Source organism: Lytechinus variegatus, chromosome 1 (assembly GCF_018143015.1).
Source record: "Lytechinus variegatus isolate NC3 chromosome 1, Lvar_3.0, whole genome shotgun sequence".
Lineage (NCBI taxonomy): Eukaryota > Metazoa > Echinodermata > Echinoidea > Temnopleuroida > Toxopneustidae > Lytechinus > Lytechinus variegatus.
In genome coordinates, this window is record NC_054740.1 from 89509066 (window position 1) to 89627971 (window position 118906).

General features: G+C 35.5%; 7 protein-coding genes across 10 annotated transcripts; 6 read left to right on the forward strand and 1 right to left on the reverse strand.

Moving 5' to 3' along the window:
• The first annotated feature begins 3079 nt into the window (after nucleotides 1-3079).
• On the forward strand, nucleotides 3080-24527 carry LOC121427826 (NACHT domain- and WD repeat-containing protein 1-like). The gene is made up of 14 exons (XM_041624395.1): nucleotides 3080-3166; nucleotides 8171-8341; nucleotides 9061-9263; nucleotides 9816-10176; nucleotides 10891-11038; nucleotides 11565-11882; nucleotides 12784-13018; nucleotides 13761-15954; nucleotides 16293-16555; nucleotides 17418-17814; nucleotides 19944-20117; nucleotides 20636-20846; nucleotides 21758-22027; nucleotides 22790-24527. The coding sequence occupies exons 2-14, from the start codon at nucleotides 8176-8178 to the stop codon at nucleotides 22974-22976; spliced, it is 5127 nt and encodes a 1708-aa protein (XP_041480329.1). The 5' UTR covers nucleotides 3080-3166; nucleotides 8171-8175; the 3' UTR covers nucleotides 22977-24527.
• Nucleotides 24528-26508: 1981 nt separating this feature from the next.
• On the reverse strand, nucleotides 26509-55608 carry LOC121427834 (NACHT domain- and WD repeat-containing protein 1-like). 2 transcript variants are annotated; one of them, XM_041624411.1, is made up of 13 exons: nucleotides 55175-55608; nucleotides 40256-40402; nucleotides 38871-39073; nucleotides 37996-38356; nucleotides 37105-37249; nucleotides 36478-36795; nucleotides 35533-35770; nucleotides 32935-35128; nucleotides 32420-32682; nucleotides 31932-32325; nucleotides 31173-31346; nucleotides 29422-29641; nucleotides 26509-28966 (listed from the first exon to the last, which is right to left on the reverse strand). In XM_041624411.1, exons 2-13 carry the CDS (start codon nucleotides 40380-40382, stop codon nucleotides 28672-28674), a joined length of 4932 nt encoding a protein of 1643 aa, XP_041480345.1. In that variant the 5' UTR covers nucleotides 40383-40402; nucleotides 55175-55608; the 3' UTR covers nucleotides 26509-28671. The 2 variants fall into 2 exon arrangements, with proteins under 2 accessions (XP_041480345.1, XP_041480338.1); XM_041624404.1 differs by lacking the exon at nucleotides 55175-55608 and adding an exon at nucleotides 41121-41640.
• On the forward strand, nucleotides 45804-47435 carry LOC121427847 (5-hydroxytryptamine receptor 1D-like). Its single transcript, XM_041624423.1, has one exon. The coding sequence runs from the start codon at nucleotides 46106-46108 to the stop codon at nucleotides 47339-47341; it is 1236 nt and encodes a 411-aa protein (XP_041480357.1). The 5' UTR covers nucleotides 45804-46105; the 3' UTR covers nucleotides 47342-47435.
• LOC121432259 lies at nucleotides 52555-54894 on the forward strand. Its single transcript, XM_041630122.1, has 4 exons — nucleotides 52555-52777; nucleotides 53442-53519; nucleotides 53751-54014; nucleotides 54647-54894. The coding sequence occupies exons 1-4, from the start codon at nucleotides 52573-52575 to the stop codon at nucleotides 54892-54894; spliced, it is 795 nt and encodes a 264-aa protein (XP_041486056.1). The 5' UTR covers nucleotides 52555-52572.
• Nucleotides 55609-56451: 843 nt separating the features above from the next.
• On the forward strand, nucleotides 56452-59378 carry LOC121406583. Its single transcript, XM_041597595.1, has 2 exons — nucleotides 56452-56522; nucleotides 56890-59378. The coding sequence occupies exon 2, from the start codon at nucleotides 57005-57007 to the stop codon at nucleotides 58028-58030; it is 1026 nt and encodes a 341-aa protein (XP_041453529.1). The 5' UTR covers nucleotides 56452-56522; nucleotides 56890-57004; the 3' UTR covers nucleotides 58031-59378.
• Nucleotides 59379-64745: 5367 nt separating this feature from the next.
• LOC121406584 lies at nucleotides 64746-67124 on the forward strand. Its single transcript, XM_041597596.1, has 4 exons — nucleotides 64746-64971; nucleotides 65235-65264; nucleotides 65552-65694; nucleotides 66536-67124. Exons 1-4 carry the CDS (start codon nucleotides 64902-64904, stop codon nucleotides 66836-66838), a joined length of 546 nt encoding a protein of 181 aa, XP_041453530.1. The 5' UTR covers nucleotides 64746-64901; the 3' UTR covers nucleotides 66839-67124.
• Nucleotides 67125-81963: 14839 nt separating this feature from the next.
• LOC121427858 (androgen-induced gene 1 protein-like) lies at nucleotides 81964-91440 on the forward strand. Of its 3 annotated transcripts, none has more exons than XM_041624434.1 (6): nucleotides 81967-82323; nucleotides 84108-84236; nucleotides 87093-87194; nucleotides 87625-87740; nucleotides 88950-89101; nucleotides 89640-91440. In XM_041624434.1, exons 1-6 carry the CDS (start codon nucleotides 82159-82161, stop codon nucleotides 89669-89671), a joined length of 696 nt encoding a protein of 231 aa, XP_041480368.1. In that variant the 5' UTR covers nucleotides 81967-82158; the 3' UTR covers nucleotides 89672-91440. The 3 variants fall into 3 exon arrangements, with proteins under 3 accessions (XP_041480376.1, XP_041480368.1, XP_041480383.1); XM_041624449.1 differs by having other exon boundaries at nucleotides 82246-82323; nucleotides 84145-84236; XM_041624442.1 differs by lacking the exon at nucleotides 84108-84236 and having other exon boundaries at nucleotides 81964-82323.
• Nucleotides 91441-118906: the final 27466 nt, after the last annotated feature.

The window sequence follows — 118906 nt, forward strand, 5'->3', positions numbered from 1 at the left end:
ATTCATTTTTCCAGTTTCAGCTGAAAGAAATTAAGAAAGGTAGAATTAAAGGCGGCTTATTAATTGTCGCTCACGGTGACCCCCCCCCCCAGCATGATCACCAAAAGGCGTGCAGTTGGTTCTGAAAAGTTGGGGGCGTGGGTATAGGTCCTACGTACGTGTATTGAGGTGAGGGGCCGAGCGGCGAATTTTCAAACCTTAGGATGGCCACTGAAGAAAAATGAATTATTCATTAGTGGTTCTCTTCTTGTGATCAATAAGTATTCGATTCAAGGGTACAGGAGACCCTTGTAAGCTTCTCTTCTTAAAATAATTAAAGCAATTGGTTATTAGTCTAAATCAACCCTTTTGATTATGAAAATTACCTATTTTTTGGTTTTTAAAATAAATTAATGTTGTTTTGACGGAGAAATACTCGGATCTAAAGGCTTCAGGTTAGAAATATGTCTGTATTCATAGACTAAATGTACGTGACGATAATGGTGTTGCTCAAATCTCTCTCCCTCTCCTCCCCATTTACCCATGTGTGGTGAAATGAGGTTGGCATTTTTCTTGTTCGTCGGGATAGATGCTTGATTTTGTTTTTGTTTACACTGTCAGCTTTTATTACAGTTTTCATCATAGGCGGCGGAAGCGGGGGGGGGGGCAGATCGGGGGGACGACCCCCCTCTAAATTTTTGCTTGTCAATTTTTTTTCCTGCGTCCCCCCTAAATTCATATGGACCCCCCTAAAAATGTGTTTGGTCCCCTCCCTAAAATTCAGGTTAATGACCTTTTTTTTTTTGGCTTGTCAATTTTTTTACCTGTGTCCATCACAAAATTTCAGGTGGACCACACCTAATTTTGTTGGCTTCCGCCGCCAATGGCTTTTATTTCAGTATTCATCATAATGACAAATACGCTCAAAAGTTTTTGAGCGTTCTGATGGTGAATAAAAAATGATCCAATGATCCTTATATGTCTAGACCGAGAGACTAGAATGAACAAAATTTAAATTAATGCAACTTTATTAGTGTTTTTTTTATATAAAAGTTATATTTCAAAGATTTATTTAGTGAGCATATGCTGTTTAGACTCGCCACATGACAGGGTGGTTGTGCTGTGCAAGTTTTTTCTCCTCTCTCTCTTTCTCTGAGTCTCTCTCATCTTTTCATGCTTTGTCATATAATTTCGTTTTCTGCATTTTGTACCTATACTGAAAACGTTTATTTTGAGGGGAAAGTTCAGTTGTTCTGTATCCAGATAATTTTCATCTCTAATGTACGTAGAACACTGCCTAAACGGAATGACACTTCAATTGTTTTAATTGTCTGTAATTCTTCTTGGCTAATAAATTAGCACAACACGTGCATTGATGATTAGCTTCAGATCTAACTGCAATTTAATCAAATGAATATTGATATTCTGTCCCGGGGGCCACTTCCATTCACGAGTGGATACCATGCGCGACCATGGGGTCTCGAAAAGCACCCTAAACACGTAATTTCCATATTCTGAAAATGCACCCCTTAACAAGTATTTGCGTGTGAAACCCTATATACCCTTAACAAGTTAATGGAAACAAAACGAAACTCTCAGTGGCAAATATTCCCTGAAATGAACCCCTAAACAACGGTACAGGAATGTTTTCGAATGTTTTATTTTTACGGGTCCTTCGGTCGTCGGCTTTACCTTATTTGGTTTAGTACGACCCCCACCTTCTACACCTCACGCAAATAGGACCCTAAACACGTAGTGTTGGGGCAAAAAGGACATCCTTTATAAGACATTTTAATTTTGTTTTATCATCTCCGCAAATTCGACCCTTAACACGTAATTTTCCTAGCGAAATAGATACCCTTTTGTCATTATTTTTGTGTTTTTGACACCCTTATCACGTTACGTACGTAACGTGCCCTATCGTGAAAAGGACATCCTTTTTACGTGTTTTTTGGGTCGCGCATGGTATCCACTCGTCAATGTAAGTGCCCCCCCCGGGTATTCTGTTTATGTATTTATCATCTGTCATGTATCAATGGCATGTATAACATCACACCCAACCCTTCGCTCCCTCGCCCTTCACCCCCCTCTCTTTCTATTACTCCATCAGATTTTCTTTCACATTGATCAAGATACAGTTAATATGCAGCGGTTTATTAAATTATTGTAACTTGAATACATCCCTTTACTGGCCGATCATGAAAGCATATGTCTTTATTTCTGTTCTCTCTCCTCTACAAAAATGATTTATAGACATCACCCACTCAGTGTTTTTTGCATTTTATTGTAGGCCTATCGCTTTGTGAACACATTGATATTAGGTTACTAGTATAGGGTTGGTCGAAAACATGATTGTACTGTATATGCCTACCAACTGCTATCAAATATTGCTGTGGTTGTGAAAAGAAATCGATTAACTTAATATTCTTGCGAAAATTGTCAACATTCTAAACTGCCGTTGATGCTTGCTCTGATTTGAAATTGCACTAAAGACTTAATTGGTATAAAATACATAAGTAACGGTATACCAAGTTAAAACAATTTATTTATCAACCAGATTAATGTGATGCAATTAAATGAAACATACATAATGACATAAACTTTCCCTGTTATAAAATGTCATGATATCATAATAAGTTAGTAGTTAACTGGTCACCTTGAACAATATTTAACTTCAATGGCATCAAAACTTTCCACAAATCAGGCGCGAGTTCAACTCACATGTGTAACCTCGATTTATTATAGTCTTTGCTTTCTATTCCTTAAAATATTAATTCATATTTTGTGCGACGAGATATTTCGTAGTAGATCTAGATTTAATCCTGGATTAATAACTATAATATTCTCTTTTTTTTATTAAGATGAGGAAAGAATATAATTCAAGACGAAAGAACTGTCATAACTTAAGCAGCATTTAAACGCTCACAATAAAAAGCAGCATTTTTATTGAGCTAGGGGATTGCGAAGCGAACCGCTCATGAATAATTTATGATTCTTCAGTGGCCGTCCTACGGTTTAAAAATTCGCCGCCCGGCCGCGCCAGCAGAGCGTACCGGTACCGGTAGCCGAAACGTATGTAATTTTGCGGGCCGGCTAGATTGCTATGGATACATTTGGAAGAAGTGACGCTTGTCACGAATTAATAACGCATAGGGCCTATTTGATTTCCCATACTCTAACATGAGATGTAAGTATTATAATCTGGATGATGTACCGGTAGGATGGGGGGTCGGGTGTCCGGACACTTTATCTTTTTGAAGGCAGCCTTCTTTTTTGTCTGTGGATTACACTAAAAATATGAATTCATTACTTGTAATCATTATCTATTTTGTTACTTATAATATTTCCTAACATTTTGTACTAAAAATTGATGAAACTTCGCTTGTAAATTTTTCCAAATGACATTCTAAAATTGATCGTCCGGACACACAACCCGTCCGGATACACAACAACTGGGTATACGGTATGATGGTGGGCCCCAAGTCTGCGCACCTAACAATTTTAGTTAAGATTGAACATGAATTTCTTCTTATTTCAGAAAATCTTTCAGTTGATAATGTTCCTTACATCATAATGAGTTAGTGTACCAAATATCTCATAAAAATGTGAAAGAAATATATGATTTTCTTGGAAAAAACCTCGGGCAGTCATTTTCAAATTGAAAAAAAAAATGGTACCCCATGTCTGCGCACTCATTCACTTTGCACACGATTCAGGGATTTTGATGAGAAAGGCTGTATTTTGAGGCTGTCACATGAAATGCCCTGAATTCATTATTTTCCCACCATTTTGAGTCGGGTTTTTTAATGAATACCTGTCTATGTATTGCATGTGTAAAGTTCGTGTTCGTTGCGTATCTCTTTTACTAGAATATCGCAGATACGCGGGTGCGCAGACTTGGGAGACCGCGCAGACATGGGGGAACTGACCATACTGATAATTTAGCTATCGATGGAAAGCTCAAATAGTGATTGAATTCATTTTGAAATTAGAATTTAGATTATTACTAACTAACCTCGCATGTTGTGTGAGTGGATCTGCGGTACCCTTTTCATAAACCTATCCTCCAATTAGCCGCCTAAGAGTAATGCGAATAATTCAATAAAAATTGCGTTCGTAAACTCTGATTCTGAAAATAAGCCGCATTATTTTTACGAGCGCCCGTCTTGAAAAAGGCGGATAATCGCCATGAAACTGGACACGCCCCCTCCGATGCGGTTGTGTTGGAAAAGGGTGACCTTGTGACCTCACCATGGCAATTATCCGCATTATTTGGAAATGCGTTCATAAACTCAAAATCTTATCCGATGCCGCTATTATGCGGATAATAGCAGCATCAGAGTAATGCGGATAACTCTTGTCCTCCTCCAATTTTACGACCAAATTATGCTGCTATTAGCCGCCTAATTCATTTTAATTGGGTTTATGAAAGGGGTATTAGACGCTTTGTCTTGTCATGCTTGTCCTTCCATTAGGCCTATTAACGGGATTAATAATCAATATAATGATTGTGGGCATTAACAGAAAGACCAGACAAGAGTTCAAATTATTTGAGCTTTATATATTTTGTTGAAGAATAATGTTCACTCTTTCGAATTCTTGCATGTCTTGAGTTAATTAAAACATTTGTATTTTGTATGATGAGAAAATGCATTTCTCTCCGATTTCATTATCGTCGTTGAGACTTCTCGCGTGAAGTTGAGATGATTTAGCAGCGCAGAGGCTAGACAGGAATAACCGTCGTTTCTGGGGATTTATTCAACAATTTCTGACATTTTACTGTATCCCCATTCACCATGTTCACCGACGGTAAAGTGTCCGTGTGGGCTCCCATTTGTTATAACACCAGCACTTTTGTCCGACCAGTGTCCAAAGTTTGGGGTTATATAACACATCGAGGTTACAATCTTAGGATATGTAAACTACAAATTAGAAATACTTAATTATTCAATTTTAAAATACTTTAAACGATATAGATGAAAATGCATGAAAATTATACTTTACCAATGTTTAGTTGGGAAAAGCACAGCTAATCGATCCAAATTAAGGCAGCCAAACTATGAAATATTAACAAACGAACGGAGAGGGCGTCAACAATATACGAATGTGATATCGATATTGCGTTCCATCAGCACACCTACAAGGCAATAATACAATACGATACACTCACGCAGACAAACGATAATAGTTATAATCGCGATATATCGAGACATTAACGATAATGACGTCATTCAAGATGGCAACTTGCAAGAAAAACCGTCAGGTCAGGAGAAAATAAATGTCTTAGATGACAGATTTCTCAATCATCCAGTGGATTTTTTTTCAATAACTCCGGTCCAAGGTATGCAATTACTTAAGTTATTTATATTTCCCTGATAATGTAACTGTAAATTTCGCTCAAAAAACAGTTTTAAATCGCGATCTATAAAACGCTAGTTCACTATACGTTGTCTGTAGCCACGGACCCCCAACCTCTTCAGTCTATGTATGGTGAGTGGAGCCAACGTAGTTCAGCGGAACAACCAAAATACAGAGACTGAAGCTTTTGGTCTACACAGAGGCGTGACGTCATGTTCTATCGATAAACCGGTATTGTTCCTCTGAACCCAGCTTGGTATTGGAGCTCAGTTCAGGGGACTTTTTATGCTCTCAACACTAACACCACTCACACATTGTATGAATATAGTAACACCGAACACCGTACTTGAAATCACCCAGTGACGAGTGATCACCCGGCCTCACCACCGGCCTGGCTCGGTACCCGACTGTGGACTGTGGCAATCACTATCTGCCAGCCGTGGCGTTGGCGTTGATGATTGACAGTTTTTCTGATCATGCTGATTGCGCGATGGGGTGCGGTACATGTAGATTCTATGAGCCTTGAGTTGAGGACTCCATGATGATGTTTTTTAATATTTTGACATACCGTATACTTCTTCATCATGGAGTCTTGACAGTGACACTCTTCCCATAGACGCATCAGAGTCTGACCAAAACAAAGATGGATTTCCCTAAAGTCTAGACCCTAGGTCTAGGAAATCCATCTGTTACTAGGCCTAGGGGGCCTATAACTATAGAAATCATGTAAATGGTGGTGATTTTTACACCTTCCTACACCTAACTTAATGCGTATGAAGGTTTAAAAAAATTGGTTGATAAAAATGTTAAAAATTAAAGGTTTCTTACCAGACCGATCTCGTGTAGATCCCTCGATCCGTTTGTCATCAAAGCAAATCCGATAGGTCTGACCCTTGAACCGCTTTGTTATGACATAGGTACGATTAGCAATGTTACATTATGGAATTTTGAAGAACAATTTATAGACAAAAATTATTATTAACAAATACTAAAATTTAATACGTGATTATAAATAATAATCATAGTAAAGAAAAAGGGTTTCTGTCATTCTTTGAAATGAACAAAGAAAGAAAGAAAAAGAAAGGAAGGGAAGATGAATGAATATGAAAGAAAAGATAAGGGAGAGAAAAAAAGAAAGTAAGAAAAAAGAGGAAGAAAAAAGGAATGATGGAAAGAAAAATTGTTTCCTTCTTTTTTTGAAAGAAACAATGAAAGAGAAACAGGAAGGGAGGAAGGAAGGGAAAGAAAGAATAAGGGAAAAGGATTTTAAAGGAATATAATAAAATAAAGAATTAAAGAAAGGATGAAAGAAGAGAAGAAAGAATGAAGGGAGGAGAGAATGAAAAAGGAAAGAAAATAATGGAAGCAGAAAAAGAATGAAAAGAAGAGGAAGGGAGAAGGAAGGAAAAACAAATTTAAGGAAAAAAAAGAATGAAAGAAAAAAAGGAAAGAAAGATAAATGAACTGAGGGAGAGAAAGGATCAGGAAAGAAAGCTAGGAAAGATTTTAAATAAAGATAGATGGAAAAAGCAAGCAGGAAGGATGAAGAAAGAAGGATAAAAAAGAAAGAAAATGTAAGAAAGAAAGGAAAAACCTATAATCTTCAAGCAACCAAAAAAATCTAATCATCTAACCAAAATCTTAGTGATATTTTGGGTTTTTAAAATATATTTTAAAAATTGTTTGAAAACTAAAATGTTTTAGAAATGAACAAAATTTCAAAGTTAAACATTGTTGCCCAGTGGATTAGTCTTCGGACTTTGAAACAGAGGGTCGTGGGTTCGAATCCAAGCCATGGCGTTATTTCCTTCATCAAGAAACTGATCCACAATGTGCTGCACTCAACCCAGGTGAGGTAATTGGATACCGGTAGGAAGTAATTCCTTAAAAAGCTGTGTGCGCTATGAACGCCTAGCTTAGCCGTGTAATATAGATGTAGAAGCGCCTTGAGCACCTAACAAGGTGGATATGTGCGCAATATAAATACCCTATATTATTTTTATTTATTGTAAAACTTAAAAATTAGATCAAACATCGTGGCATCTCACACAGGTTTCTCTCATCCCATTACAAGATCACAACAAGACTCAAATTGATTTATGATTTATTTTCTTGCTATATTATTCATCTTCATTTCATTAAAAAGATTACTTAATTGATAGTTACCCCAGGTATTACTTTGAATGGCTGAAAAGGACCAAGTAAAAGCCAAGATAATTTATTCAGTCTCCTTTTCTTGACAAGCTCTTTTCTTGTGTCCGTACGAACGAAGGCATATTGACTCATTGGGTTCCAAGTTTCGCCTCAAACTTGGATCTCAATGTTTCACGGACTTGCATACATGTACTTCTATAGTCATCTTTCACTAGTCTAATTCGTAGACCACTATTACAGCATTGTTGATGTTTTGTTTGACTTTGTTTTTATTTTGACAGAGGAAGGGGAGGAGAGAGCGGGAGGGAGAGATGAACGGTATGTGTGTGTGAGAGAGAGAAAGAGAGATGAAAAAAGAGATGGAGAGGGGGAGCGAGCGAAAGAGATGAACAATTCACTCCTTCAAAATGTCTCCAAGACTACCAGTCCTATGTGGGTTGTTGATGCGGTTTCTGTTTGTAGGAAGATTAGTGCCCTGGGACTTGTTTACTTTCCTTCATAGGGCTGGAATTCTTCTTTGTTCCTATCTCAATTTTTCACTTTTTAAACGTTAGGATTTCCTCATGAAAAGGAACGGGATTGTGTCACTTTATGAATTCAACTTCGCTTGCACCAAAAGTACCTTTCTTGTATACATATTTCAGTTTTTTCTGATTTTTTTTTCTTTCATCCATTATAGAAAAAATGGATTCTAAGCTGAACTGCAATCCACTTAGTTTCAGGGACAAGATGGAATCTAAGCTGGACTGTGATCCAGATGGTTTCAGGGACCTTGTGTTAGGTGAGACTGAGTCCCTTCCAGATCAAGAATCAAACACAGTGAGGATATTCCTTAGTTCAACTTTCACAGGTAAGAAAAATAATCTGAAAAAATGTAGAATGCACAAGGATGTTAATTGCCATTTGATTTTTATTTTAGACATGTAACTCACAAATCAATGATGTGATGGTTTTAGTAATTTTGAGTCACCAAGTCTGAATTTTAATGCCTTTGCTGAAAGGTTATGATGTTTATAATGCCAAGAAAGACATATATTTAGTATGGCACTAAGGACTAGGGTAGGAATGAGATGCAGTTGAAAGTGACACTATAATAAGATTATTTCAAACCTGAATAAGATTATTTCAAACCTGTTTTTGTAACATTAAAGTCTAATGTTAAGCATTTATCTATTTATTGTACCAGGATATACTTTGACCATCGGGATAGGTTTATTCTGTACATGTAGGATGGTTTTCAGGATCAAAGTCAAATCATTAGACCAGGTCTCTGTTGCATAAAAGCATGTAACTTTGCAATCCAAAAACTTCATGAATTCCTTGATTTTCATTGTGGCTGTTCAGCCTTCTTACTCTGTTAGTTACCTTTTAGTATTAATTTAATGCAACAGGGCCCAGCCCCAGAAGCACATAAAATCAAGTAAAATAATGAAGCACATGAATGTAAATAAAACTTAGTAAGTAAAATTACAATATGAAACATGTAGGCCTATATCTAAAACCAGAGTCTGGAACATTTGTTCAAACTGTTGATGGCATCACATTGTGCAATGATCTTTCTCCCTTTAGACATGAAGGAGGAAAGGAATAAGTTGATCAGGGAGGTGTTTCCAGAGCTTGGTAGATACTGCCATGAAAAGATGCTTGAGTTTGAAGTGGTTGATATGAGATGGGGTGTACGAGATAGTGCCACAGCAGATCACCTGACATCGTTCCTGTGCCTTAATGAAATTGACAGGTGTAAACGTATGTCTCAGGGACCTTACTTCGTGGTAAGTAGTTTCATCTGATATAATTCAAATACATGTACCTGTGTTTTCTATATATTTTACTGTGTTTATTGATGAAAAGATGAAAAAGATGAATAGATGAAAATCCATATCTTATTGTACGAAATAGACATGAAATGAAATACTCTGAAAATTTGCTTTGGCCAATTGATTGTGGGCCCGGCAGCCACTCTTCAGTGCCAGTTAGACGAGGCTCTATCCCTTTAATCTTTGAGAGCCCGACAGGGTAGCAGCAACTCCTATCTTTTAATCTCTTTTTGGTCTGACGCAGCCGGGGTTTGAACTGCCGACCTCCTGGTTGTGAGATGAACGGTCTACTAACTGAGCTAACACATCTTTTTAATTATTCCCATTTTTTGCGAAGAATTCTGCATCCTTTCATTATTATAATTACAGTCTTTTTTAGATATTGCATAGTCTATTTCATCCATACCCACAGAAGTACTATGATAATAATGATTTGAATTATTTACTTGAATCTTCAATCCCTGTTGCAAAGTGTAATTGTTCTGAGATATATGTCTTTATTTGTAGGGTATCTTAGGTGATAAGTACGGCTACCGGCCACTCAATGCCACCATTTCCTCAGGCATGTTTGAAAAGCTCATGGATACTGTCTCAAAAGATGAAAGCATCTCGGCAGAAGATGTAGATCTCATACGGAAGTGGTATGTAGAAGACACCAATGCTATTCCACCTGTCTACGTACTGCAGCCTATCACTGTCCATCTTCCTGACTACTATGATTCTAGTGATTTGCAGAAGCAGAGTGAGACAAGGCAGAAGTGGTGGGTGATCTTTGATAAGATGAGGAAGGTGTTTGATTTAGCAGCCACCATGGCTAGACAAGAAGGTGTCTTCACTGATGAGGAAATGCATGAACTTGTTATGTCTGGTGAGTCATGTTTATCATTCTGTCTATCAATTGAATAGTTGTAGAGGTATGCAAAAGAGAAACACTTCTATCATAGAGCATTGTAGCCTAGTGGATAAGTCTCCTGGCTTTGAAATAGAGGGTCATGGTTTCAGATCCCACCCAATTTTCATCAGCAAGAAATTGATCTACATTGTGCTGCACTCTACCCAGGTGAGTACATAGCATGAATGTATTCCTTGAAATGCTTCTGTGTTATTAGAGACTGTGTTCTAGAGCCAGTGTAATAATATATGTCTTTCAGATATGGACGATTGTATGATATGCATTATACATGAACTGTGTTATTATCGTTATAACTATATGAATTTCTTGTAAGCTTTTTTTTTAAATAAAGATCATCATGTTTGAATGACATCTCAAGATTATTGAGAAAGCTAGATAGTTTTTAGCTTTCAAATCACTTGAAAAATGTCTATGTTCTGTAACAATCAAAATGTCAGAGTTTGACATGTACATATACATAGATTTTGATTTCTAATTCAATTGATATATCTGAGATAGGAGAAAAATAACCTGAAATTGAAGAAAACTTTTTTTCATATTTTTAGAAAACATAGTTGTCCCAATCAATTCAGATATATTTTCAGTATAGATGTAAACTGTCAATATTGGAAAGAATGTACATGTAGCTAAAGTACTGATCAAAAGTCTTCTGTTAAATAATTTTTACAGTGACTGAAGAGGAGATTCGTCATGGATTGAAAGACAATACCAATGTTGAAGATACTTGTATCTTCTTCACCAGAGACTTCAAAGATATGGAACCATCTTATAAGCAGAAAGATTCTTTGTCTAAGTTTACTGACATTCAAACTGATGAGTAAGTAAGGCCCTAGCCTGGGGTTTGTAGTGGGTCTAATGTTTGTCCCTCACTCATGTGTTTACTATAAAAAAATTGTCTTACATATTTAGTATCTCCTGCTTAATAGAGTTAATTTTGATTAATTTTCTATCTTTATATTATGTACATAGATATAAATAGACAAAAAATGATTACATAAAATATTATCTACATGCCTTAAAAATGGAAACCTGACAACCTATTATGTTCACTTTTTCGTCTGTAAATGAGACTTTGAACTACAGAAGTATATCAAGTATTTTTCAGTACATATTCATGGTACTGTATTGGGCGATAGTAATGAAGAGATATTACTACCAAAGAGCTGTATTTTGGGATCACTGCTAAGAAATCCCTTTTTTAAACTTATTTCATAAAACTGACAATATTTTCATGTGTTGCAATGGAAATTTTAGTGATGTTTTAGTTTTTAAGTTAGTGAAAGTTAGACAATCACTATTATAACTTTAGCTTATACAGTATTATGTAAACTTCCATTTTGCAGTGACAATCAAACTCTAGAGTTTGTTGAGCAGTCCCAGACGTTACTCACAAGGCTGAAGAAAGAATACATTCCCAGTGTGGTACCAGCCCAAGCACTCCATACCTTCACTGTACCATGGTGTGATAAAGGAATTGACCCCATTGGTTGCCCGGGGCATGCAGAATATCTTGAGCAGATGTGTGACATCTTTGAACACAGAATGAAGGCCATGATAGACAAGAAGTGGGAAGTTCAAAGGTCAAAGGTTGTGAATCCAGTCAAAAGTCAGCTCCAGAGAGAACTGCTACATCACGCATCCTTTTGTAAAACAAAATGCAGGTATGGATATTCATGCATTATAAATTTGAAGAAAAGAAAATAAAATTACATTTCTTATGACAAAGTAAAATAGAAAAAAATGTGTTCATACATACCTGCCCACTTCTGGGAATAGATGAAAGTGGAGTTATTTTGCTGAGGGTAAGGATAAGGTGACATTATCTCCCTATTAAAAAAAAAATCTACTTTTTTTCTCATCCATTTGGTTGAGAGATTTCTCTTAATCCTTTTGTCTTCCCTCTCTTACTTTTAAAGTCCCTTGAGCATTTACCCAAGTGGAAATAATGCTCTAAAAATACCATTGATCAATGAAAATTTGATAAATAGTGGGATGTTTCACAAAAAATAAAATTCAGCTAAAATACTTGAATTCGCTGTTGTGTGTGGTATATAATGCTCTAGCAAGTTGCTCAGACAACGTCCATGGGACACACAGTACCAGATGGGAATTTAGCATGAAATAAATATGGGCAAGTGAAGCAAATGAAGAATGAATTTTTAACATACTGAACTCTTTATGAGCTCCCCCCTAAGTCTGTACTCGTGATTTAATATAGTGACTTCCTTTATCATGTATGCTCTTCGCCCTGTGCTCTTATACATAATTTGATAGATCAGGGGCCCGTTTCATAAAGGACTTGTAACTTTGCCATTATGGCAAAGTTACAAGTCCTTTATGAAACGGGCCCCTGATGTACCATTCATAGGAGTAACAACTATGGCAATTCATAGGAGTAACAACTATGGTTTGACAACTTCCATGGTAACAAGGCTCAGCAGCCATGGTAATGGCAACGTTGACATAGTTGGTATCTCTTTATGAAATGGGCTCTTTTCCTTTACAAGTGATATGATTAGTGTTTTCCTTTTATACCCCATATGCTTTTTGCATATAATACAGTGCCTTTCAAGGAAGGGAAGATATCCTATCATCCATCAGGTCCTACCTCTCTTCAAACGTGTCCAAGCCCCTAGTTGTCCATGGTATATCAGGATCTGGGAAGACATCGGTCATGGCTATGGTTGCAAGGCACTCAAGAGAATGGATTGAAGGATGTGTAACTGTACTCAGGTTTCTAGGGACATCAGCCAACAGCTCTACCATCCATGCCACATTGCAGAGCATGTGTAAACAGGTATAGAAATAGTGATACATTATATTGAAGGCAGGTGCAACAATAATATAATCAGCAAAAAACTAAAATACAATTTCAATGCTTTAGAATTAACTTATGACCATTTGAATATGTATTTTGATAATCGAATCTGCACTTTTGAAACATGTGTCAAGCAATGAATATTTAGGTATTTAGGCCATCTCATGATTAACATTCATAAAAATACACAATATTATACAAAATGATCCTCAAGAAGCACAAAGATTTTTGCACTATCCTCAAGAAGCACAAAGATTTTTGCACTATCGTAAACTGAGAGGGTCTAATAATGTACCCTGCTAATGACAAATTTCATCTTACCAGGGGGCCGTTCCATAAAGCTGTTCGTAAGTTAAGAGCAACTTTAAGAACGACTGGTGAACCTTTCTCATGCGCTAAAGCTTGGCAAATTTAATATACCATTTACCACAAGAGAGGATCACCAGTTGTTCTTAAAGTTGCTCTTAACTTATGAACAGCTTTATAAAATGGTCACCAGGTACCTATAGCAATCATGGGATGATTGCATTACATGATACCAATAGATTGGAAGGAGACAGGCATTATACTTATTATAATAATGGAGATCAAAGTTTGATATTCATCTAATCATTTTTGTAACTTCTCCAGATTTAGGACATGATATGGAAAATAAGTTTCAGAAAGTAAGTAAGCCTGCAAGTGAATGTGACTGACTTTGAGACATTTTTGTTTTCAACAGATTTGCTATGCTTATGGTGCACCACCACTCCTGTCCAAGCACTCAAGTGACTTCTCAGAACTGGTTCAGCTCTTCAATAAGTTGATTGAAATGCTTCCAACCAAAGATAAGCCCCTCCTGCTGCTGTTTGACAGTATTGACCAGCTCAGTTCCAATAACAACGCCCATAAGATGAACTGGCTTCTGAAAACGCTCCCAGAAAATGTCCATGTTGTTGTGTCTATGCTGCCTCACGAACACAACATTCTGGACAACATCAAGAAGACCCTGACAGATCCTAGATGCTATATTTGCATGGAAGTTGTTGGTGAAGAGAATGGAATTGCCATCATGAATGGCTGGTTGAAAGAAAGAAACCGGAGGTTAAATAATGAACAAATAAAAGTGGTAACTGATGCTTTCAGTAAGTGCCCTCAGCCACTCTTTCTTAAGCTACTCTTTGAGGAGTTTGTAACATGGCCATCGTACAAGTCAGTAGAAGATGTTAAACTTCCTACCACTGTAGTGGATGCTATCAATGTGATGTTTCAGGATCTTGAAGATCGTCATGGGCTTATCTTTGTAGCTCATGCTCTGGGTTACCTCACTGCAGGAAAGAGTGGTCTAACTGAAGCAGAGATAGAGGATGTCCTTTCTTGTGATGATAAAGTTCTCAATGATGTCTATCAGTATTGGGATCCTCCAGTGGAAGGGGTTGTTCGTATTCCACCTTCAGTCTGGAAGAGGTTGCATCAAGACATTGGGGAATTCATTACAGAACGACAGGCTGGTGGAAAAACAGTGATTGCTTGGTATCATAGACAGTTCATTGAAACTGCTGAAAGGCGTTACCTTGGTGACCCACAGTCCAAAATGGATAGACATAAAGTTCTTGCAGATATGTTTCTTGGAGAATACAGCAGAGGGAAAATCAGGCCAGTTCGACTTGAGAGGCGCAAAAAGGATTTCCCAAATGCAGACCGTCTTGTCTCACCTCAACCCCTCATGTTTGGGGAGAATGTCTTTAATCTCAGAAAACTGCATGAGCTACCTTTTCATCTGATGCAGTGTGAAATGGTGAATGGAATCCCTGAGGGTATGGTGCAGCATATCATGTACAACTTTGAGTGGATTCTGACCAAGTTAAGAGCATTTAGCTTTCTAGAACTTGTGAATGATTTCTCCACATTCGATGAAGAAAGTGGCATTCTTCTTGAGGCCTTGTACTTGTCTGGTAGTAATCTGAAAGAAGACCCTTTCTGTTTAGCAGGCCAGCTTCTTGGGAGGATGTATGACCTGATGGACAAGTACCCCAATATCAAAAAATTACTTGAAGGAGCTAAGTCTTGGGTAAGGACTACCCAGCATTCTTTAATCATTCCAAGAGGAGCATGTCTGATCCCTCCTGGAGGACAGTTGAAGACATCATTGGCAGGTCATCCATCAAGAGTAGAAGCTATTGCTTGCACTGGCAAAGGAGATGTAATAGTAACAGTGTGCAAAGATGCCAATGACTATCCCATGGCTAATGTTTGGGATGAAGAAAATGCAGAGCTCATACATACTCTGCAAATCAGGGCAGGAAGCAAGGCATCTGGTGCATTATCCCTTACCATCAGCCATGATGATAGATTCGTTATCTTTGGTTGTCAGCTGTTGGGAATGTTTGAACTCACCAGTGGTGAGTGCATGTGGAAACTTGAGACTGGTGAAAACCATGCTGTCAGTTCTCTGCAGATCAATGAAACTGGTTCATTAGCCATTGGTGGATCAGAAAAAGGGTCAAATGTCTTTATCTGGGACCTCAATAATGGACAGCTCTTGACTAAGCTTGAACACCCTAAAACTGCTAACTTTTCCTTCTTTGAAAGTGATGATGAAATACTGACTGGTTGCCAGGATGGTTTCTTCAGACACTGGTCTATCACCTCTAAAGAGTGTCTTCATTCATTCCAAGCTCATAAGAACAATGACATGAAAGTGGTTGCCCATGCAAGGTCTGTGCAGACTCTTGCTTCTGGTGATAGCAATGGATCCATCAAGCTCTCTAGATATGTAGGCAAACCAAGTGGCCCTGATGTGGTCCTCGAAGGTCACAGGAAAGCTGTTACTTGTCTCTTGGTGTTATCAGATGATTTACTTGCTTCTGGGTCAGCTGATTTTACTGTTCGTGTCTGGAATATGACTGAGGGTTTAGCTTTGTTGAAATGTGAAGGTAGGTGTTTAACTGGTTTAATATTCAGATTATATTTTGGTATGTTAATAATATTTTAGCTACATTTACTTCATTGTAAATTTCTCAGAGCAAAATTGAATCTTCTGGGACACATTTGCTATCAAAACCTAAAACATTCATTAATACATGACAGAACTAAATGCATAAAAATGCATAAAACGTGTAGAAAATGGGATGGGAATAAATTGTACTCCAAAGTTGTATGAACATTGCACACTTATATGAACGGTTCGTGCTTTACATGTTCTGTCTTCGACAAAACAATTCTGTTTGCCATTTGATTTTGATCTTGTGTGTATCATTTTGTATGTTGACAGGTCATGATGGTATGGTTACTTGCCTTTGGCACTGGCCAGCAGACCCCAAGGAAACAGGGTCCAAGTCTATCTTGGTATCAGGTTCTAAAGATGACTTTCTGAAGGTTTGGGACCTGGAGCCTAAGGATGATAAGTGTCCTCTCATCACTACACTGGAAGGACATTCTTCATGGATCTCAGATGTTACTGGAACAAAGGGAAGAGTGCTTTACTCTGCTTCAAATGACAAAAGTGCCAAGATGTGGGTCTATACCAAGGAAACGGTAATAGTCTTAAAGAACAAAGTACAGAAACTGAAAATAGCTGAAGTGAAGAGCTTCTGCAACAATGTGTAACATAAAGTTAGCTGATCAAAAGAAGATACATGTATGTTCCAAATTTACAACGAAAATTAGTTCCAATTTTCTAACCCCTTTTGTCTGTTGTTTGGAAAAAAAGTGCATGCAGACTAGGAATGTAATTGCAAGTACTGTTTAAATCCATCATGGGCAATTAATATACAAATTATGAATGTTTATGAGTGCAATAGACAGAATGCTTCATGAGGTGAGAGATCAAATGATCCATTCAATGAGACGTAGCTGAGTTGAATGGATCATTCATATCATCTATCACAGAATAAAGTATTCTGTCTATTGCACGAATAAAGGAACATTCATTATTTGGTTTATATGACAGTTAAAACTAGATTATTTTTCATAGGAAATTTATTAGTTTCGATGCAAAATATGATCATGCATTGCGAGCTCGGTCTGTTGATTGTTTCGTACATTGCGTGCGTGCAATGGACAAAATCGTAAGGATCCAAAATTGCACTATGAATGGATCCTAAATTGCACGGTCAATGACGTCATTGTAAAATGGTCCAAATAATCAACATCAAACAACCAATCAAATGCCAAGGATCTATCTAGGTGTCATATGATCCTTGTTAGTCAATGATTTAGGAAGCTTGCAGAGGCTCACCTTTCACCGATGGTTAACAGTCCCCTTTATGCATCAGGCCAGTAATAATAGAGATTATGTCAAAATCTTCTTGTAGATATATTTGAAAAAGCTGCAAATCACAGTTGGTTGATTGATTAAGTTTTATCATCTCGTAATTGATTGTCTACCTTCTTGCAGATGATTAAGAGGGAAAGACACAGTGGACATGCAGTTGTTGTCAAGTTTACTCCGGATGACTCCACAGTTATAACCAGTGGTCAAGAGGGATCCGTTAAGTTCTCTAGTTTCTATGACTGCCATGTGACCCGCCGTGAAGCAGGATTTACCTCCAAGCTGATCTTCAGCAGAGACGGCAAGAAGTTGATTGGTGGATTTAAAGAGGAGGGCAGGCTTCGTGTTTGGAAATTAGACCAATCAACAGAGGAAGGTGGAGATGTGTTTGATCTTGAAGGTCATGAGAAAGGCATCCTATGGTTGGTAGTTGGACAAGATAATGAAGTTGTCTCTGCATCGCAGGATAAGATGATAAAGGTCTGGGATTTGGATACCAAGTCATGCAGACTTACTTTGAAAGGTATGGCCTTTGGTTGAATGATTCTGTCATAAATGTTATCTGCTTTTAATCATCCTGCATGTATCCCACTTTATTAATCATTAAGACCTATAATACAGAGTAAAGACACATTCGATTTAAAGACCAACAGCTGTGACTACTATAGGTCATGGGCGGAAATCCCAGGGGGGACGTGTCCCCCCTACTCAAAATAGTAGGGGGGACACAATATGAAATGTCCCCCTACTATTTTGGGTCTTTGGTGAAGCTAAGAAATATATCACTCAAAATGTGAATAAAACGTCCGTTTTCGGACAAGATGACCTTTTTTTTTTGCTTGTCAAATATATTTTCGGCGAAATTACCTTAAATTTTAGGTAATAGCTTTTTTTTTTTTTCCTTGTCAAATTTTCCAGACCCTTGTCCCCCTTACCTTTTGGGAGAGATTTCTGCCCCTGCTATAGGTGTCATCATTTTTGTTCCTCTGCTCCTCCAGTGGTTTCCATAGGCAATACTGACATCCTTCATACTTAAAATAAAGAAATATTATATAGTAGTATCCTTAGCCTCAACAATCTGGTTAAAATTATTGGAAAAGTTGACTCTTAAGACCACCGCACACCTTACGACCTGACTGGTCTGCGACTGGCTTACGACTGAGTGAGGGGAAATGAATCGCAAGGTAGTCATAAGCCCGACATCGCACACCTTACGATCCGATCTGCGACTCATGCATGCGCTTTTTGCTCTTTGCCATAGCATCTGAGAAAGGGCGCTTACTACTGCCTATGCGCGTTGTTTATCATGATACGCGTCGTGCAATTCTACTGTCGGATTGGCTGGAAGTTTGATTGAGCTTGTGATCGAGTCATAAGGATTCGACATGTCAAATTCTTCTGATTTTCCTTGCGACTTGTCTCTGAATCGTCTGCGGCTCTCAAACTGACAAGAGCCGTGACTTCACATCTTCCCTCAGGCCTCACTCAGTCGCAAGCCAGTCGCCGACCAGTCGGGTCGTAAAGTGTGCGGTGGCCTTAAGAATAGTTGTATTCACTGATGGGTTCCACCCTAAATGTTACTTGAAATTTGAATTTGGGTTAAGAATATTTATGTTTTTTTTGATCTTCGAATCACTTTAGTCTGCCATATTTGTCTCGCCTGCATAGCAGAGCGAGACTATAGATGCCGCTCTTTCTAAGACGTCGTCGTCAACATTGAAATCTTAACCAAAGTTAAGATTTTGAAATGTCAACATAACTTAGAAAGTATATGGACCTGGTTCATGAAACTTGGATATAATGGTAATCGAGTATTACTTGGGATTCAACAAACTTTGGCTATGTTGGGGGTATTTGTGGAATTGTCATCTTAACTTTAAATGTTTATTGATCTTGTTCATGAAACTTAAATATAAGAGCAACCATGTATCCCTGAATATCCTGTGCGTTGTTTCAGGAACATGACCAAGATCAAAGGTCATTGACGGTCAATGAATTCTGGCCGTGTAGGGGGTATTTGCTGAATTGGCATTATAATTTAGAAAGATTATGGATCTGGTACATGTAACATACACATAAGAGAGTAATTAAATCCGAAAGATTGTTTTGCACAGGTCTTAGGTCACATGATCATTTTTGCACAGGTCTTAGGTCACATGATCATGGTAGAACGTCATTTTTGGTCAATGGACATTATTTTATTATGTGATGATTTGTTACCTGATTGCTAAGAAAGCATGAATGCTTGTAAGCAAGCAACCAGAGGACCGACGGCTTAAAGTCCCCTCCGAAGGACCTGGTACTGAGGATTAATGCCTTACCAAAGGGCACTAGCGCACCTAGTGGGAATCGAACCCGGGTCACCAGAATACGAATCCCCCGCTCTACCGACTGAGCTATCGCGCCTCCCTATGAATGTTTTCTTGTGTGAATAATTATTCAATAGCTGTTCTCATAGTCAGTACTGCTGCTATATCGAATGACATAATGCAGGCGAGACTGCTAGAGGTGCTCCACTTGTTTTATGTTCATATTAGTCTCTTTTTTGGATTCAACTCCTGACCAAAGTTGTCATGTAAATATAATGTAACAAATGCTTGGGTTGACTCATATCAACTTTGTATTCATTTATATTTTGATGTGTGTGCACAGAACATGAAGCTCCAGTAGGACATGTAAAGACAGTGACACAAGAGACAGATAGTTTCATAATATCAACAGATGCCAAAGGAGTCCTCAAGTTCTGGAAATATGACACAGGAGAATGTCTTCTATCTGCCAAAGAGCACAATGCATCCATACGGTGTCTTGCTGTATCCAGTGATGGTATGCTTGTTGTATAAATGCTTCTTTTCTATGCAATCTCAACAGCAGTACTAATTGTTTCCCCTTTCAATAATGATATTGTTACATTGTTCTGAGTTTTTGAAAAAAAAAAAATTAGGAAGTCCAGGGTCCAGTAACAAAAAGGTCAACAATCAGTTGTACACTTGATTTTCACAATTGATTGTACATTGTAGTCAATGCAATCAATCTTAAAAAATGTTCTACAATCATCGCTAACCTTTGTGTTATGGGCCCCTGATTTCTATTGATTAAGTTGTTATTTTGGGCATTTTGCATTCTTCTTTATTGTATTTTACTGTATACCTTGTCATGTTCATTCATGTTAACTTCAATTTTCAAAATTGTTTCATTCTTGATATATTTTTTTTGAGGGAAAGGGGCGGGTCAGGACCAGGTCTTTCTTTATTCATGAATCCCTGAAAATATGAAGAAAAGCATTCTACCTCTTTACCTCCTGTTGAAAACTTGTTTTTGTTTTCTTTCTTGGCTGCTTGTAGGTCTGTATGCAGTGACGGGTGCCAATGACAAGCAGATGATCCTTTGGTCGTTGTCTCCAAACTCCTTTGGTCAAGTGGTCAAGCATATGCCAGTTCATGTGTCAGAGGTGATCTGTTGTGCATTTACTCATGACAGTTCTAAGATTGTCTGGGGAACCCATGCTGGTGTGGAGCAGCTTCATGTATGGCATTTTTTGGCTGATGATGACCAGTAAGTAACCAACTGTTATTCATTCAAATTAAGCTCTGTTGTGTATTCCTTCCAAAATGATGTCTACTCCAAAAGCATCATATCTGTGATAAATAATATTAAGTGCTTCTGTTCTTTAGAAAGGAATAGCAATAATAACAGGTTATAAACATACATGTATGATTGATGTTTCAAATTCAGCATAAAGCTGCTTGTTAGTTAAGAGCGAATTTAAGAACGACCGGTGAACCTTTCTTACATGCTAGATAATCACCAATAATAATTATTTACCGCAAGAAAGGATCACCAGTTGTTCTTAAAGTCATTCTTAACTTATGAACAGCTTTATGAAATGGCCCCCATGTAAGTAAACATAAATTTGATATCATTCACAGCATGAGCTGCCTCCTCAAAATTGTTGCTTTAATTCAAATTATTTATTTGCGTTGATTGCCTGACAGTGGAGCTCTTATATCTTTGATTTGAATATTGTATTTGTATGAGATATGGATGGTTAAGTTCATCTCTGAGATTGACTGCAAAGCACTATGGAGATTATCAGAGGAGATAAAGTTTTCTTAGTGAATTTGATTAGAATTCAGTTGATTGCTTATTTTAGAAGAGTGGTATTGAAAATCTAGTGATTGCTTTGGTGGCCACCCATGACAATACGAAAAGAGCCATGATTTCCACCTTTGGTTTGATGTTTAATGCACATTAAGCAGTTTGCATAGTGCAGGGTAAAATGTTTGTAAAAGTCAATGTAGCTTGCCACCAGGGTAACGACCATGCCCAGTTCCTGTTAGGAAACATTTGCTAGAGTAGAGAATATGAATACATCACAGATCTGGTGATCGGAAAAAATCAATTAAGAACATTGTTGATGTTTGAAATTTTGTATGAAAGTCAATATTCTTTTTGTGCATTTTTAGACTGCTGGTCGGTCACAACCATGCCATCATGGATATGTGTATATCATCAGATGACCAGTATTTGGTGACTGCATCCCGTGATTGTACCTTGAAAGCTTGGCATCTTCCTACCATGGAGATGTTGGCATCCTTTGATTGCAAATCTCAGATCAAGAACATAGACCTGGTCTATGGCAGTGAGGACCGCTATCGATTGGCAGCAGAGAACAAGTCTGGAACGGTTCTTATTCTTGATATGCTACTAGAGAAAGCAGATAGATCTGACATCAGGTTTGTTTTTTTATGCATTAGTTACCGGACAATAAAACTCTAACCAAAAGTTAATTCGAATAACAAGAGAAAAATCCAACAAGCATAACACTTTAATTTCATCAAAATCAGATGTATAATATGAAAGTTAGGACATTTTCAAGTTTCACTTAATTTCACAGAACAGTTATATACACATTCTGGTCTGTATGCAAATGAGGGGACTGATTAAATCATTCACTCAATATTTCTTTTGGATTTTGTTAATTCGAAATATAAAATGTTGTGATTTTCTCTTCATTGTCCTGTGAAACAAAGCCCCCCCCGAACATGTGGATTTATCATTGTTTAGACAATTTATGGTTCAGTCATGTTGGTCCTTGTCAAATCTATAAAAATTGAAATATCATCGACCCTCTCTTTTGCATGTCACTGTATTGTGCATATAACATCTTCATGCCCTTAAAACACAAATCCTGTACCAACCTTGATTCTTATGAAATGAAGTCCACTCTGAATGTAGATAAGATGAATGTCAAGTGATAAAACAAATCTTCAAGACTGTCAAGGAATTACTTTTTACTTAATTTTAAGTAATCATTGGTGTATAAAAAATCCCTATATTAAATGATAGGATGTTACATAGATTTTATTCATCTCCAAAAATTCAAGCTTGAAATAGGATGCGTTCTTGTGTGTTCTAAAAACTCATGCTTATCAACTTAAAATTATTCCGTTTGACTGTTAATGAAGAGAAAGATTTTTTCTTCTCTTTCTGAATAGCTTTGATCACCATACCCAGCTCAATGAGACACACCACATTCCAACCTCAAGTGACCAGAACAATGGAAAGCACCAGTCATCGTATACAAACCAGCAAGACAATGGATCAAATAGTGCATCTTCTGAGAAGTCTAGAAGTAACTCAGAAGGGAAGAAGAGTAAATCAGCCATTTGTATGCTCTACTGAGAATATTTGATACAGTTATTACATCAATACCGATAGCACATCTTAGGGGAAGTCTAGGAGTAACTCAGAAGAGAAGCAGACTAGATCGGCCATCTGTATACTCTGAGATTATTGGATCCAGTTATTATATAAATGCTTTGAGCCTGACAGTACAGCGTGTATGCTCTACTGAGAACATTTGATCCCGTTATTACATCAAAACTAGGAGTAACTCAGAAGAGAAGAAGACTAGATCGGCTATCTGTATACTCTGAGAACATTGGATCCAGTTATTACATCAGTGCTCTGAGTCTAACAGTACAGCTTAAGCAAAGTGTAGCAGTTACTAGGAAGAGAAAAAGACTAGATCGGCTATCTGTATGCTCTACTGAGAACATTGGATCCAGTTATTACATCAGTGCTCTGAGACTGACAGTACAGCTTAAGCGAAGTCTAGCAGTTACTCGGAAGAGAAAAAGACTAGATCGGCTATCTGTATGCTCTACTGAGAACATTTGATCCAATTATTACATCAGTGCTCTGAGTCTGACAGTACAGCTTAAGCGAAGTCTAGCAGTTACTTGGAAGAGCAGAAGACTAGATAGGTATGCTCTACTGAAAACATCCAGTCACTACGTCAATGCTATTGGCCTGACAATATAACTTAGAAGTCTAACAGAATTTCAGAGGGGGAGACGAGTAGATCAGCCATAATCATGCTCTACTAAAAACATTTAATCCAGTCATCATGTTGGAAGCAGCAAGATAAAGTGTCTAACAGCACAGCATCAGAGAATTCCAGCAGGAGCTGAAATGAGAAGAAGAAATGAAGATATGTCCTGTAGCCTTCTCCCTGAAGGTTTTTTTGCAGGAATTCAATGGTGTTTATGAATGTGAATTCATCTTCATCATTTCTTCATTTTGCTGCAGGTCAAACAACTTAGCAAAGAAAGGTAAGTCATTTGTGGTGGGCCTTATGCCATATTCCTTTATCATTGCAAAGAAAGGGATAAAAGAATTGTCCTTTTGTAGGAAACATTTGTGTTGTATTTTGTACCAATATGCATGATTCATTGGGTGTGTGCAATGATCTATGCATTTAAATCATTTCATTTGAACCGTGAGAGGAACCTTCTTGAATGTAAATCATGCTTGTTCAAGATAGGGATATGTGAAAGATATTGCTGCAATCATATTCTAGTATATTTCCATTATATTGCGAGCGAAATATGTTAAATATACTTCAGATCCGTCCAAAAACTTCTTGAATATCTTAATGCATGTGTTTGAAAGAATGCCAAATGATGCTTCATGTTCAGATGTGCACAGTACTGCAATTTTCATATATTTATTATCACTGTCTTTCACAGCTAAAGTTGTATGCATTTGTTATGAGAATGTTTCTTTTCCTATCTCTTCATCACATCCTTTGACTGCATAATGTATTCAAATTATTTTTTGATGAGTTTCCATTTATACAGGGTGAACTTACACACCAGGGCCCCATCTTACAAAGAGTTTCAATTGATTCAATCAATCGTAAATTGTAAATGGATCAGTGTCATCATTTTTTCTACAGGAAATTTGCAAAATGTCCTTTGTAAACAAAGGAGTACACACCAAATTGTCAAGAAATCACTGAATTTATGCATATACATTCATATCTAGAAGATTTTTGAGCAAAACATGCATTTTATGTGTTGACTTTGCTGGCTTTCCATAGTTGCGGTGATCAGATCAATCGCAAATCTTTGTAAGATGGGCCCCAGTTCAATTTTGTACTGCAGGAAGTATGATTACATGTATAGTGGTTATGTGTGTAATATAAATGAACAGTGTATTCTTAGAAAATGAACCAGAGATACAAGTGTAATATGTTGTAATATCATTGATGCATGGTTTATTTATTTTTAATCCATATATGATCATGCATAAATGATGCCAGACACAAATATAAATAATATTATTATTATTGTTATCATTATTATTAAAGATTTCAAAACACAAATAATATCAAGATACATTGAGCTGTTTGTACATTTGTAAATAAACAAATCAAAAACAAAATGTCAATTTCTCTGATTTTGAGAAATGTTTGTAAAGTAACAGACTTCTAACATTGACATATTTAGAAACGTTTGGAATACTACCTTTGGAATACTACCTTAGCAATTAAATAAAACAATGAAGAATTACTTTTGAATATGAACACAAATCATCTTCTAAAAATAGTTTGAAGATTGGTTTGAATATGTAGGTGGAATGCCACTCTTGAGTTTTCCACTTCTCTTGTACAGCGATTATATTTGTTATTCTCCTGTACTTGGTACTTGTATCTGATATCACGTTGAAGGACCTATCTTATCTCTGTGATATTTCCTACTTACATGTAACATGCACCCCAATAACAACAAAAACATAGCAAGTGACAAGTAACATTTTTTTCTAAAAGTTCAGAATGTGTCTTTAGTCAGTACCGATGTCAATTAAATACAACATCTTGACCAGCAATTCTCTTCTCTGGAAGAGTATCAGTGGATTAATTTTTGCCCAGAAGAAAAGAACATTGATTAGAACATCAAAAACATTGATACCTGTACATAGTTTGATTGACTTGTCACTTATTTCCTTTTGTCGTAGTTAAAGGGCATTATGAAACAAGGCAAATACAATTAAAGCAGTTTCAGTTTTCTTTCTGGTATTGATGAGTCATACACACAGACCATATCAGTGTACAAAAATGTATAACTGTATATAATAATTGCAGTGGAAAGTGCTCCGAAAACAAAGTATAAGTGCTATATAATTGTAAATAGGGTTTGATTGACGTGACACTCGTTTCCTTTTATAGTTGAAAAGGGCATTATGAAAAAGGGAAAGCACAATGTAGCTATGTAGGCAGTATCAGTTGTCTTCCTGGTAATGACGAGTCATATGTATAGTGCAAGTCTTTGTACATACTAATGTTTATTCACAGTATGTATGAATGTAATGTAGATTTATAGAAATTGAACAAGTGCACTCATAAATATCTTTCTAATTACAAGTTGGATTTCATCACTTGCATTCTATATTGGATTTTATTGTGATATAATGTGATTTTTAACAACTTTGCAATCATTTACATCTACCTTGCTTTCAAGTACTAAATGTATTGTTTTAATTTTCTACTTAAATATTTCATAGATTTTTTTAATTCTCTTATATATTTTGTACATTTCCTTTCATGAACTTGACGGAAAATATTTCTTGTGCAATAGTAGTGATAATATCAAGCTCTTTCAAAATTAGATAAGTCTTGTAAATATTTGCCTTGTATCTTGGAAAAATAATATAATTTAACAGGGAATATGAATATTTTTTATACAGATGTGAGAATGTACAAACAACTACACATTTGGCTTTACAATGAGTCAAAGGCTAAAATCTTCTTGGAATTGTAAATTCTTGTAAATATCATGTAATTATAATAATACATGTTATTATGAAAATGAAAAGGACAGGGGTGCAGTAACAAAGTGGCCACAAATGTGTATGCTAAAATGCAGTAAAAGACAATTTCTGTAATGCAGTTGTAATTCAAGGTTTGAAAAATTACAATGATGCAAAGGAAAGTTTCACACTCAAACATGGCACTTTGTACATAATCAGTTCTAAAGCTAGTTATTTTACATGTACAAGATATTTCATTTTGTCTTCGTAAACATGATTACAAAGAAGTTTGTTTTCCACTGGTAAAATTATAGTAAGATGAACATGCATGAACAAAACAAAGAAACAAATTACTGAGGTATGAATTTTTAAGCAGATATAACAAATCATCTAAACAAAATTGAGTCCAGAATACTTATAATTATTATTCAAATATTATGATTTTCATTAAATTATTATACCCATTTTCAAATCATTATTGAAGACACATCTTTGTTGGGAAGTAATTAAGTACATATAAGCAAAGTGCAGTAGAAATATATAGTGACTTTGCTATACAAATCCTTCATCATCTTCGTTGCAACACATTTTTTAGATGCTTAGAAATTAATCAATCAGGATTATAATCTGTATATATGTAGACATAGATAACAGACAAATTGATATTTGAAGTTATGTATTTTCTTATTTCATTATACTATGATATTGTGTGACTAAACATTCTTATTTGCATTTAAAATATTCATTTGTGGTTTTGACTGAATAGAGAACAATGATTAGTGTAGGTGTTTGATGTCATATAACATTCCATGCTTTTATTTATAAATCATCAATTCAATCCTAGTGCTATCACATCATCCTATTGAATATCAATAGAGAATAATAAATTGACTAAATGATTAACGACATTTGCTTCTATGACAATACCTTCCTTTGATAATACACACGTTAAGCCAAACATTAACCTACTTTACCTTAACCTTAATCACAATCCTGACATAATTCTAAACTGCAAACCCTATAACAACCCTCCTCCAATATCTTCAGAGATATTGTAGGAGGAGCAAGCATCAGAAGATCAAATGATGTGTTACCCTCGTTGTGATATTGTAAACCAAATCTATTCTAATATTTTGTGAAATGAATTAAATTCAGAAGTAAAATATATATCTGTTATATTTCTTTTATTCTTTAGAGTGCTTGACCCATATATGTATGACATCAAGAGAGGTATACAACAAGTATGTTAATAATTCATGTTTACAGCAAACAAGAATTTCTGTATAACTAAATATTACCTGGCTACACTTATGTTTTATGCACCCACCCCCTTTAAAGGTTTTTTTTTTAATATTTTCTTTTTGTTCCTAACTACCTACGTATATTGACTCATATCCTTATATCATAGATAAAGAAGCTACTACGTACGGTAATTGCTTTTTATAAATATGTAATTAAAGCTACTTTTAAACTTATTTATTTTCAATTTAGAGGATCTGGTTTTATAAGACCTACACTTTGAATCCTATTCATTTATGTAATATGTAGAAAACACTGGATGTAATGGCAATTTTTTTTCTTCAAATTTTGCCACCATTTTGGTATTTATCAGAGAGAGGTGAAAGTTTGAATTAAGCTTTAGAATCATGTTTGACTACATTGATTCTGGATTTTTTTAAATAGTGGTGCATTAGTGCTTCTAACATCGATACTGTGACTTCTGACTGAAGAATGAAATTATCATTCAGCCTTTTATCTTAATAGATTGTCATCAGTTCACTATCCATTTTATCAACCATTTCTCTTTCCAATCCTGGGACCGGTTGCATAAAACTTTTCACCTGAGAAAACTCAGGTTATTTTTACCGGGGGTTTTTGCTCTGTGTTAAAGTCAACGGCAGAAATCATGCTAACCTTTAGTTTCTAGTTTTTACCAGAGTTTTCTCAGGTAAAAGGTTTTATGCAATAGGCACCTGGAGTGTTTACATGCATGATAGGAGTCCTGTTTCACAAACTTTCTGTTAACTTCCTGTACTGATGCCACATAATTTGATTATTTTTGTCACAGACTTCCTGCGATTGTTGTTAATAACATGTTATATGAATTTGGATCCAGAATCCCTTTTTTTTTGCATTTAATTTACAGGAACACCGTATATGAAAAGATGATTAAGATGTTCTTGTTCCATCGATCATTAATGAAATTTGTTGTAATGTATCACAGAAATCTAAAAGCATATGGGTGCATACAAATATTTCAAATAAGGTGACCTATTAACAAATTTCATTTCATTACTGGTGATTGATAGTAGGCTTCAGACCTGTCTGCTTTTGGGAGAAACAGATCCAGTAGGAGAATAGTTCCAGTTTTGTTTTCTCCTCCTATACGGTAGTGATCTTCATTGATGTGAACCACATCTATGTGCTTTATCGCTGATTTGCAGTCAAAGGACGCCATCAACTGTCGGGATGGAAGATGCCAAGCCTTAATAGTGCAGTCACGGGATGCTGTAACCAAGTAACAATCGTCTGCTGATATATGCATATCTAGGATTGCGTGGGAATGTCCATCCATGAAACTAAGATCGAGAGTAAAACAAAGATCTGTCATCGTTAACTGAAAGTTGAGACCACTTGGCATTGTAATTGACTTTAATGTCACTGAAGTTGAGCTTTATAATTATAGCTAATCACTAGAAACCAGTTTATAGTGGCCAACTCCCACTCTCTACACACAACATCATAAATATTTTCTTTAAATTTCCCCTCTAGATTAAGAAACGCCATTGTTTGACATTAACAGTGGCGGACCATGACCCAGACTAGACAAAGCATTGGAGGGGCACAGCATTGTTCACAAACAATATAGTGCCCCTCCAATGCTTTGTCTCCTCTGGGTCACGGTCTGCCACTGGACATATATTTGTTTGGGGAATTTGATTAAATTACAAAAGCGAATATAGGGTTGGACACTTGAAGGAAGAAGAATAAAGGGTGAAGTTAGTAGGTAAAGTAAGAAAGACAGATAACTTACTGTTGGTCTGTTTCATCTGATATATTCCACATATAGAGCTGTTTACTTCCTGAATGTGAAGCTGTGATAATCCTTCTACCATCATGCATAAAGATAGCACACGTTACCTCTGATGTATGTACTGCCAAACGTTGTAGCACCTTACCAAAAGAACCATCAGATGAATCCAATGACCAGAGTAGCGCCTTCTTGTCATTTCCTCCTGTGACCGCATATTTACCTGCGGAGATGATATGCAATTATAATCTTTAAATTACATATACAACTCAAGCTATAAAGCTATGACTTTTCTCCACTCTATTGAAATTGAATATGGGGCTTTGATTAAAATCTCGTACAGCAAAGTCAATATTTTGCATAAGAAGTTTATCCAGGAAGACAATCATACATGCAGATATATTTAAAGTTTTATTAAAGGGAAACATATATTTCAGCTAACATGAAAATTTGCCTATGACTGGTACCAATGACCTTTGTCTCATAAAGATATAAGTGTGACTGAAATCGCACCTAAATGCCGACACATATCCCAAATGCTACGCGCAATCTTCTTGATCAATTAGTTTGCGTCCTCTTCGCATGATCTGACCAATGCGGTAATGCCTTCTAAGCATTAAGTGCGACTCTAAGTCATACTTAAATCTTTGTGAAACACCCCCAGGTCTATTGACTATTCATGGTTTGAGATAAGGATGATTTATCAAATAATAGGGATCCAAACCACTTTATTTTGAAGACATATAATAAACATCATTTTACTCAGGCATTAGAAAAATTACAAATACTTGTTAAATTTCAAGCAGTACAGATTTCCTCAGCTATGTTTGAAAAATGAGTATAAAATTATTATGTTCCATATTTCATAAAATTATTATGAAATATAAAGATATAGTGATTTCATCAGTCTCCTCATTTGCATACTGTCCAGGGCTCTGTTGCCTAAAAGATACCATTTTGGTAACTTCGCCGTCTTGTGGTAACTTTCAAAATTCTTGATTTTGATTGGCTGTTGGGTCATGTGACCATGTTAGTTAACATTGGATGGCAAAGTTACTATAAAAGTATTTTTTATGCAATGGGTCCCAGAATGTACAACTGTTTTGTGAAATTAAACCAAAAAAAATTCAAATGTTATTTTTTATTTTACATTCAGTTTGGATGAAATTTTCAGTGTCATGCCTGTTGGATTTTTTCCTTTTATTCAAATCAACTTGTAGTTCAGAGGATCTATCCTTTAAGGACTAGAAGTAAAAACTTCAAATGTTATTACTTTTTATTTTACATGCAATTTGATGAAATTTTAAGTGTTACGCTTGTTGGATTTTTTCTTTTTATTCAAATCAACCTGTAGTTGGCCGGATGGATTGTCCTTTAAGGACTGGGAGTCTGGACCCCTCTATGTTGGCTTTGTTAGATGAAAGAGAGCTTCCACACATCAAAGTCCAATCTGGACTAAGTTCTAAAATCTGGACTACTTAGAAATATTCTAAAGGTACATTGCACATGTAAATCTTAATAATGCTCTCAATATTATGTATAGGAAAATTGCACAGTATTTGTTGTCATTTTTTCTTTCAAGTGTACTACTAATGATTTTGTTACAATACAAAAAAGTATTAAATTTACCTCAGATGTGAATGTAGTAACACCCCAAACCCATAAACAAACAGAGCAATGTTAGAGACTGCTCTAATGGCATGAAAGGAAAAGTATATAATCCCAGAGTATGAACAAATAGAAACACTTCTTACCATCATCAGATACAGAAAGACATCGTATTGATGTCCTGTGCTCTTTAGCTGATAGCAGACATTCTCCTGTCTTATATTTCCAGATGTTCAGCATACCCTTACTATCTGCTGATAGGATTAGAGTGTCTGCTTCTTGCTTTGTCACTTTCACAAGTTCAACAGAACCTTTGTGCCCTTAATTAGGAAATGAAACAGAAATCATATTTAGGAAATTTTGGAAGTTATTAAAAAATAATAAAAGTCATTAGAAACATAATGAAACTCATTAAAGTAAAACATTAATCTACTGTTTGATTTGTATCCAGGGAAGCAGGTTTATGTCAGTGTAAAATAGATACCTCAAATTGATTTCTGATTAATTTTTCAATCGTCCATTTTAACAAAACTTAAAATTTGTTCCAATAAAAATTTCAAATGGTCATATTTTTCAAAGTTATGTATTAATATTTTTTCTTTATGAGGGAATATAACAAGAATCTGTTTATGTTATACGACCGCCCTAGTGGAAAGGTGCTAAGGAGTAAACCACACATTGCTTATAAATTAGGACACGACAAATGGGGGGGGGGGGTTTCCCAACCACATGTCATGATCTGCTCCCAAGTTTAGAATTACAAAGCCTTTGTGGTCTCAGTTTTCAAATAGGCATACCTTTAAAAAATCCTTTCACTGATATGCTTTCACATATCTTCTTTCATGCAAATTATTTGTAACAAAGGTTGGATTTCCCTTACATTTTTTAGACACACACATAATTACCTTCGAGTGTTTTCAGACATGACTTTGATTCCAGCGACCACAGTTTAACCGTTGTATCTAGTGACCCTGTGATGATCTGGTTATCATTACCTTCGATAATACACAGAACATCCTTGTCATGACCTTCAAGATCGAATGTACTCTTCCTGTCCTCTGATTGAACAACATCCCATACACGAACCACACCTTCATCGACCATTCCACCCATGAGCTTCTTCCCATCACTGCTTATCAAGAGAGTGTAGGCAAAGCCAGATTCTTGGCGGATCACCTGGCAGTCAGAGAATCGTGAGAACTTGACAGTACCTTCTTGTCCACTCGTAATGACTGTTGATTTGTCAGGTCCAAAGACAAGTCCAAATGCATGCTCTTTGTGCCTCTCCCTTTTTATCACCTGTGATGTGAAAGAGAAATGATCGACAATGCCTGAGATTAGGTGTGATACTTTTTTTTAATGTAAAGCTAATCAACTTCCAGGCCTTGCTTACCATATTTCGTTTGTAGTCCCATACTTTAGCACTTTTATCATTAGATGCAGAGTATATTTTCTGACTGCTTGATCCTGTTACATCTGTAATCCATGATGAATGTCCTTCTAAGGAGGTGATGAGAGAATTCTCAGTGTGGTCAGTATTCAGACTCCACACATTCAGGCAATCATCCTTTGATCCAGTTACCAGAATCTCTTGTGAGTCAGCAGCACTCTGGTCAGCTTTACCAAACCATAGAGATGTGATCATCCCAACATGACCTACATGTATAAAATAAAGAGGATATATCTGAGATATATCTCCATTCTTGGGGAAAACTTATAAACGAACTCCTTAATAATAATTTAGTTTCCATGTCAGATTATTCATGTTATAAGTAGATGCACCTACTTTAACAAAAAAATAATTTCAATGCACCTACATGTACTATAACAGAAGATTTATCTCAAAACGCAGAAATCTAAAGGTTTACAGCTTTCAGAGAGACCATTAACTACAAAATTACGACTAACCTTTGAAGGACAATATCGCCATTCCTGTCACCATATCCCAGATGTAAACAACAGAGTCTCCAGAACCAGAAGCAAGTCGGTTTTCTGACAAAATCAAGAGGCATGATATGGCTTTCTTGTGTGCTTTGAGAGTAATGCTTGAATTGTGTTCTTCATGGAGATAGCTTGATATCTTGATAGTTCCATCGTAACTTCCTGTGATCATGGTCTTATTCATTGCTGAGCGAGTTGCTTCCCTGATATCACCAGCCCTATGAACCTCAAAACTGTGAATGCAGTCCTTGGTATTGATTGACCATCGTCTGATACGGCCATCTTGACAGACGGACAGAATCTCAGAATTGCCTTCGAAAAAGGTAAAATGAACAGCTGCAGGATGATTCAAGCTCATCAAGAGTTGCCCATTTCTCAAATCCCACAAGTACACATTTGTGCCCTTTTCTGCACCAGCTACAGCATGACACCCATCTTCTTGTATCCTGCATGAGCTGATAGCATGGTTCTTTCCAGTTTCCAACTTGCAAACCAGTGACCCACTACAAAGTGCGAACACACCAAGCACTTGACAACCAAAGACAACATGTTTCTCATCAGGGCTCAGAACGAGTGTCAATTTACCTGAAGCTTTTTGCTTAGCTTTTATCTCGAGGGTGTGAATGAGTTCTATCTTTGGTTCATCCCATACATTTGCCATTGGTTGTCCATCATTATCTTTACAGATTGTTACAAGCATGCCTTCAGAACATGCATATCGAATGGCCTCGACTCTATTTGGATGACCTGCAAGAGATGCTTTTAACTGCCCTCCAGGAGGGATAAGACATGCACCTCTGGGAATTATGAGAGGCAGAGTAGTTGTTTGCATCCAGGACTTGGCTTCTTGAAGAAGTCTTCCAATATTTGGATATACATCCACAAAGTCAGTCAATCGACCAATTAACTGGCCTGCCAATGCAAACGGGTCCTCCTTGATATTGCTCCCCGAGAGGTAAAGTGCATCTATCAGAAGAGCGCTCTCGTCATCATACTGCATGAAGTCGTCTATAAGTTCCATGAAACTTAAAGCTCTCAACTTGGCTAAAATCCATTCATAGTTGTACATCACATACTTAATCAAACCATTTGGAAAGCAATCTACAGGTGTACATTGCATGAGGTGACATGGGAGTTCTTGCAACTTGCGCAAATTGAAAACATCGTCTCCGAACATTAGTGGTTGAGATGCTGCTTGGCGATCAGCCTTTATGAATTCCTTCTTACGACCATGTAGTGTAATTGGTTTGATAGCACCATCACTATACTCTCCCCTAAACATGTCAGCAAGTAGCTGGTGCCTAGCTACTTTGGTAGAAGTGTCGCCAAGATACATTTTCTGAGCAGTTTCAATGAACTGTCGGTGATACCAAGCAAGCACAGTCTTTCCACCTGCTTGACGTTCAGTAATGAATTCGTCGATGTCCAGACGTAACCTCTTCCAGAGAGATGGAGGAATTCGAACAATGTCTTCATCAGGAGGATCCCAGTACTGATAGACATCATTGAGGACTTTGTCATCACACGAAAGGACATCTTCTATCTCTGTTTCTGTCAGACCACTCTTTCCTGCTGTCAGATAACCAAGAGCATGGGCTACAAAGAGTCTTCCATGCCGATCTTCTAGATCTTTGAACAAGGACAAGATAGCTTCAGAAATATTACCAGGAAGATTTATCTCTTCTATCTTCTTGAAAGATGGCCAGCTCACAAATTCTTCAAACAACAGTTTCAAGAACAAGGGCTGAGGACATTTTATGAAGGCATCTGTCACAATGTCGACTTGCTCATGCGTCAGTGTTCTGTCTCTGCTCTTTAGCAAACTCTTCATGATTGCAAGACCATTATCTTTTCCCAAAGGGTCCATTTTAATGTAGCATCTGTTATCCTTCAAAGCCACTTTAATATTTTTAAGGCATTGGTGCTCTTCTTCAAGCATGGAGACAACAATATGGGTGTTTTCATGGAGGTGTTTGGGTAACCAGTTCATCATATGAGCATTATTATTGGAAGCCAGTTGGTCAATGCTATCTAGGAGTAATAGAAGAGGCCTTTCTTTGGATGGAACTGTTCTGATCAAGTTGTTGAATGTCTGAACTGTTTCTGAGAAATCATCCAGGTGATCATCTGCAGGTTGCTCCACTCCATATGCAATGCAGATCTAGATAAAATAAATCATGAAAGAATCCATGAAATATCCACTGGGTATATTAATCAACTATCAGACCAATTACAGTTGCTCTGGATGGATTCGAATATTTATTCTTAGTATAAGATTGTGTGAGTTATACACTGGATCTTTCCCATGCTATTTATGAAAAGACTTTGTTCTGGTGGTTCAGAGAGTTTTCAGTGTGATTGAAGTAAATGAAAAATAATTCTATGGTTATGAAATCCATGCCCTTAAGAATACAAAAAATACTTCGGACTTATCAATATTATAGAAGCAAATGTGAATACTTCGTGGGTTGAATGACTCCAATTCTTTAAGTAACTTTCAATGAGTAAACGGAAATGGAAAATAAAGAAGCTTGTTAAACGTTTAATTTCAGATGAGTCAGCTACCTGTCTACATATGCTTTGAAGGGTCATGTGTATTGAAGATGTCTGTACTGACGTTCCAAGGAATCGTAGAACTGTCACGCAATTCCTTCCAAAGAATTCTTTGCTGCGTTTGGCTACCATTGCCATGATAGAGGTCTTTCCTGATCCGGACACACCATGAATAATCAATGGCCTTTCAAGATTAGCTGTAAGGCAAGCCTGGATTGAACCGATCAAATCCTCTCGTCCTTGAAATGTGCTGCAGTATATAAAAGGGAATAAAAATCAGTAAATCATTTGCATGTCATCATTCTGCAGTCACGAGCTAGCTATAAGAAGTTGCAAACTTGTTGAAAGGTCTGAAGTTCGAGCTCCGATTCATGTTTCACTTTTTTTTCGGACCCTTTCTGGTCGGTCAAGCTAGGTCTGTCCCAGATATTAATATATAAATTTTGAATTTGTGTAAATACCCAATTACTTCTACTCATACCAACACGTATACCCTATGTTGCAATATTTCTGAATATGTTGCACCATATTTCTGAATATGTTGCAACATTTCTAACACTGTTTTAATTCAATACCAAATACTTTCTGATTGAATTATTATATGCACTCAGAACTTCTATGTCTAATTAGTTACATATTTCTGTTTGTTTCTGTTTGTGGTAACTCCCGTAGGAACTCGGCAGGACAGCATTTTGCTGGTAAACGCCAAGCTGGTATAAAACCAATTACCTATGAAACATTTTACGTCTCGGTTAATCAGTCAGAGGCTGACGTTATAGACGACAGATATCACTCTCGGGCCTTTTTATCAAAGTGGAGACAATAGCAGAGTTGGGATTCGAACTCACAACCTTACGATTATGAGTCCAATGCTCTGACCACTGGACCACACGACCCGTGTGGTCCATTAGTTACATATGCTTTCAGCTAAAGAGCAAGGGCTTGGGCTATACCAACCTGTATTTGATTTTACAGAAGGACGAATGGTGTAGAAGCTCTTTGTACATGTTTATCTGGAGCAAGTCTCTAGTAAACATCTTTCGATCCTGCAGGCTCTTGTCTATCATATCCTTCATCCGCTTTTCAAAGACTTTGCACATGTCGTTCAGATACTCTATGTGCTCCTTACAATCTGTTGGGTCGAAACCCTTCTCGGTCCAGGGTATATTGTACTTCATGACTGAATCAGATGGGACTAAACATGGAATGTATTCTGCCTTCAGTATGGAGAGTTTGTCTTGAGGAAACCTGTTGAATTGGACATCACCTCCATTCCTTGAAGACGAAAAAAAATTGAATGAATTTTTATCCAGGACAGACTTTCCCTACGTTCTCGAGAAAGGATTGAAGTTTTAGAGCAGAAAGCCATCCCAAATGAAGAAGAAACTTATATTCAAACTCTAGCAGATTTAACCAAGTATTCAATATACATGAAAAAAGTAATCACTTATTCATGTTTTTTAGAATTATTTCGTTGATTTATATTTGTCCTTGGACTCCCCCTCCAAACCAGAATATGTTGTACACATTGGTACTTCGGAAGAATGAATCACTTAGTACAAAATGTAGATGAGCGATACTTACTTTATTTCCACGTCAGCATAGTCTGCAACTAAACCTCTATTTTCTCTAGACGGAACAAGATTCTGAATATCTCGTATAAAGAACAAACATGTATCTTGAATGTTTGTGTTGTCTTTCAGGGCATGTCTTATTTCCTCTTCCGTAACTGAACATAATCACAAATGGAAAAATGAAGTAGACATTTTCAAAGAGGGATTACGGGCATTAACACGAAAGGAGTAGACGAGAATAGAATACTTTAATGCTTCAGAAGAAGGTAATTTGTACTCATTTTGAATGGTGGTTTCATAATCAATGAGATAAACATCAAATTGAATTTTGGGTTATTCTTTTAATTTGTGTATTATTGGATCCACTGGAAAGCAATGCATTAGATAGTGACTGCTAGTTAACAGATGGGCAAGTAAATTGTTGTAGTAACATGCTAGTGCACATGTGTTGGCTTAGTTGGCAGATTGTCTGTCTCACTTCTGGGAGGTCAGGGGTTCAAGCCCGGGCCGCGTCAGACGAAAAAGCGTTAAAGATGATACTTGCTGCTTCCCTGTTTGGCGTTCAATGAATTAAAGCGGTACTACATGTCGAACATAATCAAATCTTAAATAAAAGAGTAAAATTCACCGACCAAAATGTTAAACATCTCCCCTGATAAGAAATAAAGAAGTTATTAGATTATGTACTACATCCTGCTTTGTCATACTTGTTTACTTAATATCTGGAGAAAACTTGTCCATGACATTCTAAACTGGTCTAGGTATGCTTAGGAGGTGGATCATGAGGTCTTCATATAATTAGGGCATGTTAGCTAAATGTATGTGAATTGTTTCAAAGCTCATATACTACATTTCAAAACCCCAATATCACTACTTGTATTTTTTTAGAACTTGAAATTACCTGACATGACGAAGGAATGGATTTCCTGTTCGCTGTAAACTTCCCTCGCTGCTGAAGATCTGGCAAATTCGTCAAAGACATTCCTCATCTTGGTATACATTTCCCACCAGGTTCTCCTTGCCTGCCCTTCTTTGTCTGGTTCACTCTTGTTGTGGAAATGTGGAAGAAGTGCTGTGATAGGTCGAAGTGCGTATACAGGAGGAATGGCATTTGCATCCTCTGCATACCACATCTTCAGAAGATTGATGTCGTCTTGGGTTATGCGATCGTTTTGTGATATGATTGTCATGAGCTTCTTAAACATCCGTGATTGAATGGTTGATTTCAGTGGTCGGTAGCCATACTTGTTTCCAAGAAAACCCTGTGCAAATGCGACAAGTTTTTGAGAATTAACGATATTTCTCCAGAACTTTCATGAATATGCTAAATTTTAAGGAAATGATTATGGTTATATCAAGGTAAACCTTTGAGAAGAGAGAAATGGAGAAAGGGGATTTGAAGCGCTATCGCTTTGCCTCCTAGTTTTGTCAATGTAATCGGTTATCATAGGTCCTATACCACCTTCGTTGCATAGATTATAATGAGTTAAGTTGATCAAAGTGTATAATTGATTACCAAAGACAAAGTAATTCCGCGCCTTTTAAAGCTGAATTGATTAACTTAGACCAAGCATATAATATTTGACTTATTTTGCGTGATTTGATATATAGTATTGAGTATTTCATTGATTTCTATGAATTATGTTTGAAAATCAGTTATGTTAAAAACTTGAAATTTTCTCAAGTGATTGTTCCATTGTGTGAAATTAAAAAAATGCAATATTTCTGTCCATAGTGCTGGGTTAGCCTAGCACATTAGCCAATAACCAATCTTACCACAAAGTAAGGTCCCTGAGACATACGTTTACACCTGTCAATTTCATTAAGGCACAGGAACGATGTCAGGTGATCTGCTGTGGCACTATCTCGTACACCCCATCTCATATCAACCACTTCAAACTCAAGCTGCCTCTGTTGACAATACCGTCGAAGCTCTGGAAATACTTCTTGCATCAATTTGTTTCTTTCTTCTTTCATATCTGCAAGATAAACGGTAATAACATCTTATGTAGTCTCGGCAGTACTTAAAATGGAAAGCGTTAATTGCCGGAATATAACGCATTTTGAGAAAGATTTTATGTCGATAAAAATTATTAGGTTTTCCTCTTTTATCTACCTTATTGTGTTAAAATTGATCCATCCATCTATCTATCTATCTATCTATGAACATGGCCCTGGGAAGCACCCCCAAAATTTTCTTGGGGGTGCTGCTGAATTTTTCCCCTTGATTATAGAGATACCATTTGCTCCATTCTTGATATCATAAAGGGAATGGGGTTAGAGTTAGGAGTGTAATAGACTTTTTAGTTCAGAATAATGTTAAGATTTAGGATTAGGGTTTATTTTTCGGAGGTTAGATTTTTTATAGCTTTATATCTATTTCCGCAATCGATGAGTTGTGTGAGTCTATATAGAGCCCCTAAGTACTTTTTACCTGTTGTCACAAAAGCTTTTAATTATAGGCCTATCAATAAAGACATGCATGGGATAGTGTACCTGTTGGGTCTATCACGAGTAATCTTTCACGCTTTAGAGTTCTTTCAGCGACATGTGTAAGACGATATACCAGCAAAATAATGATCACTTTTACTTTACCTTTACTCGAATTTTGACCCAGATTTTATCCATGTTTAACATAATATTTTAAATGAATAATTATTCGGAAATGATGATCGGAATTATAGTAAGAGCCTGAAAAGAAATGAGACCGAAAACTGAGCTACAAGTAGGACTATTGAATTGGAGATATTAAAAAAAAGAGAGTAATCATAGCACCAAGAGTGGAACACTTACGCACACACCCACACACATATATATATATATGTGGGTGTGTGTATATATATGGAGAGAGAGGGGGAAGTGGGTTAATGTATTATCAAAGGAATTTCAAAGGAATGTGTCATTGTACATGGGAACACAATGAAGGTAGAGGGGTTATTGCACAACTTGGACTTTGAATACCCGGAAATTGGTTTTACTGTAAATTTTACCTACTATTAGGTCCATGCTGATTTACAAACACACACACAAAAAAAACATCTGACCTTAATTACTCTGACTCAACATAACATTTGGTGAGGGTTTAAAAGTGTTATTTGTTTATAGAAATATTATATAAGACATTATAGATATGTCAAGTCTTTTGATTTATATTGTAGTACCTGTAAAAGTAGAACTCAGGAAGATCCTCACGGTGTTCGATTCTTGATCGGGTAGGTTTTCAGTCTCACCGTTCACCAGAGACTGGAAGAACGCTGATCTAGCTGATATTGTAGGCTCGTCCGCCATTTCTGTACCTGATGGTACACCTGTTACAAATATACATGATCATATCCGTCATAATAATAATCTAGGCAGATGATTGGTCTAAACTCCGTCATGTGACAAAAGATAATTCTAACCAATGTCACGAAATTGCCAATAATGCCATAAATCCCGACATCTGACGTCACAACAGGGAATAGTAACTCGAGCCGTGACGTCAGACGTAAATATTTCAAAAACTATTTACGGGTTGGCGGGGCTTAACCCAAACTCATGCGCACGTACAAAGCGCGTATGTGATAGTCATGCAGGAACCACATCAAAGCTAATAAAAGTATTAATTAATTGTCTCTCCAAGATTGCTATTCATTCTACATTACTATGTGATGTGTTTAATTCCGATGACGGATATAAATCAAATATACACGGCCTTCATATATATAAATATATATATATATGCACACGTTGGTTGAAATCAACTATTAAACTTTTTGGTTTGCAGCATCATCACCATGAGGTTTCGATCTTTGGTGAGTTGCTGAATTTTAGGAAGTGATTTCCGCTGGTGACAGTATTCGACGGGACATACCTACAAATAATCCCGTTCATCGGGCCTACCTGCTACTGCATTTTGTGAATGAGTTGCGGATAATCAAAAACAACATTCGATTGTTTTAGGTCCGAATTCACCAGGTATTGAATGAAATCTGTGAAATCAAACATTCTTTCAAACGTTAGAGTCTTTTGTCGCAAAGGACTTACCCTTTCTCGTATTCCTATGGCTTAGAGAAATTCCAACAGGGAATAAAAGGAGTCACTTCGTCACTAAAACATTATCAATGAACTGTAACGGCCGACCTTAAAGCCTTCGAAATGATGTAAGTTAGTGAAAATAACTGGCAAGTCACCCTATAAGCATTTTGACTCCCGGATGTCACAGCATAGGGCTAAGGCTGAGTGGTGCATGAGGAAACAGGAGTTAATTCGTCTTCCGTTACCTAAATCAATCTAGAACTATTGACCTATGATTAGTATGCAGTGCTCTTCAGATAAATGGATGGAAGGGGGTGCACAATTTTCTTACCTATAACGGGTAATCAACCTGCATCAAAAGGTAGGGAGTTCAGTAGGCTTTATGTCAAACTTGTACAACCCCCCTTATTACTGTTATACTGTACACGTTTCACCAAAATTGTCATTTTTGTCCAGCCTATCTATAGATCAGATATATATTTTAATGGGATCAAATATAACATAAGACACATCATGGAAAAGAGTTTGTAACATCATTAGAATGGGCAATAATAGATGTTTTGGGGTATGTTTTTAATATACAAAAGGGAGAGTTTACCTTTGTTAAATCACAAATCTCGGTCGAATTGGAGGATCTCTAGAGCGTTATACCATTTTCGACATTCAAATGCGCACAACTTTCTTATCGTTTGTCCTATTGTTCTCACAGTCTCATTGATCTTATCCTCCGATTTTCTGGTTAATATAACCTAACTCGTTCCGATGCTTTCATTCTCCTTTGATTTCTAATTGCGAGTGTGACAAAAATGAAAAAGAGAGAAATGGGAGAAAGCAGGCCGGGAGAGAGAGAGGGAGACTCGTGCCACTGCTAATATTTGTATTTTGGGTGAATGTTGAATGTTAAATGAGTGTGTGTAAGTGTGTGTGGGGGTGCGTAGCCAAGATAATGAAATCGAGTTTTGCGGTTTACCATTCCATTGCGAGTAATGAATTTATAAGTTTGATATCAAATTGCATCAAACCTGATACGTAATTGCTCAGTTCAGATCTACTGAATAATAAACTCACCGACTATGATCAATTTTACTCCACTTACATGTAAAGTTTTGATTTGTAACCACTCCATCAAATTTGGTCTTCTTTTATTATCAACTCCTTTTTAGACCACTTACCATTAAGTTATTTTAACTTGTCATTTCAGTCAATGATAGCTATTTCTATGTTTCTTTAGACAAACCATTTTGGCAAAATTGCATACCCACCCTACTCCATATAAACTGATAATTTTTTTAGTCACTTCGTGCTTTTGATCACGTCGTCAGCAATCGTATCACGGTTGTCTTATTTTTGTTCTCCACAAATGCAATTGAACACAATTTGAGGTGGAAAAGAAATTTAAGAAACCATCAGAGATTGGTATGTCTTCATTGGTTTTAGATTATTTTAGAATGGAGCTCTACTTCCTCAAGTTTTTTTTCAAAGATCATATTAAAAAAACGACTTGGTTGCTCATATTGTCGCGTATCTTGCGAAGATACGCGACAATCAACGGTTATTTTTCGAATCAGTTCTATAAATCGTACTGACAACTATTTATCAGTTGTCGTTATGCATATACGATGGGCCTATTCGCCTCATATTTTGATCCAACTATTATATAAGGCCATATTGCACATATCTAGATCAAGGTCTTGTAATCGGATGTCTACAATGGAACAACAAAATCTATATATTGACAGCTCTTTTACAAGAGAGTATTCAGTTTTGTATCTTTGTTTGATAAAGCGAACATAGATGTTTGATGCTGTCAATTACAAAGCCCTTGAACGCTCTAAAAATGAAATGTTAAATCAACATTTGAAAGGTTGGAGAGGAAACCTTTTCTTAATGTTAAATCAAACCTTAAATAAAGCTGAATCCAATATTTTAAGTGTTGGGTCGAACTATTTGTGGTAAATGCAACGTTTAGAAAATGTCACTCCTCCAACCTTTAAAATTTTTAATAAACATATCATTTTTAAGAGTCGGAGGGAGACATCTCTCGAGATTTGCCTCAATTGGAAATTCAGGTAAGCTATGTTTGCCCTGATTTTTTTTAAATTTCGAATATTGAGAAACCTTCATCCCCATGTTCTTCACATTTTATCCATGTTAGCTGCTCTGATAACATATTAACACAATAAAATTGTTTTTTAGTATTTTTTTGCAATATTCGCATTTCCACCCCAACCTTCGATATGTATTCATCTTTAATTATGTATGTATGGAGAACGAAAAGTAAAAAAAAGCAATGAAAATGAGGTTTCGAATAATATACTTAAACATTTACTAGTAACGAAACTCATACTTGATCAGAAGATGTTCTCACAAATACCAATCCACCGAGGCACACAATCCCTCTTTCCCTCCCTCTCTCAAACATAAAAACACACACACACGCACATTTTTTCAATATCAAATATAGCTGAAAACGCCATCCCGAATAAAGTAAACCTAATCACTAAAATAAAAGTAATATAATGTATAACATTCCTGACGTATACGCTCCTTCCTCCCGCCCTGCCGAAGCCCCACAATCAGAAAAATACCTTGACTTTGCTTTTCTTCCCCCTTTCTTTTTTCAACTCCCACAATAAACTTCATCTAAATGAAACGAGAGGGTAAATAAAAAATGCATCCTAAAATTACAATTTAATCAAAATTTAATGTATTTTTCGCGTTATTTCCATCTCAACACTGAAGTGAAGGTATCTTGCTTGAGCTCTAGAATAAACAATGCATGTTTGACAGAAATCATATACCGGTAGAATTCACTTTTTTTTATTTGAATTTGCACATACAGACACTCCCACACGCTGCCTTTCTCACACAAATATACACACCCACCCACGTTCCACAAACATCCCTCATCCACACATAACCGACATCCACATCCTCAAATATTCTTATTGGAATAAGTAAATAATATATGCATAAAAAATTCCAATTAAAATGAGACTACTTTAATCAAATTTCTCGGGAGTCGGGATCATAGAAATATATTCTACTAGGCGGAATTCGAATAAATGTCTTAAAATTTGATCTAAACGATTATACAAATTTCGAAAGGTCGCCTTATGCATCTCATCTGGGTATAATTAATTCCCGTTCAATTCGACCTTGCACATTTTGATTCCATATGAAATTATCAAAATCAAATATAAATAAAATATTCAAATATCAAATGATTTAGATAAGTAATTTTGCTGCCTTATAAAACTCTTTGAGGATTTGTCTGGACAGCCACCGCAAAATCTAACAAAGTAATATGAAGAAGTAAATGAAGGGGGATAAAGGGACTAGTTGAGAAGGGATCATTAATCATGATCATGATGATTGTTCGATTTTACGATAACAGATAGCAAAATAGACAAAGCATATGAATAATCACACAATCCTAGACAAATGAACGAAAACGCTGTGATATATTAATTGCAACGTTTATAATCTTTAATCAATGAAATTAAGATTTAAGTTATCTTTTAACTTGATTGATTTGAATGGAAGGTACATCTCATGGGATGGAACTAGGAATTTAAATTTAGAAAGTATTAGTCAACAATGAAGAAATAATGAATCCAACAGTTTCGCATATCAAATTTATTCCTTCGTTTAATGGTTCCTGGCATGGGTGGTGGAGCACATGATTATCTTTTGTGTGTGTGTGTTGTGGTTTTTTTTTTTGGGGGGGGGCACAGCATGTCCCCACTGCTCCGAAGCCTATGGTTTCTAGGGAAAAAAAACGCATTCATACCAATTGGTCCAGCAGCTTACACATCCAGATATGAAAGATAAAGTCAACATTTTGAATGTCGGATTGGAAAATCGATTCACGGCTCCTAGGAATATCATCTATTAATCCCATATCACAAGTAATACGAATGAGAAGGTGCTCATTCCTCAATGGAAATTAAGGATTCATTACATACTGATAACATGGCACCGGGAAAGATCACATTGTTGAAATGACACCATCTATTTTTCCCTATGAACATCATGCAAATTATTATCAACAATTCAAATATAGCTGTCCTGTCAGGAGATATATCCATTTCTTCTGACTTCCGATCAATAATACCACTCTCCTTTATCTAAATCTGGGTTGCAACTGGCTTTACCTGTCATCAAAGTAAATATGACTGCTTACACGGAGTATTATGATGAGTTAACGATCTGTCACTGAACACATTTTCATCCTTTGAAATACATTTACATTTACCTAACCTGCCTAATGGACTTATTGTCATATGTCATATCATTTACATGTCATCAAAGTATTTGTTTTCAGCGACTTTCAATAATGTTATCGAGGTTCATCCCCGGGCTTATCCGCATCCCTACTCCCCCACAAGCTCCCTCACACGCGTACACACGATGACATGTTGTGAACGGACAGTAATTGACACATACTTCTCCCCTCCCCCTAAAATTCAAGTTATGAGTATTCCGTTACCATGGTGCAACCTAACTATGTGTCCACACTATTGATTTTTTTTGTTATGTTTGTCGGGTATCAAGATATAAGCAAATCATATCTCGGTACCAGTCAAGGCTATTTAAGTTTATGTAACCCGGCGCGTACCAATTAGCAATATTGGAATTAGACGGCTACACCCTTGTGATAGGGAATGGAATATATATGGGTGCGCCATTTACGATTACACTTGCGTAGCTTATTCTGTCATAGCTGGGATGGCAATAGGTGGTAAAGGTGGGCATCATTCAATATTTCATTCCCTCTCACCTAGCAATGGCGTTCGTTCATACTTCATGTCTCTGTGACCGTCAACGACTCTGTCTGAATATTTCGTGTGGACTTTCTTCTGCCAACGTCAACGAAACTTTGTACAATTAAGCATCATTTAAAAGATATATATCAATAACAACTTTAATAAGACATATATTTTCTTCAATTTCAATTTATTCTGCATCTCCATCTTCTGCATCTGGGTTTGATGATAACTACCATCATGGCACGAAATACGAATGATTATTCATCCGAGAGCATTTCTTATTCTTATGAATACAGCTATGAAAGACCTAGCTCAAATGTTTGGTTGGCAACAGTTCCTTTGATTGTTTCTATCATAGCATGCGTGACAGTATTGGGGAATACCATGGTGATTGCTGCTTATATCAGAAGTAATCGTATCCGTGCTAATGTGGCTAATATCTTCATTTTAAACCTATCCGTAACTGATTTTATCGTAGGAGCTTTCATGTGGCCAATTAATCTTACATGGCTCATCAAAGGTTACTGGTCATTTGGTGAAGTCCTTTGCAAGGTTTGGTTGATTACCGACTACACGGTGAGTGTGGTGTCTGTTCTGACCATGGTTCTCATTAGTTGGGACCGGTACTGTCTATTGACAATGGGGGTCAAGTATCAGACATATCAGACCAAGAGAAGGGTGACACTCGTTGTAATTGGCGTCTGGATAGTTGTTTTTACGTGGTATGCTGTACTTGCATTTGCGTGGAGTCCAATCACTGGGATGTCTTCTGTAAATTATGCTTATAACTGTGAAATGGAATTTACATACAGTCTTGGTGGAACAGTTCTCGTGAATGTTCTAGAGTTCTTCATCCCGCTTACAGCCTTGCTAATAATGAATGTATCTGTATATGTCAATATCAAACGGCGATCGAAGGGTATTGTGGGACCGAGGCCCCTTACAAACCAACTGACTCTATCCATTTCTAGAAATCAGGAACAATCCACCCATTCTTCAGAGAATAGAAATGTCGTTCAATCTGTAAAAGTTTTGAATAATCAAAACGAGGAAGATCGGATTGCCACCTCATCTAATCTAGTCGCTGACACTATCGAAGGAAGGGCAAATGAACGGACACCAGGCAACAATGCAATAGGCAACATTTCGGAAACAAATGAAAGAACATTGGCAAGACATCGTAAAGCCGCTGTTGTCCTTGCCATTCTTGTAGGAGCTTTCCTGATCTGTTGGTTGCCTATCCAAGTAACCACCATCATGTATGCCGTTTGTGGTGACAGTTGTGTGTCTACGCTCAGTTGGGAGATCACAAATTCTCTCGTGTGGTGCATTTCATTGATTAATCCGTTCATATATGCCGCCACTAATGTGCACTTTCGGCGAAAATTTCGACATTTTCTGCTTCTTGATCGTTGGACTTGTAATATGAAGTGTTGTAAAATAGGAAGGGTACCTTGATTATGTTTAGAGTATATCGTTGGCTATATGAAGAAATCAGATCCTGAAATTCACATTGTATTAAATGAACTTTTCGTCATTGTATGCATTACAAGATTACATTACATAAATAGACTAACTTCTGCCAAACTAAAAAAAAAAACTCCCGAAGCGATGACATTTTGCTCATTCTGAATATACCGTATATATCGCTAAGCCTGCACCTGAAAAAGACGAGAGACCATTGGCTAACTGAAGGATTCCAGAACAACAGGATGAGACGTCCCATTTGGACACAAAGATTTTGATTTCCTCGTTTCAATGATAATCAATACTTTCATAATCCTAGTTTATTTTAAAGTGAGAATGCTATGTTTTGTTTGTTTTGTTTTCATAAACCTAATTTTTATCAATCGTTTAGACCATTCGATATGTATGTTATTGCTGCAGTTCTTGATTGCGTGTATTGCGAAAATTGTTAATCATACGAATTAACATAAAAATCGAATCGAAATAAAAATAATTCCTGTCTTTGTAAGTTTTGAATTTACTCTTTGACGTGCACCTTGCTTCTTTTTGTCTTTTCTCAAACCGTAAAGCCTATTTTAGGTTTTCGTTAATTTCTGAAATGTTTATGTCACCGTCCGAATTTAATACCTGATTTTGACACAAAAATGTTTTACTGGATATTTTTTCGATTTTACATGAAAATTAATTTTGGTCCCAATGAAAATTATACATTTTCAGTGTTTATCCTTTAATTCATCTTAACTATGGAATGCTCTTTTTTTAAGGTGTTCTATTGTTTTTCTCTTGAACAAATTTTTTTCAATACAGTTCACAAAGTAACAATTGTAAAATTAATTCGAACCAATAACTTAAACTCATTTTACAATATACAATTACAAAATACATTTTATATTATATAGGAAATTGTATCGTACTAGATGTTCAAGTATCCCAATTCAATGACTCACAAATATCAGAGAAAATAAAAATGATAAAATTACAGGTGTGATTCTACCTGTCCCCTTCTTACCCACCCTCCTCCATTCACCGCCCCTTCCCTCCGACACACAAATTAACAAACACAATTCCATGAGGTTTGTCGCCTCTACACACTATTCCCATTTCCTTAATGGTTTGATAATTTACCTCGCGTTACTGCTTAAAATTTCTCTTTCGATAGATTCTGAATATTTCATAATCGTAAAACATTTCCCATAAACTCGTGTGTTAAAGTGGCTCTTTAATTTTTTATTATAAAAAATAAAATCAGAGAGTCATATGTTTACTACCAATGGTTAGGATATATAGCTGAGATTAGTATCTGACCGGAAAAGGGTACCTCAACAAGCTATTTTTTTTATTAAATCGGCATTCATGAAGATATCTTCAGGAGGAATCATATTCTTCCCCAGAAACAGTAACAGAGCCCTAATTCTTCCGCCAGTCAAAATAGTTCCAAAGCCATTAAATATAATTTTGGCAAAGGAAGTTCAGGAGTTATCATCCCTAGAATCAGTGTTATATGGCCAATCATATTCATACTCTTCTGTCAATCAGCTATATCAAATTAATATTTTAGAGTGGGTTGACTCGAATGAATTTCTTCTGACTTCTTGTGGTAAATAGGCCCCTGCGACTCTTAATTTGTAAGAAACATGGACATTACATCTTTAAAATCCATATCGCCGAGAAAGGGTGGTAGATTTCGTCTCATATTCATTTATCCATTTAACCATTACTACATGTTGACTGTCCCATGATGAGGATGCCCGGTTCCCCCGGTTACGCCACCGATCATCGATAGTGTCTAGTTTTGCACATTCGTATATGGTTATTAAGTGCAGTATCGAAATTGGATCTCAACAACCAGCAATTATCATTACATTGAAATAAAGAAGTCGTCTGATAGTCGATGCCTCTGCATGGGAAGCATGGCGTCGAGAAAATACTTGGGTATAATAATCTTTGGAATCTTGCAATTACCATTGGAAAATACAAATGGTAAGTAACAATTGTATATAACAATTGTAAGAGAAATTTCATTTCTTCATCCATTCCTTTTTTTCTCTCTCTCTAAGGATATTCATTGCATGTGATTGAAGAATATTCCAGGAAGTCTCAGTTAAGCTTTGGTATATGTAGGCATCTAGACAGAATGATAAGTATTTTTGTAACTCACTTGGCAGACAGTAGAGACTGTTGGCTAGGAAAAAAATCCATAAGATTAGCTTTTTTTAAAATTTTTGTTCATTTCACTGAGGTCATTCAAGAGTCTTCTAGAACTAGACTATTCAAGAAAGAAGGAGAGTGTTCTTTTTCAAAGACAATACTAGAATACTATAGAAGAGGAATTCTCAGTTCTCATCTAGATCATAAACCTGTTCTGAAGAACATTTTGTCAACCCATGGATCGCTGAAATCGACTGTTTGTCATCATCATCATCAATTTCATAATCGCCAGCATTCTGGACTTTGGGAACACTTTGTCAGCCAATTCGGATTATTTGGACTTTCATAATTTTGGATTAATCCGGACAGACTCTTCAAAATATGTTATTTTTGCCTTGCTTAATGTATGATATATTTACCTCTAAATAGAAAAGGCAAACAATTTCTCTATTATTTATCTGTCCAATATCGCAGCACAATGAAAATTCATTTGAATCCGAAAAATGATTGTGACTCATTTTTTTAAAGGAAGTGTTTCCAATTAATTTCAAATGGAATATGCTATCGTCACGAAAGTGTCGATGTTCTGATTGAATGAATGTTTTATAATTGTGCCATTAAATTACATTGTATGATTTCTGTATCGTTAACAGGGGAAATGATGAGGTTAACTTGTAATGACTCTTCAGCTTCATATCTGACATCTCCTGGATATCCCAATACTTATGACTACAGACTAAACATCATGTGGAATATCACGGCATCGTCAAATAAAGAGATCGCAATTCTCTTTCAGGATTTCAATACTGAAGTACTTGATGACGTGTTGGGCATACATGACCCTGAAAGGGCCTTCAATAGCCGCAACTATTCTGGAGATCACCTGAATATTCCTCCCTTTCTATCAACAGGGTCGTCTCTTCTTGTCACTTTTCAATCAGACCATAATCAAGGCTACTCAGGATTCCGTCTAGCAATTCATTGTTTTGATAAATCAGGTTTGTGCTTTATCAAATTGTTCAGTTTGTTAAAAAACGGGACAACCGAAATGAAAATCCATGATAAATGGGTGAAAAGTCTCATCCGTGAAATGTTTCGCATGCTCATGAAAAACATTGGAGAAACCGATAGGTCTATTAAAACACTATACTTAGAAGTTTTTTTTATCAGAGCTAGATATGATTTATTGGTTATGACTGATCATTGTAGAAGATAAGCATGAACTGATCCTTCCTCCTTGACGTTTTTGGGCTTTCCTTGTGTTATTTTAGAATCAGAATTAATTACACCGTTTCGAATCCGGGGGATTTAACCATCAATAGTAAAACAAATAGACCAACTTTAGAAAATTCTCTGCCACTGTACTGCCCTTTGTGGGTAAAGTCTGTATTTAACAGTTAAACATGATTAAAATGAATTCTGGTCGGAATAAATTGATATCTTAGACCTTTCAGGCTGATAGTAATTATGTTGGCCTACTCCACGGAGATGTTCATTTTACTGCCATCATTTGCATGATATCAAGATACGGTATGTTTGGCAAACAATATCAGAAATATCTATGGAAACAATGTTAGACACGTACATGATTCCATCTAGAGCAGCTTTTCGGAAACGGACACTTTTGCAAGTTTTGGCAAATGGGCTTATTACGTATTTTGAATTGAATTGAATTGAATTTATTTTCATACTTCACAAGATAACAAAATAATAACATAATACAAGAAATACATTTGGTTACATAGCAAATACAAAGATAATGGCAGTAAATAAAGTGAAATATGAAGGAACCTGCATGAAAAGCAGAGCTTGTAATGTCTGCAGGTTCCTTAAAGTAATTATGAAGTTCGTAAGGAGATCGGACACTAAAGAAGAATTAGACTACAAAGGAAAAGCCAAACATTAGCGCAAAATCAAGGGGTAAAGAATTAGAGGAAAAGTGGACAATGTGAAATATAGGAGGGGGATGAGCGAAGAATGAAAAAAAAATACCACATTATACCTTTAAAAAGGTACAAATCAAATACATTATATATATTCAGCCAGTGCGTCTTAACGGTGTCCATAACTGGACAAAAGAAATGATTTCAGTTTACATTTAAACATACTTAGGGATAAACAGCTAGTTATTTCGTTTGGAAGATTATTCCAAAGCCTTGGTCCTTCGAAATTGTTCTTTGAGCAAATAACGTACGAGTACATGGAAGGTGAAATGAGTCCCTTTGGCGGGTAGGGTAAGAATGGATGAGGTTGTTTCTTTGAAACAAGGAAGAAAAAATTTCCGGTAGATCATCTTTTGAGAGTTGAAACATGAATGTACCCAAATGAAATTCGTAAAGATCATGAATTTTGAGGATTTTATTTTTTTTTTATAAATAATGGATTTGTGTGTGCATAAAAGTCAGATTGGTTAATTACCCTAATTGCCCGCTTTTGTAATTTGAATAACATTTCTAATACAGTCTTGTTTGTATTACCCCAAGCCAATATACCATAATTTAATCGTGATGAAATGAGAGTCATATATAAGTTTAATAGTATATAATCAGGGAAAAAGAATTTTAGCTTGCTTAAAATACCAATACTTCTAGAAGTCAATTTACTCAAGTAATTAATGTGACACTTCCAAGACAAATCATGATCAATATAGAGCCCAAGAAATTTGGTGGATTCAACCTGTAATAAATTTACATTATCCATGACTACTTGACCAGGTAAACTTTTGAGAGAATTTTGATATAGTGAAAATGATGAATAAGTATGATAATTTTGCTCCCTTCCTATTTAAACAGATGTGTTCGAAAGAAGAACTGAACAATATTGATGATGATGATGATGCAAAAAATAACGTCACAATTAACATTTAACAGGCAAAGCCTTTCTCCTTTACACTGTTCATTCGCTTCTGTTTTTCGTTGAGCACACAGAAGCCCATTTACAGTATGTATCAATGTGTAGTTTGTAAAAGAAAATATATTTCTTCTTAAAATTTGGTTAGGAAGTTAAACATGTTAAAGGTTAAAAATCTATCTCATCATTCAGAAAGAACGAAGAACTTAAGACTCAAGAGCGGTATGAAGACTAATGAGGGAATCTTGGAGGTCTTTGGAGGTCCCAGTCTTCAGGACCAATGGATTCCAGTTTGCACAGAAAGCTTAAAGTCATATCTTGCAGAGCTCACCTGCAGACAGCTAGGATTCCCTGGAGTCTACCAATTTACAAATGAAACAAACATTCAATACAAGGACTCTACTTGCGCCAATATCGTCTGTGATAAATGTAAGTAAAAGTGTAATAACTGGGCCCCTGGTCCTTTATTAATATAAAGAGCTTTGATATGTTATAATCTTGATCAGTCAAGAGTTGCTTGCCAAAAAAAAAATCGTTATTTCTTTACATTATAGTGGTAGACTTACGGTCAGTTTAAGTCATACGCATCATTCTATCTACTATGTTTTATCTAATAAGGCTCGTGAAAATTATTAAAATCAATTATCAGATTACCGACTGTTCTTCTTTCTTTTGCATTATGTTCATTCTTTGTCATGTTTATAGTTTGCTTTCTTACATTCTTACACGTTTGGTATATATGTATAATTTTAGTGATATATACACACACAGAATCCTTACCCCCCCCCCACACACACAATGTGTGTGTTTGTGTCAGGTAAATGGTTGACATTATTAGGAATTTTACTCAAAATGCAAATACTGTAGGATTGTCCTGATGTTCTTATGAATGACAATTCAAATTTTAATTAACAATCGAATTTACTGAACAATTGAAAAGGCTTCATTATGATGGTAAATTCTTGAAAACCATCTTCGGATAATCCGATTATCAGCATGCAGAGAATCTAAGCTAAATATTGATATTTGGTGAGAGCTTGTTTGTCATATCAGATTTTTCTTCACAGTTTTTTCACTCCGTTTTTTTCCCCAGCAAACTTTTTACTTCAACAGTGTGTTTGGAATATGACACAACAAGAGCCAGTTGTAGCTAGCAGGTTAAAATGTTTCAGTAAGTACTTTTTTTTGCTCATTTAGATACTTCGACATTAGCCTTACTTTTCACGGGAATCATTAAAATTAAGATATTTTTACCATGTGAACGGGCGGAAAGATACTTGAATTCTCATCGCAAACACCATTCGTGTTTTGATGGTTATTTTTACATTGTTTTATGAAATTTATCAATTGTTTTTGTGAACCACTAAAATAGTATATCAATATTTCTTTATACGATCCTCAGATTTTGCATACCGTGGGTGCTATCCACTTGCTAAGAACATCGAATTCTATCTGAGATCCAATGACACTGACGTCGATGGTTGCATACACACGTGCTCTATGACGTCCTCAGAACTAGCAGCGATCACGGGAGACGGATGCTACTGTTTCAATGTTTCTCAATCCCGGATCCACACTGAATATCCAGACGATAGAAGGTGTGCTCGAATAGGATACAACATCCATGGAGGAGATGGCAGTAGGATATGGGCCTTTCATTACAATGGTATGAATTATCAAATGCATGAAAGAAATGATTAGTGGATTACAGGTTAAGTGTAAAGACAGAGACGGTCTAGCTGTCTTCTTTCAAATTAGGCCTCGTCTGCGTTTGAATTTAAAAAACTGTGGTCATGATTACCTCAGTTTTATCACTTTTTTTACACAGCGGGATTAAAATTAGTGTTTTGATGACAGACCAGGGTCCGTTTTTGTAAAGCATGATGTAATAATAATTTTGCAATGATACTTTAAAGCTCCCAATCAATTTGAATGCCTGATATGGAACACTTGTTACAGGTCTGAAACGGAACCCTAATTAATGATTGTTTCGGTATAATCCAAACTATGTCTAACTTGCTCTAGAACTTGTATGCGCGATTTTTTTATGATAAAAACAATTACAATTATTTGACATTACAAGTGCAGAAACCTGGTTATAACTCTCACACCAATTTTATTGTGATGTATAGATCACTGGCTGACAAATTAAAGTTTAAAAGTAAATGACATGAATCACATTGATTTCTTTCCTGTTAAAATGTTAAGATCAGCACAAATAAATGTAATTTGATAAATATGTGAAGTGTTGTGAATTCTCGTGTCAATTTTCTGATTTTCTCAATTTTCCATGTTCAGCTACTATCGGGTTCTGTGAACACCCTGGTGATGTCGATCATGGATGGTGGTCATCAAACTACACACATCTAGGATCTACACTCAAATTATCATGTGAAACTGGTTACGTCATCAATGGAAGTGAATTCATCGAATGCAAACCAAATGAAATCTCCACGAACATGACGAAGATGGGTCAAGATTGGGACAAGACGATTCCAGAATGTCAGAGGGCAACAGAACCCCAAAAACCAACACAAAGTGTGTGATATATTCAGTTGAGATCATTTATTATGCCATTTAAAATCGAAATTGATACATGCAGCACATATGCGCTACATTTAACCATTAATGATAAACGGGGCCCCCGATATAGTATAAACATGATCCCAGAAAGAACATACAATATACATAAAACACAGAACTATTTGAATTTATAAAAAAAAAACACAAGTATATTACCTGTAACAAAATAGTTTGGTTTAGATAATTTTCGAAATATAGGTCCCCCTTTTTTTTGATATGCGAATTATTATTGTTATAACTTACCATATATTGTATTCCCACTGTTTTTCAAATTTATCCCGGTGCTGTCGTGGGACGGCAATACAGCTATAAATGCAGTCACAGTAGAAGTTATCCCAGCACAGTCCCGGGATAAATTCTATGTATCCATTCACACTACAATTAACATGTGATTTTTATAACCTCCGTAACAAAACACGTATAGGCTTGTGATCCTATGAGTGACTCGACTCTGATACATCGGAAATACTTGTGGGCGGGGAATTGAACCCACGTCCTTCAGATTGAAAGACGAGAGTTATCCCGGTGTTGTAGCGGCGTGCCTTCACACTGAAGGAACACCGTGACAGTCGCTGGACTCTCCCGATGCTATTACTATGACTTGCCTAGCAATAGTTTGTTGCGTAGGCGGTGTTATCCCAAGGTAGTTTATTGCGGGTCCGAGAATTCACACTGAAGGCAACACCGCTAGAATCTCGGGACAGTTCCGGTACTCATGGTACTGCAGCGGTGTTTGTGGCCAGTAGACGGTATTGTAGTTCACTTTTCCCATTAGGCCAAAATCGCATACAACGGAAAGTGATAAGGAGGCGGTGTTTTAATCCCCTTTTCAAACAAATCAACAGCGCTAGTTACTATACTAGTAACATAAATAATAGAAGGCAAATCAGACGGTCCCATTCGGTAGTATTACAGTATGTCCAAGTAAGATGACATTAATAAATGAAGAGGAGTTATAGTACATTTATGAAATCTATAAAGAATTATAAACCATAAACATGAGTTTATCATGGCGTAATTTACATGATAAAGACACCGATGATATTATGCATCGTTTTACTTGTGAAGAATCATTTAATTAAGTTTTCCCCTGCAAACTACTATCATTACCATGCTGCAACCCTTGCTGCATTTTCATATTAGATGATCGTTTGTTTTGTTAGTCGATTGTGTAATAGGGGACCATATACTTCTCGGCTATACCTTTTCATTCAGTCATGTCAGTAGAAAGCAACTTTTTTATTCTTTCTCCAGCTTTCAAACTAAAATGATATCATATTTCTTTATGAGCATTTGTTTCAAAAGTGCATGAAGCATAAAGCGTTTTTGTTTTCAGGTATAGAATGAACACGTATATATAGCTACATGTAGATCGCAATCGAATTGATTGGTCCTATCATGTCCATCGATATTAATAGTTTTCTTACTCTATGAATTATATTAAGATTAGCCAAAAAATTAATTTGATATGATATTTCCTTTAATCTTTCTTAGAACCCATCGGGAAAGGTCCACTTCCGGAGCCATTGTTATGGATTATTATCGGTGTTTCTCTTTTATTAATCGTTGCTTTGGTTTTGATATGTCTGAGGTAAGAAATTATTCATTGTGTCTGCTACATCTGAACCAGTTCAGCCTATATTATGACATCTGCCTATTTCTTAACTGCAAACTAAGATTTCTCTATTGCACAATAATTATTTCTACATGGGAATACCATTTGGGAGAAAAGACTTTACACAGTTTTGAATCATATCTTGCGTTTTCAATTTTAACCATCATACTTGATCACTATTCTACCTAATGTTTTCTTTAAAATATATTTGCTCAATTCCAATCAATTATCAAAATCTTAAACTTTTATTATAAATATATAATGATGCAAGTTGTAACTTCTGAAGGATAAACAGAACGAAAAGGAAAATATGATAATCATTTATTTTAAAACTATTATGCAGATACGGATACCGCAAGTCAAAGGATTGTCGAAAAACATGTTTGGGACTTACCAAGACATTTCAAAGAAAAGGACAAGCGACTCGTCATGGCGATGATATATCACTCAGCTCCAACATGTCTACTTCTAAAAAACATCTACATGTCAACTCATCACAGGTAAGCCTAAATCCACCTGAACCCGACAGACAGGACGAACAACAAAGTAGGGTTAAAGGAGGAGATACTTCTGTAGCAATGCTCTCACTGGTTGAATGCGCTACGGTCAACAAGGGTAATCACGACACTCGAGATTCGTCTACAGACCTCATCAAATGCGGATCATGGACAGATGATTTTTACACTGACATACCCACCAAGTTGACTCAGATCCCATCGTGTGTTAAATCACAAACCATGAAGAACCGACCACTCCCGGACCGTCCAAAGGATGGATTGATCAAACCTCCTATACCTCCACGCAAGGCTCATACCTTAACTCGAACTGATCAGCTGAGAAATTCTGACACGTACCACAAGCCTTGTACGCCAAATGATATTCACTCTTCGCCTACTTCTATTCGGGGGAAGACACAGACAACCAAGAAGGCACCCGGTGGGTCCACGCCCTACGTGAAGCCCAAAAGCAAGCGTTATCAGAATAATGGCTTCCCGAAAAACAAAGATGAAAATAACCTTGAAGAAGGTACCGGTACTGAATCAAGGCAACACCTGGGCGGCAACCAAGTACCTCGAAGTTCTTCAGATGTGTCACCATCAGAAAATATTTCTGACGTACCCAGAAGTCAAACCAACCAAGACCAAGATAAACCTAGCTTTTGTGGAGAAGGTATGAATGATGAATCTAATTCTTCTCGTCAAAACGCCCCTATTGTTCAAGATGTAGTATATTGTGATATTGAGGAAAGATGTCCACCGAATACAGACCAAGTGTCCAAGGGAATCCTTGAAACTGAAGGATTCAATAAAAATGAGAAATCATCTAACATTCAACAATCTTGTAACATGTATCACACATTGGACTCGACAAACTCTAATGAGAGTCCAGTTGCTTGTCCAGAATATGAAGGTATTGATAACATGGGTAGAACCGATAGCTGCGATTTTTCGTATGATCATTTTAACTTCTTTAATGTCAAGTAATTAGCAATGTAACTTCATGCTTCAAAAGCAGACACAATGAAGGTTAAACTCTCACTCCATAAATATGGTTGTTTAATAATGATAATAATAATTGTACATTTATATTGCGCAAGTTCTGTTCTCAACTGCGCATTGTAATAATCTTTTTATAATGGATACAGTTAAAATTTATCAAACATTAATATTTGTTATATATGATATGGACTTTCGATATAAATACGCATATTTAAATGCGTGACATTGACTTTTTTTATCTTGCAATATGTATAATCATTATTCAATTGTGTGCAAATGTCGTGACTCGTGCCAAAATGTATCAATAAAACAAACCACAATCAAAAATAAAGAATAATAATATATCACAGGACCAGGTTGATATTGCTTGCTCTTTATCGTTATGTACGTGCATAGTTCAGCACCCAGTATATCATGTAGCGATAAAGAAACTCAGCTTTTGCACTTTTAACGTACCATAGCGGATGTAGCGTTTCAGTGGGTCTAAATAGAGATGGTTTTCATACCTATGGCGATTTATGCTCATTTCCAAAGAATCATCTAATTTATGTTGTAGAGTTGATCTTTACTGTAAGCTAATTGTCCCCAGATTATCACCATCATCATCATTATCATCATCATCTACATGGGAGTGTAGGTAGTCCTGTAATAACATGAATAGGCCTAATAACGAGAAATGATATATCATAGAGCTATTATATAAATTATATAGTCACTATATAGAATCGCAAATAGCATACAGTTATATTTATAATACAAAAATGCTAATATTGCCCTAAATCTTGTAGAATAAATTTGTGATTAATAAAACAATTTCTGAACGTAAAATCGTTCATAATCTGCAAATGTTCTGATAAGAAAATGAAAAGGTATATATTCACAAAGAAATGTATACATTCACACAAAGTGCACATTCAAGCTGTAAGAGAGAAATAGCGGCGATATAATTTTTTTTTGGAAGAGAGAAAAAGAGACGTCCTCAAAATGATGTAAATACGCTTGTTGAAGAGAAAACGAGATAATATTCTTTCTACTGTATCGTTTCTGTATTTATGTGAAAGGAAGTACATTTTCTTATCATTAGATATTTTAATGTGTCTGATTATGTCACAAGTGTTTGTCAGGAGATGAAAATATCTCGCAATCTTCTTGATGAAATAAATGTTGAATAATTATATTACAACTTGCGTAGAGACCGTTTAGATTAATACGAATAACGATTGGCGGAAGTTTCTATGACAATGAATGTATTGATAATTCTTGAAATATCTGATAGTTATCGATCGTTAAAGGACAAGTCCACCCTAACAAAAACTTGATTTGAATAAAAAGAAAAAAAATCAACAAGCATAACACTGAAAATTTCATCAAAATCGGATGTAAAATAAGAAAGTTATGACATTTCAAAGTTTCGCTTCATTTCACAAAAACAGTTATATGAACGAGCCAGCTACATCCAAATGAGAGAGTCGATGATGTCATTCACTCACTATTTCTTTTGTTTTTTATTGTTTGAAAGATGAAATATTTTGATTTTCTCGTCATTGTCATGAAATGAAGTTTCAGTCCTCCCTGAACGCGTGGAATTCCATTATTTTAACATTTTGTGCTTCAGGCAAGGAGGTCCTAACCGTCTAATTCGTAAAAATTGAAATATTGTATAATTCAAACAATAAAAAACAAAAGAAATAGTGAGCGAATGAAATCATCGACTCTCATTTGGATGTAACTGGCTCGTTCATATAACTATTTTGTTAAAAATAAAGCGAAACTTTGAAATGTCATAACTTTCTTATTTTACATCCGACTTTGATGAAATCTTCAGCATTGTGCTTGTCTGATTTTTCTCTATTGATTCAAATCAACAATTTTCTGAGGTGGACTTGTTTAAATGGGTTGGTCTACCAAGCACGGTGCTGAGGTAAGGATGGTTCCAGGTGAAGCTATAATAATTCTTAGTACTTTTACTGACTTTTCATCTGGATTACCAGCCGTATAATTAACTTTATTGCCTTACCTTTTATTCTTGTATTTTAACATTGACCTCATCATCTCATGTTATATGTATTTGTACTTTGTATTTGTTATTTTATATACGGAAATAAAACAAACAAAAACAAACAAGGCAATCAGAGTTCAGTAACTTATAACTTGTCAATAAAAATCATCGGGCTTTATCGTTTTCCTATAACAGCAAATACTGAAAAATCACCGCAATCACCTGATGGTAGGGTTGACTTTCATATTTTTGTGTATATAGTTTCCATGTTCTAATTGTTGTATTCTTTTTACCCTCGATCAACAAGCTTTGCCTTGAAATGGTTCCTTAAATTATGTTTCTGTTGATGTATGTAGTTGAATGAATTGAAATTGAACTTGAAATACTGTAATGATGAATATCTAATAGATTGATATATGGAAAAATATATGTTAGTAGCTTTCTTTTGGTCATTTCGACTTTGATCACTGAATACTTCTCACTTTGATGGGATGAAATAGACTCTGATCTTTCTAAAATCAAAGTCTCAGTTTGTGATGGATTTGACATGATATTAAAAAAATGGTATCGTATTTCACATTTTCTCTTTACTTGTTTTACTTGGTTTTGGAACCTTGTATTTTTCCTTTTTTTAAATTTTTTCTCATCTCTATCTCTTATTTATGTTTTGTTGTAATTATTATCATTATTTTTTGTTGGGGCATCCTCCAAATTTCTGTCTAGATAATGTCTGTGTGCTTTATGTGTGTCAAAAATACGTAAAACACCAAGTACATAAATAATTTATATAGAAGTTTGATTATACATTTATACATTTATTTCTATTTTACGTATACTATTTCTGTGTCGTCACCAGCCAATGTGGAGAACCTCTCGACAGAATTTTAATTTTTTTTAAGTTATCCCCAGGCATTGGCTCGTGCTCAACTTTATATTTCTCTTGTTATGTTTCTATTGTATGTGCATGTAGTTCGAAATTGTATTGTTACATTTCGATCACTCTATCTATTTTGTATTGTTAAAGGGGAATCGAACCCAAATGAAAACTTGTTTTTAAAAGGAAAAGAAAAATCAGACAAGTTGATAGGTGAAAGTTTGAACAATATTGGACAAACAACAAGAAAGTTATGAATTTTTAAAAGTTGTAAATATTGGTAATCACTATACCCATGAAGACTTCAAATTGGCCGCATATGGGATGTCATAGTGATGTAAGGCAATGACTACTCTTCCATGTACTCCAATACATATCATAGCTAAAATGTAATTTTTTCCAAAAGTATTATTTCAAATAATATTTTTCTTTTATGAGGACATAAAACAATATACTACCTGGGTTATATTTAGATTACTGCCCCAGGGGAATGGGTACTTAGGAGAAAACCACAAATCCCTGATAATGAAGTACATAGCCTATGGGAAAGTAGTCCTTGCCCCTTGTCATACTTTACTTACCCAGTTGCCAATTTGAAATCTACATGGTATTAGTGATCTCAATTTTAAAGCAGCTATAACTTTCTTATTGCTTGTCCGATTTCTTTCAAACTTTCACCATTCTGTTTAATTTATTTTTCTCCTTTCCAACGCAACATTTTATGGCCAAGGCTGGATTCCCCTTTAATTTGATATGTATGATTTTGAATTTCATTTCTTTTACATAGCATGTAGTTTTTCGTTTTGATTAATTGTGTTTTATTACTTCTATGTTCATCACTGTATCATGATTGTTATATGAATTAATGTGTGCAGAGCTCTCTCGAAAAGCAGTTTGTTATACTGAAGAGACAATAAGTAAATAGATTGTATCTGTCATGTTTGTTGCTATCTTGCCTAGAAGTGAAATATGTGAATAACTGAATAAATTAATAAATGCACATGTATGTGCACATATAGATAATATATTTATTAGTCTTTCTTTCTGCGCATCCTTTTTGTCTTCCAAGTGTGATTTCACATAATGCAAATCAATTAATCATAACAATCAAACCATTGTTAAATTAGAAAAAGAATCACAGTAAATAACGAATTGTGTATTGAACGAAAGACAAGGAGAACCCGTGAATAAGCAGGGCTTGTAAGGCTAGGGTCTCCTTTGTGTCAAGTACATGACTAAATAGTATTCAGTGTATACATGTAATATCTTTAAAACTAAAAAAAATAACTAAACAATGACAAAAATACAATACATAGCTTTAATGTACAATCATTAAGTCAATTAAACTAACAACAATATGATTAAGTGATATATGATGGAAGAAGAAATAAGTTTGGATAAAGTGACATGAAAAATGGAAGAACGTAAGAATCAATAAATTAAAAATATAACATGACAAGGGTAAAAAAAACACAAGAAAAAAATACAAAAGGGGAAATGGGCTGACCCTCTGCAAAAAAAATCCAGTTAGACAAGATAAATTGATATTGATATATCATAACATTATCCGGTCTTCTATATACTTTTTAAAGGCCCCAAAAGTAAAATAGAATAGTATATAAAAGCATATCTTAACCTTGAGCAATTCACAAATAAGAATTAAGAAGATAAGTACACGCTGAAAAGTATAAATGCTTATCGATTTTATTTTAATATTTGAATTGAGAGAGTTCCAGAACCTAGGTCATGTACTTACAACTGTCCTAAAAGCAAAGCTTGTACGTGGAATGCAGATGAAACATTTCATGTATAATGGTTGTGTATGTCACTATTTTTCATGAACATTGTAAACAGAGCTGGTGGCATGATGCCTTCATTGTATGCATGCACTAGAGTACCAAAGTGAAAATCGTAGATATATTGTAGTTCTAGTATTCTATAAATGCTCATAAAAAAGAGGGGTAGTATGCAAGCGATAGTTAACGTAAAAACAATTCTTAAAACTCTTTTCTGAATTAAGGACATCCTTTCAAGGTTAGTTTTAGGAGAATTACCCCATGCAAGAACACTGTAATTGAGATGCGGGAGAATTAATGTTGAATTTAATATCAGTAGAGAAAAAAAATCAGTTTGTATATTACATCACTATTTTTTCATAATGTTTTACAGAGATGATTTATACGGGTTTTCCCAATCAGTTTTTCATCTATGTGCAACCCCTAAACCCTGTCGTCTTTACTCTATCTATGAACACATCATCAAATATAACATCAACTGTAACTTCTCTAATCGTGTTGCTCACAGCCATCTTCCTCCCACAAAAACACCTACGTACGTAAGCCAGGTAAACACACATGTGCTTCCCAAATAACGGGCGTCAACTCCGTCTTAAGACCAAAGAGATACATATATCTCTATGGTTAAGACTCAACTGAAAATTGGCGGATCTTTAAAGCAAATTAAGTCCTTATACCGCAATCACATTTGCTCTAATACGGGCGCACTGCTGTTGTAAATAAATTGAGAGATTTCTGCTGCGGTCGCAGAGTCGACGAATGGTGGAATCCTATTTTTTACAGGCAGTAGGGGTGCCCGCAAATAATTGTAGCGCGGCGCCCCCGCAGGGTTGCCCTATCATCATCATTTCAAGGATATACGTCAGCCGCAGATGTTCTGTCTAATATAAGTGACTTCTACACGGTAAGTGGCCGTGGAAATTCTGTGGCTACCGTAGAATTGCAAATCAAAATTTCTACGGCTGCCGCAGCAAATGTGACTGAGGTATTACACTTAAATAACCTTGGTAATACCTCAGTCACATTTTCTCTACGGCCGCCGTACGGCAAGTCGAAAACAGCCGTTTTTTTTTTAATTTTATTCAAACCACCCGTATGTAGCTGGTACAAAAATGTGACTCTTTTCGACTCACCGTTCGGTGGCCGTAGGGAAATGTAACCGAGGTTTTATCTCCATCATTCAGTTAAAGTGATTGGTTAACATTGGTTTGACTTTTAAAAAATCTGAGCTATAAGGTCACACTTGTCACCTGTGTCTGTGATATGTTCCAAAAATGAAGCCCAGAAAAAATTGCGTTCGAAAATGATTATTTAGTGCTTCAAAAATTGAAATATAAAGTGACCGGAAACACCATCTTAATTTCATCCCATACACTTATGTGTACTATTTAGGTGTCTATAAGACGCATTTTTACAAAATCGGGGTTTGCATTGTAGTTTTAGCTTTTTATTCTCAATAATGGTTGTTTTCAGGGTTTATTAGTTCTAATACATGCATTTGTACACATGTTTCATCTTGGGTTGAGAATTTTTTAAATCGGCTGCTCACAAAGTTAAACAATACCTTTAAACTCGCTTTCCACTGTAAAATGATACTGAATAGGGAAGGGAGCTTTAAAAGAGAAGATATTCTTTGATTTGTGGTCTGTTGCAGAAAGAGTTGCCTTGAATGCAACTGAAATCATATGCAAGTCCAAAATCCATGCTTCGGATTTGTGCAGATTTGATTAACAACTCTTTCGACAATGGGCATACGATGATAAATGTATTGTACACTAAGCTAAGAATGTTTGGCGAAGGGCTGATTTACAACTACCATTTTGATCAAGAAATCTCCAAACAACAAATAGAATATACGAAGTTTGTAGGTTCCATATATCCTAAACAAAAAAATGCATTTGTCGAACTGCGCATAAAAAAGTGAGCTTGGTGTTTATCTAAATTCATATTGCGATTGCAGTAATTCTCCTTTTGCGTTGACTTTTCTGGGTGACGTAATTTGCATATTTATCATGAAATCATACAGCTACTATCGGGTTCTGTGAACACCCTGGTGATATTGATCATGGATGGTGGTCATCAAACAACACACATCTAGGATCTACTCTCAAATTATCATGTGAAACTTGTTACGTCATCAATGGAAGTGAATTCATCGAATGCAAACCAAATGAAATCTCCACGAAGATGGAAGAAGATTGGGACAAGACGATTCCATATTGTCAGAGGGAAACAGAATTCCAAGCACCAACATCAGGTGTGATATATACAGTTCAATTTGTTTTAATACACACCCAAAACAAATCTGTATGCAGATCACGTAATTAAATCATAAACACAACTATCGATACATAAAAAATGAACTATGATAATGCATAAGCCTACATAAAAATCACTATCACTATATATATATATATATATATATATATATATATGAATATTCAATCAATATGATAATTCAGAATAATTATTTCCATATCATCAGTTGTTTCTGTTATCTTTTGAACCCTCTTTCTCTAGATTTCGCTTCCGAGACTAATTCGACGATTGGTGAGTAGTTAATCATTTTTTAAGTCTCACTGCAGAAAAGAGGCTCGAACAAAGTCAATGTCCATTCTTACATTTTATTAGTTTTCTCATCCCCTCTTCTGAATACAAGATCATACTCGATTACAATAATGTAACGTGCTCGTTCAGTGCAGTGAAATCAATTTTGTATGAGACCAATTGTCGTTTAGAAAAAATGACACCAAATCATCCTTTCTGTAATACAATAATATCAAAATAGCATCATTATATTGATATTTATTATATTTTCCTCGAATGTTCAATTGCAGGGTTACATAAAGAAACAAGACCAAGACTGTTGACAGTCGTGATCGGTTGTATAGCGACAGTGATCTCTTTGGCCGTCATCATGGTCATCTCATTGGCCCTTATCATTTATTGCCGCAGAAACCATCTAGACTTGCTAGAAGAGGTAACTCTTTCTACCACAACTATCATCACCTTTGGATATGCTATTTTGAAAACCTAGGGTGCTTGATTGTGACGTTTGTGTGACGTTTCACCTCTTTCCTCTCTCTCTCTCTATTCCTTTCCCTATAGTACTTTTCTATTCCCCTCCTTAGCATGTTCAGTCCTTTCCCGTACATCTTTTTCCTTTAATTTCCTTCTCTCTTTTTCTTTTCCGATCTTCTCTTGGGCTTTCTATCGTTATTTTATAGTATACGTACATGGAGATTTAAAATGATCACAATAATTGCCTCGTTGAAATATCAGAATGATTCTCATGTTAAATATGTTTTATAGAATATATTTTGTATGTGATGTAGGATATCCTATGTTTTTTATCATGATTAGTTTATTTTCTTCTGTGTTCTTCACGTCACTCTCCTCTTTCTCACCACTTTCTCCTTTTCTTTATACCTCACTTCTATTTTTCTTTGTATTTTGGATTACCCCCTCTCTCCCTACACACACACACACACACACACACGCACTCCATCTATCTCTTTTCCCCTGTGCCTATCCCATGCATCGTCTATTTATGATATTTATATTTAGAATACTGTGATTAAGTTTCGTTTATTTGCTTTGTTATATTGTACTTCATGCTTTTTTGTAAATTGACCCTTTCAGCTACTTGTCAATTTTATGTGTATGTATAGCAATAAATTATTAGATGAATAATGAAGTAACCAAACCATGAGATAAGTTTAATTTCACTGCAATTCATTGGGGTTTCGAATATATATTTTTAAAGAAAAAGTAGCTCAATGTTTTACGAATTGTGCACTAATATTTTAAAATATTTACAGGTTCATGACTATATCGATATGGGTAACATTCCAGCAAGGGTAAGCGATTGTCCGAACGCAACGAGGTTACGCGAATCTTTAAACTTTGGAAACGACGCCACTTCTGATCAACGAATGCCAGTCAACATGATACCAACACCTGTTGCGGTCGCTGATACCGACGTTGATGCTTTTGGGTACGTGCTACCCTCCTCCTCAGCATCGATGAGTACGATGGAACGATCTCGAATTGATAATCTTGATGAGTATGGTTATCAAACTCTATCTAAACGCGAAGAAAGTGCCTACACAGACTTGATTTAATTGAGTATCATAACCGGTGAATCATATTGTGAGTATAAAACCGAGATGAGCTTTAGAACTCTTACAAGTTGCTGCCTTCGAAATATAGGCCTACCTTGTAATGTTTGTGGAAGACTGAAGTGGATTGGATATATGTGATCCATATTTTTACGAGGAAAATATGATTGACTGTACCTCCAAGCCTTTTTTTTGTTTTTACTGAAAGAATCAAACACATTTCCATATGAAAAAAAAACTAATCGTATCATCATTTCTAAATGAAAAACATATAATGAAAAAGGACAACCCGGGAGGACAACCCGGGAGGACAACACAAGACGACACAACACACCACAATAAATACAAAACTGGATTATTGTCTCCCTTAATTTTGCGAATAGACTTCCCCACTGCCTGCGATTTCGCACACTGACAACACGCACCGCCTGGAACCAGCTTGACGATGCACGATTAGTGAATCTACGGCCGTATCAGGACAATTTATTATCATTTCCTTGTTGTGTCTTTCAATGGTTTTAAAGAGAAAAAAATCAGTTTCAGAATCTATACAATTTTCAAACAAAGACTCGAAACAAGTTTTATCATCCTCAAAGTATTTGAGAATATGAATAAATTACTCCACAGAATATAATCATGTTAGATTCTACAAGGTGTATATTCTTGAAGCATTGTGGTGATGGCTATTGTGTACAGTCACTTTTATATCTTATTTGAGAGCTTGATATGTTGTCTTTATTCCCACCTTCCTAGATAGAAATACTGACGGACATTCTCCTGTGTGGGATTACTTTTGCAACTTATAAATGAGAAATCCGAAAATGAAAATTAGTGATAAACAAAATCAAACCAAAGCATTGAACTTAACAGTTGCAAATGGGTAATGGATGCGATGCAAATAAAATTTAATAAACTGGTATTTTCTCAAAATAAAGGGTAATTATAATTGTTTTTAAGTGTGATAAACTGAATGTATGCTTTAACTTGGTTAAAATGTATATAATACGTATCACTAATCAGAATTCAAATTTAATCAATTGAAACCAGGTATTTTCATGAAATCTTGACCAACACATTCTTACCATATTGGCTCCTGTTAAAATGGCACTTTGATTATTCACAGATAACGTTCATTTTTATCGTTGTGACTACACTTATTAGCAAATTTTGAGAACATACCGACCATGAATAAAAATAATGTGAAAAATTCTATACAGGTTTGATTTTACAGGAATTCATGTCGAGGGATTTCTTCTTTTATTATGAAATTTGATGTTCTTGAACCTGTAATAATTTTATATATTTCGTCTTTATTTGATGTTGAGTGAAGAATTTACCATGTCAAATGTATAGTTCGATTGGTTTATTTCAATAGATGTAAAAAAAAACAACACACACACACGCACACACTCACTACTATACAAATTAATCATCATTGTTTCAATGTTTCAATAACAAATTAAATGCTTCATATTGAAAAAGAAACATAGGCTTCTGCGTGTAAATTTTCTTCTAATGAAATAAAACGAGGCATGTATTCATTCTTTTTGTTGAGATTCATGTGCATTAACTCGGGTAATTATGAAAATGATCGTCGTGAATAAACCGTGTTTACACAGTGACTCGGGGTTTGACACGCGTGCCGTGCTCAACACGGCAATTTCATGTTGTGTAAACGCGATCAGTGTGATCCGCGAGCCGTGTCGAACACGGCTTTATCAATCGGCCAAAATCGTAGGTTTCAACCCGCGAGCCGAGTCAGACTCGCCGTCGAACCCGCATAGGTCAAAAACGGCATATTTGTGACGTCTTCTACTTCCGTTCGTGATCCGCGGACCGTGTCGAACTCGCATTTTTGTGTCAGTATAAACGCGATCACAGTTGACCTCTTCGCAGCGCTCGACCCTGATTGGGGATTCAACACTCAAGCTGAGTTGTGTTTAAACACGGTATGACCGAACATTTTCTTAGAAGGGTTTTCCCCCTATTATGATCAAGATCAAGTTCAGTCGTTTTCTATGATTGTAATATGAAGTGGCACCAAAACCAAAAGTGAAATATGAACCAACACGAATGCTGCTATACAATCCCGTATGTTAGACGCACTCATTTGAATTTGTACTTCCGTGTTTTTAATGGAATTCGCTCTGGCTAATATCCGCGATGATCAGGTAATCTGTAGCTGCATTGTTATTTGCTTTGTTTACGATCACCTTTCTAACTTTTAACTGTTAAATTTGACCTTATTCTTTAATTGTATAACATTTTGAGTTAGTTCTTAGTATACATAAGTTCGTATTTATAATTTTGTTATATCTGTATATATTATGTGTATCTACTATGTAATTAAAGGGCCCCAACGAAAACCAGTGTTTGTACTGATTGGGCCACCCTTTTTAAATATGTGAAATAAATAAATAAATAAATAAATAAGTATATGAAATATATTTTTAGAAAGAAAAATCACTGAAATAACCCTTTAAGTGCAATACAATTATAAATTTAATATGAAGTATTATAAAAATGAAAGTGTCATTTGTGTGACAAAGAATATGGTTAGCAGATAACATGCCACTCAACAATTACCCTACGATGTTGCCAATAATGATTAGCACTGTCGTAAATCCGGTCCGAGCAGTTGGGGAAGGGGGTCAAAACAATAAAGTGAGCTAAAAAAAATAAACCGTAATATTTGGGGCACCTCCACATTCAGGCTATGTATACGGGATACAACAACTATCAACTAGCAAGTTTAGTGACATTTTTTTTAAGATGACCGTTTTAATGGTTTGAATTGTGCCGGAATTGTGGCAAGCAAACTTTACAGTAAAAAAATCGTATTACATTAAACGAGAAATTGAGATTACAGCGGTTGAAATATATTTAATGAATACTTATCTACTCACTGTAAAATGGTTAAAGGTGACATATTCCTGATAATTAAGATCATATATATGGCCAAATTGAAAGGTACATGTGAGATTGGGCACGGAAGTATGGTTTGTCATAATGATCTCTCACAATTTTTTTGGTTTTTCATTTCCTTTAATTTGCTGTTATTTTACCATTATGTTCGTTATATGTTGCTTATTCTATAATTTTCTTTATTTGTTTTATTTAGCAAATAAGAACTGAAGAAGGCCGGGGCAAAAACTTTGCAACAAAGTTTACAGTGTGTTACTCTGCTTCATTCTTGACCATCATCTACTCTTCACATTATATCATAAAAATATGTCAAGAGCGATTGGTACAAATATTCATGCAACTCTCGATATTTTTATATCCCTTATCCTGGGGTTAAACCAGTGGTAAGATTTTGAGAGTAAGTTTGCTACCTGTTTAATTAAGCAGATGAAAGCCAAATATAGGAATGTGATGGCGTGCTTTACGAGCGTTAAAACAGCCTGAAATGACCTCTTGCCTCAGCCACACACCAACGTGGAGCCGTGGTGTAGTGGTTCTGACTAAACAGAGGGTCGTGTGTTCGAATCCCACCGCGGTCTGGCGTCCTTTGGCAAGGCGTTAATCCACACTTTGCCACTCTTGACCCAGGTGCTAAATGGGTACCCGGTAGGATGTGAAAGTAATTGTAGCTTGTCCAGTACTGTGTGCGCCTCACAGGCGACTGACTGGAATACTCCCCAGGGAGTGGAGGATGTGCACACATTGTGTGCGGGAATGACTGATTGAATCCGATGACCGGGGTAATAATATATCTGTACAGCGCTTAGACACGTCGTTCCGATGTATTAAGCGCTATATAAAAGCGGATTATTATAATTATTATTAACGCAAACTGAATCCAAATTAACCGATGATATACCATTTGAAATAGCTTGATCGGTCTGGAGTCAGTTCCAATGGTGTGACTATAGCATTTTTTTTTATTCTTCAAGCGATAAAAAATTTGATGCGTGCCTTTAAGCATTTATTGCCTATGCATAATCATAGCTATCTTCCCCTTGGTTGAGAATACGATTTCCGAGATCTGTCACATGGATAAAAATACCCCGTCTTCTCACGATGTTTATCGTGTTTATATGGATAAATGCGTATTGGTAAAAATTACCTGAAAGTTTTACAAAATGACTGATACAAAATAATTTTCATTTAGCAACCAGAATATCAACCCCCGAGTGATGGTCTTTGTCTCTGATTAGTTTCAATGGACATCTTATATTCAGCATCAACAATTATTTGGGTACATAAGATATGAAATCATCACGAAATTCCAACAAAAAAAATGATAAAGTAAAAATTTATGTAATGATTTACACCACCCCCGAAATCCCTGCATTTATCTGAAGTTACTTTTTTAAGTTTTAAACGATCTTGTAACTCTTCTGGTAGAATGGGACTCCGATTTCTTTAAAACAAACCATGTATGATATGAAGGTACTAAACTTGCTAAATATGAAGCGCGCCATCTTCCATATTCAGAGCTGGTTGTAAGAGCGCACACAACGTCCGAAGACGCTCATGCATGGCACCATCCCAGGGTGCCATGAGACTAATTACATCAGGAGGGCTCAAGATATTCGTTCGACCCAACCCATTCGAATTTTTTTCAATTTGATGTTGCTGATTGACAAAACTGTATGAATATGATTCAAAATCTAACACTGATTCTCAAAATGGTAACTACTGAACTTCCTTCGCCCAAATTGGGAAGATAAAAAAGTGACTTGGAACTATTTTTTTGACTGGCGGACTAATTAGGGCTATTTTACTGTTTGAGTCGATGAATTTCATACATTCATAGTTATCTTCATAAATGGCAATTTATTTTTAAAATGAGCTGGCTACGCTACCCTTTCCTGGTCAGATATGGAATGCCAGATATATAACCTATCCAATGGTAGTAAACATTCCACCCTCTAATTTCACATTTATTTTTTATGAATTTTTCACAAGTGCCATTTTAACACACAAGTCTATGGGGAATGTTTTACGCGCGTGACACCCCAGCAACAGAAAAACACGTAAATAAAATGCTATAATCATATCTTGAATTCAACCAAAATACACATTGTGGATATAGCATGCTGGGAATGGCAGAGTATTAAAATTTACTATCCCCGTAGAGCAAGATGGGATAGTAATATCAGTCCACTCAGTGGTATAAAGCATGGACCTTCTCTTGATATTTTTCAAAAACAAAATGTGGGTTTCGCTCCCTTGGTAAGATAGAAAAATGCACACAGATGAATAGGCACATGGGAGAAAGAAAAATGCATGTAATAATTTTCTTGCCCCAAAATGCAAAAGGGTAAATTCTCGCTCAAAGGAACCCCTCATAGTCGTTAAAAAGAAAATGTTCCAAACCCGTACTTGGGCCTACACAGTTTGGTTTGCTGTCCTTACTAATACTTATTCTTGGCTCGTTTAGGAAATGTCGAACTTTTAAACAATGTAGATTAGAAACTAAACATTGTTGTATCAATCAAAAATAAAATGCTTAAAATTTCCTTATCACTTTGAAATATATCAAAGATACTAAGGGGAAAATCGGACAGTACAGAGAGCGCACAATGAAACAATGAATTTGTGTGTATTTGATGCATAGGCGGCGGAAGCGGGGGGACGTGTCCCCCCAAAATTCGTTGTTGATGACCTTTTTTTTTTTTTGCTTGTCAATTTATTTTCCTACGTCCCCCCTAAAATTTTTGGGTTGATGAGAACCTTTTTTTTTTTTGCTTGTCAAATTTTTTTTGGTTGTCCCCTCCTAAAAATTTTGGCTTCCGCCGCCAATGATTTGATGACCTTTAACGTCATCCTCCGAAAGACGTGACCAGGGCTCGAACCTCTGCATCAATTTGTAACTTCTCCATAAAGCTTCGATTACAGGCGCACGCCACAACACATACCAACCCTTGAACGATTAGAAAGAGCGCCCTACAGCGTTGAGTAAGTAACGACCCTTTTTTACCTTTGGGTATCGCGATATGGTTGTGTTCAAAACATAATTATATAAAATGGTGAGGGTCACAATAGACGATTTTTCATTCAATTTTTTTATATTCATTCTTTTTCCTTAAATTAAAGATGAATATTTTTCAGAGGTTTCTGGGTAATAAAAGGTGGAGTTATTTCCATGCGCCGCCCTTGAGCCCTCTCCAGAGTCCCCTCTCATTCCCCCATTATGTTTTATGCACAGCCGATGTGCCGAACTTATTTAACGCTAATGGGCGCCCATGTGCATTGAGTGTTTCGAAACATCGCCAAAGTGTTCCGATCTTCCCCTTGTAATATCTTTGAATATTATATCGTGTTTGCTTTGTCAATTGGTATGCCTTTCAGTAAAAATGTGTCATATTTGGAGACAATCAGGGTATCGATAACTAACAGGGTTAGAAGAGTGAGTGGAAAAGTAGTACATTTCCGTATTAGAAAAAAAAATAACAATGGATGATGTATCCATAATTTAGTTGCTTGCATGGGGCTGTTTCACATGAATAAGATCGTAAGGCAAGTATTAAAAAAAAACTGAGAGAGAGAGGGAGGGGGCGGGGAGGGAGGGGAGAGGAGTAAAGATTAGTTTGGGGAGATGGGGGTAATGTACAAGTTATTTCAGGGCCCCGTTGCATAAAACTTACCATTTTGGTAACTTTGCCGTGCAATAGTAACTTTCCCTGAAATCCTTGATTCTGATTGGCTGTTGATCATCGTTACCGTGATAGTTACCAGCACTGGATTGTAAAGTTACCATAGTGGTGACTTTTATGCAACGGGGCGCTGGAGAGACAAGTGTTAATTTTGTTTTCTTCAATTTCAGTTTTCATAATTATGCACATCCAACGTTAGGGTGTGTTGCTAAGTAAATCAAAGTACATAAACGACATAATTTGTTGACAATAAAGATATGAAAAAAATGAAGAGTGGAATATTGCATTCCTCTGAATCAATGGCGGAAATCGGTCTGAAACCCACTCAAAATAGTTGTTTGTCTATTAAGGCAATTGTTAAATTTGACACAGAGTAAACAAATTAAGTTTTAGACAAGATCGACGGGGGGGGGGGTATATCCCCTAAGATTTTGGTAAGGGGTATTTTCAAAATCTATAAGGTAGTACAATTCACTATCTAACTAATTTCGGAAATAAGAAAACACGGTTCTAAAAAGGTAATGGATCTCATTTTAAGAAAAGAATTATATCTGAAAGAAAGGTGTAAAGTTCAAACAGCAAATGCCGTAAATTTCATCAAAATCTGATAACACATAAGAAAGATATAAAATTATAAACTTAAGCAATATTTCATTAAAAAGATGAATAAAAATACATATACACAGGAATTTCTCTTATTGCTCAAAAATCCCTATTCGAACTTAATAATTTTCGGGAAAACCATTTTCTCCTAACCAATTTGATCTTCGTTCTATCATCTCATCTCTTAAATTTCTTATTGTTACGTAACAAGAAATGTTATAGCGCAATATTTACTGTTACTTAACAATTTGATAATTACAAACAAGCGTTACTATATTTGTTTCTGTGAAGGGCGCGCATCCTCAGCCAGTCATCGTAGCAACATCTGTCTGAGGATGCGCTCTCTGATTGATACCACACATTGAATATACTGCTGAAGAAGACGGAGGACCGTCGAAAATTCGAGTAAATAAAAACTATATTGGCAATGAAAGCACTATCTTCAGCATATTTTGTTAATATACATACATACATACATGTATATATATATATATTATATATATATATATATATATATATATATATATATATATATATGCACATTTTCATGATTAGTAATTAGGTGGGCTAATGATGTCACATCCCCACTTTCCTATTTGTAATGTTGTTACATATTAAAATCGTAAATCATTTCATATTTTCATACATGTGCGTATGATATGTCTCCCTAATAGAATGATATAATAAGTTGCTGCAGTAAATATGTAATGCACTAAATCGGTTGTCATTCCAAATATTTAGTTCTAGGGGGACAAAAATTGAATCATCTCTAACAAGGACATTGGATATCGTATTGCCAAGAAAAATAATAAACTTACAAGCCATTTTCGGAAATTGAGATTTAAGTTGTAAGATATTCTATCATTATTAATTTTTGTAACTGAAGAATTTCTGTAATTTTGTAACTGAAGAATATCTTAATATGCCTTAATTCTGAGGATAGAATTTTGTAAATCTCAAGAATAGGTGAATCACCTGATTTTTATCTCTCTGTTATTACATTCTTGCTTTATACTATATATAAGGGATGAGTAATACTTAGATTAGACAAAGTGACTGCTTTTACAACATGTTTATCTCTTATTATTTGTTGATAAAATCTACTTTTTGTATGCTATTCTAAAAAATCTTTTCGTATTTCTTTTTAGATTATTTGTATATTTTATATGTGTTTTGTTACACAAAATCATGAAAACCCAAGAAAAACTAAAAAAAAAAGAATTGAATCAAAATAATGTCATGCAATAAAAAAAAGAACAAGTCGAGATATGACATTATCAGTTTGCTCATTGAATATTCATGAAAATATGCATAGAAGCGTATCATTGAAATAAATTCGTTATTCCTTGTCTGATTTTACTTTATCTGAGCAAATCATAATATTTTTCAGAGATATTGTTCGGCAGATGACATACATAAAGAGAAATTTTAGGAAATATACCTGACAAACTTGTGAAATGATAAATGAAAATAGACGTTAATGACAAAATAATTTCGGAAATATCGTTTTAGATAATGATGATTAAAATAAATATAATTAGTAAACGTATAACTTAAATTCCTATAGGTGAGAGTGTAATTTTTTTTTTTGCTATTTCATTTGCTACCAAAATTGTACAACACTGTATACCAAGGGCGCCGGAAGCGGGGGGGCAGGGGGGCACTTGCCCCCCCCCCAAATAAATTTTTTTTGGGGGGCAAAACGAGATTTTGCCCCCCCCAACGTGCCCCCCTGAAAGATGAAAAATGATAAATTATTTAAGGACAAAAGTAAATGAAGGCACTTTTCTGCCTGAAAATTGTCATTTCCATTGTCAAAAATGAAAAAATTTTGCCCCTGACGGGGCAAATACATTATCATAGTAAGCCTCGCGTCTTTTGACGAACAGTTCCTCTGTGAAACATAGCTTTGATAAGCCCCCTTTTCCATCTTATTACAGTGTGATAACGTTTAACCTTTTAATGAATACATTTCAGACTAAAAGCGAATGGCAAATTGATAGTGGTCCACCAATGATTAGGTTTATAATTCTATGATGCTGGCTGTGTCGTCTAACAAACGCGCGGTCGCCCAGAAATGCTAAGACCGGACCCGATATCACTAACGCGCGTGAACACTAGTTACTCGAGCAAGATATGGAATCTATGTCATAGCTGTCAAGCCCAGAAACCATAACATCTCGAGAAACTTGTTTCAATTATTTAATTTTCAACTAAATATAAATTGAGTTAATACAGTGATAACAAGAGAGCGGTGTTGGCTCAGTCGGTAACGCGTCTGCCCGTCGAAGTCGAACCAAAGATCGTAGGTTCGAGTCCACCCTGGGCGGATGACTGAAGTCAGTGCGTTGTGTGTAAACGTCAGTCTCCCATGTTTCATAGATGCAGGCTATGTTACAATGGAAAACACTCCGTCCCTCGGATAGGACGTTAAATGGAGGCCCCTTGTAGAGGAGAGTCACCACCTTTGCACGTTAAGAACCCACTGCACTACAGTATTCGTATAAGAGTAGGGGAAACCCCGGTGTCGAGGTCCACCTGCCCCCCCCCCCCCCCCAATCAATTATATCGGGAGGAGAGACCTGTGGATCATAGTGATTCAGTTCGCTTTTCGCCTCCCAGGCACAGGTGACGCCAAACAAATAATAATAACAATTCAGTGCCCTAAAGAAAATACCAAGGTCATTTCAACTCAATATAGACATGTTATCAGAAAATTACACTCAGAATAATCATGTGTAGAGGATTATAATTTATAATTTGTAAAAATGGTGAATCCCACTCGAAAGCAACTTAGAGATAATGTTTAGACATGAAAAAAATAAAATCATCTGTGAAAGTGTCTTCCTGACCGGACTCATATTATCCGAGATATGAATAAAAATGTAAAGAATGTAAAAGAAAAAAAATAAGCGTTACAGTACTGCTCTACTATAAAAAAAAATCTTAAGATATTTTCACAGCCCCGTATTTTCCTCTATTCCTTTTCATTGGCATGATTGGAAGGCGTTTTGTCTGATACTATTACAGCTCATATGTATTTTAGATTCCAAAGCTTCTTCCCATTACCTGATACTAATCAGATTGAGATGGCAGCTATGTTCTCTGGTTCATCCCAGCTTTTGTTATTCATGGACGTTTGCAAAAATAAAAAAAACCAACCCAGGAGTGGGTGGGGCTGCAAGACCTAAATTTTCGAAGAAACGTAAGAGCGAGGGGATTTGTGATGGGGGAGCTTTTGCATTTTCTAGAATAAAATTGAAGGATTTCGTGCACACTTTTGGTGAATTTTGTGAATTTTGCCCTCTCGATCGGCGGCCCCCGGCTGCGTACGGTCATCTTTGTCATCTTAAAGTCTTTAAAAGGCCTATATTACATTGGTTTGAAACAATTTCGTTTGCAATAAGGCTCGTAATTTGCTGGAACTGCGACCCTGGTCATGAAGAAACACCAGGCTGGGTCAGAAGGGAGGAAGCAGAAGGAGCAAAAAGAACTCCAAGACTGTTTAATTCTCAAGAAATTTTATTTTTGAATGCACTTAGAAACGCAACTTTTATACTCCGTTTTTACACAAAATCCTTACCGTGGGGGGGGGGGTCCCATAGCCTCTCCCGCTCGATCGCTTCGGTATCTCACGCTGTCAAAAATATTGTGCCCCCTTCGGGATTTTGCCCCCCCAAAACTGAAAGTGTTCCGGCGCGCCTGCTGTATACCATCATGACGCCATATTTTCGTCGTATTTCCGTTGTCATGGTTGTTGGTGCCATGATTTTCTTTAAGTTCCGAGAGCTGCTATACACCGCTTGATGCATTGTATCAGTAAAAATAAGTGTTCGATTTCTCGTTATCAAACAGGGCCCACGGAAGACCACCAATTTGGTGATTACAAATAATCAAATACTTTTATTTTTAAAAGTAATTGTGTTGCACAATAGATAAAGCATGTATATTTACATTCTTCACGACAAACTGATACTTGCATGAATTTATGTTTACAAAAAATAAAAAAATTGTGAAATGGAAAAAAATGTTTATTTGAATTGAATTGTATTTGTATATAACGATTATAAATTAAACTTCAACGGAAACATCGGAGAAAATATCAATTACCATGAACCATCCTCAGGGGCGTAGATAGCGGGGGATGGGGGGATGCATCCCCCAGAATTTTAGGTGGGGGGATGGTGTGTACAATCATCCCCCCAGGTTTCTGTGGGGGAAGAAGCAAAACTGTACAGTAATAAAGCAATGAATGCTAGTTAAAATCAATCAATAATAATAGCAGTAATAATCATAACGTACAGCAATGACAAACATGATCAAAATTGGACTTTTATTCAGAGTCAATCATCTTATATGCATTTACAACTTGCAAGTTTTAAGTAATAACAACTGTCTTGCGTCGTCATATACATTTAAGGATCGTTATTCAGAGTTTCACCAAGTACATTTCCTTATAATAATTATGTATTTGCAAAGGAGATAAGTTCAAAATATTTCATTACAGATTTAAGAAAGTGTCGCTTAATCACTCCCTTTCAGAGCAATTGCTTTCATAACACATTAACACTGTTCAAACGAATTAATAAGAAATTACCTATACACATACTGCGCAGTCTTCTAGGTTTGAAGGTTATAAACTGTTACATTTCCTTACCTATGTTTTTATCATAATCATCATAACAAGGTACATAATAAGAAATGAATCGAAATTATAACAAGTTACTATCTATACAGTTTACTTCCGACAACCCGGTGAGGTTTATTTCATTTCCATACTTAATTCAATCAAGCCTTTGTAATCATGGTAATTTTAAACAGTGTGCTTATCATTTTAGTGTCCGCATATCTGCACGTGGATAAGAAATATAATGTTGAGCTTTTTTTTATTTTACCCCTATTACTATAATTGTAATTGATATTTTTTAGTTATTTGGCTGTTTATTTGTTTATTCCTTTAGTTGTTGATTCATTCGTTTGATCATTAACAATATCGCTACTTTTAAAAGAGTATACTACTATAGTAAAATAAGGAATACTAGTTATTCTAGATCATGTTTAGCAGGACTGTCATGACCAAGATGATAACTAGACATCCGACAAATGACATTTCTCTTATGATCATCTTTACTCATTGTCATTAATCAAACAAAAGATTACTGCCATGAAAAATGTGCAAGGAAGTTTGTTTATTACTGGATGCCCTGTTTATTGCTGAAAGCAAAGTGATTAAAAGACACACGAGATAATCCATGAGGCAGATCGTGTTATTTTGTTATCTTTAACTCGTCTGCTTTGGCCCATGATATTTTGTTGTTATCGAGTACGTTATCTCCTTCATTCTTTATATTTATATATTAATTATATATATATATATATATGTATATATATATATATATATATATATATATATATATATATATATATATATATATATATATATATATATATATATATATATAAAGTATGACCCAGCTAGGGATCATCCCCCCAGGTCTAAGGACCTGTCTACGCCACCTTGTGGGTATATTGGTGCATTTTCTTTCTGCTACTTGAAACACAGGAACTGAAGCCAAATTGTTTTTTTTTATTACGTTCATCTGCAACACCACATTCAGACAATACATCCAAATGAAAAAACAAAACAAATAAAATGAAGCTTATAATAAAATCTGTTTAAAAGAATATAATGTACTGTTTCGGAAGGGTCCCATTTTTAATGGTTTCCGTCGTCTAAACGGAAGTAAAAAAAGCCGCTTTAGCTCAGAAAAAATGTTTTACGACGTACAATAACGGTTGACACTTCAATAATTAACTTTTACCCCGAATTCCTAGTTTTTTTCGTGGTCATGTATAACACTCAAGGTTATTGGGACCCCCCTTCAAAAATATGTATAAATATTCATTTTAATTAACAGAAATTGCAAATCTTACATATTCCTCTCATGGGGCGACCCTTTTCCTGCTTTTCATTTTCCTGCGTTGATTCCTTGGTATGTTTCTGTCATTATTATTATGTGAGCACATTTATATTATTTCTTTTTCGATATTGGTTCTATTTTGGGGGATTTCAGTGATTTCAAAACTTTCAACATTTTATAAATGCCTGCCTATTTTTTGCACAACGCTGTACCAAAATATTTTTAGCAGGATTGTAACCCTCTCAATTGCATTGCCCTTTCAATTTAGGTGTTTCCTTGGTGTGCATGTGTCCCCCTCAAAAGTACTGATAATCAGATTTCAGTGCAAAACTTTAAATATTATTTATTGAACAGCTAGAGCAATTAATAATCATCTGAAAAAAAGGAGGTAAGTTGATGAGAAATGAATATACAAGTGCACATTTTCACTTTTTCATTCTAAATGTATTTAACTCTTAGTGTTCCCATTTAGTTTATGTGTATAGTTCACCTAGGTGCGTCACAAGGTATTTCGAAGAGGGGGGGGGGGGGGCGACAACCTAAGGATGACACAATTTTTTTTCTGTATTTACTGTTATGTGTATTCAGTAACATGATGTTTCTAAACTGGGAACCTACAACACATCAATATACAGTGCGTATCAAAAAAAGTTTACACTTAGAAAATATCCTGTAAAATTATACATAAGTGACTTGTTGAAGATTTTTCCACATTTACACCTTGGTACAGATCCATTTAAGCAAATGACACTTAAAATGTCGAGAAAAAAAATTTCCGCTTGAGTGAGCACCACTTACTTTTGAAAAGTTAGTGAAAAATGATTTGCGCAGAACTTTGAAATAGCTATGCGAATAAAAGTAGACCTTAATCATGAAGAACACGTGGAATTTAGCTATTAAAATTGATTTGAAGATATCCTTTAACTTTTTTAAACTTGTTTTATTGCCCAAACACTTCGAAGAGTGCATTGTGCCCCACCCCACTCCCCCACACACCGAAGCCATCGTGACGATATTTGCTTTACACTGAGTTGTGATTTACATGAAATGGCTTAGGCTTGATTTCCATTTTGCTAATCACTCTTAAGCTTGGGAAAAGTGTGGAGAAACAAGTATTAAATGAAAAAATGAAATGTAAACCCACTTTGAATGATAAAAACTTAGTGACAAAATGCTGGAGATGTCTGATATAAACTTTTGTTCAGATTCAGTAATGTCCTGAGATCCAGCTGGCACAAAAAGGGTAAAGGTTGTGCTTACAAAGTGTTGTAATTTCAATTTGGGTGGCAAAAGTGTTACAAAATGCTTGAATGAATCTGTTTTATTTCAATTGACTAAAAGAGCAAGGGAAATGGAGAAAATTCTTCACTGAGTAAGTTTGATTTCGCCATTTCCCCTTGACACAGCGTGAAAACGAGCATTTCTGCGCAAACAGATTTCTGCGAACTTTACAAAAATGGACAGTGCTCACTCAAGTGAAACATTCTGTCCAAACTTTTACTTTCATTGGATAGATGAGACCCAAACCCAAGATTGTATGTGAAAAAATCATCCACACATTGCATATTTTTTAATTCCCAGGGCTTTTTCAAAGTGTAAACTTTTTTTGATACGCACTGTAGAAAGGCGGTTGCCCAAGATATCCATTTATATAGTCGCCCTGTATAAACACGTAACCAGTCTTTTTAATTCATTTGTCACTATAAGCTCACGATGAGAATGACTCTCCCATATGAAGGCGATAAAGGTCTATACAAGATCAAGTCTATTTACTGATCGAAGTGCATTTCCTTATCCACAGTAGCGGGTGATAATGAGTTATGACTTTGATATTGATTACTGTACTCTATACTCCGCATGATAGGAATGCTCCATGATAAAAAATAATTTAATTTGAACAGATTTGGCAAAATCGGACAAACGAAGCAATGAAAATCTAACAAAGAATAACCAAGTTATAAAGTGTTATCTATGCATGTGTTCATGAATATACAATGAGCAAGCGCATGTGGTGTCAGGTCCAGTTATTCTTTGCATTTCATATTTTCGCAGTCGAACCAGACGATAGAATTGATTTTTCTGCAATGAATTCGAGACTTGAGATCAGACTATGAAGCCTGTTTGCATAATAAGACAAAGTACTTGATTAACATGTTGACAACATTGATAATCTCTCCACTACTTCCCATTCAAAATGGATTCTGCTTGCAAAGTATTCCACGCCTTGGCTTTTGCCTACTATTGCTTCTCATACTACTACTATTGTGAGCATGTTTACTATCGGGTAAATGCGTCAGATTTTCGACCTAAGAGCTATCAATATGGAGGCGACACCAAATTCCTTACTATGTGGTGCTGGGTAAGAATATGAAACATGATTATACCTTAGCCGATACCTATCGTAGTCATTAATTACTCAGCGCGGCTGCGGTGCACGTGCATGAATGAAATGTCTTGTTGCTCACTCGCATGCAATTAGGCATAATCCATGTATACCTACCTACCTACCTACCTACCTTCCTACCTATATTGTTAAATTTGTTTGTTATTATGAACAAAAGCTTAGTCATGTTAGTTCTAAAAATATCATCATAACTTTAAGTGTGTACCTTACATGTTTCCCTATTTGGTTAATTGTGCAATCAAGTGTCACCGATCATTTGACAGATTTGAAATAAATTTCAGGTCTCGAAGTCTATAGGTCAAAAGTCATTGAGCTCAGTCTAGTTTGACCAAGTTGTTGTTTCACTATTACAAACTTAACCAACTGTTGATCCTTAATTTCATAATGCAGGTGGGACTACTTCACCCTAATTAATTCCGAATACACAGCAAAAACTGTGGTGTTAACCGGTGTACATAGAGGACCACACCAGTTATTTTCTACCGGTGTTAAATTGGTGGTGTTAGTTTTACACCTATAGGTGTTATTACAACACCTATTGTTATTACATTTACACTCTTTGGTGCTATGTTCAATCTCTAGGGTGTTATTTAAACACCTCAGGGTGTGGTCCTCTATTAACGCCAATTGGTGTCAGTTTTAACACCACCGTTTTTACAGTGTAACTTTGATATGATAATTCTTTATGCAATATAATGTGAAAATCATAGTATCCGGAATAAATTGTAAAGAAGATGGTCAAACTTGACCTCTCAGCAAAATATTACGATTCTTTTCTCAAGCAGAGATCCGAAATTGAATAATTCACACAATTGTGGGAGGGAACGATTACAAAAAAATCAACGAACCTTTTTTTATTACATATATGATACAAAGTATTATGTCGAAAACATTTTACGGTATACTTTGTGCATACTTGCTTTTTAAAGATTAATGAGAAATAAAAATAGAATATTCAATTGTGGCTACAGTAGGAAATCCCTAAACTTAATGGTCTGATGATGTTTCTTTGAAGTACATAACCACAATTTATGTGGTTCACCTCTCCGAATGGTTGACATCCTGTTCTGTTCAAGGACTGGATTCTGTGAGAAAAAAAACGTAGTTTCTAAAAGTTTCCTGGTAAACAAGCCTGTTTATTTATTTTTTGTAGGGATTCACTTTGTCAATAATGTGGTTTCCATCGAGAAATAACAGTCAGCCATAGACATCTTGTGTGACTATTTGTTACTACACAGCAAAAACTGTGGTGTTAACCGGTGTAAATAGAGGACCACACCCAGTGGCGGACCGTGACCCGGACTAGACAAAGCATTGGGGGGGGGGGCACAGCATTGTTCACAGACAATGCAGTGCCCCCCCCAATGCTTTGCCTCGTCCGGGTCACGGTCCGCTACTAGAGGACCACACCAGTTATTTTACACCGGTGTTTAATTGGTGGTGTTAGTTTTACACATATAGGTGTTATTACAACACTTTTGGTTGTTACACTTACACTCTTTGGTGTTATGTTCAATCTCTAGGGTGTAATTTTAACACCTCAGGGTGTGGTCCTCTATTAACACCAATTGGTGTCAGTTTTAACACCACAGTTTTTACAGTGTATGTATAAATACAAGTTTGTTATATCATGCCCTTTTGCTTGATAAAGATTCTGACATGTACTGGTACATTGGCCCTACATTTTTTTTTAATAATTATTCAACAATTAACACATTTTCATTGTGCGACCTTTGTAGTACTTTCAGATTGTCTACTTCTTCTTATGTTGTGTAGCTGATGTAATGGAGATGATGGGAACGAAACCCCAAAAGATGCATACCATAAGAGACTGGTTTCTATCTTCTATTGCTTTCCCTGTAGGAATGGTAAGACAATCATACTCTCTTTCCCAAGACTCCATTAGTGGGAAGTTGTTATAAGGAGAGGATAACAGAATTGATATATTGAAATATGGTTTATCAATGAATGTCGAATCGCTTAGCAACAAACTGGATGTCATAATTACGATTATAAAGCCCCAAAACTTGGTTAATAATTTGCTATTTACTCTTTTATCCTGAGTACATGGGAGGCTCACGAAAATCTACACTGCGGTGGTGTTAACCGGTGTACATGGAGGACCACACCGGTTATTTTACACCGGTGTTAAATTGGTAGTGTTAGTTTTACACCTCTTTTACACTCTTTGGTGTTATGTTCAATCTCTAGGGTGTTATTTTAACACCTCAGGGTGTGGTCCTCTATTAACACCAATTGGTGTCAGTTTTAACACCACAATTTTTACAGTGTGATGGCTTGGTTTTACTTACAGTATCAATACCACATGAAATACATTACACAAAATATAAGATTAAACATAAATATATAAACACTTAAAAAGATACGAATGGATCACTCTATTCAGAGCCAGGATAAAATGGCTCCGTTCTACTTATATCGAGGCCCAGGAATAAAAAAAACAATCTAAAAAATTATTTTGTAGCTTTTAATCACCCTTATTGTCAAAAAGGAATTATTTAACCTATGTGAGTTCTAGGTTTTGATAATACTCCCCTGAATAGCTACCCCGAAACCACTAGGTCAACTATCCCCTATGAAAGTTACCCCGGAAAGTATACAAAAACCCGGTAATATAACAACCACTCTGTATAAGGGAAAGTTTCTCGCGGAAAATTCAAATTCTAAAGTTTAGCAATATACCAGTTATAAGCACATTGTCATGAATATTCATTAATTGGGCTGATGATGTCATATCCCCACTCTCATTTACCTTATGTTTTATCATGAAGTCATAATTATGTCACAGATTTCGATACAAGTGTGTGTCTCACTTGTAAGAAAATAAGTTGCAGTAATGAATAGCTGATGCTTTAAATCAGTTGTCAATCCATGTTTTTATTCTTGGAGGACAAAATTTGAATAATTTTCATATAATAAGTTTTAAGTTAAGAACAAGTGGGGATGTGGCATTATGAGTTTGCTTATTGAATATTCATGAATAGAACTGTTTTACCGAAATAATGTAAATATGTAAAGGTTAATTCCACCCCCAAAAATGTTGATTTAAATCAATAAATAAAAACTGAACAATCTTAATACTGAATATTACATCAAAATCGGATCTATAATAAGAAAATTATGACATTTTAAAGTTTCGCATATTTTCTCGAAACAGTTATAACATGCGCAACACAGTGATATGCAAATGAGGGAGTCGATGATTTTCCTCACTCACTACTTATTATTTTTTTTAATTGTTTGAACTACTCAATATTTGAATTTTTAGATTTGACAATAATGACCAACCTAAGTGCTCCACAGAATGAAAGAACAATGGTAATACCACATGCCCAGGAGGAATATTTTTTTTCAATAATGAGGAGAAGAAAATTAAGATATTTTATATTGTAATGAAATACAAAAGAAATAGTGAGCGGGTGACGTCATCAGTCACTTCATACCGACCAGAATATGAATATAAATGTTTTGTGAAATCAACAGAAATTTAAAACTGATTTTGATCCAGTTTTTCATATTTTTGTCTGTTTTCTTATTGTTCAAATCAATTGGTTTGAGAAAATTGTTCTACCATTCTGGATTATCAGGTTTCCCAGCTTTTCAAGACAAACGAATTCCCTGATTTTTCCCTGAAGAATTGTAAAAATTCCGTGATAATTATTTAAATCCATTCCCAGTTTCTAATGTTTTCTAATTGTTGCAGTGAATTGCATGTATTTTAGTATAAAAACAATAATGTAAAACTAATTAGTACCACCATAACCAGTCATTCAATGGATTTGTTATGATATGCAACAGGACATAGCAGAGCCTGACTGACTACCGTGCTTTCGACTTTTGGGCTGATCAAAATTCTCCGATTTTCCCTCATTTAAGGCATTTCTCCCTGATTTGAGGTATCTTTTTTAATCCGATTCCCCGATTTTTTGCAGACTGTAAAAAAAGGTGAAATAATTGTCCCTGATTTCCCTGATGGGCTGGGAACCCTGATAACCCCCTCATATTCATTTGTGACCTGGGGGTGTTTCATAAAGCTGTTCGTAAGATACGAATGACTTTATGCACGACTGGTGATCCTTTCTTGTGCTACGTGATATCCCTACGTTATTGAGTTATGACCTAAGAACATGTTCCAGTCGTGCGTAAAGTCTTTCCAGAGAGCTATTAGCTCCATGGTCTTTCGTAACTTGACGAACAGCGTTATGAAACACCCACGCGTTATCTGAGCATGATTCGGATATTTCTGTAGGGCGTTTTCATACGAATGATTGACCTGTAGCTATGGGAACAGGTAATTTCATTACCCAAATGCAAATAATCTTTTTTTTTACTGATATACATTTCAATTATGTTTGTCTTTTTTGTTGGATTATAAATCATCGGTTTCCATTGAACCCGAAGTTTTGATCTAAATTAAGTTATTATCGAGGATGATATTGCGCACTGCAACGTGTTTTTATGACGTAAGTTGTATTCCCCTGTGTATTCAAAACTTTTCATTTCGAAAAAAAATGAAAAATATTCCATTACTTTCACAAAACGGTCATTAAACTCACTACATCATTTACTACATTATACGTATCTCGCCACTGTCTAGTTAAGAACAAATGTATAATCATGTTTTGTTTTACGGTTGTCGCAAAGTGGGAACATGATTTTATTACAATTAATAGATGTATAATTTTATCTCTCCTCTTTTGTAGATGGTAGTTAGCATGTTTTGGATACTCTGGTCTATTGATAGAAAGTTGGTCTTTCCAAAAGAGTTGGACGAGTTCTTTCCAGTTTGGCTCAACCATGTTTTAGTAAGTCTTTTTTCACTTAATATCTTGTGAGATTGTTCGAAGAGTTTCCAAATCACAGATTGAATGCATGACTCCCAGATAAATTCTGAACCCTTATGAAACAATTATTTCATGATTTATTTATTTAATCACATTATATTTGGTCTTCTTTATACAGGGTAGCCCTTTCAATATCGAATATTGTTCTGCCAAGTGGCCCTGTCTATACAGTAAAAAACATTAAAATTCTACACAATAAATCACACAGTAAAACCTTACATAATACATGATACTAATATACAAAACGAAATTGATAGTAAGATTTATAGTAAAGAGATGCTTCGAATGGTACAAGATGACAACCGCTTGCATTTACAAATGTATGATAATTATACATAAGTCGATGCTTTTGAAATTTAAAGTTTTCCTATTATATGTTTTGCATCACCAGCATACAAATGTCTTACCAATCTTATTAGTTGAAATGTGGTTGTTACGTCACAAACCTCCATCAAGGATACGTGGTGTTACAACTCTCTCACTCTTCTCGGCTCTTTACATGGCTTGGTATGTATAACTTTCCCTTTACATGGCCCTTCTTCTTTTCTTTGTATTTCATTTTTGTTATGTATATATTTCTGCAGGCGTATCCCACCACAAACCTTTTCTTTCAGGAACATACGCCTGTACAATAAACATAACTTGTATGTTCATTCTTTGTGACAAACTTATTTTGTATGAATTTATGTTTACAAACATGAATAAATTTGTCAAATTAATGAAAATAAATGTTTTTACGAAATGATATGAATAAACCTTGCATTTACCATATAATCTAGTTTTAACCATTTTTTTTGTTAAATACTTCACGAGATTCTCGGGACATATACTATCTTGAGAAACGATTTAGACATCTGTATTTAGCAATGTCAGGATATTATAGACTTTAAAACTCTCACGCCTTTATCTAATACATGTCTATTATATTCAATGATATAAATGAGGGGATTCACGGTTCACTGCGTATTTGATGTCAAGAGAAATAAAAGAATTGAAAGATGAGAAATAAAAGGAAATAGAGAAAGAAGATAAGAGAGTGTATGAATCATTCGTGGGATAAGGTGAAGTTCATTATTTTGAAAAAGACTGTAATGAGATGAAATACTACGGCTCGGTGGAGCAAGGGAGGAGTAGATCGCGGCTCGTTGGTGAAGCTTTGGAGAAATAACATCTCGATGGTCTTCACTGCCAATCATAAGGATTAATGACAGGGCAGTCAAACTGCTCATAACGTTGATAAATCCCATCTTTTTACAATTCTTATATTTAATTTCTCATCACTTTCTCATTCCACCTTGTTATCAGTAGGCCTATACGTTTCAGGACTAACCACAATGATGAATCATCAAACTTCCCAACAGCTCCTTATAGTTTACTAGTAATTAAAAACATATGGAATAAGAAGATATTGTAGTGTTGATGATTTCAGCTATTTGTATTAAATATTGAAAAAAAATGTCAATCCTTTATTTGTTTGCTCCGCAAATTACAAACATACAATGTTCATTTGGTTTTTATGGAGTGATCGGTATTTTAACCATGCGAGATGCTTTACAAGTTAAGATGTATATTGAGAGTGCTTTTTCTCTTTGGACAAAGCAAACTAGAAATACTTTTTAATCAAATAGTTGAATTGCCTTTTTATAGCATTAATAAATGAAAATGAAGTGAGAGGAAATAATTCAACCAATGTACATTTTTCATATTTTCTTTCAGGATATTTTGGTTAGGATACGGTGTTAATATCTGGGTATATCCTATCCTTCGTGTTCTCTCTGGGATTAAGTTTGTTTTCTTCATTGTTTTATGTGCAACCGCACCTCTTCCAGTCTACTTTCTTGGAGAATGGTGCATCAATGTATTTCATGGTAAATATCAATCAACCGTGGTAGCCACAAGGATTGTAGGAAGGCCTAATACCCCCCCCCCCCCGACAAAAGAAGTAAGATAGAAAATCAACCGAGTTTGCCATGTGGTAACTTTGTAATTCTGCCAGTATAACGAACGATTTAGTATTCTATATCTGAGAATTTGATAATATTTTCGGCAAATATAATGTAGAATGGTCCTGCCACAATCTTCGGATCCAAAATCCAATATGGGGGTCAGAAAAAAAGTGTCGTTGATATGAGGTAGACTTCGCAAAGCTGCAACTATGTGGAATGCCAATTGACTTAGGGTCCAGTAGCGTACCGTGGGTCACGGCATAGGGGGGAGGGGGCACCAGCAAAAAAATGAGTCGCTTAGTGAGCGCTCAGTTGCCAGTCATTAATTACATTTTTTTTAAATATTTTATTTTATTGTATTTTATTGTTCTTGTAGTCTAAGTGAAGTGCTGCTTATTACCCAGTACTGAAATACACAAACTAATACCCCATTCTCCATGTATTATTCTTAATTTGACAGGTTCAGGCGAAAGATCAAAGAAGGTTAAATAAACTATACAAAGATGGCAAACACCTCATACCAGTAAAGAGTGCATGCATTGGTTACTATCAGCAAATCGCTCTGCAATTCTGTGTTTCAAGCTCAATCTGTACATGTGTAACGTTGTAAGTGAAATTTTGATTAATTCATTGTTATACCATCAACTAGTTAATGAAACTGTTCTCATTTTTGTGTCAGAGTTAAACTCACTAAGTTCGTTATACCTGCAGGCCCTAATGAAAAACGACCTTTGGTTACTTGATATTTGACCATAGTCTTATGTTCCATAGTACCACTTACAAGATTTTCGGAGGACGTGGGGGGGGGGGGGTTAAAAGTGACAAAAGACAAAAATCTATTACTTTGAAATAATCATACTTCATCTAACGTAACCCATCGATTAAACGCCTCTGAGATGTATCAGTAATATTATAGGTGAAAATTGAGTAGACCTATTGTTGATAAGATTGAGCGCCCTCACTCAGGAATTCATTTCGCATTAATATATAGGTGTCACACTTCCCCATTTCCAGGCGTATTATGAGAGTTCGCGAAAAGATAATAAGGATTTAATAAGGGTGACTAATGTTTTCTGCCAGTAGACAAGACAGGATAATCACGTTCATTCTTTATTGATTAAATAGTTTTCAAAAAGTTAAGCAACATTTCTTCCGCATTTAGTCAAAGAAGTGTAGTGAATGCCCTTTCTAGAACCAGTGTTAGATGGCGAATCATATTCATACATTTTTGTCAATCAGTTATATCACATCAGAATTAATGGGAATATTGGATGAGTCGAATTGATATCATTTTACCATCTTGATGAAATTAGTCGTTCAAAACCTATAAATACGAAGAACCTAACGTATCAATCCTATTTCATTCTTGATAATACTCTTTACCTCTGGTGTTTTTTTAAGTCGAGTACCCGACGTTTAAAGATTTGACATTTTTATGTCTGCATAATCTTTAGATTCACAAAATCGGTCCTAGATGACTATTGTATTTTTTTACAGGCGTATCCCGCCACAAGCCTCAGCTTTAGGGCATATGCCTTCTTTTTTAAACCTAACATGTATACAATATTTATATTCTTCATAACAAGTTGATTTTTGTATGAATTAATGTTTGCGAAAAATGTAATGAAATAGACGAAAACAAATGTTTATTTTAATTGAATTGACCTGACTTTATAATACGATAGAACAACCAACCTCGTTGATAAACATTATAACATCTTGACATGATTAACTCATACCTATACAGAAAAAAAACACTGCGTAAATAAATATCTATCAAAGTCATAATTGTCATTTTTGGGGGGCCGAAATGCTGGTCATTTCTCTAGTATTATAATATTGTTGTTCGATTTCCTATTTTTCAATCTAATCAAGTGTTTAATTGTATACAGGTTATCATTTCTTCGAGATGATGAGTAATATTTTTCGAAGGGGTCTAAATATCATTTTATACCTTTATCACTTTCCTACTTGAGCTAAAGAAAAATACACTTAATGCAATTCCGAATTTTCTAACCTGCAAGTTTTGATTGTAGGCTCTAATCCGAACTGCTCAAAATCCGTTTTTATTATTGAAAATAGTGTGTATTTTTCAAGGCAACATCGGAAAAACGTATTTTTATAACGGTGAATTAAAACCTTTCACTCTTTACTTTTTGTTTTCTTCGTGATTTTGAATATACTTTGTACGATGTAATATATGATAAAATACTGCTGTATTGGACAATAAATGCCTTTAGATGAATATGATGAAACCAGAATGCTTGTTCCAGTTTGTTAATTTATCTTGATTTGAGTATAATTTGATTCTGTCTTGTGCGTTTAGAGTTGTGATGTTATCCAAGCTATGTGGGGAAGTTACAAAAGTGGTATGAGGCCTGGGGCCTGTTGCATAAAACTTTTTACCTGAGAAAACTCAGTTTTCTCAGGTAAAAAGTGTTATGCAATAGGCTGCTGGTCATGTATTTTGGATGGCGACATTAAAGGTCATTCCCCGACGTAAACAATTATAACTGATAAATACTTGTGTGAAAAAAGGACCCCATACGCCTTACACATCCTTAAACGCGCATGTCCCGCTCAACTCCGCGATGCCGACTTTGTGTTTCTGAAAATTAAATTCTTTTTCCTTAAATGTCGACCATCTTAGAGACGAAAGCTGATCGCGTTATTTTGTTCTTGAACATCAGACACTATTTAATCAAGAACGCCACTATAACAAACACATAAAAAATCAATTGTATTAATGTTTACCGACTAAACATACCACAGCAAATAATTATGAAATCACTCTACTTATGTTATGTCAGTATTAAATCCATTATACCTCCATCACGCCCACCATTTTGTAAAGTTAAATTGATATTGCGATTCCTATATGTGCTACATGAAACGTAATCATGGCTCAATAGAATGAATGGATAAAGATAATCATTTAGACATTTTCACAGTTGCTATTTTTCTTATATTTTTAAAACTAGATATCCATGTTTTTCAATCTTTTTTATTTGTTCATAAATTTGGTACCCATTAACATGATTCCTCCAATTTGATTTTCGCGGCACCCGATTTATTGTCTAGTATCCGTGATTCTCTTATAAATAATTTGCTGAAACAAATGATCTAATTATTTTTCTTTTTCAAATTATTGCATGCACCGATAAAGAATGTCACAGCGAGACTCTAAAATAAAAATTATAGGCGCTAAATGAAAATTATAGCTAAACGAAAATTTGGCTACATGAAAATCATAGCTAAATGAAAAGTATAGCTACATGAAAATGCTTGATGAAGAAAAAAAGCCCTGTCAATGTTTGAATTAAAATGTTATTCAAATTTACTAAAATAGAGACTTATCATCATGATCATTTTCGAAGATTCATCCAACTGAGATGTCATTGCATAAGAAAAGCAAATAGGCCTATTGTTGACAGTATTATTGATAATATGAACTTATGAATTAGTGTGTTTAGTGGTGAGGGCGTGCATGTGTGCGTATGTATAAATATGGATAAAGTGCACAAAATAATACAAGTAAGGCATGTTGGGTAGGAAAGAATTCTGGGTGCGAGATGGGGGTGATGTAACAAGTTTTTAATAACTGATTATTTTCACGTTATTGCAAAATGAAATAATGAATAATAAATTATGATTTTGTCTTAAAACAGTGTAAAATTTCAAATTTCCTTCCTTTCCGCCAGTCTTTGATTGAGGTCCATCTCCTAAATTCCCACACACGTATTATTGTATCGAATGACGTACAAAGTTTTATCGCATTATGCATGCATCCCTTCAGCTCTTTGTGATGTTTTGAATGGAATTTGAACAACCTTTCTACCAAAGAAAAAAAGGGGTGGAACATTGCATCAATCAAATTCGACATATTGGTCGTAGTTAACCTTGAATCTCATTTTTTTTTCTCTTATTTTACTGTTTATTTATTCCACTTCTACAACTCCATCAATACACATTTTATTCAGACTTGTTTTGAGACGTGACTCGTTGATTAACCAATATATGCGGATCCACCCTTTGCTAAACTTCATTGCAAGCCCCACCTCTTGTTAAAAGTCCAATGTGGGAAACAATGCTAAAAGAGTGTTCTCTGAATACTGAGTGTTTGTGTGTGTGTGTGGGGGGGGGGGGGGTGTCCGGGTGTGGTATTTGCCTCTTTTGTTAAGAGTTGAGGGACCTTTCCACCTGTAGATTGATATGACAGTCGCGTATTCGATACCATTCCAGAATTTTTATTTGTATTTTGAAAGTATCTAAGACTCGGTACCCCTATCCACAAATGGTCTAAAGAAATATGAATTATTTTTTATCCCGACAATTCCATATTTTGGGTCCTGCGAGAAAGAAATTTTTGCTAAAAAATACCCTAGATTTTTGGGTAAGTAGTGTTAAAATATGAAAGTAAACCTTATGAACAGATGAAATTATTCTGTAGGACATTAGGTATAGTATTTCTACCTAGCTGATATTAATATACTTGTCAGCGGTACATGATACGTTTCTGAAGAATTCATTTTGGTGTCTTAACTGGGTCACATTCCCGTCAATACTAACATGAGCCACCTCCCTCCCTCTAGCCCCCATATGGGCCACACACACACTCATAAGATAATGATCAACACTGATAAACCTATAACCATGATAACGTCTGGCCTCGCCCAATTATACTTGTCAAGATGTTGCCGCACCTGTACAACAGCTTGCCACATCGGGTGTAATACAAGGACAATCCATTTTTCTTCTGAAATATGAATTTTTGTTATCTCGAAATGAAATTAGTGATAACACAAATTCGTTTTGTGAAGAAAAATAAATCCCAATTTGTTAAAATATAAAATACCAAAGGAATTCCAGCACTTGTATTGTTAAAAAAAAGTCCACCCAACAAAACCTGATTTGAATAAAATGAGAAAAATTCAACACGCATAACACTGAAAATTTCATCAAAATCGGATGTAAAATAAGAAAGTTATGGCATTTTAAAGTTTCGCTTATTTTCAACAAAATAGTTATATGAACGAGCCAGTTACATCCAAATGAGAGAGTTGATGACATCACTCACTCACTATTTCTTTTGTATTTTATTATATGAAATATGAAATATTTTTATTTTCTCGTCATTGTCATGTGAAATGAAGTTTCATTCCTCCCTGAACACGTGGAATTCCATTATTTTGACATTTTGTGCTTCAGGCAAGGAGGTCCTAATCGTCAAATTCGTTAAAATGAAATATTGTATAATTCAAACAATAAAAAACAAAAGAAATAGTGAGTGAGTGACATCATCGACTCTCTCATTTGGATGTAACTGGCTCGTTCATATAACTATTTTGTTAAAAATAAGCGAAACTTTGAAATGTCATAACTTTCTTATTTTACATCCGAAATTGATTAAATTTTCAGCAATGTGCTTGTCTGATTTTTCTCCATTGATTCAAATCAACATTTTTCTGAGGTGGACTTGACCGCATACATTCGTAATTCCGAAGCTTCGTAATTCCGAAGGTTCGGTTATTCCGAAGAACCGTATTTCCGAAGGTTCGTAATTCCGAAGGTTCGTAATTCCGAAGGTTCGTCAATCCGAAAACGAAATAAGGTTCGTAATTCCGAAGGTTCGTTAATCCGAAAACGAAATAAGGTTCGTAATTCCGAAGGTTCGTTAATCCGAAAACAAAATAAGGTTCGTAATTCCGAAGGTTCGTTAATCCGAAAACGAAATAAGGTTCGTAATTCCGAAGGTTCGTTAATCCGAAAACGAAATAAGGTTCGTTAATCCGAAAATTAAATAAGGTTCGTATTTCCGAAAATGAAAATAATTCATTTTGGTAACAAAAACGATGTTGTCATTACAAGATTACACGATATTATGCAATGATAGTAATAACGATCGATGATACATGCGTGTGTTGGGGCCAAAGCATGTATTTCATTAAGAATATAGGCGCCCTGATCAAGCATAGGATAATTTCGATTTTATCTGAGCAATTGCTGCCTATAAGCAAATTGTTTAATTAAAGATGCAGGGGATCAAGTGTGTTGGAAGCGTGCGAGCAACCTCTAGATAATAGGATTTGTATTGGAGGGGATGTCATTTTTAATAACAGCTTCTGCTGGTAATAAAAATAATACTAATAATGATCCTTGTGAGATGTTGAAAGCGAATCACAAGCTCAAACTAGTAGACATTTCATGTAACAAGACGTGAAGTGAGCATTCGGAGCATTTTTTGTAATCGTGAGAAAGATGTGTATCTTTCTAAAGAATTAATGCGAGGGCGAGCTGTAATTTGTTTATATACTGACCTGGGGCCCGTTGCATGAAACTTTCTACCTGAGAAAACTCAGGTTGTTTTTACAGGAGTTTTTGCCCTGTGCTAAAGTCTGTAGCGGAAATCAGACTAACCTTAGTTTTCATTTTTTACCAGAGTTTTCTCAGGTAAAAAGTTTTATGCAACAGGCTTCAGAAAGTAATCTTTTAAGGACTGCATTTAGTGACTCATGAATAGAATATATATCTTACGAACTAAATAATGAGAGCGCGAACCGCAAGCTTAAAATTTGTGATATTCCAACCTGAAAACTGGACATTTCATACTTTTTTTGTAACCAGGAATAGAATGAGTTCCTCAATAAACAATACTTGATGCGAGCGAGAAACGTGAGCCAAATTTTTCCGATTTTCCAACCTCAAAACTGGACATTCTAAGCATTCTTGTAAAAAAAATAATAATAGCTGGGAGAATAGTTTTCAGAACTGAAGTGGCTTCCCTGGGTAAATAATATCTATATCAATATTATCATTCTAGGCCCACATGAAATTTCCAAAAGTTTGAGCACGTGATTCGCTCGCAACATCTCACAAGGATGCCCTTTTAACAGTAATTGACCAAAAAGGTGAATTTTACATCTTCAGATTTGACTTTTTCCCCCAAACCGCTTGCTCTCTACGCTCGCAGAAATGAAACGTAAATATATAACTTTAGTGATCACTTAAAAAATTGTGCTCAATTTAGTTATTACAAAACACACAACCTCTTTACACAGATGATAATCTAATGGTGAAAATATCCGTTTGCACCAAATTGCCCCTATTGGCCCCTTTTTTTTGCTTTGCCCCCCCCAAAAAAAAACCGTTCCGCCGCCATTGGTTAAAACACGCATCGTCTTCATGGCTAACTGCAAAAAGTTCTTAAAATGTCCCCTTTAGATCAGGTCGGGAGGGAGGCAGGGGGCATCAAAAATGAAATAAAAAACATGGGAATTAATATTTTCCAAAATGGGAAAGTTCCTTTTTCAAAAATAAATATGCCGTTTTTCATGTTTTTTCGAAATAAAATACTCTTTTTAAAGTATACAAGTTAAGTTTTCAGGCTGGAATATTGAAAATTTTCAGCTTGCGCTTAGCACTCTCATTCGATTGGTGAAATATGCATCCTAAAAAGGTCACTAAATGCTTTCTTTAACAGGTTCCTTTTCTGGTCAGTATGTTTAAGCTCGCGTTTTGCGCTCGTGTTAATTCTTTAGTTAGATGCACATCTTTTTAATGACAGCAGAAATCTGCTCGGATTTTTAAAAACTAATTTTCATTTTTTATTGAAATAACCTAAAGTTTTAGCTTGTGATTCACGCTCGCAACACCTCGCAATAATGCCATTTTAAGAATAATTGACCACAAAAACGTTATACAACTTCACCTTTGAATTTGTTTTACCAAGCCGCTCGCTCATTATACTCTCTCCCGAAAAATAAAGCCTAAATATACATTTTGCCATAATAAGAAGTCACTTCAAAAAAGTTTTTCTCTACTTAATCACTATCAAACACACAATGACTTCAAGCAGATGATAATCTTAAGGTGAAAATATCACCAAAGTGCCCATTTTGACGTATGAGTTTCATTTTTTGGCTTTACCCCCAACGAAAATTCGTTCGGCCGCCCTTGCCTTCCCATCCTCATAATAAAAGTTTTTCTCTACTTAATCACTATCAAACACACAATGACTTCAAGCAGATGATAATCTTAAGGTGAAAATATCACCAAAGTGCCCATTTTGACGTATGAGTTTCATTTTTTGGCTTTACCCCAAACGAAAATTCGTTCGGCCGCCCTTGCCTTCCCATCCTCATAATAATTGAACGGCAAAAGTGTCCCCCGCCCCCCTCCCCTTGCCTCTGCCTCTGCTTTCCCGGTTTTCATTTTTCGGATTAACGAACCTTATTTTGTTTTCGGATTAACGAACCTTATTTTGTTTTCGGATTAACGAACCTTATTTCGTTTTCGGATTAACGAACCTTCGGAAAAACGAACCTTATTTCGTTTTCGGATTAACGAACCTTCGGAAAAACGAACCTTATTTCGTTTTCGGATCAACGAACCTTCGGAACAACGAACCTTATTTCGTTTTCGGATTAACGAACCTTCGGAACAACGAACCTTATTTCGTTTTCGGATTATCGAACCTTCGGAATAACGAATCGTCGGAATTACGCCACAAATGTTCGGATTAACGAACCCCTTTTCGTTTTCGGATTAACGAACATCGAGGTATAGGCAATTTACGTGTTTCGGAATTACGAACCTTCGGAATAAAGAACCTTCGGAATTACGAAGCTTCGGAATTACGAAGTGTAACCGGACTTGACCTTTTAACATTATCTTCTGTTGAGACAAAAACGACTGTGAATTCAGAGAAATGGTTGCTTGACTCTATATCTGTGATGCGTCATTAATATGGAGACGCCATGGCGCACCATGTGGATACATCTAAACATCTAAAAACCCTCAATCCTTTTGTTCGGCTTTCGCGCGACTTCCCGCGGGAAGTTGACAGCAGGTAAATCTGCGGGCTTTAGGTGCCATGGTTTCAAACCGCCTCAATTCACAAGAATCCCCGTTAAATTACGAGAACTTTTTTAGGCTGAAAAATACCCATTAATTATTCCTGCATTCACACCGCCCTGAAACATATCCTTCGGGATAAGTTCCTGAAGTTACGAGCATGCGCAGTATGGTCTGATAAGCAGGCAAGGCGCGAGATTTAAAATCACTAGCCCAGCAGCCACCCACGGCGCCGCATCCAACGACACGCTGGGCTAAAAGTTCCCGTAATTTGCTTTCACATCGCCAAAATACCTGCGACCTTAGAAAAATTCCCCAAAATCCCCGCGAAAGTTCTCGTAATTTCGCCAAGTACCTACTATTAAGCGCGTATTTTCTTTCGGGGAAATTACGCGTAGTTTGCTTTCACATTACCAAAATACCTGGTATTTTCTGATCGGGGTAAATTTCCCGATCAGAGAATTCCTGGAACTGACAAACTTCGAGGCGTTTTAACCGCGTTAGAAGTGACTTAATTGTGTCGGTGTAGCGGCGGATCCTGTGCTAGGCGGATAGGTTATATCTGCCGGCAGATCGTGTTCCAACTTCGGTGGATTCACAACCAATTCTCTTCGGCAGATACGCAGCAAAAACTGTGGTGTTAAGGACCACACCAGTTATTTTACACCGGTATTTAATTGGTGGTGTTAGTTTTACACCTATAGGTGTTATTACAACACCTTTTGTTGTTACATTTACACTCTTTGGTGTTATTTTTAATCTCTAGGGTGTAATTTTAACACCTCAGGGTGTGATCCTCTATTAATAACAATTGGCGTCAGTTTTAACACTGCAGTTTTTACAGTGTATCGTTCTTGCTATCGTTTCTCGATCTGCATGCACCCGGTACCCATTTCCTTCAAAATTAGATATATGACCTATACCATTTTTAGTTATCTATTTTAAAAGAAAAAAATAATTAATAAAATAAAGCCGCGTCAACCCGAGTAAAGAACGGCCGCCAGAAACGTTGAAAGCCTATAACAGAGCGCTAACAGTAAGCCTAGTCACAACTTTCGGATTGTGAATTCAAAACATTTATTTCAATGTGTAAGTTAAGGCATGGGGGCGTTTCGTGAAAGAACTTGTCAGACGTTTTATCCGACAAGTTCCACTTTATCCGACAGTTACCATAGTAACAGTACCTCTCAGCCAATCAACATCAGAGAAAGATGTCAGATCTGACAACTTGTCGGATGAAAATGTTGATGAAACACTCCCCTGGTCACTCCGCCCGAGCGTTGTTGGAGCGGTCGTGGAGCGGAGAGAAAAAAATCATCACCGCTCGCTCCTACCGTTCACCATTTTCGATTTCGATTGTTTGTTACAGTTTTTTTCGATTTTTGTTTTCAAATTTTTCCACAATTTTGTGAGCGAAATTCGACCCTCTATCCCTACCGCTCCAACAACGCTCGGGCAGTGTTGTAACGTTGGACATCGCCGTCACATTACCGGTTGTAACAGGGCCTCTGTTAGAGCGCCAAACAACGATTCTGTGCGGTCAGTACAGGTGGTTAAGTCGTTCCAAAGTAATCAGTAGAAGCCAAAGGATGTTCTCAAAATAAACTTGGTCTCCTATTTTTGTATAACGAAACAAATACTTACTGGATGAACGCAAAAATTCGTGACAAAATATTTTTGCATGATTTGTGTTACAAATGAGCATAGGAACATGATCTAATGTATAATTTATCAATAGTGTTCTAATTGTCTTCTTATCTCAGTTTTACAAATTAATCTGTATAATTGTATATATATTAGAATTTTTCCTTATCTTTCATTGCCAGTATTTATTCAAGGCACGGGTGATATTTATGCGGAATTCGTACCTCGGAACCAAACCTAATATTTCGATTTTTTTTATGTTGGAATAAAGTGAAATTATAGGTCAATCATTCAGTCACTGACGTAAAAATATTAAGCAGTTTAAGGAAAGCCGCACCCTAAACAATATTCTCTTTCAAAGAGACCTTCAGTATCTGTCAGAATTCATTCAAACTTGACGGTTTTCCGATTTCATTCTTTAAATATGAATGAATTAATTAATGTATAGTTTGTAATAAAGTGTACTCTTTCTTCATCTCTTTACAAAATAGTGCTTTATGAAGTGTTAACACATATCCGCCAGGATTGTTTCGCAATTTTTATAATCATCTTTCTATAACCCAACATTGAAGGTAGGCGGTATGACGTCAGTAGAGGAAATTGAGCGAACAGCAGCTGCCCGTATTCAGTGGTATTGCAAAAGTTTATGAAATACCTACAACACCCTATAATCAAATAAAAACAAAGAAAGAAAATTCTTGTCTATAATCTTTTTCTTTGGTATTTTATTGTTTCTTTCCAGAGAAGATAAATGAAAGCAAGGAATAATATGAAAAAAAATAGCCCATCAGTTATATCAGATCACTCCCAACGAGCAATGGCAAGGACATTCCATCTTGGCATAACTATTTTATAAACATGTTCGATTATATTAAAAAAAAGATAATCCACAGAATCTATATTGCGCCATATTTCTGTTAAAACTTCCATAGGCGCAGGCTTATCCCATAAATTTAGTGACTATCGGCTGAAATAACTAAATTTTAAACGACGATATAAAGAATTAAATTATCATTATGACCAAAAGAACGTATGAAAAAAAGTAAAATCGTAAAATAGAAGCGATGTGTGTGTTTCTTTACAGTTTTCAAGTCAAAGAACCACAATCATATAATCAGTTTTATCTTCAAATTTCAAATCTTCTCAGTTGGATACAAATATGAATAATAATATTAATATTTTTCCAAAATTGTTCTAGATGTGAATGTATATCCATCAAGTCATTGATTTCTTGACAATTTGGTGTGTTTTTTTGTTTACAAAGAACATTTTGCAAATTTCCTCTAGAAAAAATTATGACACTGATGGATTTCCCTAGAGTTGCGATTGATTGGATCAATTGTAACTCTTTGTAAGACAGGGCCCAGAACAACGAATCCAATCACTTTGCCGATACATTATGATATATTTTTACTTCGGCCATCTTAAATCTGGTATATATAGTAAAGTTCATTACGGTTAGTTACACCTGAGTATGATCATCACACATTCTAATATTACAAAGATGTAGTGGTCAATGAAAGTTTTTTTTTTATTATGATCAAGACAAAAAATACGCAGATATTTCATTAATTTGATGTAAAATCGGTTTTCATTATATATATATATATATATATATATATAATACTACAGATAATCTTTAGGTCTTATTAATGTGTAGACACCCATTTTGATGTGATGGCCATTTGGTTAATATTTGTTATCATTTCACTGTTTTTCTTTCATAAAAAAAGTGATGACTAGTTTTCAAAGCTACAAAATAGGAGATAGTTATGTAATTAGCAACATTAATTGTCTTATCAAATTGATAAGACAATTAATGTTGCTAATTACATAACTATCTCCTATTTTGTAGTATAATATAAATACATATGAATTATGGTTATTTTTTAATGTTATATGTATATCTTATATTTGAACTTATAATATGTCAGAATATATTTGAAAAGTTGTCGGAATCGCTACAGGAGTAAACATCCAATGGACACTCCTTTTATTTCTACCCTATAGTGCCAAAAGTCTATAACATTACGTTTAATATACTGTAATTTACTGTCTCTTGGAACAAATTGGATGTATAAAGGAAGTCGTGTTAAACTACACAGACTAACATACAAACTTTACTCTGAATTCGAGGGAACTAATGAACACTGTATTTTAAACATTTCAAATCAGCACAAGTCTGCCCGTTCACTTATTTTGAATCCTTCAAAATAGTATCTACTAACATTCACCTTTCCTTTTCATTTTTGTCATGTTTCATTTCGGTCCATACCATATCATTACTCTGATCACTGCTATTACTACTAGTATAACCGCCATTTTTAATAATGATGATATATATTTTTATCTTTACTGCATTCATCGTTATTACTATTATCACTACTAGTATAATTGTTTCCTGTATTGTCACCATGGTTATAGATATCAATCAATCAATCAAATCTTTAAAAATTGAGAAAACGTTATGCGTCTCAAAACATTCCAACTTACTCATTTCATTTACAATTATATACTAGATAAAACGTATGAATACATTTCCTTAGAGTAAAAATAATGATCAGAGCTTTTTAAAAGTAGATCACTTGTCTTTGGTGTGAACCCCACCTGATTTTTAGTCCGGCATGTGACGTGACAGAAGTATTGAACTTATTTGACGAGGAATAATTTGTTGATTATGATTATAGTCATCACATCATTTATCAAATGGCATTATCCTGTAAGGAAACCAAATTATAAATGGCATCGACCCTGGGATTATTTGCTTAAGAGTTTTACTCCACCCGAAAGCTCTATTCACTTTATTGTGTCACTCACTCATATTTGACGTAGGCATATGAACTGTGTAATTAGATCCGTTTATTTTCCACACCTGTTGTCCTGACCACGTACATATTATTTAGGCCTGTCCGTTCACAACCTTGACCTTAGAGTTATATATATATATGATTTCTTTTTATGAATATATTCATGTACAAACAAGAATTATGATATAAACAGAAAAGTAACAAAAAACAGAAGGAAATTACCATTCACAACTTGCATGCAAAATACTATTTCATAAGAATTTTTTTTAAAGAATGCTTAGAGTTTCCCAGACACTTATTGAATATTGTTTGTAATGAATACATTGAGACCTACGTAAGAACATTAAATATATAATAGTTTTTCGCAATGATAACAACAATAATGAAAATAATAGCAGCAGTTAAAATGTTAATGATGAGGATAATGAAGATGGTGATGGTGGTGGTGATGATGATGATGATAATTATGAGTATCGTTGATAGAAATACGGATAATAACAATATTAATGATGCTAACAAGAGTAGCAATGATATTGATATACAAAACATCAATAACAAAATAACTCAGCTTAATAATCATGATAATGATAAAAAAGGGTTTGTAAAAGAAAAATAATGGATAGTAGCACAATGTATGTCTTAAAGGGCTAGTCGATACTTGGCAAAGTGTAAGGCATCCCAAAATTTTTCAGCTCGCGCTTTGCACTCGCATCAGACACCCATCCTGTTCATGGTCGCAAAAGTGCTTAGAATCTTCAGTTTTGGGTTGGAATAACAAAAATATTTAGCTCGCGTTCGCATAAACTATTTAGTTAGATGCCCATCCTACTCATGATGACCAAAAGTGGTGCTTAGGATGTCAAAATTTTAGGTCAGAAAATCTATATTTTTTAGGTCACGCTTCGCGCTCGTTTCAATTGTTCAGACAGGTACCCATCCTGTTCATGGTGCTTAGAATGTCTAGTTTGGGGTTGGAATAACAAAACTTTTTGAGCTCGCGCTACGCGCTCGCATAAACTATTTAGTTAGACGTTCATCCCCTTCATGGTAACAAAAAGTGCTTTAGAATATCAAATTTCGGGTCGGATCTATAAAAATATATTTCAGAGCATAAGTAAATTTCATAAGAATGACCCAATGTATTGATATCAGTACACCATTTTTTTTATATGATAGATTACAAGTGTCGCTATTATTGAATTAAGAAATATTAAGTTACAGCGTATTATAAAGTTCATGAATTCTGATTGAGCGCATTATCTAAAGCACATACGTTGAAATGTTCCAGTAAACGATGAAAAGAAGTGGAAATTGGCCCAACTTTGTGTAAAAAAAATCCCAAATGGAATGTTAAAATTTTAGCATAATCACAAATTTCACACCATAGGCGGTGAGCAAATAATTGGCCAATGATCGCCACCTTCACTGTTCTTTATATGCGTTCTTACCTGACTTCCACCCAGAAAAAAAATACAATTAACAGAAAACGTATTAAACTACAAACAACATTATCAGCAAGAATGTTCCTTCACCCATTTTAATCAACTCATGTCTGTGTTATAATGTATATTTTGAATTTTGGCATCATGTATATTTAAGTGAGCACGTATTGAAGGTAAAAAAAAACTACCTTTCAAAAGTTAGGAGAGTCATTTGGGTTTTGATTTGAGATTTTACCTGAAGAGATGTCAAACTATTTTCAATTTCCACCAACAGAACGAAAACGTAAAATATGATTACCTTAAGGAATAAGAAGTTTTTATATTGAAAATTTTACACATTGGTGTCATAATAATGATTATCTGCATACGCGTGGAGCGAATGAGTGAGCAAAATATCAGCACTCCTGTTTCACTATTATTTATAAATAATAATATGTAAGATTTATACAGCGCACTTTCCATCTTGATTAGATGCTCAAGGCGCTTCAGAGCAGAACAACAAAAACTATTATCAGCATGACAAAGCAATGAACATGATTGTTAATAAAGTGATATCTGACATGATAAAGTACTTGTTCTTTCTCGTCGCCTCTTCTGAATGAAACTGATATTTATGTTTGCGGCAAGCTAACAATTCGTTCAATAATAAGCTTTACATCGATGTTTTCATGGTTCGGAGACAGTTCAGGTACAATAACCATATTGTAATATCTGTTCCACTGCATTTCTAAAGGTGGGGGGGGGGGCTTGGGCCATGGCCACTGGTTGATTTAGTTATGTTGTTGGTTAGTCAATATCAGTCAACATCATTCGATGCAAGCGATCTCGTGATAACACAAGAATCAATGGTTATGGAGAAGAGATGTTGAACGTTCATCTGATGATAATCTGTAATCTGTATAGGATGCATTTGACATCCAAGTAACACTTATTCTTTATCTTTCCATAGGTAATACTGTGCAGTGTATTGAAATTCTTCCTCTTTCATTCGAAAACTTTCATCTTTACTGAACGTTTTCACAATTTACAAAAAGTAAGCACGAAATCTAAAGTGCAAAAACCTCCCCCGATATAATTATGATCGGTCGCTTCGCTCCCGATTTCAATTTGTTTCGAAAAGTTTGAGGCGTCTTGCCTTCCCAAGAAAAAAATCTGTATTAGGCCATCCATTTTACAGTTTGACATGAACATTTTTATTTGGTTTGCGCTTTAAAGCACTATTTCCTCCTAAATTTTAACAAAACATTTTTCCTTAGAAAAAAAATCATGAAAATATTATAACCCCCATTATTACTTATGAATGAAATAGAATTCAAATGTCGCAAATACGTTAAACCCGCCATTCAGGCTGAAGCGAATGGGACCTTTAAAGCAATACGATAACATTCATGTCATCTTTTAAATCACAACTGAAACATTCTCAGTGTACTCGATCCCTCTTCATGCTCCTGGCAAGTTCTTTTGAGTTCTGTTCTCTTGGTAATGACCCATTAATTCAGAACTATTGTGTGATTTCTTATGCTTGATCTGGAATTCTGGAGGATGAACACTTGGCTCTGGTTTCGCACAATGACACGTTTTGGAATCCCCCCCCCCCCCACATGCTAATGATCGAAAAGGCGAAAACCATGTGACATCAATCTGACTAATGCACTATGAAGATAATTTTCTACACACTTTTAGAAATTTCTAAACAATGATATAAGGCAAGAAACATAATTTATTATGAAGAAAACAGACCCTGAACCATGACAATTGTGTAGTCTGCATGTTGATGTCACATCATTTATCATTGCGTTTGAGCAGGTCGGCTACGAAAAAAAACACACTTACACTTGATGGAATTTCATCAAAACCACCTTTAGACTTAACTTAGGGAAATAACCCTTTTAACACCTATATTTTAATACATGGTAAATAATGTACAGTACATGTGCATAGAGCACTGTCATCTATGAAAGGGGACACTTGTCAGGGGCCTTACAACGGAAATTTGAGTGTAAAAATGGGGGTCCTCTCCTCGGCAATACCCACATGCATTGTATACAGAGTGCCTCCCCCGGGCTTGTCATGCTTAGTCCTCCGGTATTCCAAGAGGGCCGAGGGGCCGTGTACTGCTGCTAAGATCTTAAGGCCGGTCACACCGCCCGAGCGTTGTTGGAGCGGTCGTGGTAGGGAGAGAGGGTCGAATTTCGCTCACAAAATTGGGGAAAAATCGAAAACATAAATCGAAAAAAAACACAAAAAACAATCGAAATCGAAAATGGTGAGCGGTAGCGAGCGGTGATGATTTTTTCGCTCCGCTCCACGACCGCTCCAACAACGCTGGGGCGGTGTGACGAGGCTTTAGATGTATTCTTTGAGAGTACCATGGTAACATGGCTCGGCATGCAGGTTGTCAAAAGCAAGCATTTCCTTTCTGAATCGGTCCCCTGGAGATGAGAATAATACATTTATTGAAGGTGAACATGGTAAAGTTCAGTACCGTTGGTTTAATAAAATCCGAAAATAAAAGACACAGAATGTCGAAAGGTTGTTGAAATTAACCCAAGAAAAACAGAATGGAGAGGCCTTTTTAACTTTTAATTTAATAATGTCACCTCCCATCAGCTCCCATCGTTGTCTTAGCAAATATAAAATTGTATTAATTGGCATTTTTTCCATAAAGATTTAAATGATATATCAGACACATTATTGTATATACACTCCTGTTATGACAATTTAAAATTCCTATCACCATTAACTAAAAAAATTGATATTTGATGCAAGTAACAACACATGAAAAAAGAAAGGTCTGCTCCCATGTGACGTCATACTATAAAAACTTTGAAAAATTATAACTTCCATATTCTTTGATCGACTTCGGGAAGATTTCGTTGTCTCTTCTCCCAACAAAACTGATGTTTGGATAGACTTCTACTGGGGTTGATTTCAGAATACCATTTATCGGTTAATGAAATATTTTGGGTCTCGTCCTACAAACTGTTGCGAAAGCTTCAAACATGTCAAATCAAGCTCAGAATGAGATTGACCTCAATCCTTGATTTTAGATACATCATCAGTTTGAGTTTGAGGAATTGGAACTATCAGATAGGAAAGAAAATATCAGGAACTTTATTCAAGTTAATTCTGATTATAACGAAGTGATTACTATTCTGTGTTAAGTAGTATATGCTCATTTTATTCATTTAATAACTTTACATAACACTATGTGAATCAACCTTTATTAAAACACACATAAACTTCCGGATGGTGAGCGTGGTAAATCGATTATGATAATACTTTGGGTACTGTCTTCTAACTTATATTTATAATATTGTGACTGAAAAGTTTAATAACACTCTTAAACAGATCAGTCAAATTGACTAGACCAGTAGTCAGCTGATGGGAGCAACTGATATGGCAATCACTGATAGTCACATTTGTGACATATATTCTAGTCAGAAATAACTCTGTTCTAGTAAAATATGACTAGAAAATAGTCATGACTAGAATAACAGTTGCACCCAGCTGGCCCTATTAATTAGTCATTTTTGACTGATTTATTTTTGGAGTGTAGGACGATTATTGTAAGCAACGAGTAGCAAATCCCATGATTATTAGTGTATTAATCAGGTGTGTGTGCGTTGATCGTTACGGTTATATTTGACTGATTATGTATAGTTTAACGACTCCTATAAACTGTTGGGTACCTTTATACCATTTTCTTTTTTTAGGGAAGAGTTGTAACGTGACTTCTCAGCCTGTTGCTATACACAGAATATTCAGTTGAAAGGAAAGAACTCTCTTTCAATGCGCTCTAACCCCTCCACACCCAGTTGGCAAATATGATTTCTTTTGTGTCTTCTTCTTGACAATGACCCACAATTCTATATTTCATTAGGCACTTTTGTCAGATTTCCATGCATGATCTACCGAGTCGTTTAATTGTTCACGTGGGAACGATCAGCATGTATTGTATTCTGTTGCATTCCAAAAACTTTCTCAGTCATGGTCTATAATGTATTTGGAAGGTGAATCAAAACAACTGATTTCTTTCCTGCTGGATGTGTAACCAGGGGCGTCGATCCATTTTTCAGATTGGGGGGGCAAAATCATGAATCAATTTTCCAAAAGCGCTCGATCACACAAAACAAACTCACACACACACACACACATATGCCAATATATATGTGTACATATATATATATATATATACACACACACACACACACACACACACATATATATATATATATATATATATCTCACCAGCAGATTAATGCGAGCGCGAAGCGCGAGCTGAAAATTTTGATATTTCGATCTGAAAAAAAATTGAGTTTAATGGACGTTTTTAATCATATATATATCCAACAGCAGATTATTGCAAGTCGAAGTGGGAGTTCTTTTGAGGTTTAGAACTGAAAACGTGACCATATTCACCTATTTAATCATGGAGAGTATAGGTTTTTGTTACAGAAATGATGCGAGCGCGAAGCGCGAGCTGAAATTTTTTGATATTCCAATCTGAAAAGTGGACATTTTGAGCACGATTTTAGACGAAGAACGAGTTGTGTATCTCAATCTTGCTTGCTGATTTCTGTGTAAAACATTACAATCTTATTTTATTTTTAGCACATGCGGAATTATTGGGGGGGCAAAACGATATGTTTGCCCCCCCCAGTATTTTCATTGGTGGGGCGATTGCCCCCCCTGCCCCCCCATAATCGACGCCTCTGGATGTGTAACGGTATGTAACGTATCATAATAACAATAAATATAGTAATATGCATGTGGTACATGTATATAGCACACGTCAAAATCAGAAAAAGAATGTCTAGAGTATATGAGACTTAAAGAAAAAAATGAAGATAGACTTTAATAGCTCTTGAATTTTGTATTATCGGCACTCGGGTAAAAGAGAATAGCATTGACTGTATAATAAACCATGGAATGATAAATAATGTAATATATACATGATATACAATATTCTTCAATTACACTTATATATAACGATAATAATTTCTATATGAATATTGGATATAGGCATAGTAATTTTCGATTATGTTAAAAGTACCCCAGGCACTTTAAATCCAAATTTTGGGAATTTCATAAAGGAGCACCTTAGACGAAGAGTTATATTGAAGCTATCAATCTATTAATTCACTTACAATTCTTAAGTTCGGTAAAAAAAACATGCAAGTTTATATGAAAATATCGGCTATATGTTTTTGTACGTACGTAAAAAGATTTAAAAAAAACAACATTATATTGTTAACGTCGGAAAAAATGAAATAAAATATCAAGTAATTTCACTGTGTTCATAATGACTAAAGACATTTTTCTCCTCAAATATTCGTTTATGAAAAGAGTATACATTCTTTAAATGCGGAGATAAAAACCCTCAGAAATTGGCATTTTATGGAATTTCTTGCACCCCCACCATTTCCGAATCTGCCCGACCAAGCATGAGGGAAACGTGATATCATATATCCCAATCTTTTCCGCACAATGTGTGTGTACATTGGAAAAAATCCCCCTTGTATTTAAAAATTTGAAGTAAATCTTTGAAAAAAGAGCACATACTTAAACATTTAGATAAAACAACATTGATGTACTAGGATTTGATTCAAGATTACTTCAATAGAAGCACCATATATTCACCAATCTATATACAATTTGGTGATGTACCAGAAGACTGGAAATTGGCAATCACCATTCCACTCCATTCCAATCTATAAAGGAAAAGGCCCGAATGAAGAAGCAAACTATCGCCCAATATTTATCGAGTCACATCTCTAAAATAATAGAAAAGGAAATTCAAGGGCAATTATACTCCGATATCCCCTTACACACAATCTCATCAGCATGCGTTCCTACCACACCACCCAAAGGCTACGTGTCTGCACAGAGTCATTGATGAACTTCTTGATGCATTTAATGAAAAAGTAAAAATAATAGGAGCATGTTTTTTTTTGATAAATCGAAATGTTTCGATTGTGTAGATCATGAGATTCTTATCTTTATGATGCAACAATATGGTATAGAAGGATATATGATTAAGTAGTTTATATGTTACCTTAAAAATAGAATTTTTTTTCACAAGGAAAGCTTTCTGCAAAGAAAAAACTTTCTGTAGGGGTACCACAAGGGGAGTTCTTGCTCCCCTGCTATTCTTGATGTTTATAAATGATATCTCACAATCAATTAAGGCTGGTGTTATATGCTGATGATGTTAATATATTTGAGACTGGAAAAAATGTTGAGACAATAACTTCAAAATTGCAATCACATGGATTCCCTTAATGACTGGTATGAACTTAATAATTTAATGATAAATGTCGACGAATCGAAATGCATGTTTTTAAAAACACGCTCTCATGAAGTTATGAAAATATTTAATGATGGGACTGAAATTGAGCAAGTTAAGTCAATTTAGGTGTTGTAATACATGAACATCGTAAATGGGACATTCACGTCAATAACGTATACAAATCCATTAGTTTCAAGATCCGTTTCCTTGGAAAAGTAAGACAATTTTAAGTCCTTCTTTATTGGACACCCTTTATAAATCTACAATACAACCTTGCATCGAGTATGGAGTACCTATTTGGGGAAATACTACTAATAAAAACAAAAGCAAAATTTATAGATTACAAAAAAGGGGTCGCACATTACATAACTGGAAGTTTTTATCAAAACATTTCTCTTAAAAAACAGTTGTTAATGACTAATATTGATGAAAGAAAAGAATACTTTCTTACCACACAAATGTTTAAATGTATACATGGATTAGCCCCTCCCCAACTTTGTAATGACCGACATGATTACCATACAAGAAATAATAATATTATAGCCTTAATGTAGTCGAACCCGTTGTTCACCTATCAATTTTCAAACAAGCTTTTAGATTTTCCGGTGCCAAACGATGGAACGACATACCACATTATATCCAAAATGCACAAACTATCGAAACAATCAAATTGATTGATAAAAAGTTAATTTGTGTTCTATTTTACTATATTTTTGTCTTCTTGATTGTGTGAATGATTTGGGTTGTCCATTATTTTATGACTAATGGTATTCACATAATAAAACAAGTTTCCAATAATTTGCATAGCGATATCTATTTTGCAAATTTTCAACTTAAATCTAGTGTGCTATACTCAATGATAATTAGACATTTCCTTTATAAATTTTGTTGAATTCTTTACTATTTTAATGATAATATACACTTAAGTTTAAATTTCACTGTTTTTTTTGTATGTAGGATAACTATTTTAATTTCACTGATTTCTCAAAAATTGAATATGTTATCTTAGAACAATTTTTGTGTCAGTGATAATTCTGATTTTAATGTTACTAAATTCATTCATTATTTGTATAAATCCTAAGGTACTATTTTTATCTTTTACATATATAATTATTGCTATTTCATATAAACATGACCATGCTGAAAAACAGTCTTTCTGAGCTTGTTCTCCGGTATAAAGAAATTCTAATACATAAAAATATGAATAGAATAAATAAGAAATCATGAAAAAAAAGAAGCATATGTAGCTAAATAACATGATAAAAACTCGAAGCTCGAGGAAATATATTTGGTGTATATTGACTTAAAAATGGATTGTTTTTGTACCATTTAATCCCCTTGATTATAATTATTTATCTCTTTAAACAGACAAGCACCAGGAGTGATGAACATAATGCCCTAAGCCAATTATTTTTCATAAAGTTATGAAAAAATATTTATGTTATATAGTATAACATAATATAATATTATACAGATATTGCCTACCTAGAGTTTGAATATAGCATTTCCTCTCCCCGACGGAGTTATATTTTTCCCAAGGGATTTCATTTTGCCCGAAGCGCGCAGCGCTGAGGGAAAATGTTATCCCGAGGGAAAAATATAGCTTCGGAGGGGAGTTGAAATGTTATTTATTAAAACGATAGACCAGGCAATATCTGTTATATTATATAGTATATGTGGATTCGCCATCAGAAATTGCATTCATCATCTGGCTCAAACCCGAAATTCTTGCTTCAGCTCTGATCCATCTACGTCATAATAGATTTTTTTTTATAATACATCAAGCGCGTTCTTCATTCAATCGACGCGTTAACATTAGCGCGTACATTTTTACACTTGTTACGCAACTTGTATGCAGAGAGTGACGTCACCTTAGTGAATATAACGCAGCAATTGAAAATACACGCAGTATATTCCCTGAGGTGACGTCAAAACCTGGAATATAACAAATGCGATCCTCGCAGCTATGGCCACGGATGGCGTAATGACCTATCACTGATTCGAATCTACATACGCTATGTCATATAACATATTATCACCCGTCACATCACATCACTACTGAAGGATACGTTCTTCCCAAACACCATCCGTTTGTGGAACGGTCTACCTGAAAATGTGGTCATCTCACCATCGATCGACATCTTCAAGACACGAGTCAGAGATGTCGTCTTAAACTAACTCAAAATATGAGAACAATTTGTATATAGTGTATATGCGTTCGTTTTTGGACTTATTTTCATCGAGCTTTGCTACGAGCAACACGTTTAATTAGCCGATAGACAACCAACTGTTGTGCGACGATACTCCGTGGAGGTTTATGCACACTACTGGAAGAAGAAGAAGAAGAAGAAGAAGAAGAAGAAGGGATAGGTATATTATTTGTATTTTCCTCGGTCTCAATGCGCATATTACTTTGCATGCAGAGACGACGCAAAATATACCTTTGTATTTTCCCTGGTCTCACATCCGGGCATTTGAGGATGCGTATAAAGAGATACGCTTCATAAGGATCTGCGCGCCAACAATATACGTCATAATGTTAGACATCACTGGATCTAAGCGCTTGCAAGTACGTCATAATGGTAAAGTGCAGAGCCTAGACCCTTATATTAACAAGACACAATATAACTATTTTAAAAAGAAATATCACCATTATCACGATTTTTGCTCTAGATATCTGATTTGGATGATAATAAAAATATTGACTGGCTCTTCTTTCGGGGAACATCAAATATATTGCCCTTAAAAGACCCATATTGCCCTCGTCTAAAGACTCGGGCCAATATGATTCTTTTGCTGGCAATATATTTGATGTTCCCCTCAAGGCCAGTCAATATTATATAAATATAAAATAATATTATGATAATGCTGAGGAGTTCAATATAGCATAATATAATCGCACAAGAGAAATTCGAAATTTATGTATAAGAATAATATTGTATATTAAACGATTATTAGCATGTACTATGTGTTATGTAAGATGGGAACACTTCTGACTTGAAATTGTATCAAAATATAGGACCTATCTGAACTTACCTGAACTACGAAATGTACCGTTGCACGGCTTTAAGATGTGACGTCACAAGACGATTCAATTCATTGCGCTAAGCAAAAAATGAAGGTGTGATACATGTGTCCTGGTTAGTTGGCTAGCTGCGCACTGCCCTAGATACCTACGCGCTTGTGGGATTTTGATTTTCGCTTTCAATAATTTTTGTTCCTTTTTCATAGATTAATGGAGGGGAAAATTCGATTTTTTTCCCCTCATATTTTCGCTAAATTCCGAGATGTTGTACAACACAAATAGCGAATATTTATTTATCATTTATTGTAATGAAAAAAATATCGCAGAATCATTTTCTTCAAGGTTTCTTCTTTTTCTCTTTTTCTTTCCTGTAATACATGCATGTACGCATATAGTAAGTCGACTATAATTTCTTCTTTTCCAAGGGGGATCCACAATTTTACAAGCTTTGCTTTTTAGTGGATCCCCCTCATTTCCATATCCATTTATGCTCTATATTATACTGTGTTTTTTTTACGAAGTAAGAATGCCCTTCTGTAAAATTGTATTTGATTTATATTGTTTTATATTACTTTGTATTATGTTTTGAATGGAAATGAAATAAAAGAATTGAATTGAATTGAAAAAGGTATCGGATCGAGCCATCACAAGCTTCAGTGCAGAAAATGCTGGTGTATATATGTATGCCTCGATCGTGGCCATAAACCGCATTACATAATTGCAAAAAGAGTGAAATTGACCAATCAGAAGACTTCTCATGTACAACCCATCTTATATAATATAATATGGCATAATATAATATAACATATTATCATCTATATAGAGTGTTCTAGCGATGCATTAAAAACGCGTACTTTGGTCTGCATTGCCCATGCAGTATCAGAGCGTATCCCTATAAACTGAGGACCGAAATCAGACGAATATCCCATAACCTCGCGCTGATACAAAATTTGCTATCGAATATGAGAGCTTATTCAACAGTCAAGGGCATTTACGCGAATGCGTGAAATACACAACGCGTACAACGATGCAAAAAAGCAATGTGATGTGCAGCATAGAGCACAACTACGCTCCATGACGTCATGATAAACTACACGCAAGTTACATGTCAACGACCAAAATAATGGCATGTGATAAAAAAATATAATATCGCATACATTCGTAATTCCGAAGCTTCGTTATTCCGAAGGTTCGGATATTTCGAAGGTTCGTTATTCCGAAGGTTCGTATTTCCGAAGGTTCGCAATTCCGAAGGTTCGTTAGTCCGAAAACGAAATGAGGTTTGCAATTCTGAAGGTTCGTTAGTCCGAAAACGAAGTTAGGTTCGTAATTCCGAAGGTTCGTTAATCCGAAAACGAAATGAGGTTTGTAATTCCGAAGGTTCGTTAGTCCGAAAACTGATTGATTAATGAACCTTTTGTTTTCGGACTAGCGAACCTTCGGAACAACGAACCTTATTTCGTTTTCGGATTAACGAACCTTCGGAACATCGAACCTTATTTCGTTTTCGGATTATCGAATCTTCGGAATAACGAGCCTTCGGAATAACGCCACAAATGTTCGGATTAACGAATATCGAGGTATAGGCAATTTACGAGTTTCGGAATAAAGAACCTTCGGAATTACGAAGTGTAACCAAGAAATATGACTTGTTAAATCAAATATTTTCCCGAACTATTGGAATATTTATTATATTACATAGGTCATGTAGATTCGAATCAGTGATAGGTCAATACGCCATCACGTGACCATGGCTGCGAGGATCGCATTTGTTATATTCTAGGTTTTGACGTCACCTCAGGGAATATACCGCGTTGTATTTTCAATTGCGGCGTTATATCCACTAAGGTGACGTCACTCGCTGCATACAAGTTGCGCAACAAGGTAGTTGATGTACGCGCTAGTGTTAACGCGTCGATTGCATGAAGAACGCGCTTAATGTATTTAAAAAAAAAAACTATTATGACGTAGATGGATCAGAGCAGTAGCAAGAATTTCGGGTTTGAGCCGGATAATGAATACAATTTCTGATGGCGAATCCACATATACTATATAATATAACAGATATTGCCTGGTCTATCGTTTTAATAAATAACATTTCAACTCCCCTCCGAAGCTATATTTTTTCCCTCTGGATAATATTTTCCCTTAGGAAAAATATAACTCCGTCGGGGAGAGGAAATGTTATATTCAAACTCTAGGTAGGCAATATCTGTATAGTATTCCATTCTGAGCCATCCAATATAATCTAGATATAATATGATATAATATGATATAATATAATGTAATTATAGCTCCTAATCCCATGTTTTTACCTACTTTGTATATACCTGTATTTTTATGATTGATTGATTGAAATAAATTTTGAGTTGAATTGAATTACTTCTTCTTCCCCCTCTACGTTTCTCTTTCTTTCTCCCTCTTTTACTCCTTTTCCCCCGGTTTTTTTTTTGGCCGTAGTTACGCCAATGTGTGGATGATTTTGTTTTTAATGACTGAGCGTTTGAGGGAGTAAGTGAAAAGTCTTGGAAATGGAAATAAATGAGATGAAAGATGGAGGTGGTGGAGAAGAATAGGAGGGTTGAGTGGTGGATTAGAAGGAGCTAGGGTGAGTGTCTGTAATAGCTCTATGGTGATATCAGTCCCTTCATGTTTAGCCAGGGACTAAACCGGATTTAAAACCTGGATGACTGACATAATTAGAGTAAATAATGCCTGTCTGTGACATCATCCGTTTATTAATTTGCTCACCGCCCATGAAGTGCATATAATGTTTGTGCAAACACTTTTTTCTTATTTGACATTCGATTTCGATGACATTTCAGCATGTTTTTTTTATTTTCATTGAAATAAAAGTCTTATTCTTGGGCTGGGCGAACAACTTCTGAAATCGTTGTAAATTGAATTTTGCATTGAACTCAAATTGAGCAGTAAAATAGGCAGTAAAACATTCATAATATACAATTTAGATATTTGGTAAAATAAGGCTAGACAGGTAGCAGTCAGAATGGAAAATGATTCTCATGAATGGCAGACATTATAGACCTGTATTATGAAATTTTAACATAACTGAACCGAGATTACACCCCCAAAAAAAACCAAAAGAAAAGCAAGTTGGAGATGGAAGCAAGCGCTTGTTAGAAGAAATTAAAGTAAAATGAATTAGTAACAGAAAAAATGATTGTAAATCTTTAGTTGAAGACTGAAAAAAAAGTTCTACGTGAAAAAAAGGGAAGTTGAAAGTCAATGGATTTATATTCATAAAGGAAATGAACATTATTCTGTTTACATCATTGAGTGGTCAGTCTAGACAACTGGTTAAACAGTCAAGACCGTGACATTTGCATTCCAAGGACTGGTAAATTGCGCCATACGTGTGTTTATGCTTGTTTTTGTTCTAAACATTTATATCAGAAGTATCACCATTGATACAATTACCATGACTATAATCATGATTATCAATATCATAGTCCTTTATTATCATCATTATCATTATCGCTATCATCGTTATTATGATTATGATGATAATTATCATTATTCTATTATCATGATCATCATCATCTTCATCAACGTGATATCATCATTAATCGACGAGTAGCTGCATATAGGAACGAGCAATTAAAATAAACTCATGTAGATCTAATTCTGGATTTTTTTTCTCAAATCAAGGAACAAAACAATTCGTTGTCAACACCTACTCAGATTATGAAAATCAGGCAAACTATTATGATAAAAGTTCAAAAGACAACATACGAACTCGTTTATCATACCATGGTAGGGACCATGATCATTCCTCGTATGATTTGAAAACATCGATAGATGTTTTGATACGAATGTTCCAGAACTATTTTTTCATGGGTATTCCTTTGAAATAATTCTCGAAATAATATCGACTTGATATTGGATTCATGTATTGCATGTTACATTAATACACGTATATAACATTGCCTTTCCAAATTACTACACAGTTTAGATACCTCAACTTGAAAACCCTATGTATTATTACGTAATATCGAGACAATCAAAACCCGAAAAGATCTTGGGCGTTGGCTTCAAATCGAACAATAGGTGATTTGTGAACCGCTTTTCTCTATTCAATTTATATATCAAAAGACGTGCACAACGAGAGTCATCTTAAGAAGGTGAGCTATGGAAAGGAGGGCGCTCGTCTCTGCTCATTGGGACGTAGATACATGGGCTTCTTTAATGCGGTTGGAAAACTTTCCTTTTTTAATTTCATCCATACATAACAGTGTTGTCACCTCTAGATAAACTTTGCCTAACTAGTTGCACTTATCTTCATCTTCGAGATAGGCTGCAGAGCCCTTTGAAGATCACAGCAGATGATGATGATGTTGGTCTTCAACGAATTATTATTTTTCTTAAATAGATTTCGATTATTTTTGCTTCATTGATATAATCAGTAATGTAATGAAACTAAAGAATAAAAATGAGGGGACGCACATGGCAAATATCCTAAAACCTGCGAGCAAGTGAGGCGAGCGACCAAAATGTTGACCTTTTGAAAATTTCTTTAAATATAGATTTTTAACACCATATTCAGAATGAAGTGAAGGGGGGGGGGTCATGCCCCCAAGCTCACTCCCTCGTACGCCAGTAAATGTGATATTTTCAAGTGCAGTCATGGAACCTGTTTGAAGAATAATATGAGTCACTCCGAATCGTCTGAAAATATTCAGATCAAATTTCATGTAAAATCTTGAATAAGATTATGATGAGTCGCCATAAAAACAAATTGCTTCTCTCAATAGGATTCTGAAAATTTGAATAAACTTGATCAAAACATCAGAAAATCTCTCAAACACAAGGCGGATCCAAAATTTGAAACTAAGCACACCTGAATCATACATAGAGAAGGGGCTAGGGGGGCTAGTACAGACCCCTCCCCCCCCCACTTTAACTCATCACCATAAGAGTTATGAAACACCAAATATACATCATATACTATATGAACATTAATGTAAAAGGATTTTGTATGAAGCAAAAGAAGACACCGACTAGAATGGCAATACCATGATTTCGTTTTATTTTTATTTTTTGCATATGCTTCCTACTGCCAAGGATAACACAATGCTATTCACAAGTTGAGGCAGAGCAATGTAACACAAATCACAATGACATTATGGCTTAGATTCACATGAAAAGTGTTGACCTCTACAGGGAACTAGACATATTATAAAACATCTCAATTTAGATATTTTTGTAATAAGCTTATTTACAAAATCGCTCATGATTTTAAGGAATATATTCAAGCTGCTATCCTTGTCCTTTGTAGAAACCCTGATAAAATTCGAAAGTGATGGTTAGGTTTACAAAGTAGGCCTAACGAAAACGGAAAATATTGGTGACATAAAGTGGATTAGTGACTGAACAAAAAGTGGTGACTAAAAATAAAACAACTCAGAGTTCCTTTGGAAGTATATAGAAATGCATAGAGGTGGAAGTTTGATTGCTCAAAATATGGTGATATAGCGGATATTTTATATATTTCATCGATACAAAATATTGTCAATTTGAAGAAGAAACTGCATCATCTGCTTCGTCATAGGCACCTATATTCTTAACGATATCTATATTTAATTATTTGATAAATTTTATAAAATCTATATACTGTATCCTAGTTCAAAGAACATGTATATAGCA

What these genes read in the sequence shown, in the direction of transcription:
- LOC121427858 (XM_041624434.1), top strand. Translation starts at nt 82,159, where the DNA reads ATGGATTCTGCTTGCAAAGTATTCCACGCCTTGGCTTTTGCCTACTAT. An exon ending in TTTGGCTCAACCATGTTTTA is followed by an intron (nt 87,195 to 87,624) that starts GTAAGTCTTTTT and finishes TTGCATCACCAG; the next exon opens with CATACAAATGTCTTACCAAT. An exon ending in GTGCATCAATGTATTTCATG is followed by an intron (nt 89,102 to 89,639) that starts GTAAATATCAAT and finishes TTAATTTGACAG; the next exon opens with GTTCAGGCGAAAGATCAAAG.
- LOC121406583 (XM_041597595.1), top strand. Translation starts at nt 57,005, where the DNA reads ATGTCTACTTCTAAAAAACATCTACATGTCAACTCATCACAGGTAAGC.
- LOC121427826 (XM_041624395.1), top strand. Translation starts at nt 8,176, where the DNA reads ATGGATTCTAAGCTGAACTGCAATCCACTTAGTTTCAGGGACAAGATG. An exon ending in CTCAGGGACCTTACTTCGTG is followed by an intron (nt 9,264 to 9,815) that starts GTAAGTAGTTTC and finishes CTTTATTTGTAG; the next exon opens with GGTATCTTAGGTGATAAGTA. An exon ending in TGCAGAGCATGTGTAAACAG is followed by an intron (nt 13,019 to 13,760) that starts GTATAGAAATAG and finishes TGTTTTCAACAG; the next exon opens with ATTTGCTATGCTTATGGTGC.
- LOC121427847 (XM_041624423.1), top strand. Translation starts at nt 46,106, where the DNA reads ATGATAACTACCATCATGGCACGAAATACGAATGATTATTCATCCGAG.
- LOC121427834 (XM_041624411.1), bottom strand. Translation starts at nt 40,382, where the DNA reads ATGGCGGACGAGCCTACAATATCAGCTAGATCAGCGTTCTTCCAGTCT. An exon ending in GGCGATATTGTCCTTCAAAG is followed by an intron (nt 32,683 to 32,934) that starts GTTAGTCGTAAT and finishes TTATACATGTAG; the next exon opens with GTCATGTTGGGATGATCACA. An exon ending in GGGACTACAAACGAAATATG is followed by an intron (nt 32,326 to 32,419) that starts GTAAGCAAGGCC and finishes TTCACATCACAG; the next exon opens with GTGATAAAAAGGGAGAGGCA.
- LOC121432259 (XM_041630122.1), top strand. Translation starts at nt 52,573, where the DNA reads ATGAAGACTAATGAGGGAATCTTGGAGGTCTTTGGAGGTCCCAGTCTT. An exon ending in TAGCAGGTTAAAATGTTTCA is followed by an intron (nt 53,520 to 53,750) that starts GTAAGTACTTTT and finishes TACGATCCTCAG; the next exon opens with ATTTTGCATACCGTGGGTGC. An exon ending in ATGGGCCTTTCATTACAATG is followed by an intron (nt 54,015 to 54,646) that starts GTATGAATTATC and finishes TTCCATGTTCAG; the next exon opens with CTACTATCGGGTTCTGTGAA.
- LOC121406584 (XM_041597596.1), top strand. Translation starts at nt 64,902, where the DNA reads ATGGAAGAAGATTGGGACAAGACGATTCCATATTGTCAGAGGGAAACA. An exon ending in ATTCCAAGCACCAACATCAG is followed by an intron (nt 64,972 to 65,234) that starts GTGTGATATATA and finishes CTCTTTCTCTAG; the next exon opens with ATTTCGCTTCCGAGACTAAT. An exon ending in CGAGACTAATTCGACGATTG is followed by an intron (nt 65,265 to 65,551) that starts GTGAGTAGTTAA and finishes GTTCAATTGCAG; the next exon opens with GGTTACATAAAGAAACAAGA.